The following is a 119,074-nucleotide window of genomic DNA, read 5'->3' as shown; positions in this document are numbered from 1 at the left end:
ATGCATTTATATTTAGTGTATATTATGCAACATATCAATGTAATAAAATATGAGCTACACAGATACACGTGTGACATTTACATCGGAACATATTACACCCTTTGGTGGTCAATGATAACCTAATTGGCCAAGATATAATCATAAGGATAGAATTGTTAAGCATTAATGATATCCCAGCTGCTCAATATATTTTGGGGCCAAAAGCCATTGAGCAGCTGTCTAGTTTGCAGTTGCCTAACCCTGATTATGTAAACCTACTTCCGCCAATTGGACTCTCCTGCTCCTCCTTACATATCTGCAAATCCCTCATATCCCTGCAAATAGACTCTGAAGCCCAAGTCCCAAATGATTATCTGTTTTGTTCAAACTCGTCTGCCCTCCCCTCATGTAAATTTGAGACCAGATAGCTGATAGTGGTATCAGAGCTTACATTCATAGAGTAATTACATAAGCCTCATGAAATTGCCTGTATTCAACCATCTCTACTTTACAAAAAAGGCAATTTCTAATGGTTCAATATAATATGAGAACATAAGAAACTGAGAGGAAACACAAATATTGAACATCTGTTAAGTGTCAAATATTGTACTGTGTCTGTTACAAAAATTATACAACTTAATCCCCACAAAAACAATACAAAGTAATCACCCTATTTTACAGGTGAGAAAAGTAAACTTTAAAAGGTGAAGCAACTTGCCTAAGATCATTTAGAGCATATTTTCTATTTGTATTAAAATATTTGCTCATTTGTTCTCCATCAGTTTACAGGTCTCTTGTCTATAGGCCCCAAAGCTAATTTCTTTTTATCTGTTATCTCACCTTCCTATCTGAAGGATATTGATGTTATCTCTTAAATGGAAATGATCCTTAGGACAGATTCTCAGCCAAACGTTGCCCAGACTTGATTGGTCCTCATGGCAAACCTCTTTGTAACTCTTGGTCCCATTTTTCTTCCGTATAAAATAAGGCTGATAATAATTACCTCAGAATTATTGTGATAATCGAGTGTAGGTAACAGCTCTTCAGAGAGCTTTAGATCCTATAAAACTACAAGAGGTTAATTCACTCTCTTCATTCAGACTTTCTCTTCTTTTTAAATTTGTTTTGAGAAAATTAAGACATAGAAAAGTGCAAAGAATAACATAATAAATGCTCAAAATTCCCATCACCGGAATGAATACTTAACATTTTGTCATCTTTTGCTTGTAGTCTATTTAAAGAGTCAAACTATTTCAGGTATAAGTTCCTTCTAACCACCATGCTGAGCCCCATTCTCCAAGGCCCCGCCCGCTCAACACTGTGCCCCTGGAAGATTCCTGTTTATACTTTCAGTCCCCTTTTATATTTTTGCAAACCTGTATACACATCCGTAAATAATACATAGTAGTATTTTTGTATATGTGCTCCTTTATTCCACAGGCATTTATTTGTCCACTAGCTACGTGCAAGATACAGCTCCGGGTGCTGTGAATACAGAAAGGAAACAAGTCAGACAAGATTCCTGGTCATATAGAGCTTACATTCTAATGGGAGGAGACATGCAGTTCAAAAATCAATCAATTCATCAGTCATTCAACTGAAAAGGAAAATGTCAGGTGGCTGTAAGTGGTATGCAAAGAATCACAATAGAAAAGTGTGCTGGAAATTGGTTACTTTGGATTGAGTGGTCTCTGAGGGTGACATTAAAGTTGTGCATATTTAATTACATACATAATATTCCCTATGAATCATTGTACATGTTTTTTATCTCTATTCTAGAAACTTGGCATTAAGTATTCCCTACAGAGAGTAGTTTACCTAGCTCTGATAATTTATTTTCCCAATGTACACAATTTCTTAAACCTGTCAAATTAATTCTCAATTAAGAATGTTATTTATTCTCTGAATTTTTAGAGACAATTCACTCTATGCAATCCACTGTGCTAAGAAACTTGGGATATTCAAAGATAAATAAGAAACATTTTCTTCCATCCTGGAACTTACAATGTGGTAGCTGAGACAACATATGCTAATTATAAGATAATAATAATAGTAATAATAATAAAAGCTACCAGTTACTGAGTACTTACTATGTGTTCAGGTGTCTCATAGTCCTCATCTTCTAGCAGTAGACATTGTATATACATTTTTATTTTTGACAAGGAGAATGAGAGTCAGAGGGGTTTATTCATTCATTCTGCAAATATTTATGAATGTCCATGATGAGCCTGGTCACTGTGCTGGGTACAAAGGATATGAATAAATTAATATATGATTCTCTAAATATACACCCTGACTATAAGAAGCCTACTGTCTTGGGACAAGTAACTATGTGTTTTTGCTTCTCATTTACTCTTCCATATAGTGTAGAATTATGATCTCTCTACCACACCCCTACCCTCAAACTCAAACACCACCTTTCCAGTGAAGCTTTCCTTAACCCCCAGACAAGGTCTGGTTTACCTCTTCCATGATTTCATGGCCTTGCATACTTTTACTTTATAGTACTCATCTCAGTTATGCCTTTATTTAAGTTATTTATTTATTTTGACCCGTAAGGCGATTGCGACCTTTGGCACGCTCAGCCAGTGAGCACACCGGCCATCGCTATATAGGATCCGAACTCGCGTCCTCGGCGCTACCAGTACCGCACTCTCCTGAGTGAGCCATGGGGCCGGCCCAGTTATGCCTTATTTTATAGTCAATTATACCTTTATTTGTGTCATCAGTAATCAAACTGTAAGCTCCATGAGAACAGGGATCATACTGAGATTCCTTTCACCATTGTAATCAATGTCTAGGATAGGGCCAGCGCATAGCAGACATTTAATAATTATTTTTTGTCTGCATGAAATAATATCAATAATCTATTGAAGGTATATATATATATGTATATGTCACACACTGTGCCAAGCGTGTTATATGCATCATTTCATTTCATCCTCTCGAAACCCTATGAGGAAGGGACTACTGTACCATTTTATAGGAGAGGATGCTAAGGCTCATATAAATAAATAAAATTCCTGCTAAAAAGACTACTGACTTCAAAGCCCAAGCTTTTTCCCACTATGCCACATTGCCTGAAAATAGCAAAGATAGAAATATATATATATATGTATAAATATGAAGGTATTTATATACATATAAATATTTACATACATATATACTATAAATGAGAGCTAAACACCTGATTCATCCACTAGTCTATCCCTTCTCTAATTCCCAGAGCCCATTATCCATGCCTGTCTTAAGGCACCTGTAATAGTGAAAATGCTCGCAACTCCAGTACCAGGAAACACAGCTCAAATGTACTAAATTATAAAGGGATTTATTACTTCAGTACCTTATCTTCCTCTCTGGATTGTAAACTCCTTAACAGTAAGTCCTGTATATTATACATCTTTGTTACCCTTCTATTTCTAATATAATGTTCTGTTTTATATATACAAAAACACATACACACTTACATAAAATATATCATTTTAGTGTTTTATAAGGAGCAAATGATCAATACATGTAAGGTAAATAGATGAATTTGGGAGCCACTCAGGATAAGGAGCGTATGTAGTGTGGGAGCTTTGAATGGCAGCCAACAGGTTTTAAGAATATATTTGGTAGGCAACGAGGAGTTTTTGAGCAAATTAGGATGGTGTGGGTTTACAATAGAAGTTTCAGAGGGGCCCATGAGCCCCCTGAAATGTGTGCAAACATTGTGCGTGTAGGCATACCGCAGAGGACAAGGTCCAGAATTTTCACAAGCTTCTCAAAAGTTTCCATGAGCCCCAAATTTTAACAGTGGTATAATAAATTGAAGAGAGTCATCATGGATCCCAGACAAGCAAGAAGAGCTGGAAGAAAGCTTAGAAATCGTATGCACAAACCTCTTCCAACTGGAACTCAGGAAAGTCAGGTTTCCATTTTAGAAACAGGACGAATTTTAAATATACATCGGTGGGTCCTCTTTACCTTACTGAATCTAATATTCACATTCAGGAGTGTGTGGTGGTGGAATGGGTGAGTAATGATGCCCTGAACAAAGGAATGGACCTTCCTGTAATACTAGTTTTCCAAAGCCAGGCCTCACTTATCCACCCACGTTTCCGGAGAGAGCTCTGATTTTTATTTTATTGCTTCCCTCCCTCTTGTTCTGTTTTGTTCCGCCTCCCTTCCTCCAAAAGAAATAGTCATCGGTGACCCACCTGTGGGTGGGGACTTGGGTTAATGTTTTTCAAGGATATTATCACAACTTCCTCTTGTCTGCCAGCTAAGAGAAACACACCTCTTTCATGTCCAATATTGAAAGAAGAATTTCCAGTAATCATGTTTTCTAAGGCACAATCACAGTACTGAAAGGAAACCTGTGTCCTGCCCACACTCCAGGTAAGACATAGGTGAAAACTTAAATGGGTAGACAAATCCAACATCCTACTCCAGCTCAAGTAAGACATGAAAGGATGTCCTCTTCAGGAAGCCTGGGGTCCACGGGATTTAAAAGTGGCTTTGAACATTGAAAAATAATGTCCCAGAGCTTTTCAGGACCATGAGAACACAGTGTAAACCGATAATTGAAGGGGCTCCCACAAGTGCAGATATTACATTTTTATGTAATATCTTTGCCCCATTCTGCCTATCCTTAAAGGAGAATACAAGTCGTGGCAGAGCTCTAAGGAAAATTGCAAAGCAGTTGGAATTTTCTCTGGCATCTACTTTTCCTGCTTTCTGCTTCTAATCTCACCCTTGGGCTCCCTTTCCTCTCTTACCCTCATTTCTCTTACCCAAATTATCTACAATTTCCCAGGGCTCCTAATTAAAGTCTATTTACCTATCTAGCCCATTGATGTAGTATTTCAATTAACATTTATTTAGAATCTATTAAGTGTCAGCTACTGTGCTGACCCAAGATGGTCCTGTCCTTGAGAGTATAGAATTTACTTGGCTGAAGAGTTTGGCTGTGTATTAGAATGACCTATGAGCTTTTAAAATAAAGAAATTCTGTTCCAATGGTGAAGGTGAGGGTTGGAGATCAGCGGGCTTAGTCTATACATTTTTAAAGATCCACACGTTATTTTGCTGCAAGACCAGATAATGGGGAAGTAGGGAGTCACTGAAGAGTTCTGATCACAGGAATTCTGAACACTTTTTCAGATTTCTTCTAGAAAGAGAACATTGTGTGTTGTATTAACCGTTCTTGGTCTTCCTATTGTTTGCCACCTAAACTCTCTTCCTGGTTCTTCAGGTTTCAGTTCTATGCAATTAAGGAGTAACATTCCTCTTACCCAGTTAACTCAATTGCATTTTTCACCTCGAGGAAATAGGGTGAAAAGTAGTCTTTAACTGAGTTGATTTTTCTCCCCAACATAAGTTGCTCTTTTTATCACATACTTATTGCACTTAATCCTCCATTAGCATTTGGCATTTTAGTTCCATCATTCTCAACTAATATTATGCCTAAAACTTACTTTAGGTGCTTATCAGCAATGTCTCTTTCTGGTTTCGCACCCAGAGAGTCTGATTCAGTGGTTTCTAGGTATGCTCAGGAGTCTGAATTTTTCCACTTTTTCATTATGAAGATTTTCAAACACACAAAAAAAGGTGAAAAAAGTAGTACCAAGAATACCACTATACCTCTACCTTAATTCAACAATTGCTGGCATTTTGCCACATTTGCCTTATTTTTCAACTTGTATGAATGTGCGTGGATGTGTTTTTACCATTATCATGTTGTTGAACCAAATGAAAATAAATTTCAGATACCATGACACTTCACCCTTAATACTCCAGCATTTTCTAAGAATAAGGTATTGTCCTACATAATAAGAATAAAGATATAATCACTTCTAAGAAAAAAAGACAATATTTCCAAAATATTATCTAGTTATTTGCATTTTAACAGACACCTTCTTGATCTAGTTATCTCTCTCAATTACAGGGTAAAAGTGCCAGACATCATGGTGGGCCAGTAGAGGAGATATTTGGGGAGTAAGCAGGACTCATGGGACAGCCCGAATAAGTTTTAAGTTAGCTCTGAGTAGATTTCCCAAAGCAAGTGTGACAGACAAAAGTCCTATCTTACCAGAATGTCCATTCCACTTGACACACAGTGTAAGCTAAGCAGAAAGGTCATAGAGCTCCTGGGATCCACTCCCACACACTGTCTTTAAGGATAAGAAAAGTGAAATGCACTTTTTTGCCCTGGGAAACTTCAAAGAAAATCCTCCTGTCCTCATTATTATAATAGATAGTTGACTGGTGAGTGTACAAAAGGCATCTACATCACTAATTCTACAACCTGGTTTAAGAAATAAGGTTTGCTTTAGTGTAAATGATCACTCAAATCACTCTCTCCTGTGATTAAAGAGTTAAAATTGTGGCCCAGCTTCATGCTGCAGGGGAGCTGTAAGAAATAGGAATCCTGGGAGTTGTAGTGTGATACTTCTGCATGCTCTTTAATACTGTCTTTGTAAAACAGCATCAGCTGCTGCTGCATATGGTGTAGTTTTAATATGCTCTTTTAATATTTACAGCATGCCTATAAAAGATTTCACGATGACAGCTGGTGGTTCCCGTGGCAATTAATAAATGACAGCACAACCGTGATCAGATTGCTTCAGGAAAGAGTCCCTTGGAATGCTGGCTTTCACAAGGCCAGGCCTGAGGATGATTCCTGGGTGTAGAATTTTCTAAATTTGAGGTTGACCCCATTTTATTATTTGTCTACATGGTTCTGTAGAGTCATATTTACAGGTTCTCCCCAAATAAAAAAGTGGGATAAGAGAAGGAAGAGTGAACAAGGAGGTTGCTTGCTAAAACAGGGATTAGTTTGGGTTATTTTTTGTTTTTGTAATGAAGTTACAGTGAAAGTTACTCCTTGATGAAGAGAGCAAAGATGAAGGATATCAACAGAATGGGGGGGAGAGATGTATGTGCCTGTATTGTGCGCATTTATGTGTTTGGCAGGTATTACATCGCTATTCAAAGCAGCACGAGTATTTAATAAATCCAAGATGTGGTCAGTGCCTTCTAAGTGGTTGGTTTATCTTTCACCATTGATTCTGCTCATCCCAGGCTGCTCGTCATGACACTCTGAGCCTGCACTGCTTATGGAATTTTCTCGGGCATCTCTCTTTGCTGTCGCATCCATGTCAACCACATTTTCACCAGCTACGGTTGAGGCTTCCTGCTATGGCACTGCAGGGTGTCATAAGGTGAAATGCCAGGTGGCCTAAATTTTTCCTTCTATGAGATGTGGATACTATGAATTCAAAGCAGGTCAGTTGAATTGGTATATTTGGAAACCAACAAAAGTTAATTTTCCAAAGTGTTTTGGAGCCATAGCATATAGCAGAAAGTGCTATTTTTATTACCATTTGTAAGCAGATTTTCCTTGAAGGACTCAGAGGTTTTTTTCTGTAGCAAGCATTATCTCCACCTGAGCAATAAGAACTGTCTCCTTCAGCCTCTACATCTTCTTTGCTGGTGCTGGGCACTCTCTTTCCTTTCACTTTCTGAGAGCTCAGCCCTTCCTGTTCTCATGTTCACATGTCGGTGACGGAAGCATTACATTTAAACTCCCAGCTTTTGGCTGGCCAGTTGGCTTAGCTGGCTAGAGCATGGTGTTTCCCCCTCACTCCTTCAAAATCTCCCACTTGGTCACTCTCTGAGTCTTCTTTCGCTTCTGACTTTGAGAATTCAGTCACTGGTTCTTCTTGCAAAGATAACCCTTCTATTTGGACTCTTGATTCTACTGGTGCTCCTGTTAATGGAAATCGAAGAGTTCTGCTGGCCAAATCCGGGTTCTTGGCATCTCGAACAAGGAAATGGACAGGACACGCCAGAGGTGAAAAGCAAAGGACAGTTTTATTTAGCAAAGTGAGAACACATTCCAGAAAGGGTGGAGCAGGCTGGAGCAAGAGAGTGGCTCAAAAATGCCCATAGTTTGGGGGGGAGGGTTCGGTCTTCCCAGCTGGATTCGTGTGATTTGGTCATTGGTTGAGCCCTGAGTGTAGTCTCTGGTGATTGGCACCCTAGCTGGTGGGAGCTCATTGCTCCAACTAAATGGCACCCAACAGGGGAGGCAGAGCTCCCTATCTGTCTGTCTTCTGTGGCTGTTTTTGCTCATGTGCATGCCTACATCTGGTTTTCCCACTTGCAAATAACCAGCTTTCCTCTTCTGGCTCTTATCTTTTTCTAACTTCCTGCCCCATATTTCAGGTTCTCAATTTTTTTTCCTGAAAATATAACACTTTATTATATAAAACTATTCCGCTCCCCACCCCCCACCCCGTGTGCCCCTGTCTCTGCTTCCACTCCCAGGGTGCACTCCTGGCTGATGGGTCAGTGGTGACTCTGAAGCCCTTCCCAGGGTCTGGTGCCTTCACTGGGGGATGCCCTGCTTCAGGCTGGGCCCTAAGACTCCCTGTGTGTCCGCAGGCCCAGTGTTGTAACCCAGCTTCCTCACGTCCTTGGTCACCACATTGAAGAAGAGGGTGACAAAGCCCTGAGAGTGGACACAGGTCATTTCCCGACCTTCACCCTGAGCCACCACCTTGGGGTCTGTGTACTTGGGCTGCCGTCCCATTAACCAGCTCATAAATTGTTGCAGTTTAGACGTAGATTCTGGGACAATCATAGGAATGGTCCTTTTGTGCCAGCCGGGTGAGAAGGGCACGTGCACTGCCCCACAGCCTCAGACCACGTCGTTCCCGACCATGTCCAGTCCATACACACTGAGCACGATCTGTGGCCAGCAATGGGGGTTGGTGCTTTTAAAGGTGACGCTGACGGGGAAGTTCCACACCAGCACTTGCCACACACTTGCCTTTCTCTTCTTATTGTGGTCATGTCTTAGAGACACACTCATGCTTCCTAATCCCAAAACACAAACAGGAAACAAACAACTCATTTTATTACCAACTTCTTGCAACAATAATCTATGCCTACTTTCTCTATTTTCAAATAACCTATGCTCTCCTTGGTTTAAATTATCTAGTAATTAAAAATTTACTTTGGGCTGGCTGGTTAGCTTAGTTGGTTAGAGCACAGCCTTATAACCCCACGGTCATGGTTTTGGTTCCCCATACTGGCCAGCCACCAAAAAAAAAAAAAAAGAAAGAAAGAAAGAAAGAAAAAAAAAAATCCAGTAAAAATTTACTCTGAGTTCCCCAGGAAAATTCTAGTCACCAACTCTAATGCTTTTCCCTCAAGCTTCATGACCGTCCTTTCTTCAGACTTTCAGATTTTCAACCATCCTCTTGCTTGCCTCCAACCCCTTCTCTGTCCTCCCTTGACTTTTGCAAACCCTTCAGTATCAGCAATGGACAAAGACCAGATCTAGACCCCTGCCCTCAAGGACCTGCCAACCACTCTGACTTTTCATTTGTACTTTTTAGTTTCATTGTTCATAAATTCAACCAAGCTACTGAACGTCTATGATGGATCTGGCATTGAGGGAAGCAATGGAAAGACAAACAGATGAAACTGGATCTGTTCTTTCATGGAGCTTACTGTCTTATTGGGAAGATGTGTAAGGAAACAGATAATTACAACATGGTAAGATCGATAGATGAATCAGAAGTACCCTGTGAGAGCCCAAAGGAAGGTATGTAACTTAGACTGGTTGTTCTGAAGGAAGAGATTACCAGAGATCTGTAGGATGAGTATACAGCTAGCAGCTGAAGGGGCAGAGAAAGTGATGACTGTCCAGCAAGCAGTTCAGTACTCCTGGAACATATATTGGAAAGCAAGGCAGAGGAGGGAGCTGGGAGATGGGGACCGAGATGAGAATAAAAAGGCCAGATCATGAAGGATCTTTTATTCCATGCAAAGGAGGTTTTGTTTCACATTAAAGACGTGGAGTAGGAAGTGAAGAGAGTGGTTAGATTTGCTTTCATGCAAGAGTCCACGAATGATGTTGTGAAGGATGAATGGGGTGCGGGCAAGAAGAGAGGCAGGAAGTTTACTGCTGTAGTACAGGATAGAAAATAATGACAACCTGCACTAAGGCAGTGTTGTAGGGATAGAAGAAGTGAATAGATCCAGGAGATATTGTGGAAGTGGAATTGACAGGGTTTGGTGCCTGGGTGTGCATGAATTGAGAGGGAGAGGGGAGAGACATTCTTAGTTTTCTAGCCTGAAAAACAGCTGTTTCTGGAATCATGATACTAGAAGGAGAAATAGAGTTGGGGTGGTGGTGGTGGTGAAAGATTACATTTTGCACACGTTGAGTCTGAAGGTGTGAGCAATGTTTGGAATGTTCTTTGGGGACCTACCAAAACTGGGGTTTTCTCCTTTCTCTGGAATAAGGCTCTTTAGATTTTTAAAATGCCAAAGAGGTAGAAATTTTGGGGGGACAGCAAGAGATAAAAACCAGTGAGAGGGCTGTATACTCTTATTCCATATCCAAAGCAACGTTCATATTGTATTTAGGTGGTACCCACACTGTCTCTACCTCAAGACACTGACTCTACCTAAGAACAGTTACTGAGTCATTTCTTATGTTGGATCGAGGTCTAAGTGTTTTACGTTCGTTGGCTCATATAATCCTCTTACAATCTGTGAAGATGACTATTATGATCCTGTTTTTACAGATGAGGAAACTGAGGCATCAGTGATTAAGTAGCAGACACCTAGTAGTGTTAGAGCATGGGAGACAAAACCAGGTAGTCTTTCTCCAGTGTACCCTTCTCCTTTCTGAAATTGAGTTTCCAGTCATCCATACATCAGGGATCCACAAAATCTGAAACATGGGGTCCAAATACAAACTGCTGCCTTTTTTTGTAAAAAAAAAAAAATTATTATTACACAGGCATGCCCATTCATTTACATTTTGTCTATGGCTATTTTGTAAATACATGGCAGAGTCGTATAGTTACAAATAAGACTGTTTGTTTTGCCCAGAAAGGCAGAATTATTTCTACCTGATCCTTTGCAGAATATGTTTGCTGGCCCCTAATCCAAAATGTCCTTGACCTCCAAGTCAGCATTTTTTCCTTCATGTATGTGGTTGGACAAGAACAGAGGTATGGCCTTTGGCCTTACTGCCAAACCTCTGCAGTAGCGGCCCTGATAGCCTCTTAGTAAGGATGGAGATTTCTGATCTTTTTTTAATCATTCACTCTTCCTATAGCAGAAATTGTGGGCCAATGATAAAAACCATTTACAACTTCCTTTGTTTTATCTGGGGTACAAAGTGCCTAGTTTCTCCCTAAGCTATTAATGGAGACACACATATTTAAAGGGTAAACAGATTAAGAATAAAAGAAGTACTAGCCAAGAGGTTGATGAATGTTTTTTTATTGTCCCTGCACACAAATAACGAAGAGTCTCTTAGAGCAAAGGGAGCCTTAACCTGCCTTGTGTAAGAACAGTGGTACCTTCTTTAACCTTTTATGACTGGTTCTAAAGGTTTGCACCATTTGAGCCCTTATAACAAACATCTAGATGGAGCTTCTAGAATCTATGGCTTGGAAGCTCAATAGAGAATAGGGCTGAATGAATTGACTTGGAAGTAATTGGAACACAGGAGATTTTTGAATTATTTCTTTCTCTATCTGATCCTTAAACATACTATATTTGCTTTTCAAGATTCTGCACTTGCCCCTCTTCTTTTACTATATCCCCTTCCTTGATGACCTAACCCACTCTAATCATTTCAATTGTTCCTGCTGGTGGAGATCTTCTGAAGCCATATCACAGCCTTGAACTTGCTTCTCTAGGTCAGCCCTACCATCCCACTTTATTTATCTATCTCTGTGAAGTTTGTCTCTTTTTGCTAGTTTCTTTAGAATGAAATCTCTCAGTGAAAAATCTCACTTAATCTCTGTTCTTTATGTGAAGAGGTCAGTACCATCAAAATTGCCCTATTTTTTAAAATATGTTCTTTACATTTAATGAGAGAACTCTTTACTATCTTTCTAGACCCATTCTACTTCCCCACTGTCTTGGGACTTTCTTAATCCCATTTACTTAAATCAAGATGTTGTTTAAATAAACTCTATTAACAAAATTTTTCTTAAAAAACACTTTTTTTCCTCCTGCTTTTTACCTTGGTCCACATTTCTCCAAAGGATGAGGGATCAGGGTGATCTGCCTTAAGCATCATTTCTTTGTTGGAAGAGTCCCTGTGTGAACTTGCAAGCCTCATTACTGGGAATAGCAGCTACTCTGTTGTGACATTGACACAGAAAGGGAGATTCTTACCTGAACAACCTTGACTTCGAGCCCTGACGACGAGAACCTTTCATCACCAAATGCGCTGTTAAAGCATAATCAGTCAAGGACTGCCAGGAATAAGCCTATTGTCTGGCAAAATTAGCTTCATTGCTTTGCAGGGAAGGAGGGAGAAAGGAGGCATCTATTGTCTTTTGGGCTTCCATGGAAGGATTTTGAAGAGGGTGTAAAGGAAGCAGGGATCAGTTTTGGATTGGTTGTTTTAAGGTGGGATTAGGAAAAGAAGGAATTAACTAGGGTTTGGGGGCTGTCACAAAGGGAAGATGTTTGAGCAGTTGGGTATGTCTAGTAATAAATGAAAATAGGAAGTGGTCTGGGGTGTTGCTGGTAAGAAGGGGGTCATTTTTAACTGCTGCATGACCCTGGCAGAAACAGTGAACCCTGTCAACTTTGCAGCTGGCTTTATCTGTGTTTGCCTTCTCAGCCTGATTAGTGGCGGGGCTTCTTTTCTCTTTTCAGCCCAAACTGATTTTCACTCTTTCAGCATCGTGGACTCTCTACTCATCTGAACACTCACCAGCATACATTTCTCCAGTAGACCTTAATCATGTGTAAGAATCTCGGGTTCATCTTGATTTAACTTAATAGAAACTTCGAGAGCAAACATCAAGCAACCCTAAAAAGTCGAGGCAAAGCCACGTGACATCACTAAACAGGTTCCAATTTAGGATATTCAGAACCTTTCCAGATGCCCCACTATTCTGACTTTTGATAGTGCCACTGACTTCCCTAATGTAGTCTTTTCCAACTTGGAGAAGGTCATTACCCTTCTGTAAAACCTTGATGGTGCCTCATAGCATTGTTTTTGAGATTCACCATGGTTTGACTCTCTTCTGCCTTTCCATCCCCCTCTTTATCTTTCCATTATCCTGGACCAAATGAATCCTTGCACTCTCATGCCTCCATGTCTTTGCCCACATTTCCCCTATCCTGAAATTTCTTGCCCTCCTTTGTCCCAATCGAAATTCTATTCTCACTTGCCTAATGCAAGAACTTTTTTCCATGAAGCGACTCCTAAACCACCCTGTTGAAACTGCTCGTTTCTTCTGTAGCGCTCCCAGGGCACTTTGATTGTAGCTCTGTTTAGCATTGCTTTTGTTTTGTCTCCTAAGTATTTTAGAGTTTTCCATGGTATTAAAAAAAATGTTTATTGTACCCACTCTCTGCATCCTAGGGAAAGTTCTTAGCATGAACTTCATGACTTCATTGTCGTACTCTGGAGGTGTGAGAATGCAGGGCAGCTTGTGAAATTTTATATATAAATATATATGTACATGTTTATAGATATATATCTGTGTGTGCATGTGTGCGTGTGCGTGCACTTTGCCGGGGAGAGGGTACATAACTTGTAGTAGATTCTCAAAGAGATGCCAAAAGAGGGTAAGAACAACTTTTAGAATATTAGACTGTTGTAGAATGGGCACTCTGCCACTCAAACAGATGGGGGAGATGACTTTAAGCAACCAAGAAATCATGAATGTGCATCAAATGTGGGTGCTTAGGGCATGGTACCCAGCTGGGCAGGTGGAGAACGCCATCCACCCAAAGCTGCCAAGGGCTATTAGCCAGTACTGATTAAACTCTGGACTGCACTGACTTTTGGAAATTGCAGTAAAATCTAGTCCTCCCTCGTCACAGCACAGAAGCACAGTAGTTGGCTGAGTTTATCTACATAAAAGCCCTGACTGTGCCTTTCTTAGAAGCTAAATTGGCAGTGACAGCAATGCTACTTGTCCTTGTCCAGTTTTTCTATTCCCAGATGAATATTAGCTTGATTAATAATCATGTTTCAGTCCATCACAGGTCCCATGAAGTAGACTAGAATTCTGGAAGGAAAAAATAGTGTGTGACATGTACCTTCTTTCCACTCTTACAGTAAGTAGAAATGCCCTTCAAAAAGATTACCTAACGCCGGGTCTCTCCTAGTCCCTCATTGTGACACAGGTGTCTGAATATGTGGGTTGCAATACAAGTGTGTTTAATCAGTGCTTAGCATGAATGACAGAATTAGATGACTTGAACTTCAGTGTCAGAGACAGACAGGCCTTTGATGATACTTCCTAACTGCCCATGCTAAAAAGGTTCATGACTTGAGGCTGTTTTGCCTGCCACTTCTCTTCTTCCATGCCTTTCCTGGAAAATTCTCTGTGGAATTGATTTGGTGGATAAGAGGTTAACGCATTTAGAAAAAAGGCATTGAAAAATACATACAATTCCAATCGTCATGTGCATTCATGGGCCTGTCAACTAATTCTCACTTTGGCACTTATTGAGTTCATTTGACACAAATTATTCCCTCTCAAATACAGGGGTATTTGAAGAGAGCAAAACAATAAGCAGTTGGGGTAGTTGGATTTGAAACGTGAGAAGGGGGGAGTGATTCCATGTGTTTCCTCTTCCTTATCTGTGTTATTTCTTTCCTTTCAAACCAAGTTACAAAAATCCTACTACATCAAACGCATTATGAAAATCAAAGATAAGTCTTCCAAAACCAATTGCAACCAGGCTTTCAACCTAATGGAGCAGATTGTTGATTTGAAAGGTAATAAAACTTGCATGTAGTCAAATCGGTCCCTACGATTGGGCGCCTTTGGGGATGTGAGACAATATTCCTAGGTCAGTAATTCTAAAACTTGAGAATACATTACAATCACCTGGAAGGCTTGCTAGACCATGGATTGCTGGGCTCCACCTCCAAAGTTTCTAATACAGTAGATCTGGGGTGGGGGCTGGAGAACATGGATTTCTCACAAGTTCCCAGGTGATGCTGATGCTACTGGTTTTGTGAACCACACTTTGATAACCACGAATGTAAGTCTTTAAGGTCACAAGGTGTTTGCAAGTAGTTCAGACACCTGGGCATAACATGTTTTAAAATCCGTAGCAATACAAGGTAACATAAGGGGCCAAAACAAGCTACAGTGTGTGCTACGTAAGTGCAGTGGTGAGAGAGAACTCTGGGCTGGAAGGATTTTAGCTGGCTCCCAAATTTGGATAGGATTAGGATAATCAGAGAGGAAGATGGAGGGCATTCTAGGATGGGGAAATGAGCCAAGTTAGCTGGAGCTAAGACTGGGAGTTACGTAGGGACACTATTGTGGAGGGCTCTCAATTCCCTCTTATAAGGAGTACAGATTTTATGCCGCAGGTAATAGTTCTTCCATCCACACATTATCTCCTTCTGTGGCATGCAGACACAAAGATCTAGCTCCACATTACTGCAAGCAGTTTAACCTTCCCAAAGTACGATTCAGCAGGGGTGAGATGGGAGGGGTTTCAGCAGATCTCTGGAGATTGGTGAAGACAGCAAATTAGACCAGGAGGCAGATTATTTGCATTGTTGAGTCAATTTATTTTTCCTAGGTTGCAGGGATGAAAAAAGAGGCAACTTCTGGGGGTCATGTGAAAAACTTGTTTGGATGTGGATTTAGGTTGCTAACAGTAATAGAAAAAAAAAATCTTCGATGTTTGGAACATCCCAATAGAGGGTCTGAAGTGGCCAAGATCATGCATGCACTACAGTGCAGTGCTTTTCAATCTTTAAGTGCATCCGTAGGGATCACCTGGCGATCTTGTTAAAATACACACACTGATTCAGCAGGCCGGAGATCGTGCGTTTCTAACGAGATCCCAGAGGATGCTGACGCAGCAGACCTCACTTTGAAGCAAGGTACCGTGGGGCATCCAGAACGCGTTAGGGGAGGGAGGCCTGTTGGAAGGAAGGAGGATACAGGCCGTCCCCAAAGATAAGGCCCCTCTCCTGTCTCTCCGGAGGGAGGAACGGTGAGGATGTGGGGACAATGAGAAGGACGGCCGAGCAGAGCTGGGAAGGGGTGGTGGGGAGCGCGCGGGGGCCGAGGTGCGCCAGGTACGCCGGTTGCGGCGATGGCGGTGGCGGGGCATGCGGCTTGGGGGCCGCGGCGCGGTTCGGGTCTTTCGGCCCTCGGCGGCTTCCATCGCGGCTGCGGGGCGTGAGTGGAGACGGCGACGGCAGCAGCCGATCCTTGCGGCGCGGGCGCGCGGGCACGCGGACGCCCACTCGACCGGTCCTGGCATTCCCGCTCCCGGAAGCGGAAGGGGCGAGCGGCCCGGCCTGGGCGGCGGCAGCGGCGCGGCCGGAGAAGCAGGAGGAGGAGGAGGGGGAAGAGGCGCTGACGGTCGCGAGAGCAGCGGCGGCGAGAGGCGAGCCGGCCGGCGACGGTGAGTGTGTGCGGGCGCGGGGCAGAGCGAACCGCCTCCGCCGGGCCCCGCCCGCGGCTCCTCGGCGCCGGGCCGCCCCCTCCTGTCCCGGCGCCCTCCCGATGCCTCCCCGCCCCTGCCCCGCACCTGCTCCTCCCCCGCTCGGAACCCAGGGTTTCTTGGTGCCCTCCTCGCCACAGCCTTGGCCTTTCTCAGAGCATCTTCTGCCAGAGCTGCAGCCACCCGCCAAGTAGCTCTCCCGTCCCTGGTGGTGGGTGGATGCCTGCTCTAGTCGCGATGACTTGGAGTAGTTAAAAAAAACAAACAAAAAAGAATTTGTGCCTTGAGTTTCTCGCTGTAAACTACAGTTTCCTTCTGTGCACCCCTGGAGGCTGGGTTTCTCTGTGCTATTCCAGAGCCTTTCATTCATTTCCAGACCGCTGGTGCGAAGCTGCAGAGGACTAGCAGGAGGAGAAATAGTTTGTTTCCCTTTTGACCTTCTCCCTCCCCTCCCCGAGATTCCAAGGGTGGTTTCGAGAAAATGGTTTTTGGATGGCAGCAGTTTGCACTTGCTACTATTCACTGTAATGATAGGTCGCTGGATTTTAACTGGAGAGACCATTTAAGTTATGGTGTTTTTCAAGCTATATTTGGGTCACGTTTTAAGATCCCTTGTGACTCAGTGGAGGATGTCTGTACCTCCAGGGCTCAGAGGACCTAACCAATTATTACTTGAAAATATTGCAATATAGCAGTCCATAAAAGCACAAGAGGAAAAAAAAAAATCAAGGTCATTGTGGGAGGGTCGTAAATCATAGTGTAAAGTTACAGTCTAAAATAAAGATGACTAAGGATAATTAAGTGCAAGTTAAAAAGATGTGTCAAATGAGTCCCCGGCCTACTATGCTAATACGTGCACTTAAAAGAAATTCACTACCTTCCTTGTGGTTAAAAAAAAAAAATAATAATAATAATAGTTACCATTTGATGATTGCTTAGCATGTGCCATTCCTGGATTAAAAGTCTTTTGGTGTGATATCTCATTAAGCTTTTTCAACTCTTTAAATTTTATTTATTTTAGAGATTAAATTTAGGTACTCTATTTTGCCTTTTTTGGTTTTTGAAGAAGAGATGAGGTGAGAAATCAATTGGAAAGAAAGAACCAGATGAGATTTGGTTTTGCAGAAAGAAAAATTAGATTCTAGTCTCATTTCTGTCACTATCCAGTGGTGGGGTGATGGTCAGGTCAGTGACCCATGTTTTCTCATCTGTGAAACAAGGGAGTCAGATTAAATTCCTTAAGGCTTATTTTAGCTTTTCTATACTTATTTAGCAAATGCTGTGTTTGTAAATAATTTAAGACCCTTTGACATGTTGAAGATATATTTAAAACACTTATCTTACCAAGTATTAGTAAAATTATATCAAAATGTAAGTAAAAATATATGTAATGCCATAACTGTTTTGGTGTAGTACTATTCCACAATTCTTCATTTTGGATGTAAACAATCAGATTGTATTAGGTCCTTTCAAACTGTAGAGATTTCTAACATACTTTAGAAGCTATAGTTAGAATAAATGAAATAGAGCATAGTTTAAAGAAAATGATAAGAACTCTGTCACATTGTCTATCTCTGGGGTGCTTTGCTTAATAAAAGAAATTTAAGCATTTAAAAATATATTTTCATCAGCTTAGGTTAACAGGTAGGTTCTAAAACAAGAAGAAATAATCAGTGAATCATAAAATTTTTACTTATTTGCCCAGTGCCTGATTTCTTTAATTCATAGTGACTGATTCAGAACTTCTGGAAAAGCGCATGAATAAAAAAAATGCCATGGATTAGTGAAGAAACTGAGAAGTCTAGTAATGTTTCCATGGAGCTTTTTGCTTGAGTTGTAATTGAATGTGAGTCACTGAAAACTTTTTGAGCACAGGAGGCTACACAGTGGCAGCATCAGTACTCCCAGGCATAATAGGGAAGGCAGAGGAAAAGCTATTTTTATTGCCAGGGGGGTTTCTCCCTAAATTCAGTTTTACCTTTATATTAAGGAAAACAGACATTTTACTATATATTGCTTTAGTAAAACATTAGGGCTCAGATTCAACTTTTCAAATGTGCTAGATATAAAAGGCAATTTAGCATCTAATGGAAAAATCAGTACATAAATACTAATTATTAAACTTGAAAATGTTTGAAGTATTTTTGATCAATAAAAAAATAAATAAAAATTTGAAAGACAAGAATAAATGGGAAAACACTAGCCTTTTTTATTGTCAGAATAGTGATTTATTGATTAGGTATCCCTGATAAATTGAGGCAGCATAGTTTAAAAAGCACATTTTCACAGACATTTTGAAGCAACAGTGTGCTCACTGATAACTACCTGACCAAAAACACCTTAGTGTAATGGTAGTTAATTTACTCGTTTCCCTCTTTACATTTATCCTGGCAAAGCTATGGCATTCTCACAGTTTGTCTTCTGCCTTTCAGGCCTCCTTTTCTCCAGTGCTATTCCTGTCAATGTAGGTTAACCTTCTTCCTGGTGTCAAAAGCTGAATAGGTATCTGTTCTCCTCATCGATCTGTAGCACCTTCTACAAAAGGGCACATTAGGTAAAACTAGTAATTATCATTCACTGATTAATTTTCTCTTAATTCTGACTTAAGGTGCTCAAGTGTGATCTCAACCAGGCTACTGATTTTAAGCCTTTTATCTGTAATTATGGAATGAATGACTTTTCACCTACTGCCGAATTTTCAGCTTCAGCAAGCAGGTGAGGAGAGATTTTTCTTGTAGTGTTAGTGTTCTTAAGTCATGCCTGCTTTGGTAAAGCTTGGGGTGCCCAAATCTGTCTTGCTATAGTGGGTTCTGGAAGGTAAGTAGCTGGTTTTCTTTCCCTCTTGGAAGAACATGCCTGATTCACACCCAGGAAAAACTTGAGCCTCTTCGTTTCTGGCTTTTACTATACCTGAAGGTTTTTCCTTTTTCTGTTTTGGAGCAAAGGTTATCTTTTGCCACCTGTCCCTACCCCACATTTAATCTTGTCTTTTCTGTCCCTTTTCCCACATTCCTACCTCCCTAAATGAAAATTTTCATGTCGATATTTTGTACTGACTGAAACAATATTTGGTGGTCTTTAATTCATATCATCGCATACCTTCCAAGTTATTTCTACTTTTTGTTAGGAGATTCTGATGAAGTGTGTCTCTGTAGTGCAGTATTGTTAATAGAGGTATTTACATTTATTTTTCATTCATGAAACAGGTGTACAGAAGAGCAAGTTTATGTGAAAAGCAACAGCTTATGTTCAGTTTTGCCCAGAGTGTAGTGATTTAAAGACTCACTCTACAAATTGGATTCTTGAAGCCATTGGTGGTGCATGTATGTTATGCTTTGACACTTTGCCCATCCACATTTTTACAAAGTCTTTCTGGAGCACTCTTGATTCAGAATTGCCTGCTTTAATTATACATTCTTCATTAGCTTCTGAAGTCAAATACTGATTTTCTTCCATGCTTCATTCCTTAGCTCACCAGTCCTGCTTTCACTTGAAAGAAATTTAATTTAGGGGCTTTAATTGACTATTTTAGATCAAATCTCTAATTTTTGGTTTTCTGCTTGAAGACAGCAGGCCAGCATGTGGAAATACAGCTTCCCTACATACCTAGATGATACTAGCTGAAAGGCTGGGATGTCTGAGGTTTATCTCTGAGTAGCTCACAGACTATGATATTAGAGAAAGTAGATAGCTGGAGTGTGCATAAATTGTTTCACTACTTTTAATGATGGGGACCCAGAAATATTGTTTCATTCTGGAGTTTGTTAAGCCAGAAGTAAAACTCATCTTTAAGTTTCTCTTCTCTCCCTTCCCACACTCCCCTAAAAGTTATTATTTTGTAGGTGCTGCTGCTTTGTCAATTTCTCATTTAAGCATGACAAGGCCCTGTAAATTGATACTTTTATCCCCATTTTACAGATGGTCAAACTGAAGCTTGAAAAGAAACTGAAGCTTGAAAAGTGAATAGAGGCTGTGTCATAATTTGATCATTGCTCTCTCTTTTTAACATCTGTGCAAGATTAATTTTCTACTCTGTTGGTAATAAACTGAATACTTAATGTGATATTTTCAAAATTGAATTACCTCATCATTAATTATTAGAGGCAGCTGTAGCCTGATATTTTAGGTAGAATTATTTAAATATTATGCTTGACCAATTTTCAGAGTAGAATAAAATCAGAAGTCAGATAGCTTTATAAGTATGTTTAAAAGTATATAGCTGAAACTTTGTTTTATAAATTCATTTTTGACTGTAATTAATACGTTTTAAATTTTACATATTCCTCTAATATACTTGCCATTTTCTCTTGGCGCTGTGGAAAAAAAATTTTTGTGTGTGTTTAAAAACTTACCCTGTAAATTGTTGATTGTATTCTTTCAGACATAGCAATGCTAAAAATATTTAATGGCATTTTATAGTTCTGAAACTTTGGGATATTCTTTGTTATCCCAACACTTTTTGGATTTTTAAGCCTAGCATTACTTTTATACCCATAGATGAGATTTGATTCCACAGTGATGGTGGTGGTGTTGATCTAGCACTGAAATGTTAATCTCATTTCAGATGCTATGTCTGCAATATAGCTCTAATAACTGTAAATGTAAAGTAGGATTTTTCTTGATTTTAAGCCAGTGAATGACGGACATTTGACTCGTGGGTGATTGGCCTGTACAGTTATTAGCTAATAATGTTACTGACAGCAACTACTGTTTTGTTGAAACACTAGGAAGTGACCCTAGAGTCATAGTCTTAGCATCATTATTGACTTTGGCCATATTTCAAAACATTTTATTGAACCACATTTAATTATGTTTGGAATTTTTTCTGGAAGAAGAATTAGTTCATTCGCCATTGGAGTAGCAGTTCCTTAACTTTGTCATTTTATATTTGCCTCTGAGAAGCAAAGGTGCAGCCAAGGAGACTACTTTAAATTAATTTGAAAAGTTAGGGTAGAAACCAATTATATTTGACAATCTAAGAGTCATGGACCTTAGAAAAATTGGCCATGGAAGAAAATAGAGGGATTTTCCCCCCACTAAATTTATAATGCTAGTGACTTTGATGTATTTTTCACATCCTCAGTATGTGATAGCCTGCTGTGGCTGTGGTAAGCGGTATGCTTAACAAACTCTTAACTTGTCCTTTATTTCCTGTCTTGGAGAACGATACCATCCTTCACTTAGTCACTTAGCCAGATACTTAAGAGCCATCTCAGAATCTGTCCTTTGCTTCCAGTTGATCACTAAGTCCTATCTAGTAAGTTCTCTCCTGGATTTGCCCTTTTCCAGCATGCCTCCTCTCTTAAGTGTCACTTTTTCTCACACACACACACCCACACTGAATCCCCTTATAAATAAGTTACCATTTTGGGGGTGCTTACCATGTGTCTGCATCATTTCTCGCCTGGGTAACAGTAACCCTAGCTTGTTACATGTAGTCGGTTTCAGTGCTTCCAACCAAACTCAGCCTTCTCAAAATGTTGCTATTCTTGTCAACATGCCAATTTGATCATGATATTTTGGTGCCTACAATGCTTCAGTGATTTTTTAATGTGTTCAGGGTGAAATCCAAACTCATTGGCACGGTTTAACAGTGTTTTTCAAACTGCTGTCTACTGTGGGTCATGAAATCAGTTTAGTAGGTTGTGATCAGCATTATGTATTTTAATTAAAGTGAAATAGAATAAAATAGAATAGTAATATTAGAGTGTGTCATATGTGGTAAGGGTAAATATTTCACTAAACTTTTTTGGTTTTTCATATATTTCTGTGTGTACTAGTAATGTTGTAAAGCTTATTTCTTAGTGTTGGTTGTGGTCAGAAGGTTGGCATGTCTTACCTCATTCTTCCATACACAATTATTCTAGTCATTTCAGTTTACTTAGGTTTTTCTCTGCCTGTTTTATACCTTTGTTTATTCTGCTTCCTTGGTCTGAAGAGCCCCCATTCTTCATCTCGCTAATTCACAGGCTTTACTGTGTCTGGGAATCTTTTCCTGACGGTAACTTACTGTAAGAAATATATTTTGTAATGCAACTCCATACACATATAAATATTTGAATACCTGAAAAAAGTTCTATGAACTGATACCCTTACTATGTGAGATGCATTCTTGCCTCCTTGTCCCTTTATCTTAGCTTGTCTTACATAGTACTGATCTTGTCTGTTTACTAGTCCATCTCCATCGAGGCTCTTTTTCATCTATAGCCAGTGCCAAAGGATAGTGTGTAGTTAATAAATGTTGATTGAATTAATAAAATAGTGACTAGGTATATGTTATGTACAGCTCTTTATAGTATTATTATTTTTTTAAGCTTGAACTGTAGAAACTGACTTTTTTGGTTGATTCTCTTAATGGTTATAGGAAGATGAATCACTCTTTTTCTTAAAACATTTTAAACTAAAACTTCTTTTTAAAACTATTATCCATTTACTAATTGTGATTAGATACTTTTAGACTCACATCTTGATAGATATCACACTGTATTCTGTGACATTAATGATCTCAGAATCTATTGTTATTTTATGATTTGTGGTCAAGGAAGTTTGATGAAGCCCGAGTGCCGGACACATAATGCTTATTTGATTTTATGGAAATTGGGTGGTTTCAAAAGAGAAAACTTTGATGTATAATGGTAATCATATGTACATTCTGAGGGGATGGATGGGATATGAAAGCTCAGAATTAGGTGGAGTTGAATCATCTTTTCTTATTTCTGATTTTAAAACATTTGTAACTGGCATTTTCAGAGAATATTTAGCTGCTTACAATTTTTATCTTTGTGAGAGATCAATATTTGTTAAACCATTATTAGGTTCTCATGGAGAACTGCTATTGAAGAGAGATCCATTTGGTGGGATGTAATAATAATAAATAAAGAATGAATCAAGAGAAAACCTCTAAATGCAAGTACCAGAAAAATTACAACACATCTCAGTGAATTTGCAAGTGGTAAGTTTCCATTTGATTTTACATGGGAATATGTTTCTGAATTATGTGGCATAGTATCGCTGGAGTCTTATGTTTAGATGCACTTAGTTGTTCACTTGCAAATACTAGTTTATGTTCATTTAAAAATTTTCATATTAAATTTTAACTAAACATATTTTCTTATGTAAGACTTTTTCCATAGAGAAAAGAAATCTGTAAATAAAACGAGTTTCAGAAACATCTTTCTGAATTGTAAATCTTATTTGTCTTTACAGCTGATCCTTCTGCATTGCAGTTTATAAAATACTAATTTTAAAAGCATTTAATTTAAGGATAATGTATGGTGATAAAGATAAGCTTAAATCAAACATTTTGTTTGTAAGGTTGTTGGTGTCCCTCGGCTATCTCTGCTTTTCAGTTGGTCGAAAAGATTTTATTTTTTTTGTTTTTTCCATGATAGATTTTTTTTGATTATGCATATTCGTGGTGAAAAGATTTTAGAAGTACACAAGTTTATTGTTATACTTAGAAGAATGTGTAAATAAGTACATAAATTGTGAGAGTCTTTCTCTTCACTATTCTTTCCTCCCTCAGCCCAGTGATAACCACTGTTAATAGTTTGGTTGGTATGTTTTCTTCCAGACTTTCCAGTCTTTTTTTTATACATATGCAGAAATTACTTATAAATATATTTTTTCTAATAAAAAATGTTCTACAAATTATTCTATAACTTGCTTCCCACCCCAACATTTCATTTTGAAAAATTTCAAACAGAAGCATCGAAAGAATTTTATAGTGTAACATTTGAATACCCATCACTTAGATTCTGTAACTAATGTTTTACTGAACTTCATTACATATTCATTAATGTCTCTGTCTATCCATAAGTCCACTTTATTATTATTTTTGGATTCATTTCAAGGTAAATTGCTGACTTTCCCTACATACTTCGGTGTACATATCATTAACTAAAGTTGAATATTGGTTTACGGTTTATTTTTTTAAGGTAAATTTACATACCATGAAATGTACCAATCTTAAGTGTTCATTTGCTGAGTTTTGACAAATTCATGCACTCGTATAACTCAAACTCCATATCAAGATATAGATCTTTATTAGCACACAGGAAGTTTCCTTATGCCCCTTTGTAGTCTGTCTTTATTTCCTTATCCCTCCAGAAAAACCACTGTTAAGATCTCCCCCTCCCCACCAAAGATTTTGCCTGTGTAACTTGCTTTATTTACTCACCAGTGTGTTGTGGGCAGTCATATGCAAATCTAGATCTGCTTTTTTTTTGTTTTTTCCTTTTTAAAAAAATTGCAATAGCTTGGAAATAGTCTACACTATGGATGTATTATAATTCACTCATATTTGATCATTCCACTTTCTGTACATGAACATTCAGATTGTGTCATATTTTTGTGATTACAAAAAGTACTGCATCCTTGTGCCTCCTTGTATGCATGTATATATATACTTGTACACTCTCATGAGTATTTTTGTAGATATTACTAAAAATAAAACTGCTGGGTAAAGGGTTTTACATTTTGATAGATACTGCCAAATTGCTCTCTCAAAACGATTGTATCAGTTTACATGCACGCCAGAAGTGTATGATAGTGTCCTTTTCCTTATACCCTCTCAACATTGGATGTCATCTGTCTTTCTAAAAGATCAATCATTTTTTTTTCTTTCTGTGAATTGCCTCTTTATATATTTACTTGGTATGTCTCTTATTAGTCATGTGTCATAATATTTTTTTCCAGTGATGCTTCATCTTTTGACTTTGCTTTTGGTGTGCTTTGGGCTTCAGATATTTTAATTTTTATGTGGTCAAACATGGCTTATGGCTCTTGGTTGTGAAAGCTTTTTAAGATTATAAAACCATTTGCTGTTTTCTTTTGATAGTTTTGCTTTTTATTGAAATTTAGAAGAAAAAGAGAAATCACTGTGAACTAAGGTGCCAGGAAAAATTTCATATGGAGAATGAGTTTCAAACTGGCCTTGAAGTATGAACTGAATTTAAAATAGAGTAAGCAGAAGCAGAGGGGCGTTTCAGACAGAAGGAATGAGTGATGGAATATATTTTTCATATACAAGGAACAGTAGTAAGATCACTTTGGCTGAGGTAGAGAGTCATATGAAACTAAGTTTAGAGATAGACATTTGGCTAGATTTTTGTTAATTATTTTGGCTAATCTTTATGATTTTCCAAAATCTACATTCTGATGTTATAGTTTTCTGTCATATAGTATTTTTCTGTCATTTTCTTTTCATAATAACTTGAATATTCTTCCTGAGGAAAATATGTGATGAAATACAGTTGCATGGAAAGGCAAAAAAGGAGAGGTGGTATCCCATCAGAATAATTAGAACAGTGTAAATATTTACTCAGCCTCGTTTACTAGAGTTGAATTACAGTTTGTTTTTTAAAAGTTTGTGCTGTAGTAATTTACATCATTATGATGTTAGTCACTGCACTCAAGTATAGTCATCAGATAGCAATCTTAAAAAATGTTGAAGTACCCGTATATCTACTAGTTACATCAAAGTTTGAGTTGTGAGCTCACCATTTAATATACAAATTAGTATGTTGGAATCTTTAGCTAATGAAAGTATTTTACAAATGCCGCCCTTAAGACCAAGTAGCAGCATTGGGTTCAGTTCTGTTGCTCAGGATGTGTAATAGTTTCTGTTCAGCCATAAGCCACACCTCCTGGTAGGTATTAACTGAGTGACATGATCCTGCAACTCTACCAGTTACGCGTTTGTGATTATCATCTGATTTGGAGCTCTTGGAAGACTTCACTGTTTGCTTCCAAGGATTATGTGGCACTAATTTTTACTAATCAGGTATTTTTAAAAAGTATTCAATATCTTATTTGTTTATAGTTTTATTTCTTTATCCTATGCTCACTTTTCCTTGGGGTTGCTTGTTCTTTTAGAGCTTGTCATCTATTTATGTTTACATCCAGGAAAAATGTATACATTTTTTAACTATACTTTTCACTATGTAGTATTTTCTGTTTTGAGGGATCTCTTCTAGTGATAAGAAAAATTTTTTACTCTCTGGTAGAGGAGAGTAAAAATAGAGTTCAAAAATGAATGAGTATTTGATAATTTTGCCACTTGTTTTGCTGGCTTGTGTGCTGTTCTAAGTTAATAAATTTAGAAATAAGTAGTGAAATTACTCTGTACTATATAATTATTGGAGTTCATGTTCTGTTTTTTAGTCCTGAATAGAACTGAAACATTAGAAAAAAGAAAGGTACATGAATTTAATAATATTGACATGTTGAGAGAGAGAGTCTTCTGTCCTTTCTTTTAGCACTTGGTGGTTGGCAAGACTGTAAAAAATTAACATTCCTTTGACTCTTTCTCTTTTTAGCTGTGTAGATTGCTTACCATTTGTATTTGAGCTTCTTTAGTGTTAAAAATAACGATACTTACCAAATTAAATAGCATGCTTTATCCTCTCTGACTTTCCTCACTTTAATAATATTGATCTCTTCATTTTCTAATTATACTTTTTTTTAAAGTCCTGGGAACTATTCCTATCTTAGAATTTGTGCAAAAGTACTAACTTGGACCATTTCTGATGTAAACCGTTTGGGTGGTATTGCATTTGAGTTCTTGTCTTTTTTGCTGCCGCCGCAATATTTGCAGGTTCTAGGGACGAGAGGGTGGGGGTATTCCTTTAAAATTAAGTATTCTTTAATCTTTTTTTCTCTTTGTTTTGGTAGCTTTGTAGCTTTGAAGATCATTGGCAAGGCCTCTAGGGGATGGTACCCCGAGGCTCTTCAACTGATGATAAATTATTCTTAGAATGAAGTAGTCTGGGATATAAGCTGAAAATCTGCAGTTATTCTTGATTCTTTCCTCTGTAACTTCTAATATCTAATCCATCAGTAAGACTCACTCATTTGATTGTGTTTCTTCAATTAGTTCCTTCTTCAAAAGTAATTTTGGCTTTTATTTTCTCTTAGTCTAACTGATTTGTCTTTAATTTTATCCTCCACTCCAGAGCTTCAATAATTTATTTAAAGTATGAATCTACCATTTTAACCCCCTTCTTCAATAGCTTTCCAATGCTTAGGAATGAAATCTTAGTATTCTAACATGGCATCTTTATGTCCTTCATGATATAGCCCCATATTTCTCACCACTCACTCTCCACAGAAGACTTTATAATTTGTGATGGCGGTCTGTAATACTTCCCACAATTTTTGCTCTGTACACCACCTACTCTTCCTTCTGTTTGCAGTATCATTGCCGCTTTTCTTTGCATTTACTCATCTTTTAAGACTGAACTTAGGTTTCACCTCTTACAGGAAGTTGTGCTTTTGAACCCTGATTTAATAGTTCTCATCTTCTGTGTCCTTACATCTTGACCACAGATGTGGAACTTACCGTATTATATAAAACCTTTTTTATGACTCTTTTTCCCACTAGACTGTTAGTTCCTTTAAGCAAAGACCATGTCTTCTTCATTGTATCTACAGAGTGTAGCAAGTGATTGGTATTTAGTAGAGGATCAATTAATATTTGTTGAACTAAGTTCAACTTACTGTGGTAACATTGAAATCTTAGTGAAGTTCCATGTGTCAGTGGTTCCTAGATACCAGTCAGCTGTATCAGATACCTGGAGATCATTTTAAAACATTTTCTTGGTTTTTGAGCTTTATGATTCAATAGATCTGGAATGGGGTTTGGGAATATGTATTTTTAAAAAGTGCCCCAGTTGATTCTGGTTTGCTTACAAGTTTGAGAACCATTGTCCCAATTTATAATTACACCATTATATTTTATGTAAAAGGTACTCCCTAGATGTTATATAGTAATTTATTATTTAAGCTTTATATCTACTGAAGTAGGGATATATTTTGAGCCACTTTTTCAGTATTATACGTATAGGAGTATCTTAATTCTTTAAATATCTCATGGGTTATCTATTGGTGGATTGTTGACACTCAACTGAAAAAAGGCCCCATTTAAACAAGTCTTCTTGAATTGATAGTAATGAGATTACGCAGGTGTCATTCCATGAATTTTAATATTTTTAGCAATTTGTAATTTTTCAAAATAATTTTTAAAATATTTTATTGTTAGACTAAAGTACACAACTCTTAAGTGTACAGCTCAGTGAGTGTTTACATATGTACATACCCATGAAGTACCACCCCAGTCAAGATATAGAATATTTCTGTCCCCTCAGAGGTTCTCTCATGTCCCTTTCCAGATTATACCTACCCCTCTCACCACAAGATAACCACTCTTTTGACTTGTGTGACCATCAGTTATTCTTATGATTACAGCTACTAAAAACTTTTGTATACATCTTTTGTTGGACATGTGCACTCATTGCTCTTGGGTTTACACATGGAGTTAAGGAAAAACTTGTGTTTTAACTTCAGTAGATAATGCCAATGTACATACCCTTGATAGCAATTCATAATGAACAATTAAAATTAAATTATTTGAAGCTTGTGGTGAAATTTGAATATCCTGAAATTTCTCTTTATTTTCTAAAAGGTTTATTATGGAAAAAAAAACAAATATAAAAAGAAAACTCAATATATGTCATTTTATAGTTGCTAGAAATGCAGTTTTGTTTTAGTTAAATAATTTTTCCTATGTAAGTAATTTTATTCTTCTTTCCCTTTCCTTAGGATCATCTTTTTTTTGTGGTTGGCAGGCAATTGTAGGATTGCAAAATGGGTCTGCGGATTCATTTTGTTGTTGACCCACATGGTTGGTGCTGCATGGGTTTGATTGTCTTTGTCTGGTTATACAATATTGTTATAATTCCCAAAATTGTCCTCTTTCCTCACTATGAAGAAGGACATATTCCAGGCATATTAATAATAAGTAAGTTTCTAAATCTTTGTTTTTTTGTATAATTAAAGGTTTTTCTCATTGTGAATGTTTTTGGAGGATAGTGCCACCATGATAACCTTTCTTTTAATATTTTTAATATTTTAGTAGTGCTATTATTTACTAAATTATGGAAGTTTTTAAAAATGCCCTTTATATATATATTTGCAGTTAGATAAAAGTAATATCTCCATATTTATTTAACTTTGCAAAATGTATAAAGACCATTTTGTTAAAAAAAACTTACATGGTAGTGATCATTTGCGTGTCTGTGTGTATTCTTAATGTTTCTATTTTGTACTTAATTGCAAATGTGGAAGTTTTAAGAATGGAGATGGTATACATTACTAGGAAATGAGAATTTCATGATACTAAAATTATTGATTATGAAGTTGAGTATGATAACACTTTGAACTTCTAGATAATTATTTTCTGCTATAGCCTATTGGTGATGGCTTGCTTATGATTAAAAGAATCAGATAGAAATGATATATTTTACAGGTACATGACATTTACAGTTTTCATGTGTATTAACTCATTTGACCTCACAAGAGCTATGAGAAATATAATCTCTGTTATGCAAATATTATCAATACTATGCAGTCAGTCCTGGAGTCAGTGCTCAAACTGTTTACTTTTTCATGTACAGAGTGTTGTTTTTTATTACCCCCGGCAAAATGCCTATATTCTTATTAATTTAAAATATAGAATTATGGTGACTTAGCCTATTTTCCTTTACTGTTTTTTTTTTCTGTTTATTAATTTTAAAATGCAAAATTTTCTCATTCTTTGTTCTCAAATTAAGTATCTTAAGATCGATCAAAATGGGCAATTGAACATCACTAATTCAGAGTAATTTTGAAGGTAGCTAGTTAGAGTTAATGAAAAAATTTAATTGTATAATATTTTTTAAAATGCTGTTTTTATCCTTTCAAATATAAAACAGGTAGTAATTAAAAAAGAGCCTTTTCATTTATAACATTATTGATAGGGAATTACTGTTAATAAACAGTCTCATTTATAACAAGTTTTTAGTTGTTATCATGCAAAATAATATTTAAAATTAGTACATTTAAGATAATCCTCTTGGCAATATTGTTTGGTGAGTGAAATAGTCATTTAATTTTTCCGTCTTATCTTTTGAAAATTATCCTAATGGTGTTAAATAAAATAAACATTTTAAACATATGCTTGTTGATCAAATGTTTTGAAGGATTAAGTGACTAATTTGTTTATTTAATTTATTTATTTTAAAGTATTCTATGGTATTTCCATATTCTGTCTGGTTGCCTTGGTGAGGGCCTCAATAACCGATCCAGGAAGACTCCCTGAAAACCCTAAGATCCCACATGGAGGTATGTTACTCTTCGGATTTATCATTTTGCTGATGCCGGAATTATTCTTTATCAATGTATTTCATTGCCTTTAATATATATTAGTTATTTATGTCATGTAACACCACTTGCAAGTCTTAGCTCACATGTTTCCTTTCTAGGCTTCTCTATTTAAAATTGCAAATCACTTCCTCCTCTCTCACAGCCCTCCACTCCCTGGCTCTTCTTTTCAGTTGACTCCTTAATTTGTTTGTGTCCCTCCTCCCATTCTAGAGTTATAAAAGCTCTGTGAGGGTGTAAAGTTTTGTTTTGCTCTCTTCATTTGTTCAGTGCCACAATCTGAGTGTCCAGAAGAGTCTCTGTCACTTAGATGCTTATCGCATGATATCTAATTATCTGAGAAATATTTTTATTTAAGAAAGGATCTTCTTGATGCTGCCACTTACCTCATGATATTGTAAATATGAGAATAATACTTTAGAGTAAGTATTTGTACTGGTACAGACAGTATTTGCCATGTATTTCTCCAAGTTCTAACAATTAACGAAAAATTTGAAAACCTTTTATTCTAGTGTTTGTTGAAGGTGATTTTTGATCATCCTATTGCTTAGCAACAGTTCAGATCACAAAAATGAATTCAAAATGTTGATTATTTCATTACATACCAGATATATAGCACAACCTGATTTATCTCCTTTCCTATCTGAGTCTCACTTTTTGATTATTTGTAGTATAAGCTTTGAGAACTCTCTACACTTTCTGCTAGTAAGAAATTTTTATGTCTATGTAGTACATTACAGAACTGGAGTACTTTTTATAGTAATTTAGTGGCTTCCAAACTTGCTACACCTTAGAATCACCTGGAGAGCTTTTAAAAATCTTAGTGTGTGGGTCACACCCATATTAAATAAATCAGAATGTCTAGGGGTAGAAGCCAAGTATTAGTATTTTTGGAAAATCCCAGGTGATTCCATTGTGTAGCAAAGTTTGGGAACCAATGCTGTAATTCCTCATGAAATTAGATTAAGTGACAAGTCACTTAAAGAGACTGCCTTAAGTCCTGATTATTGTTTTTTGAAACCCGTCATTTAGGGGCTTACTTGGCTTTGTAAATTTAGAGGTTAGATTGTAATATACTGATATTTATGTAGCTGTAGAAGTTTCTGAGCATATATTGAATATTTAGTTTTTATTAACTTACAGAAACAGCGCAGTAATTTAGCTCTGTGTGTGTGTGTGTGTGTGTGTGTGTGTGTGTGTGTGTGTGTGTGTGTGTGTTGTGGAGTGGTTGGGAAGATGGCACTTGGCCATCTGTATAGAATCTCTCTTCTTTCCAACTGGCCTAGCCAGAAGCTCTCTACAAGATTGTGTACATGCGTTATCTACTTCAACTCTGAATTCTGATGACCCAGAAAATCAAAGGAGGAGGCTTTTTCTAACTTAAGACCCATTTCTGATGAGCTCTTTAGTATGCAGTGGTCAAACACGGAAATGCCTATTCTCCAAACACTGCAAATCAATGAAAGGGGCTAGGTAGGAACTATTTCATAATGAACATCTTACACGTTATCTAGAGGGAACAGCCACTACTCAGTGAGTTACAGTGACATAGTCATGCAATTAGATTGTCTGGTCTTAAAATTTTTAAAGAAAAAACAAGGAATTCCAATTTTTATGAGAAATTTCATGATTTTTAATAAATGTTGCAACTAATTCAAAATTTAAAAAACATTGTGGATACCAAACATTATATCTGTGCATCTAATTGAGTCTATAGGTAACCACTGTATTACCTTTAGCGTCTCGGTGACTTTTTGGATATCTTTATTATATCTTGTCTCAGTTGACATTCGGCCCAGTTTTCTTCACTGTGTTCAGGATATTTTTCTTTTAACCAATTGGAAAAAAATACATTTATTTATCATATTTTAATGTTTTCAGAGCCTTTTGGTATCTCATATCATATGATCGTTATGGTAATTGTATGAGGTAGGTAGGCTGAGTAGTCAGGAGCATAGATTGTCTCTCCTAGATTACACAGCTAGTTGTTGTAGAGCTGGTGTGAGACCCAGGTCCTTGTCTCTATCATATTTCTACCGTGGACCTACATACAGATTAATAATTTTAGCTCTTTATTCACCTTTGCTATGATTTGGGGGAAAATTGAAGTCATCATGTACTTTTTGGTGCTGGCTACCTGATTCTTTTGTAAATGTGGTTTTAACTTAGTAAAAAAAAATACAGAATTTTAATAGTGAAAAATAATATAGCGTAACTAAAGAGTTGAACCTATAAAATAGTGACATTTATTCAGGAATGTTTGAAGGTTGAGCAATTTCATATAATGGAATTCTTCTGAAAAGGAAACCTAAAGCCCTAATACTTTCATGATTTTACGTACTTTTTATTGCGTTACTCTGAAATATTTTACATGCCTTTCTGTTTTTTTTTTTTTTAAACAGAGTAACGTTAGCATATATGTGACCCACTAGATACAAAGCAATGTGAATATAAGAGAATGTTCCATTTATATTATTTGAATTATTCATATACATATTTGAAATAAATATAAAATAAGAGTCACTTAGAAATATTACTTTTTGGCACTTTCACATTTTATAAAATGATTTTATTCATGCTGTTAACTTTTTTAAAAACTGATTTATTGAGTATAATTTATATGGCGTATCATTCACTCATTTAAAATGTACAGTTTGGTGGTGTTTAGTATATTCACAGAGTTGTGCAACCATCACCACAATCTTTAGAACATTTTCATTGTCAAGCTGTTACCTTGCATGTTAGACTTCAGTGTTTTTGTCATCACTATAGCCACTTTTTGACATGGCGTTACAGAGCAAAATCTTCCTTCTAAATTAAAAAAATAAATAGCACGTTTTGGTGTTATACCTTGAAATTTTACCCAAAGCGATAAGGATTCACGTGTTCTTAATGATCAGGGCCATGTATTTACTCATAGTTATTTTTTTCCTCCCTCCCTCTTACATTGCTTTTTAAAGGTGATCTGTAAAGAGACTTATTGACATTTACTTCCTACATTGACAACTGATTCTGTCAGGGAACTTCTATTAGGACTCAAGCCTTATATTAATTTTGGTGGTTTCAAGTAATATTTTTCTCCTCAAAACATTACATTATAGTAATTGAGAGAGGGACCATTAAAGTGTGAGTCTTTTAAAAGACTCAAATAGAGGGTGATTTCTTCTTTTCTGAGAGACAAAAAAAACCCCAAAACCAAATATTGCTTTATATTAATTCAAGCATTTGTAGCATTAATAAATCCAGGTTAAACAATGTGATGCTATTTACTCACATTAAATAGCCTCAATCATTTATGGAGTGTGCCTTTATTTCTTTGTTTTGTTTTATGTTTTGATTTTTCTCTCCATTAAAAAAATGTGTCCATGTTAGCTTTTAATTTTCCTGTAGCTGCCATTAATTATCAATTGGATTCTCTCTCCCATAGGCTTTTATTTTATGTTATTAGATGGCTAATATAAAAATCTTGTAGGTAATCATTAGACATCAGAATGTATCAGTCACCAAGATCCTATTGGACATGAGTAAACACTGAAGAAGGAAAGGGATAATAAGACTAAGAAATGCTTTGTAGATATATAGGGTAGGTTAAGATGGATGGATTTATTTCCTTGCTGCACAAGGCAGAAACATATTTTAGGTAATATTTTAATTAAATTTCTAGATTTTTACCGTAGTAATTTTTTTATTTGTTCTTTAAACACATAAGGGTGTGTGTGCTTGTGCATGTGTGTGAAACTGCGTTTTTGTAGGTATTTCTTATTTTAGATACTTATGTAATGTTTTTGATTTAGCCAAAGGAATGGTTCAAGCTCTTTCTCTAAAAAATTTATGGTCCAGACCAGAGATGGGCAAACTATTCTTTAATGTAAAGGCCTGATAGTACTTTTATCATTATGGGCCACATGGTCTCTGTCACAATTCGTTAACTCAGCCATTGTAGCACAAAAGCAGCCATAGTATGTAAATAAATGGGCATAGAAAACAAACATTGTTTATGGACACTGAAATTTGAATCTCATATGATTTTTACATGTCGCAAGTTGTTATTAGAAAACAGATGGTGGACTGTATTTGCCTGCAGACTGTAGTTTGCCAATCCCTGATCTAGACTACCTGATTTTAGGCTTTCTCTGACTCTAACCAAATGCTCTCTTCTTTTCTGAGGATACAACATTTTAGGTATGAAATAAAGAATTTGTTCTCTGGAATATTACATGCTGGTGTGTTAGTCCGTTTCTGTTGCTTATAACAAAACACACAGAACTGGGCATTTTGTAAAGAAAACAAAATTTATTGCTTATGGTTTCAGAGACTATGAAGTCCAGAATCCAGGGAACACATCTGGTGAAGGTCTTGGTGGTGGCAACAGTGATGGCAGAGTATCTATCACATTGCAAAAATGGTGGAGCAGAGAGCACAAGAGAGAAAGACAGACTCTCTTCTGTCTTCTTTTAAAGCCCTCACAACCATGCCCCTGACCACCATTTTTAATCCATTCACTATTACATGGTCCTACAGTCTAATCACCCCAAGTCTCCATCTTTCAATTACCGTAATAGGATTTCCCACCCTCCTAACAGTCACAGTGAGGACCAAGTTTCTAATACGTAAAACTTGAGGGACACAGTGCAAGCTTCAGTGAGTTTTGGGGGGGACATAATTCGGTCCACTGCATGATCTCCCAGAAATTATCAATAACTATCTTTATGTTTTAAGGAATGGATTTACAAAGTGTTAATGTTGCCTTTTAATGAAAATTGGCTCCTTGTGGATAGTCTTCTTCCTGTCTGCATTCCTTGAAATGTGCAAATTCAAAGTTTTAACATTGGGATGTTTGGGAGCATTGAGCTAAGTGGGGAAAAAATGATATGCTTGTGACATTGTAATATGCTACATATATTTTTAAAATTTATTTATTAATATTATTACATTATTACATTCTGAGGTGTTGTTGTGAAGCAGTTGGGAGGGAGGGGGAAGAGGGGAAGGGGGAGGGAAATGTGGGTAGAGGGGGAAGGGTGGGGTTGTGGTCAAGTCCCATGGCACCCCCATCATTCTGGCAGGGGAGACCAGGGGGCTTCCAGTGGAGGCTCCGTTGTTGCTGGGTTGGATGCAGATGTCAGGGGGTGTGGCTGAACAGTCTCCCAGGCTGGGAGAAACTGGGATGTTTCCTGAGGTGGCTTGGGGGTCATCGCTGGGCTTGGTGCAGACTTTGCGGGGGCGAGGCTGAGGCCCTCTGCCCCCCACCACCACGGCGTAGGAGCCCAGGGCACTTCCTATGGTGGCTCGGTGGTCATCACTGGGTTGGTTGCAGGTATTGCTGGAGCATTGCTGAGGCCCACAGCCATCCCCCCTCTCTGGCTTGGGAGCCCAGGGGGCTTGCTGTCATTCTAGGTTTTATAGGTGTTCTTTGGTGGTGTTAGACCTTTACTAGTTAATATCAAACTTTTTCTCTGATCTGTGGGTATTTTGTTTTTTCTTTCAGTTCTGTGTTGGATTATTTGCTGTTCCCACCACTTAAACTCTGCACTGAAACTAATTTGTTGTCCTTTGGTTACTTCTAAAATGGAGGAACTTTCTGTGGGGACCAGCACTTGAGCCCTTTAGTTGAGCTAAATTGCTTCACTGCTGCTGATTCCCTGGGGAAGGCTTTTTGTGCTGCTCAGGTTTTAATGGTTACCTTGTATGTACTTCCTGGTCTTGTGAGTTCCAGTATACCTGGGTTGTTGTGGAAACTCTGGTCTGGTCCTGAGTTTTTTCAGCAAACTGCACCCCCTGCAGTTCCATATTCCGGACCAGTATCCACTGAGTGGTCCTGTGCTAATTGGGAGGCAGATCAGCTGTCCATGCTGTACCCCAGTGTTCCCCTGGTGGGCCCGTCTCCCCCACTCCCTGCACTCCAAACACTTCCCATGGGATGGGCCATGTGCTGGTCCCTTGCGATGACTCACCGGCCTCTTAGTGGATCCTTTTTTTCAGTAGTGTGTTGCCCCTTGCTCCTTTGTGGGTCCACGGTAACCTTGTTAGTAGTCTTGCTGTCCTGGGGGCTACCACGGCCCTCTTCTCCCCTGCTGCCTCCAAGCAACTTCATCCGAAGGGCATAGCTGTCTGTGGCTTTTGCCGGCTCCTGCTCCATGCTCTCAGCAGCTCCAGCCTGGAAGCAGCCAGGGCTTGAAATGGTATGAGGGATCCTGGCTTTCTCTCATTGTGGCTTCTCCTTCCTTCATGAACTCCATAGGTCTCTCCTCTTCCCCTGAGCTCTAGTGGCCCCAGCTTGGCTGTTGTTGCTTTTTAATAGTTGTAGATTGGTTGATTTGTGGGAGAGAGTGATGCTGGGGACCTTCTATTCCGCTATATTTACTGGGAGCCCGTAATATGCTACATATTAAATGAGTTTCCATTTCACTTACAGGTAAATAATACTGGTTTAACTGTATCTAAATTAAGTATTAATATTGTTGCTGTCTCATGTGGTATGTTTTCATTAAATAAGAACTGTATGAAGTGAGAGAAGATTTTCTTTGAAATTTCTTTTGAAGTGTAAAAGACAATTTCTCAACTTTATATTATTGGAACAGACAATTAATTTGATATAGGTTTTATTCATAGTTTATTGGTTTCTTCAGTGACATCTATAGCAGAATGTTTCCCCAGCACTTTACTGTATAAAATTCCCGTATATTGATGTTATTCCTGGCCATTAAACAAAAATAATGGAATTCAAATAGAGAATCTTTTTAGAAAATTGAACATTACCTACTATTATCTTCTTTTATTTAGAATATATTTTATTTTAAACTTTTTGTACTTCAACCATTTGCTGTATGCTAGGGTCACACTCTGTATATACTAATATTCACTTTGATCATGTGGGTTAGGTTTATTTCACTATGCTCATACTTTTAATGAGATTATGGGGTAGTTGAAACATAAGTGATGAAAAATTTAAGAATTTTGTAAAAGTAAAATTGCATTTCAACAAATATTAAAAAGATACATTTTGTGTAATGAAGCATTTGTCTTGTCTTAGAAGATGACTCTCCCACAGTTTTCATGGATCTGATTAGAACAATTTATAAGGAAAACAAATGCCTTTACTCTTTACTTATGCAAACTTTATGTTTTTAACACAGAGCTTAATTGTGTACTCTTTCACTACAGGCTAGAGGGAATTGCTACTTGGTGGCAGACAGGATTTTGTGAAGAACTCTTTTATTCCCTTCAAATAGTAATCTTCTTGTAACCTTCCTCACTACTGAAACAATTCTGATACCTCCTAAATGCATCTGACCTCCTCCAACCTGCTTCCATACACATTCCTAAACGAATTCATTGATATTAAGGAAATAAAATGGTTTAGGAAAAGAAGGGGTGTGTGTGTGTGCACCATTTCTGTTTTTTTATTTAGTTATAGGATTGATTTTATTTTATTAATCTATTGAAACCAGGATTCAGCATTATTTCTTCTTTAGAGCCTTTAGATAATAAAATTTTCAGAAATTTTGTTTAAATGAAATTTCATTATACTACAGTAGTTTGGTTGGATTTTATGTATATTCTAGCAATATGTCCAAAACCCAAATAAATTGTTTTCTATTCTTGACTTTGACTACAAAAATGGTGTCTTATTTTTATAGTGTTTAAAATTAGAAACATACAAAATAAGACATACTCATACATAGACTAGCTCGGCAACATTTATGGCAAACATGTTTATGCTGGAGGCTTAGAAGAAGAAAAATCTCTTTGGGATGTATACCGAAGAGTTCCTATAAGATCTTCTAAACAGTTGTTGCTAAATTTCAACATTACTCATTTGCCTTCATTAAATGGATTTTCATTTTCTTCTCTAGAAAGGGAGTTTTGGGAATTATGTAACAAATGTAATTTGATGAGACCAAAACGTTCCCATCACTGCAGCCGCTGTGGCCACTGTGTGAGGAGAATGGATCATCACTGTCCTTGGTAAGAAAAGAATAATTCACTTTAGAAAAAAAAAAGAAAAGAAAAAGGCAGTAAAAAATAAATCTTAGAACTTAGCAAGTTTAAACAAAAGTTATACCATTAAAAAAAATCTTTTATTAAGGTTATCTTTATTTGATCCTGTAGTTCTGTCAACCCCCAAAGTCATTTTTCCAGAGATTTTATCTTTTCTAACAGGGAAATATTTGAGCAGGGAACTAAGAATTAACATGCACCCCATTATACAGTAGGACTAAGAGGCTTATACTAAATTGGCAATGTATGTAAAGCATTTAATATAGTATCTGACACATAGGAAGTACAGTATTGTACAGTTGTAGCTGTTATTTCTAGCTGTAAGAAAACATACACATCCCATTGTATTCCTCTTTCCATTTGTTTAATTAAAGTGTAACACATTTCAGATACTCTGATAACCTTACCCTTCTTACCCTCAATCCTTTTTAAGTATTATGTATTGGATATAGGAATTAACATTGCATACATGTTGGATATGTATAAGTGGTAACTAGCTGATTCTGTTGAACTGCCAACATTTTTGGTCAATAGGGGGCTCTCTCGTAATATTTAAAGAACATGTTCAGTTGAGAAATAGTGTTTTTGGAAACAAATGCTATGAAAATTCTGTATTGTGTCTCATTTCAAAGCTGTCACAAAAATCTGTGAACAAGATATTGTATTTAATTCTGTTTTCCTGTATGGATCTCTGTATAAATATTTAAACTGGTATAGTGTAGCACTTTATAAATATATCTGTGAACAGATATATTTATGTCTGTATACACGTGCAAGCATATATACAAAGTTAACTATGTAACAGTCTTCTTAAATTTATAACTGCATTTATCTAAAGTTGACTCGTGAGTAGAATTTAGCTTTGCTTAGTAATTAATGCTCATCAGTGTAGAGTTTCCCTTATTTTTGATAACTTATTTTGATAGAACAGCTAATTAGCAAACTTTTAGTAGAAATTTGGTTTTAACTATAAACTGATTATTTAAATAGAAAGCAATTTCTTGAGATTAGGAAAGAAAAGGACATTCAGGTGAAAACACTTTGTTACTATGTAAAAATTTTTAAAATAGTTTAAGTCCATCAACAAGATAATCTAGTGTGTGACATATAGTTTGGGTCCAAAAAATGTGCCTCAAATGTAAACAGATTAATTCCCAAGTAGTTTTCTAAACCTCAGTGATCTGTTTGTAGTCACAATAGTAAGAGAGTGAAACAGGTGAAACATATTCAGGTCAGTGGTAATTACCCTGAAAACTTAATAGTAGTGGTTCTGATTAACTAAAAGTATAAATGTTCATGGTACAATTGGATATTGATTCTTCCTTTCAAAAGAATTAATAGTTTAAGATTTTTAAAAAACCCAATCAACTAGGAAATGTTTTTGTAGAGATTAGTAATATTTGTTTATTTTTAAGGGATAAATACTAACTAACTTATTGGTGACCAAATAAAATGCTATTTAACCTAAATTCGAACATTGGGGTGATTTCTCTGTTTCTAGGCCTCTTGCTTCCACAGTATTAGTCAGCTTCTCAGAATATTGGTAGGAGGGAAAGGGGAAAAGATTGGAGGATCAGAAAGAAGAGTAGACCAGGGACCTATATAGATTTAGGAATTTTCCTGATTGAATTCCCTAATAGTATACCGATGAGATGTTCAGAGAGTGAGAGAAATATACAGTGTAAATTGGAAGCAAGGAGAATTTTTGATGTTTTCAAAAATTGCATTATCTTAATTTTTTCTTTTTCGTTTCATTTCTCAATTTTATTTATATTTATTTTTGTGGGATACAGTGTGTTGTTTCAATACATGCTTATACTGCACAAAAAAACTGCATTATCTTAACTGCCTAACAGCTTTTGATTTGGAGGTCAATTCTCCAATTGCCTCAAGGTTTTCTATATTTCTGGCTTTGATCATTCTTTCTATGTAGTAGTTTAAATGTTACAAAAAGAACCCTTATATATAGGTTGAGTACATCAGTGCTTCTTAAAGCTCTCTGGTTAAGAAGAATGCAGTGATCATAGCAGTTGTTTTTCAGATTTCTTGGGGACAGGAAGGATATAGGACAAGCATAAGTCATCTTTCAAATAAGAGCAGTTAAAGAACATTTTTGAGTGCATACATAAGCACACTTCTCTTATAGCCCTGCTTGCAAATAACAAAAAAGTTAGGAATGGAACCTGTTCTAATTATTTTTTTTTCAGTGCCAGTATAATGCTATTTTGAAATAAAAGATTAGTGCAAGGCAATTTGTACTTTTGAACTTGGGTTTTCTGCTAGAATTCTAAAATACTTTGAAAATTTGGGTACAATGAATAAATTTGGAACAATAAAATATTTGGCTTAAATTAGCCTGGGAAATTTTGGGATTATAACATTAATCTTTTTCCTAGTTAAGGCTTACAGTTGTATTGATGGAAGTGTAGCTCTGAGTATTTGAAAATAGTTTTGCATAGATTTTATTTTCAGCAACCAGGGCTAGATTTTTAAAGTAAGAAAAATTGAGAATACTTAGCAGTTATATCAGTGGCAAGTTTTAACTATTGCTCTCCACAGCTAGAATGCTGTAATGAAAGAACAATACATAGAAGAAAGTTCTTGTTCTCTTGGCCTCTGCCTCATCTAACTGTACATCCTCTGGCCAGTGGCTTAAGTTCATTGTTCCTGTTTGCGTATCAGTGAAACAAGGAGACTCCTGTCTGCTCTTCCTGCCTCATTGGGTTGTTGGGAGTTGAAGGGTGATCATACACATGGACTCCCTTTGTAAAGTGGAACCTGCTTTACAAATGTAAGAAGGTATATTTATATATTCGTACAGTTTACTTTTAGGTTCGAGTGGCTGTAGCATATCTCCATGAAGTTAAGCATATATAAAGTTATTAGAGTTTATTTTTAGTCTTACTGATCCTGAAATGAACATCTTATTAAAGTTTAAAACATTGTGTTTTTTTTTTTATTTCTTTTCTTCAGGATTAACAATTGTGTTGGTGAAGATAATCATTGGCTTTTTCTACAGTTGTGTTTCTACACTGAACTTCTTACTTGCTACGCACTGATGTTTTCTTTCTGCCACTATTATTATTTTCTTCCACTAAAAAAGCGTAATTTGGTAAGAAATGTTTATATTTACTAACGTGAGAGCAGCTGTAGTGTACAGTTGTTAACATGTAGTTCCTTTAAGTGCAGAAGATTGAAAACAAAAACAAAAACCCCCAAATTGGTGAATTTTGAAATATATTGGGATTGAGAAAGTAGATTCTCTTCTGACATTCCCTTTTAACCAAATCCGTTTATGATTATTTATTAATATTGAGTGGCTTTCATTAGAAAGCAAAATATTAGACCTTTCAATATTTGTGTCTTAGTTAAAAAAAATCTAAAATTATGAAAAACGAAGGGAAAAATATTAACTTTCTTGTTCTTTTTCAGGAATAAAAACATAGATTTTGTTTAATTTTTAAGGATTTGCAAAGGGACAGTTAAGTTCTTGAGAAAAAAGGACTTTTTCACCTCTGACTTTTAACAGTAATGATAAGATGAATTTGCAGGGTGCTGTAAAAAGTTATCCTCATACATATACCACTGGAGGTGGTGCTTTCCCCATTGTAGTAGATGTTAAGACTTTCCAGAATGGCGATGGTGGTAGTGGTGATGATAGCAGCAAGTAGAGTTTTGGATTCCTTGGCTGTATGTTCACACTGTGCTATTGGCATCTCATTTTAATTCTTACTTTATTTTATTATTATTATTTTTGTTGGCTGGTACAGGGATCCAAACCCCTTGACCTTGGTATTTTATAACACCATGCTCTAATCAGCAGAGCTAACTGGCCAGCCCATAATTCTCACTTCAGTGCTTACAACAACCATGTGAGGTGGGTATGATTCTTCTCTCCTCCCGCCCCATTTTTATAAATGGGGAAACAGAGACTAATAGAGGTTAAATAACGTATTGAAGGCACAAAGCTAGGAAGTGATTATTCAGCTGGTTTTAGTTGTAGAGCTGGTTTGAACCTTGGTCTTGTGAGTTTTTCGACGGTTATTCTTCCCATTTATTTGGACTTGTACTGTGTTTTCTAAAATACCGTTTGTGTCTGTCTGTGTGTGTGTGTGTGTGTGTGTGTGTGTGTGTGTGTGTGTGTGTGAGTGAGAGAGAGAGAGAGAGAGAGAGAGAAACAGAGATGGGGAGCATGTAAGCATGTGTGTTAGAGTGCAAGGTACAGAGAGAGCGCGCGAAGAAAGAATAAAACCCCTGATGGAGGAGGGAAATTTTCCTTTCCTATTTATACCAGTTTATACTGTTTAAATCTTTTATATTAAAAACAATAACAAGTTCCATGGAGGTACATTCAGTTAAATTTCGGAATAAGGGAATCTTTTCAGTATACATGATCTTTTAAATAATTGAAAAGTATATTTGCTGTTGTTACTTGACTGTATATATTACTGGGGTCTTGTGATTATGCTTATTAAATATAGCCTGAGCAATTAAAATTAGATAGCAGTAACTGAAAAGAGATCAAAAGGGAGAATTTTAAATATAGGTGGTTGACATTTTCACACTGAGACTATAGTACATGCTAATACTACAGTTTTAGAAATGTTTCATCTTATTTATAGATTAATTTCTGATATAACTGGTATTATAGCTAGAATATTTACAAGATTGTGCGTATTTTCCAGAGTAACATGTTTCAGATAATTGAGTCTGATAAGAAAAGCATTAAAATGAAATTACTCAGTAGGATTAAGGTTATAACTTCTTAAAAAAGTGAGAGAGAGAAAATCTACTGATATTAATAGAAAACCAATAGAAGCTCTCTAAGAGGGAATGCATTATAGTGTAGTGCAGAGATTGGCACACTGTGGGCCTTGGGTTAAATTTGGCCTTCCACCTGTTTTTGTTAATAAAGTTTTACTGGAGAACAGCTACTTTCATTTGTTTCCATATTGTCTGTGGCTGTTTTTATGCTACAACCACAGATTTAAGTAGTTGTGATGGAGACTGTATGGTCTGCAAAACCTAAAATATGAACTTTCTAGCTCTTTACATTAAGTGTGCAAACCACTGGTAGTGGAAAGATCTTTACTTTGTAAACAAACACCTAGTATCAAAGCTTGGCTTTTCTTATTACAATTATAATTTTTCACACATTGTTTAACCTCTTTGAGTTGTAATTTCTTCTTCTGAAAAATGTAAATAATAATGAGATTGAATGAGATAGTATATATAAAATATAGACATTCAATTTATGTTACATTTGATATTAGTGAACTCTCTCAGAAGGAGGGAATAATTTTTCATTGGCCTATTAATTTTTATGAAAATCTTAGACAATTTAACAGTATTACTGGGAGACTGATGGCAGATTAAGGACATTACAATAATCAAGTAAGGATGAATAATACAGTTGACCCTTGGGTAAGGCAGGGGTTGGAGTGCTGACCCCCTTGCACAGTCAAAAATTCATGTATAACTTTGACTTCCTCAAAACTTAACTACTACTGAAGTACACTGCTGCTTTCCCCTGGGCTGCAGATGTGTGGCACTGGGTGTCTCAGCCCTTCTGGCAGGAGAGGGGCATGTTGTTACTTAAGTAGTAGTTAAGTAGTTAAGTAGGCCTACTAATAGCCTACTGTTACGTAGATTACGTAACTATTTGGTTAGGCATAACATGCCTAACCAAAAATTTTCCAGTATGTTTATTGAAAAAAATCTGCATATATGTGGACCTGTGCTCTTCAAACCTGTGTTGTTCAAGGGTTTACTGTACTTAACTGAAAGATTAAGACATTTGAAGTTACAAACTGATTTTCCTCTCCAAATGAAAGGTAGGAACTCTAGTGAAATTAATATATATATTTACACACATACTGAATGTTGAAAAAAGACCAGCAGTATAGTAAAAGTTTATTAAGAGATTAAAAATACTAGGAAGAAAATATATGAAAAGTGAGTACAAGTTGGGTTTTAGAATGTCAAACTAGATTTTTTTCTAGAGCAGTTATCGTAGAAGCAATGCAGGTATTTTTTAACAATCATGCTATGTTAGTCAACAGTATGACCAAATGAAAATCAAATAATTAATTAAATCACATTGGTTATAGTAAGACTACTTTGGTAATAAGCAGCAAATTATAAATAATTCTAGGGATCTGACAGTTATTTATGTCTAGTAGTGCTGAGCAGGAATTGTTCTCTTAGCCTGTTAAGTCTTACAATACCTTTGTTGTATTAAGTGAGATTACTGTTGTGTTAGAGGTAATGAAATAGAAACTTAAAGAGGTGATGTTATGAGATCTCCCAGATCATTTTGCATCCTAGCGAGGAATCCAGTACTTTCTGATCTTGTTTATAATATATTCTCTGAATGAATAAAATGATTCATATACATTATCAAGTTAGATATATGGAGAGGAGAGCTTTACCATGTTTTCCAGTATAATAAAAGACAATTTTGTTAGACAAATTTAAATACATAAAAATAGAATGTTATTAGCAGAGTTTCTAACCTACTTAAATTTACTAGAATGAAATTCTAGGATCAGAATTATAACTAAACTTGGAGAAAGTATTTTATAATTTATATATCCCCAAATACTCCAAGGATCTGAAGTAGAGGAATGTTCAATAGTCACTCAATATACATTGAAATAAATTCTAGTCATTTTATAGAGCTAGGTGCATACAAACTTAGAATTTTTATATATTCTTGGTGGCTTGACTCCTGTATCATTATAAAATACACCTCTTTATCTGTTGGACAGCTGATGTTTCATTGCTTGTTTTTTAACTAGTCTAATAATCTTTGTCTTTTAATTGAAATATTTAGTCCATTTTTATTTAGTGTAACTGGTATTCTGCCATCTTCCTATTTATTTTCTATTTGACCCATGTGTTTCTCCCCCCCCTTCTTTTTTGCCCTTTTCTTGCCTCTTTTGGAGTTTTTGATTTAAAAAATTTTTTCATATTTTCTCTCTGATGGCTTTTTTCTTATACTCTTCTTTTTATAGTTTTCCTAGAGGTGGTAATATTCATCCTTGATTTTTTTTCTGAAATCTAACATGTTGGTACTTACTATTGCCCACATAATAAGTGCCCTTAGAATACCCCTTATTATCATCATTTTTGGTATTGTAGGCTATAAAGTAGACATAAAACTGAATCACATAGCAAGATGATTGTATTAGTCTGTTTTGTGTTTCTATAACAGAAATACCTGACTGGGTGATTTATAAGGAAAAGAGGTTTATTTGGCTTACGATTCTGGGACAGTTGCATCTGGCACAGGCCTTAGCTGCTTCTACTCATGGCGGAAAGCGGCAGGCAGCCGATGGCAGGTACAAGCAGATCGCATGGTGAGAGAAAGCAAGAGAGAGAGAGAGAGAGGAGGTGCCAGGGTCTCTTCAAACAACCAGCTGTCGTGGGAACTAATAGAGCGAGAACCCACTCATTACTTCCCCCCCCCCCCCAGGGAGAGCATTAATCCATTCATGAGGGATCTGTCCCTATGACTCAATCAGTTTCCAACACTGCCACACTGGGGATCAGATTTCCACGTGAGTTTGGTGGGGACAACACATCCAAACTCCATCAATGATGTTGTTGTTTATACATTATGTATTATAATGCATATGTTACATATAGTCAATATCCATTTTGAGTTATTCACATATTTTTGCTTTTTCTAGCTTCATAAATTTCTAAGCCTCCTCTGGGATTATTTTTTTCTGCTTTTTAGTACAAGTCTGCTGGAACAAATTCTCCCAGTTTTGGGTCATCTGAAAATGTCTTTATTTCTTCTTCATTTTTGAGGGATTTATTACTTAGCACAGAAGTATATGTTGTAGTTTCAGTTTTTAAAAGATGTTATTCTGTTGTATGGTGGTTTTCATCATTTCTTTTGTAGAGTCAGTTGTTGGTCTTATGTTATTCCATTGGAATAATGTATGTCTTTTCTCTGGCTGCTTTTATGTTTTTTTTTGTTTTTGTTTTTGTATTTTAGCAGTTATTCTGTGATTCTCTGCTGTGTGTTGGTGTTTTCTTTGCATTTTTTTTGTTGGAGAGTTTATATAACTTATTGAATCTGTGGCCTGATAACGTTCTTAAGTTATGGAAATTTCTTGGTCTGTTTCACTTCAAGTATTGCTTCTGCCCAACTCTTGCAGTTCTGGGATTCTGATTATATGTACTTAGGTCTCACTGTGCTGCGTATCTTTTGCATTCTTTTCCTTCTTTTTCTTTTTTTCCCCCTTTGTGCTTCTATTTTCTACTGATCTATCTTCCGGTTTATTAATCAGCTCTTCTGCTCTGTCTAATCTACTGTTAAACCTTTCAACTGAGTTATTTATTCAGTTATTTTTCACTTTTAGAACTTCCAGTTGATGGTTTTTTTGGTTTTTTTTTTTTTTTCCTCATAAATCACTTCTCTGGTGAAATTCTGTATTTTGTCATCTATTTTCTTGAACATTTTAATAAAGTTTTTTTTAATGTCTGTGTCTGATAACTTCAATTTTGAGGTCTCTTTATGGGTCTGTTTCTGTTGACTTTTTTTCTGTCTCTTAGTTTCTACATATTTGGTCATTTCTTCTGACATGCCTGATAAATTTTTATTGGATACTAGGCATTTTGTATGACAAATTGTAAAAGATTGATATTTTCTTTCTTCAAATATGATTTACTCTGATTTTTGAACAGGATGTAAGATAAGTCTCATCTTGATCCAGTAGGAGTTTGTATAACAAGTACTTCTAATGTTAAATAACAGAACATTGGTTTTAATATAGAAGTTTCATGGGAGATGACATTTATTACATTTATTGATATTTCATAAGGATTTATGATTGCTGGATTTGCTTTGTTTCAGTTTTCCTTTGCTCCTGTGTTGTAGTCCTGTAGGGGTCTCAGCTGAAAAACCAAGGTATTTATTGTGGATTGTGCCCTCCAGTTGTTGTTTTCCTAGTCCTGTGAGATTGCCGGGTGCTCTGAGCCCCCATTTCTACTTGGGTTTTTATACAGTTCTACTTATGAATTGGCAAGTACCTTAAGGTAAGAAGTAGTGCAGAATGTAGGGCCCACCTTAATGTATTTCTACTCTCTCTTGGATCTTGGCTTTTTAAGTTCTGGATAGTTTGGCTACTTTCCAGTGTCTTCAAACAGCTGTTTATTTATTAACTAATTGGATTTTATCCAGCTTTTAGTAGTGTTCTTGGTAGGAGGATTGGTTTCATACGAACTATTCCCTTATAGGTGTCAATGGCAATAGCATTTGGTTTAAAAAATTCTTCCCAGGAGATTCAAATCACTTCTTCATAATTGCACAGCTCCAGGAGGCAGCACTCACATTATAGTGTATGTAAAGGGTATCCTGTGGAATTGTGCAGTGCAAACTTCCTGTGGCCATAAGGTTTAAGAACTGCTATGCTGTAGGGAACGACACTTAGGTGGACTTCATAGGTGAGGTAGAGATTAACCAAATGGAAAGATGAAGGAAGGCATTGCTAGACAAAAGAATGATAAAATCCTTGAGGCAGTAATTGAAATATTTGGTTTTAAGGTCAAATCTGTTATGCTACCAACTGTATAACAAATTTTTCTAAGGCTGAATAATAGAATATTGTTTTTACTATAGCAGTTCTTTTGAAAATGACATATATTGTTTTTTTTAATGAAGCTAGAAAAAATTTACCAATAATGTCAGTACAAAAGTCACTATTATCACCATTGTCATTTTTAAAAACATTTAACAGTTCTTCAAACTATCCTGCCCCATCAATGTTTTATTGTAAGTCCTTCCTGTGTCCTCCTTTTTTTTTCTTTAAAACAAGCAAAAAACTATCTCCAGCTCTTGATTATGTGTGTAAGCCTGGCCAGATAGTGTCAGAAACCTCGTCCATTCACCTTGTTACCCTTTCTATTATTTGAGATATGGAATAAAGATCCCCTAAGTTTCTGTCTTTGGAGATTGTGTTAATGATTATTGTGCATATTTCCTTTGGGAATAATGATGCAATTAAAGTATGCCATGGACTTTGCCCCTGTATTCTCTGTCAGCGAGACTGAAGTGAAAGCTTTAGACTGCATTTTCTTTATATCATTTCAGCTAGATAGATGGCAGCATAGTATCTTTTCTAGCCCATCTTTAAATTCCAAAGCTGAGTGCTATGCTTTTTCTCTGGGCCAGAAAAGAAAGTGTTAACTTTCCTGTTTGTTTCCTTTTTTTTTTTTTCTTTTTTCTTTCTTTTTTTTAATGTGAAAGTGTTTATTCATTAATCAAAAGAAAAAAAATGGGTTGCCTTTTCACCATTGTTGTAATGGCATTTAACCTGTATTCAATAGAAACTGGTGCATTATCATTATGCTCATGGGAAAGAGAGTTGAGAAAAAGCAGGTTGTTCACAAATTCTGGGAAATGAACACATTGGGAGCCTGATTTTCTTCTACTTCTCTCTTACCCTTGCTTTCTGTTTGCAGGAGAGCTTCTTCTGAGCTAAATTATTTTAATTTTTTTGCAATTGCCTCATTGTTTTTTAAAATAACTTAATGCTTTTTAGATTTCTTCCTAATCTTTACTTCTAAAATATCTTCCTATCCTGGACGTTCAAAGAATTATGTTTTTACTATGTGAAGTTTTGACAAAATATTTGAATATATCCTTTGTTAAGGGAAGGAAGTAGTAGGAGGTGTAAGAGATAAGGGATTTATGGTTTGTCATGAATCAGTGCCTAAATTTAGGGTTCATTTTTTAAGCTGTAGATACTAATTTACATTCTAAGTCTTATACTAAAGAAGGCCTATGTAACTAAAAAGAATTAGTATTTACTTTTTAGTTAGTGTAGAAGAAAATGCATATCTTAGAAAAATTGCAGTTTCTTTCTGTATAAGTGGGGATAAATTAAGCATTTTTTGTTAGAATCACAAAATCAGTAAAGGTTATAAGCTTTGAGATGTTTGGAGAAGTTTTTCAGATATTGGAGATTAAATTAGTTTGACCATCATTTACATTTATTATGCTAGTATAATGTTTAATTTTACCCCTCTTGAAACTAATGTCTTTAGGTAGTTATTGTGATGAAATCATTGTAAAGATTTAAAAACCTGTAGATTGATTTGTCAATTTAAAAGAATAAAATAGATGGATATTGAAGAAAATGAACTTTCATCTTTGACTAAGGTCCATATTTGACTATTTCAGATAGTTATTTTAAATGTATATAGGCAAATGCCTAGTCATTTGGTATATTATTAAATTATAATAATGTATTTCATTTTACTGCATACTGGTTGTTTACCAAAACCAATACTAGAAATTATAGCTTTTTAATTAAATATGAAGAAAGGTATTACTATATTTAAAGACTATACTTTCTTAAATTTATTATATGCTGGTGTATGAATATTTGTCATATATTTTCATGATTTATATTATTCTGAATTTGTGTACTACTTGGATTAGTGGAAAACATTTAATCATTTGAAATTTCCCTGAAAGGATAAGTAGCATGATTGCCATTTCGTGGGTAAGGGGACTGAAATTCAGAAAGGCTCAATAACTTGCTCAGTCACAGAATAACCACTTAGCAGAAGTGTGATTTGGGCCCATTTCTGTCTGTCCCTAAGTCATAATCTTGCAATTACTATATGCTGTCCAAGCTCCTATTCTACTTTTTGCATTTTTCTCTTAAGAAATTTTTTAGCAATATTGTTGTAGCATTGGTTTTTTAAAAATTTTAAATACAGGTTATAAAGCATCACAAAATCTGCTCTTCTGAGAAAGCTCAGTGAACCTCCTAGTAGGTAAATTCAGACTTTGCTGTTTTCATTTTTTATTGAGGCAACGCAACCCATTTTTAGTCATTTCTCTAATATAAAGACTGTCAAATACATCTTATAAAGGCATCATAGTAGGTTAAAAATATTTGTAAAAATATGTATCTGCTGGATATCAGGTAGGTAATACTTACTCTTTCTCTACGTGAGGAAATACAGATTTTTTTAAAAAATAGTTTGTGGCTATTAGTGTCAGATTATGCAGCTGGTCATTTGTGGCATTACCACTTTAGTTCTAAAGTTACATCTTTTGAATTGTTTTTAGATGAAATAGATTCAGGTAATTTGCAGTAATTTTATACTTATTTTTATGTGAAGGGCAAAAACTAAAATAGTAACTTTTTAAGGCTATGAGAGCAGGGGGTGACAGAAGGAGAAGAGGGGAGAGAATTTCAATAGAGGACATGTTGCCAGTCTTCAGAAGAGGAAAATAAATAGTGTTTAGCAGATGAGCCAACTCTTCTACTAGGAAGATACATTATTATTATTCCAGTTGGCTGATGTCTAACAGTGCTGCTAGGGATTGGATGTCAGATAGAACTGGGCCACAGAATTATTCGCTAGCCTTTTGCCTAACAGAGAATAGAAATAGCCAGAAGACTTGGTTGCAGATAGCTTTGAATATTGTCAAATCTGTTCGTAATTTATTTTATTCTTTTCATATAATCAGTTTTAAAGTAGCCCAAGTACTTATGATATTTTAAAAATGTATTTAGGCTTTTTAAAATAACCTTTGTTTTCTTAATATCTATAAGGTCATTTATTTATTATGGTCACTGAAGAATGGATAAAGTTGCTGACATACATATTTAGCTTTTTGGGTTTTTGGCAAGAGTAGTAAAGAATAGCCAAGAGTAGTGTGGAATTAAGATCAATATGAAATGAAAAAAAATTTTTAATGTATGTCAGTATGAAAGCAATTTGGCCTTTTTTCCAGGTATTCTGAAATGGTAGTATTGATGTTGTCCCTTGGTAACTTTTTTTGGTTTGAAAGGAATAATTTCAGATATACAGTTTATATTTGTAAAGAAATAAGAATATTATTTTAACAACCGTCAATTCTGTTTGTCAGCGTATTTCTATGCTTTTCGTGACAGTTGGAATATGGAAACCTTATAATAAATTTTGACATTGACTTGCAATACCAGGTTAACCGAATATATGTCCTCATTAAATGTGTTTATATAGCCAATTAATTATAAATATTATAGCATTTAGCATAGAAGATTTAGCAGTTTTTACTTCTCTGTAAGACTGTTTTAGCCACTTTGAGTTTAAATGGTTAAAACCTGGCAGCAGTTTTATTGTCTCACTCTACTTTTGCCAAACACTGTAGTACTGTATTAAATGGCAAATGTAGTAAGAAGATATATTATCCTGTTTTCCTATTGAATTGCTCCAACTTTTCAAGAATTTTTACTGCTGAAATATGGTAAAGCAGACAAAATAATTTTTTCTGTAATATTTTACCCTCAGTCATGAACCTGGCAGTGAAACTCGCTCCGTAAGACAGTTGCATACATATCTGTACCAAAGTTTAATGGATAATTCTGAGCACTCAATAATAGCTGTAATTTCCATTAGAATGTAGTTAAGACTGAAAAAGTGCATTTTACCCGGGCAGTGGTGGTGTGGGGGAGAGGATGTACAGAATAAGCCTGTAACTTCTTTACCTCTATTTTGGGATACAATAAACTTAAGCTAAGACCCATTCTAAAAAGTGCTGATAACCAGATAAAATAGGACTTTATTTTAGGATTAAATTAAAATTATTTTAATGCAAGAGTAATTGCTACATGAACCTACCTCCAGAGTATGAAGTTACTTAGTCATTTTGAAAATTCATATTTCTATACTTAAGAAATTTCAGATGTGATTTAAGCTATTTCCATTTTTGAACAATAGAGAAAATTCAGATCACTTAGCAATGGTACAGTGGTTCTCAGTGGAGATGCGAGTGACTGCCCCATAGGGGAAATTTGGTAATGTCTGGAGACATTTTTGATTGTTACAACTGGAGGAGTTCTATTGGCACACAGTGGGTGGAGGCCAGCAATGCTGCTAAATATCCTACAGTGTATAAGACAGTCTCCTACAACAAAGAATTATCCAGACCAAAGTGTCGATAGTGCTGAGGCTGAAAAACCCTTCAGTAGGAGCAAGATCACAAATGCATCATATACTGTTACTTTTCAGATCAGCCTCATAAGAACACTGAAGACTACTTATAAGCAATAGTTTATAAATAAAAAGTGCTTCATACCGATTGATAGAAAAACTTATTTTTTATGTGTAATTTTTTTGTAAAGCATAGTTTATTTTTAAAAATTGAAGAACGTTCAGTTAGTCATTTAATAAATATTACTGAGTGCTAACTGTGTGCACTGGTTCCTCTTCTAGTCTCTGAGGATGTGGTGGTGAACAAAACAAAGTTTTTGCATTTAAGAAGCTTCCATTCCAATTAGAAGGAGGAGACAGGCAATAAACAAATATATGGTTAATAAGATAAGTATTATGAAGTATAATACAGCAGGGTACAGGGATGGAGAGTGATAATTGATGATGTAGTCAGGGAAGGTCTTTCTCATAGTGAGACTTGAGCAGAGACCTGAGACTCAAGGAAGTCACCGTTATTAGAGGAAGAGCATTCCAAGGAGAGCAAAGAACCAATGCCAAGATGCTGAGATGGGAGCATGCTTGACATTTTTGGGGAACAGTAGGGAGATCTGTACGTCTTGAGTCGAGTGAGTTAGGGGGAGAATAGTAAGATGAATTTGAGAGCAGTGAATTTGAGGGCTGTGATTGGAGGTGGAGATTTTGTTTTGTTAGGATATTTAGTGGTTGGGACTTTGGAAGCTACTGGAGGGTTTTGAGCAATTACACAATCTCATTTACATTTTAGAAAGGAAACATTCTATGAAGAATAAGCTGAGGGGCAAGGACTACAGCAGGAAGACAGTTTCTAGGCTATTAGAATATAGTGCAAACATGAGATGATTATGGTAGTGGTGGAAGTGTTGAGAGTGGTCCATTATAGTTTGAAGAGCTTATAGGATTTGGTGATGATTTGGATGTCGGGTATGAGATAGAAGGTGAAAAGTCAAAGATCATTCCAAGGTTTCAGGGCTTGAACAGCTGGAAGAGTGGAGATATCATTTACTGAGATGGGGAAGCCTGAGGGAAGGGTAGGTTTTAGAAGTTAAAGATTTTGGTTTTACACGTTTACTTTGAGTGCCTAATTTGACATCCAAGAAAAGATGTTAACTAGGCAGTTTGATATAGGAATCTGGGTTTCAGTGGAGTGGTCTAAGCTAGATATATAAATTTGGGAGCTTTCAGCATAAAGATAGTATTTAAAGCCATGGAACCTGATTAGAGATTTCCTGATTGGAGATTAGGATGGGAGATAAGATTATAAGAAGAAATGAGTTCAGGGAATTCACAGACCAGGTTTTGGAAGAATTATTTGCTAGATCATAAGTAGCCAAATCTGACCCTTGGCTTATTTTCCTTTGGCTTGCATCAAAAGGTGGCACCCCCAACTACTGCCTAATTTTGTAATATCTTTGAAATTTTAAACGATATCATTCCCAAAGATTGCCAGATAGGAGTATAGGAATATTTTATGTTAAGTGCCCCTCTTCTCTGCTGGTTTGTGTGAGGACATGTGTGTCTGTGTACATGTTGCCTATGTGTTTCTTTTTCTGTTTGTCTCTGCTATACTACATGTATGTAACAGTCTTTATAGGTAGTACTCTCTGTGTCTCACATGTTGTGGGGGGGAGACTCTGTTCTTTTGCCCAGCTTTCTTCTTCATTTTCACTCATCCATTCAATAAGTATTTATAGATTACCTGATTTCATCTAGAGCCCATTTTAGGCTCCAGGGACTCATCGTTGAACAAGACAGGCAAAAGTCCCCATTTTCAAGAAACTTACATACTGCTAAGAGAGGCAGATAGTAAATAAAGAAAAAAATAAATATCAGATGGAGATAAAGTACTATGGAAAAAATAAAATAGGGCAAGGATATAGAGGATGCTGGGATTTTCTGTAGTTTGGTCAAGGAAAAAGTCTCTGATTAGGTGATATTTAGGCAGAGACCTGAAGAAAGGGAGGTAGTAAACAGTGGATAACTGGAGAAAGAGTTTTCTGGGAAGAACAAGTGCAGCAGCCCTAATGTGAGAGTTTGCTAGGTATATTTAAGAAGTAGGAAGGAGATCAACATGGTTGGGTCAGACTGAGCCTGGAAGAAAGGAAAGTGGTAGGTGAAGTCAGAGAGCCAGTCTGACTCTTCCCTTGTCTTTTCTTCCCTCGTCACTTATGTCCTTTCGTATTTCTTATTTGACATATTTTTGTCTCTTTTCACAGCCATATGTAACTATATTTTATACTTTATTATGTGTATTTTAAAAGAGGTCTGTTTCTATTCTAATATTAATAAAGTGTTTTTATATTTTACTATCACAACTTCCTTTTTTACTGTAATTTAATTTTTTTACCCTTTATATTTTAAAATATACGCATACAGAGGAGTGCACAAAAATAAAAAGATACAGCTCAGTGAATTATCCCAACATCTCTTCTGGTCAACAATTGTAAGACTTAATTATTATTATTTTTTTGCTACATTAAATGTTGTTAATTTTGGGCCGAGCCCGTGGCGCACTTGGTAGAGTGCTGCGCTGGCAGTGCGGCGACGCTCCCGCCACGGGTTCGGATCCTATATAGGACTGACCAGTGCACTCACTGGCTGAGTGCCGGTCACGAAAAAACGACAAAAAAAAAAAAAAAAATGTTGTTAATTTTCATTGCTATGACATTGCTATAAATATTTCTAGTATTTAATGTAAGACAGATTATCCATTCTGTTGATGGACATTCACATTGTTTCCAGTGTTTGGTTGTTACAGATAATGCCACCATAAGCAACCTTATTCACGTCTCTTGCTGTACATGTGCGTGTGTTTGACCTGCATATATAGCTAGAAGGGCTTGTGTTCAAAGGTTGTGTACATGTTCCCTTAGATACTGTTAAATGGTTTTCCAGAGTAATTGTACCAATTTATACTCCTGCCATATATAAACTTAGGTTGCTTCATAGCCTCACTAATACTTATTTATGTTTTTCTGGCTTTAGCCATTTTGGTGCATGTGAGTAGTACTTTATTGTGTTTTAATTTGCATTTCTCCAATGACTAATGTCCCCTTTTCATATATTTACTGGCCATGTGAATAGCGTCTTTGGTGAAGTGTGTTTATGTATTTTGCCCATTTGACTTTTTCTTGGTAATTGTCAGATGTTTTGGATTAGGGCCCTTTTCTGATTATGTGTTTTATAGAGGTCTTCCTCTACTTTATGGTTTTCCTTTTCAGTCTGTTTGGTATTTTTTGATGAATAGAAGTTTTTAATTTTAATGTACTTCAACTTATCAATATTTTCCTTTCTGAGCAGTGCTTTTTGGGGTTCAATTTAAGAAGCCTTTTTCTACCTTAGAATCATCAATGTAATCCTCCTATGTTGTCATCTAGGTACTATATTTTTCTGTCTTTCAAATTTCTGCCTCGAAGTGATTTTTCTGATTCTTGTGAGATAGGAGTCACAGTTTCATTTTTTCACAGGGTTCATGTTTTTCCAATTGATTTAGCATCTTTTATGGAACAGATAAATTCTTTTCCCTTTGCTCTGCAGTGCCATCTTTGTCACAAGTCAAGATCCATATATGTGTGTTTGTTTCTGGTTCTTCTCTTGTCCATTGGCCTATTTGTCTTTCCTTGTGGTTATACCACACTGTCATTGGAACTGCAGTTTTATGATAAATCTTGTTATTTAGTAGAGCAGTATTTTTCAACCTTTTAAAAATTATTATTGTCCTCATAAGGAGCCTTTTTAGACAATTCCATCCCCCTCCCCCCGAAGTTTAAATAATAAAGAGTAAGATTTTGTCAGATAGGATTGATTTGAGTAAGGCCACACACTATTGTAATAGCTAAGATTTTTTTCCTCCAAGAACTGGTTTTCTCTCTCTTAGGGACAAAACTGGCTCTGTTGAGAATGCATGCAGTCGAGCAGATACTCCCACTTTGTTCTTTTTGTTTGAGTGTTATACCATTCTTTGTATTTGTTTTTTCCTATGAAATTTAGAAACAGCTTAGCAATTTCTACAGCCAAAACAAAATAAAACAAAAAATTTTTGCCAGCAGAGTATGTACTGTTGGGGGGATCTTTTATTAGGATTGTGTTTATTCTATAGATCAGTTTGGATAGTTGGCATTTTACATTAATTTACAGATTCCTGGTCTACAAGCATAGTACAGCTTCAAGAAAATTGCTACAAGAAGTGAGAGATATGAGTAGTCTTACAATCATAAGTGAGTAGTTAAAACTTTTCCTGCAAAGAATATTCATAGGTTTATCAGTGAGTTCTACCTCTGTCAAACATAAAAGGAAACAATAATTTCAGTCTCATACAGACTCTTTCAGAGCATAGGAAAAGAGGGAACCCTCCTCAGCTCATTTTGTATGTGTAACATATCTTGGTTTTCTAATCTAATGGAGTTTGGATGTGCTGTCCCCTCCAAAACTCATGTGGAAATTTGATCCCCAATGTGGCAGTGTTGAAAACTGATTGAGTCATGGGGGTGGATCTCTCATGAATGGATTAATGCTCTCCCTGGCGGATGGGGGATTAATGAGTGAGTTCTCTCTTGGTTAGTTCCCACGAGAGCTTGTTGCTTAAAAAGACCCTGGCACCTTCTCTCTCTCTTGCTTCCTGTCGCCATGTGATCTGCTTGTACCCACCAGCTGCCTGCCAACTCTCCACCATGAGTAGAAGCAGCCTGAGGCCCATGCCAGATGCAGCTGTCCCAGAATTGTAAGCCAAATAAACCTCTTTCCATTATAAATCACCCAGTCTCAGGTATTTCTGTTATAGCAACACAAAACGGACTAAAAATTAGTCTATCAAGGATAATAAAAGAAAGTAAGAAAATTATAGATTAGTCTGATTATGAACATAGATGAACAACTCCTAAACAAAATATTAGCAAACTGTTCCTGGTTATTTATAACTAGCTTGGCCACATTGAGTTTATCCTAGGAATAAAAGGTTATTTTCGCATTAGAAAAATCAGTCAGTATGTTTTACCACATTAACAGACTAGGGAAAAAAAAGTTCAAATGAGTATCTCAGTGTATGAAGACAAAGATAAAATTCAGTATTTATTCGTGTTATAAACTCTTAGCAAACTAGAACTAGGAGAGAACTTCTTTAATCAGATGAAAGTTTTCCAAAAAATAAAAACATAAAATCAACCACCTATACATGCTAAGATGAAATGCTGACTTCCTTCCTTGCAAGTTGGGGGAGAAGGCATCGATGCCCACTACTACTGTTGTTATTAAACATAGTGCTAGAAGCTCTAGTTAATGCAGTAAAGCAAGAAAAAGAAAGAAAAGGTATAAATATGGAAAGAAATAAAACTGTCATTACTCATAGATGATATAATTGTGTAAATAATTTATCTATAGATTCTTTTGAAGTTTTCGGAAAATTTAAAAAGTGTGACTACAAAAAAAATTTTTAAAGTTAATTCTGTTTCTATATGCTTACAAACCAACCTTTAGACAATGAAATTAATAGCAAATGCCATTTATAATAGAATCAAAAAACAGAAAGTTCCTGAGTTAAATTTGACCAAAACAACTATAAGACCTCTGGGGGAAACCTATGAAACTTAATGGAGAGAGTATGTTATATGTGAATGTATGCCATGGTGTTGTAACTTGAAAGTCTAACTTTAAAATTTTTATGGAAATACAAATTATGTAGAATATCCAAGATATTCTTGCAAAAGAACAAGATGAGTGACTTGGCCTGCCAGGTAGCAAGACTTATTACAAACCCATAGTAACTAAGACCTGTGTCACTGGTACATGAATAAACAAACAAACCAAGGGAGCAGAATAGAGAACCCATGCATGTATGGATACTTGAACTCTGATCACTGAGGGAAGGACAGCTTTTTAAATGAATCTTTCTGTAGCAACTGAATATCCATACAGTAAATGTAAATTCAGATCTCTTTTACTGGGTACAAAAAAATAAACATTAATTCTAGGTGGATTAGTGACCTAAATGTGAAAAGCAAAACTTACAAAACTTTTAAAGGGTTTAGAAGATAATATGAGAGAATGTCATTAATACTTCAGGGTTGGGAAAGATTTCTTTTTTTTTTTTTTTGACCGGTAAGGGGATCGCAACCTTTGGCTTGGTGTTGTCCGCAACACGCTGAGCCAGTGAGCGCACCAGCCATCCCTATATAGGATCCGAACCTGTGGCCTGAGTGCTATCAGCGTCACACTCTCCTGAGTGAGCCACGGGGCCGGCCCAGGAAAGATTGCTTAAACAGGATATAAAAAGCACTAAAGGAGAAGATTGATAAATTGTACTACATTAAAATTAAGAACTTGGGTTTATCAGAAGATGCCATTAAGAGAGTGAACAGATAGTCTCAGAGTGAGAAGAGATATTTGCAATATGCAATTGAAACATAGTAGTATCCAAAATGTGTGAAGAGTGAATCAGAATGAATATTTACCCTTAGGGTAGGGTTGAGAGAGAGAGATTGTGATGGGGAAGGAATGCACAGGATGCTTGGTGGTTTCAAATGTTCTCATTCTTGAGAGGATGTTACTTTTCTTTAAACTGAAAGTATGTTTTATACATTTATCTGTATATATGCACATTTCTTAAAAAATGGGGAGAAATGAAAACAAAAAATGTAGTTACTGATTTTATAAGTTAGCTAGTGCTGCCATAATAAAATACCCACACACTGGGTGGCTTAAACAATAGAAATTCATTTATCACAGTTCTAATGACTTGGAAGTCCAAGATCAAGATGTTGGCAGGTGTGGTTTCTGTTGGGGCCTCTCTCCTTGGCTTGCAGTTGGCCACCTTCTCTCTATGTCCTGACATCGTCTTTTCTTTGTGTGGGAGCATCCCTTGTGTCTTTGTGTGTCCAGGTTTCCTCTTCTCACAAGGACACCAGTCAGATTGGATTAGTGCCCACCCTAAGGGACTCATTTTAACATAATCACTACCTTAAAGGCCCTGTCTCCAAATACAGTCACGTTCTGAGGTACTAGGGGTTAGGGTTTCAACATATGAATTTTGGAGCTGACACGATTCCACCCATAACACTGATTATGTAGTAATGATCTTGAATAGCAAATGGTTTTTGTGGTTTGGATAACCCAATTTTTGGATTCAAAAAGTACTATATTTAAAAAAATCTAAGACAGAAGTAAAGATATGCTCTGGAGTGTTAAATAACTCAAAATACAGATTTAGTGCTGATGATGTTAATTATACATATGTGAACTTGGAATACAATTATTTTTTGAAAATCTGAAAGTGATAAAAAGCAGTTTCTAGATTAAAGCTTTTTACTATTTTACATAAATACTTTAAATGTATAACTAAATGAATAAATGTAATATTATAAGTAGATCTTTTAGTCTCATCTCCATCCCTGACATTTGTAAATTGTAGTTGGCCAGAAATTTTTTTGAAAATCTTTTCTCTGGGAGAAGACAGGATGACTTTTATTTGGTCATATATGGTAATTTTACTACTGTAAGCTCTGCTGTAATGCAGTATATGCATTCCTAAAAATCAATTCACTATGTAAAACCATGCAATAAAACCACAGAGCTTATGGGAAAATGGGAGCACAATACTCAAAAACTTTGTGACATTTAAAAGGATAGGAACCTAATAAAAATAGCAGAACAGTTTTATGCCTTTGAAATTGTTAAGAAATACATAAATACTATGGTAAATATAGCACTTGACTTTGAAAGAGACCTTAAGTTTTCTTGTGGAAGTGAGCATCAGAAAGGTTGCAGAATGTCTGGGCCAGGCCGGAGCGGGAGAGTGCGGGGAGCGCAGTCACGCTCCCGCCGCAGGTTCGGATCCTATATGGGAATGTCTGGTGGGCTCACTGGCTGAGCGCTGGTCACGAAAAAGACAAAAAAAAAAAAAAAAAAAAAAAAAAGGTTGCAGAATGTCAGATACTGTGAAGTGAAGGAGGAAGGGCCTCTGAAATTGTAGGGAATGTTGTAATACCAGATGTGGATGGGTGTGGCTCATCACACGTGATAAACTGAGGAAGCTGGTGAATGTTTGATGGGTGTGTGTGTTTTGCGTATTTTCCTTCAGGGCTTGGTTCAGCTGGGTTCAGTTTTCTGGTTGACCTAGGGTTTCTGGCAGATAAAAGTCATGCATTAAGAAACAAATTTCTTGCTGTGCTCAAATTGTTCCTTAATGTGTCAGTGATGTGGAACAAATTTGTGGTTTTTTTTTTTCTTACCGGTAAGGGGATCGCAACCCACCTTAGCACTGCCTCGTCAGCACCACGCTCAGCCAGTGAGCGCACCGACCATCCCTATATAGGATCCGAACCTGCGGCCTCAGCGCTCCCAGCTCCGCACTCTCCCGAGTGAGCCACGGGGCTGGCCCCAAATTTGTGTTTTGAAACAGAACTTACTGTACTTAATTTATTTTATCATTTGCATCCCCTCCATCACTTCATTTTTATATGTTTTATAAGGATTCTGAATTAGCTCTTTTTACTGCAGTTTTGAAATGACCTCCTGATATTTGACTACTACATAACATCTTAAGTGTCTTGGTGAATTTTAAGTTTTTCTAGGCTAATGAATAGGTAATTTGGGTGTGGAGTCAGATTTTTGCTTGAATCTGGTGGTTGATTAAGGTGAGACACAGAAAAGCCCCAGTTCTTTTGTTTCAAGCAAGTGCGTTATCTTCATGACCTCCTTGTTTCTGGTTTTGCTACCAGGATACCTTTAATCCTTAACCATTGTGAAAGAAAGCAAGTGGGTGGTTGTGTTTTGGGGATTCTTTCCATCTACCTGTTGCTTTAATCCACTGTGGCTTTTTTATTCCAAAGCTTAGTAACAACAGATTTCCAGGAGAAGTCTTAGTTTTTGACTCCCTCCCTCCCTCTGATCTGTTTGATTTTTAACAGTGAGAGTGAATGAAATGCTTGTTTTCTGTCCTTCCACCACAGTATGTTTGGTTCAGTTTCAGGACCCTCATTTTCATGTCCTGAACCAGAAAATTATCTTTCTCTCACAGCATTTCCATTTCTCCCTCCTGTCTGGGCATTCTTTTATACTTCTACAGTACCCTGTGCATGTACCCATTATGGCATATGTCACATTGTTTTGGAGTTTTGCACAGTTGGGCTTACCCTCTCTAAATAAACTGCATACTTAATGAGAGCATGGACCATATCTTTTATCATTTTTACATTTCTGCTACGTAGTATAGTGCTTAGCAGTGGTGGTTGGGTGATTGGATAGAAGAATGAATGAAGCAGCCTTAAAGAGACCTGTCCTTATAATCCCATTTTGTGTGTTTTCATCTTATTTTGACGAAGGTACATAATTTCTTTGTATTTTGATCACTTGAACTTTAATAATATGAGTTATGCTTCTGCATTCAAACTTTTTAGCAATACAGTAATAAAATTTCCTTTGAAGACTAAAGATTATACGCCATCCATGTTTTGTTTTGTTTTGCCACAAGTAGATGAAAAAACAAATGAACATGGTTAACTTGCAACCCTGAGATTGAGGTTTGACATAATAAAGTAGTGAAATCCTATATTTTTCGGCTTGCTTTTGTAAGTTAAAAGTTAGGTTTGAAATTTTCAAATTTTCATCTATTGATTAAGTGGAACAGATTCAAAGAAGGGGAGGTAGTTCTTTTAAGATAATAAGAAGGATATGTTGTTATAACTCAATTCTGGATTATTATTACAACTATAAGCAACTCTTCAGATTGTTTTTAAGGCTTTCTTTTTCTTTTCCTTTACAGGACCTCTTTGTTGTTAGACATGAATTGGCCATAATGAGACTAGCTGCCTTTATGGGCATTACTATGTTAGTTGGAATAACTGGACTCTTTTATACTCAACTAATTGGCATCATCACAGTAAGTGTATTTTTAATGTAAAGTAATGTATTTATGAACATATTATCTAATTATGAACTTAATTCAAGAGTTACAGAAAGTTTAGAAATCAAAGGAGAAAATTACCCATAATTTTTTACATATTTCCATTTTCATATGCCTGTGTAATTTTAAAGTAATTATAAACAGGTACAGAGTGTACGTACAATTTTGTATCCTGCTTTTAAAAATTAACAGAGTATTTTTTATATGCCTACAGACTTTGTGTTTATACTTTTAACAGCTGCATATACCCTGTTTAGTGAATACATCATATTTTAATTAAACATTTTCCTGTTGATTGGCATTCAATGTATAACCATTTTTCTGTTACAATTAATACTACTTTTAACATCTTTTTTTTCTTTAAACTATTTATTTAGGGTAAACTCCCCAAAATGGAGTTGCTGGTAGAAACATCTTATTAGTAATTAAGTCTTTTTTTTTTTTGCTTGTATATATCGATGTGCAAACTAACTTAAGTGATTGCCGTTGTTTATCTGGGATGTCTGAAAGGTGACTGACAGCTCCTTGTTTTATGATATTTGATATGAAAAAATCTTGAAATAATGTCATATCTATTTTTTATACTTTTACATAAAAATATACTTATGAATAATATTTACTTATTTATTTCCCTTTTTTATTAATACTTACATAGGACTAAGTAATTTTTTCACACCATTTTGTAGAGGCTATTTATGTGCATGTATGTAAACATGTATGTTCAAAAGGTCTCCAGCATTATAGTATATGTAACATATGTATGGTGTACAAAAATGTTTATCAGAATATATACAGTGAAAAAAATATAGTAGGAAAAAATGCATCAAAACTTCTATAAAGCATCAAGAGAGTGTACTACTGGCATATAAGAGTAGACATAGAAAAATGAAATAGAATTGAGTCCAGAAATATATATATGTGTGTGTGTATATGTATATATTTTCAGTTGATTTTCAGCAAGGGTGCAAAGACTATTCAATGGAGGAAAGAATTGTCTTTTCAACAAATGTTGCTGGTTGGACTCCTACTTTTCACTGTTTAAACAAATTAACTCAAAATGGATCATGGTCCTAAATGTAAGAGCTAAAATGATAAAACTCCTAGTAGAAAACATAGGAGTAAATTTTGGTGGCCTTGAATTAGGCAATGGTGTCTTAGATAGGACACCAGAAGCTCAAACCACCAAAGGAAAAAATAGATAAAATGGACTTAATCAAAATTATAAACTTTTGTGCTTCAAAGGACACTATCAAGAAAGTGAAAAGACAACTTAGTGAGAGAAAATATTCACAAATCGTGTATCTGACAAGGGACTTGTATCTAAAATATATAATGAACTCAGTGATAAGACAAACCAATTAAAACATGGTCAAAGGATTTCTCCAAAGAAGATATACAAATAAAAATAAACACATGGAAATATGTTCAACCTCATTAGTCATCAGGGACATGCAAATCAAAATCATGATGAGGTTGAGGTACTACTTCAAACCCACTAGGACATCTATAATTAAAAAGGCAGACAGTAACTGTTGGCAAGAATGTAGAGGAATCAGAACCCTCGTCCTGTGCTGCTAGTTTGAACATAAAATGGTACGGCCACTTTAGAAAAGAGTTTGGCAGTTCTTTAAAAAGTTGAACATAGAGTTATCATTAGACTTAGCAGTTCCACTCCTAGGTATATACCCAAGAGAAATGAAAATGTACGTCTACACAAAAACTTGCACGTGTGTATTTATAGCAGCATTGTATTCATAATAGCCTGAAAATGAAAGCAATCTAAATTTCCATTATTTGATGAATGGATATGTAAAATGCGGTATATCCATACAGTGGAATATTATTCAGCCATGAAAATATAAATATGAAAAGAAATGAAGTACTGATACATGCTGTAACATAGATGAACCTTGAAAACATTATGCTTAATGAAAGAAAACCATGTTTGTATGATGATTCCATTTATATGAAATGTCCAGCATAGGCAGATCTACAGAGACAGGAAATAGATTACTGGTTGCCTAGGGCTGGGGGGCTGGGGATGATAGCTAAAGGGTATAGGGTTTCTTTTATGGGGTGATGAACATGTTCTAGAAGTGGAGTTGCTGGGTCACATGAGAGCGGTTTATCTTTTATGAGAAACTACCAGCCCTTTTATTCAAAAGGTTGTACCATTTTGCACTCCCACTAACAATATATGAAAATTCTTGTTGCTTCACATGCTTGTAAACATTTGTTTTGTCAGTCTTTTATAGTTATTCTGGTGGATTTTAATTGTAATTGTATCTTGTTTTAATTTGCATTTCCCTGATGACTAATGATGTTGAACACTTCTTCATGTGCTTATTGACTATTAATGGAAATTTGTAAAATGTCTGAATATGTATTTTTATTATTCAGCATGATATATTTTTCTAATATTCCTTGTGATTTCTCTACTAATGATGATGATGATGATAAATAATGTGATATTAGTAACAATACCAAGGATGAGAGCAAGTCTTTCCCTAAAATCTTTTTCTCTACTTATATGGTAGTTCATAAATACTTTATAATAATGAACTTCTAGTCCATAACTTCTGTCAAAATTGCCAGATTATGTTTGCATCTTTTGAATTTCCACTTTTGAAATAACCAAAATCATTCATATATACTTATATCCCTGTAACAGGATTTTTCACATTTCCCCAAATTCATGCATTTGGGAACATCACTGCTAAGAGTACAAGTTGTTTAAGAGGGCCATCAGGGATTTATAGCTGAGAGTAACAGTTTTCTTGCTGCCTAACAGCCCCATTAGTCTCAGAGAGTAGGGTTTGGTAGCAAAGGTTTCAAGATCTTTTGAGGATTTCTATTCTAAAAATGTTAGCATTTTCTCTTCTGAGATGGACATAACTTATTTATTGTTTTTGTTGGTTTTAAAGGGTGTATATCACGTTTCATCCTAACTCTATTCCATTCTACTAAGTTAATATTCTCAAATTGCAGTTTTCTTTTTTGTTATAATATTGAACATTTCATTGTATAAAGACAGGGAGATTGAGTTATGATGTGATATTTCTAAAGCTGAGTAAGGACCACATTTGTTAAATAATGCTCTCTCCAAATGTTTCATTTCTTTCTGTATATACATATAGTACCTCTCAGAACACTGTATTAGACAAGGCTTATGTCTATAGAAATTATACATTTGTGAAACATTCAAAAAGAATGCAAGTATTAAGAAAGAGAATATATTCTATTTGTTAGTCTAATTTTTAGTCACTATAGTTCCTGTTGAACACAAATACTTTTAAAATTTACAGTAAATTTTAATTCCATTTACCTGGGCTTTCATAGTAAACCCCAAGCACTATTCTTTCTGGATTAAAAAAAATAAAATAAAGGGTTTCCAGAATGTATTCCTCCCCACATTGATTTAAGGTTTTTAAATGCTTAATTAAGGCTGTTATGCATTCACTGTGTAATTTTAAATCTTATGAATTATTAGCATTTAAACAAAACAATATATAGTATTTTAATTAAAATTAAAAATATAGATTATGTTTACTTTATAAAATACATTTTGTGTTTTATTTTATGATAATATTAAGATTACCTACAGGAAATATCCCACTGGACATATTTTTGCCATAATCTGAATCCATGGCTCTCTCTTACACTGTGAAAGAAGTGATAAATTTGTCAGGTAGTATAAGAAAGAAAAGAGTGAGAGAGAGAATCACTTTAAATTTAATCCTTCCAGTAACGTCTTCTCCTTCCCCTGCTCCTGCACCTCAAAGATCCATGAAGCATTTTGGGAAAACTCTAGTAGAGGTGTCATTTCATTAAATAAACTATGTAATCACATAGCTTGAATATGAAGGGTCTTCAAAAATTTATGGAAAGATTCATATTATCTTTTAATTCTATTTTTCTATGAACTTGAAGTACCCTCATATAGGCCTGTTAGAGAACAAACAAGCAAAACAAATGCTATCTCTTTTTAGGTGTGGCTTGAAATTTTGGGGAAGCAGAGTATCCATTCTCAGTATTTTTTCCCCATTATTTATTCTTAGTTGGAATAAATAAATAATTTCTCTCGTGTATAAGAGGAAAAATCACATCTTTTTATTGATAGTACATGGTAACAGGATAATCATAGCAATGATAATCTGATGTCATTTTAGACCTAGCAAAAGTAGATTATCTGTGACCCAGAAAAAATAATTAGAAATTACTTAAACTTAAAAATTGTGGATTTCTAATCTTATTTCCAAAGTTAAAAGACCTCAGTATAACCAGATGTTTCTGTTAGACTAATCTAAAGCCCAGTCCTAAAGGATTACCTTTGATTATTTTTAGATTTAATTTTAAACAGGATTAAATTATGCATTTTGTGCCTTTTTACTAAAGTTAATATTGAAGTTAAAATGTTTTCAGAACAATCTGCTGTGAGGCATTCTTTTTTATTAGGGGAACAGGTTATTCTAATTATTCCTTACTTAGACTGTTTAGCCTCTTTTTTTTGGCTGTTTCTGAATGAAATGGATAGTGATGTTATTAATAATGTTATTGATGTTGTCAGAATTATTGAGCAGTAGTTCACATACAAGCAAGAATAATGTCCATTCTGATTAGCACCAATACTAACAGTACTGGGTGATAGTGTTGTGTTTTCAGTCACTGGGCATGGACAGAATTAATCAAGAAGTGTTGTAACAGCTGGTAGGGCGCATTCTGGTGAGGTTCTGACAGTTAGCTATTATGTACTGTGACACTGCTCTGACAGTTTATCTAAATTTTGTATACAAGCATTTTTGTTTTCTGGGCACTGTGTTTATGTAATAACGTAAGCTTTTGATGGTGTCTTTGTAGCTTAGTGTTTTTCTCAGTTGTGAGGTTGGGGGTAGGGTGAGTAAGAGGTATTTAGGTGTAGTTTTGTAAAAGGCTTTAAATTCTCAAAGACAAAGTTAGTGATATTTTTCATTTGGTCTCACAGGTACTATTGAACTTTGATTATATTTGAATTACTAAAGCTAAAGATAGCTTAAAACAATGCTTTTCAGATTCAAAGAGGAAAATATTTTCCCCCATAAATACAGGCCCATGTTCAACTTGCAGAGTTAATGTTTATATAAATAAATACAGAAAGAATCACAAATGCAGGGGTCACTTAATTTTAACTTGGTTATCTTATGCAATGAAAAGTATTTTATGTTTAAAATGTTACATCAATTTAAAGGAGATTATCTATTAAATAGCATTTCTTTAATCAATTATTGGATTTACATTCCTTCTAAATGCACCCAGAAATGTACTATTTATATTATTAATCCTTATAATTAAATATTGCCAGGTATCTCACAGAGTCAGTGTGGTAAATTAGCAGCATTCAGTACAATCTCTGTACAAAGTATGTTTGGTCTACTCAACTCCAAGTCAGATTACAGATATGGAAAACATTGCTAATTATGCTGAACCTAGCTCACTTATATTTCTGTAAAGGGAGCTGTGTGTAGCATTTTTTGTTTTCCTTTCTGCATTATATTTTTGTTTAATTAAAAATTGTATTTCTAATATATTTCTGAGTATAATATTATATAAAATATTTTTCTCAGTAGCTTTTCAAAAACCGAGAAAAATCGTTAAAATTTAAGGTGTCACTTTTTTTTCTTATATGATTTTAATGTCATAAAATTTCTTTGATTTGGATTAAAATTTCTTTGGATTTTGGATATAATAAAGAACTTTGTAGAAACTAGATTCCACCTCACCAAGACATTAGTTTAAATACTAGGTTACCATTTTTATGCCAATATAAAAACATTCTTTAAAAAAAATCATCACCCAAGTTGCTCCTGTCATCAGAATTATTATGTGTAGAATTGGATTGCTTTTTAACATAAACATGTTTCTGTGTAAAAGTATGTTTATATTGCATCATTTCTTTTTTGCTCAGTGTAATAAACTGCTTGGAAATATTTCTGATAAAATTAAAAGTAATTGAAAACAATTTAAATCTGTTTCTATAATTTTTTTCAGTAGGATAGTATATTTTAATTTTCTTCAAACATTACTAATTGCTTGAGTGACTAAATAGATACTTTTTTTTTTTTTTTTGGTAAACTCAAACATTTGTGAGTTTTCCTTTTACTTGTAATTTTCCCGAGACATTAATTTTATTATCTCATGATCTAAATTCACATGAATATTTAATCTAACCTTAAAACATTAAGGGATTGGAGAAAGCAGTGAATCTTAAAGTTCACTTGTAATCTTTTGCCACAGTGATTCTCTCTGTCACATTCTATTGATATATTAGTTGTTACCCAAATCCCAGCCAGAGGGATGTTAAATGTCTGTCTAAATTCTACGGATAACCAAAAATCTTACTAAAAGTATAATTTTGGTGTTAAAAACATAAGAGTAGCTGAATTTGAGTGCTGGTTGTAAACATAATTTTTCAGCTGTTTCAAATATTCTAGTTAGTGTAAGACTTACTTATGTAACACATTATTGTATATAATCATCCTCTCTGGCCTTCCTCTGTATATTCCTTTATAGTTATTTCTTGTATACTTGAAGTAAGCTATAAGCTCCTTGATGCTAAGGACTGTAATAGTTACTTAGTAAATTTTAGATAGATGGATAAATGAATAAATGACTCATGGTTTATGTACTTAGGACTTATTTTTTCAGCTGGATTATAAGCTGCATGTGGGCATAGGATTTTATATGTGTAGTCTCCTAGTCTCCATCATTTTTTCATTATAAAACTGCTTTTTTGATTATTTAAACACAATTGTGAAAAGTTACATTCGATGTATTTGTGATATACTACAAGCCCTCTCAAAGTGTTTAGTAGGCAGTCTTAATAAAAACTAGGATTACCGTTTACTGAGGAGTTATTATGGGCTTTAACATGTATTAACTCTTCTAATCCCCACAAAAACCCATGACGTAAGCACTATTATTTGGAAATTGAGGTTCAGAGTTTTATTAATTTTCTTAAGGTTATGCAGCCAGAAAGTGGCTCAATGAAAAGAAGTGTGGCATTATTTTAGAAAGAGATTTCAGTGGCTCCAAATGTAATTAATATCTGCTGCCCTCTCACATTAGTTCCATGATTGATTAAATGTTTATGTGAACTTCAGATCCCTAATCAAAGACATGGCTGGTGTTCTGTTGGAGATGGATGCTCAAGGAACCGTTCATTTCAAATGAGGAAAATAGTTCTGGCTTCAAAGGAGAAGAGAGAGCTAAGTGTAACAGGACATTTTCTCTCTTTTGATCACACAAAAAAAGAATAATTAAAAATAAGAAATCATGCTGTTTCTGTCCATGTTCAGTTAGTTTAGTGTTGCAAATATATTTTAAGTTAGCCATTTTGTACAATGTATGCTGGTATCTGCTACAGAAAAATTTAAATTCAAAGTTAAATGAGCTGCTGTTTGTGTTCTGATCAGAGATGCTAAGAAGTCAAGCAAAAATCTTTCTTAGAATTAATAGAAATTAGTAATAGATAATACATGTATATAATTTCAAATTGTGAAGAATTTTTCTGAATACTGTTTTAAACTCTAGATTAAGTCAACATAGAGTCACTGAACATGTACAATAAGAATAAAGAGTGCAGGCAATCATTGAAGTTAGGTTGGACTGTCTTCGAGGAGTCTGACTGATAGAATATTCTTGTTTTCATCAAGTCTTCAGTTTGGCGGGTCTAGATTTTGAAACTGTTTCCAGAGTTAATCATGCCGAGGCATTGTCTCTTACTTCCAGACTTAGAAGAGATAGTCATATAAACTGGGTTGTTCATTTCTTTATGTACGATTGTCAGGTGTGGCAAATGACTCTTCAGCACATTCTTTCTCCTGTACAACATATGTGGCAAAGTGTTGCTTGATGAGAATGAACCCAAAGCAGGATGAGTTAGTTGGATGGGTTATATCATCAAGCTATCTATACCAAGAGGACTGGGTTCTCAGGTCTGTTAACCAGGAAACCTCTGGTGATAAATTCTTGTCACCAAGAATTTATCCCTGCCTCCTCCAGTTTTTCTAACATCCAGCCAATAAATGCCTCTCTTTCCCTTTCTGCTAGGAACTCCACCACCCCTTCCAGGTATAATCTTATTAAGATACAGTTATCTTTTATAATAAAACATATTTTTTTAGACTGAACCTGAAAGATCATTTATTAGTGTAAGACCAGCCATCAGGAGAAGATAAAGTATTGGTTAATAAAATAGGTGAGACCTGTATTTCTGTAAGTCTTGTTGTTTCTAGTTTATTCTTAAAAAAAAAAAAAAAAACACACACACAAAATTTCCAGTTTTTAAAGTTGTGAAGTGTTCTCATATATATCTTAGTTACACAGACTGATGAAAGTCTTAGATGTTTTGATTACTAGACTATAATTAAGACATAAATATTAGTCTGGAAATAAGATATCCTAATTGTAGGCAACACACAGCAAAAACTTGTTTCTTATTCCTGGAGGAATTAACTTTTCTGGATAGCTAGGTTTTACATATACCTAGGCATTTATAAATTGTATTTATACTCCTTGAAGATAGCAGTTATCTTATTGGTACTTTCATGATGGGCACTAAAGGTTTTGAGTCTTTTATATTGAATGAAATTATCCCTACCAATTATTCTTATTACTTTTAGTGTATTTTTTTTAAATCACATATTTCTCTGCTTTATAAAACAAAACAAAGTGTACTAAACCTAATTTTAGCACTTGAGTAACTTGTGGTTTTCAGTATTCCTGGCAGTAGGAACCTTTCTCCTCTTCTAGTTTGCTGTTTCTATCCTGCTTGTGAATGTGATAGTGTGAAAATTTGTGTTGCTTTGAGTATGTTGTATAAGTGCCAGTGCAAAAACTTGATGACATGTTTAGCTACTCAAATACAAGTTGTACTCTTTTCTTAGTGTTCTAGATAGCTGAGTTTCACAGAGATGAACATTTGCCATTTCTGGAGAAAAATAGTAGCCTGTTTTGGCCAGCCTCATAAATCCTGTTCATAAAGTGATGGTAAACATAACATTTTTTGAAAGAATAATCATCTGCTTCTGATGATTTAATAGGTAGTTTTCTAGTTATGTCCTGAAACAGATTCTAGAAAGGTGTCAAAAACATTTGAAAATAAGGAACTTTTTCTATATTAAATCTAAGTCTGAAGTCTTGAAACTTGATTATTTTAATGCCACAAATTCTTCAAGGCTGTAGTGGTAAATTTCTAGTAAATTAAATTATATCAGATTAGTAGTCTGATCTGGCAGTTGACTTTCTTATCCTGAGATAGTTTCCAATTTTGAAGTGTTACCCATAACTGTGATTTTAGGCCATTCATACGCCTTTTGTAACAGCACTCCTTGACTTCTGTCCTATCTTTTCCTTTGTATTTTTTGCACAAACTGTGTTAATTGCTCTGGAACGACCTGTCACCATCAGACTCTAAGAAACTGTTAAAATAACTTTATTCACTTCCTTTACAGATGTAGAATCTGAGGCTCAGGTTTCCTCTAAGTCCTTTATCAATGTTCTCATGTATTTGCAGACTGTGTTTTTGTAAAGTAAAATATTGTTTTGAGGAAATTATGCGACTAAGCTGAGAAAGGTTGAGTATAACTAGAATTGTCATTGTATAATGTGAATTCCAAAGCATGATAGGAAAACTAATGTATATAGAATATGTAGCTAATCTGTAATTTTTCACAAATTCTGGAAAAGTCTATAAATGAAGCTCTGTTATTGGTTACTAGTCATCTTAAAAATAGATTAACTTTCCCTTTTATAGGCTAACTGTAATTATTCAACGTTTCATATATGAGAACTTAGTATTATGAGCTATTTATTCATATAAAATCTGTAAAGAATTTGTTAAAGTAAAGATGCTGTTCATTAGCCTCATTGAAAAAAAAATTCTGGGCCGAGCCCGTGGCGCACTCGGGAGAGTGCGGCGCTGGGAGCACAGCGACGCTCCCGCTGCGGGTTCGGATCCTATATAGGAATGGCCGGTGCACTCACTGGCTGAGTACCGGTCACGAAAAAGACAAAAAAAAAAAAAAAAAAAAGAAAGAAAAAAAATTCTACAACCATATAAGTTCTTGGGATTTGAGTTGCAGCCACAAGTATTTGCATGAATAGTACTGCTTAATAATAGTACAGTCCATCTTCATATGTGAGTGAGGTATTAAGGTAAAGAGATAAGAAGAGGAAAACTTCTCAAACTTTTTTATATATTTGAAGGACTATATTCTTTTTTAGTGCTTTAAAGCATATTTAAAGTATATATACCTTAAAAGTAAGATTGTGTAATTTGTGTTTTTATTAGTTGGATATTACTTATCATAACAACTTATTAATCTAAGTATAGATCTTCTGTTAATCCAAATTAAACCAGCATTTCTAGAAGCTGCTTTTGTTGGTTGAATTGTTTTTCTTAGATATTTGTGTTAGAGATTTATAGAAAACACACAATAAGAAATTATATTATTATAAAAAGTAATTTTTATGTTAAAAAAGGAAATAGTTTCTACCAAAGAACACTAATTAGTTAACTTTAGTTTTCAGAGCAATAGATATTGTAATATGGCAAATTCATAAAACTCAAAAAATTGTTGAGTTTTGTTGTTAGCTACAGAAATCCAGAACCAGAAACACTCTTGGCAGTTTTCTGTTCATTAGTATTTTTCATGTGTCCTTTTACTATTTATTTTGTAATGCATATTCACTGACAGTTTAATTGAAAATATATTCCAGATTTTTAAAAGAATTATCAAGAAAGCACATATAATAAAAGTTTATATTTTAATGAAGTGGTACTCCCACACTTTTTGTGAGGTTTTGTATAATTTTTTTTGTTTTTTGGCATAATGTAGAGTTGATTCTGTTTTTCCCAGGGAATTTTAGCTATTTATGTAGATAATTTAAAATTCTTAATACCCATGTAAAAACTGTTTAAATTTCCAAAATATTCTCTTAATAGGATTAAAAACGTTATTAAGTAGTTGTAGAATAAAGACTTGATAACTTTGTTACTTCTGAATATAATTTTTTTATTTTTAATAGGATACAACATCTATTGAAAAGATGTCAAACTGTTGTGAAGAAATGTAAGTATAAAAGTGGAGTGTATAGTATTCTTATTTAAAAATTGAAACAACTGGTCACATTTGAGAAATGTGTGTATATAGAAAAAAGATAATATAAGGATGGCTTTTTCTTGGTGCCTTTTCTAAGACCTGAGCTAGACAACCATGCCCTAAACTTACAGTAGGGGTCTTCCAGCCATGATAGTTTCAAACAAAATAAGTACTGATCATTCTTGTTCCTTGTCTAACTAAAGTAAGTTAAATTATTTCTCCTCAAAGTACATCAAAAGAGATTTGCTACTGTGTTGTTGACAGACATTCTGTTAATCCTGAGATTCTCTTTGCTTCAAAAGTTGCCTTAGGTTGATTGACGACACAGATACAATATCTGCTATCGAGAATTAAAACTCAGCTGCATGCCATAATGAAAGAAAAGCTGTATTTGTGATGCTGGGACACAATTCATCAGAGTCCAGTAATGGATCCCCAGCCAATCTGTATTGTTTTAGCTGACTGAAGTGCACCATGGGAGTGCTGTCTTTCACTAATAATGCTGTCTTCTGTAGATCGAGGCCCCGAAAGCCATGGCAGCAGACCTTCTCAGAAGTTTTTGGCACTCGTTGGAAGATCCTGTGGTTTATTCCTTTCAGGCAGAGGCAACCACTGCGAGTTCCCTACCACTTTGCCAATCATGTCTAAACAGATGGATGGTGGGCACAGATGGGTCCTCCATGCTGGAAATGCGTTACAGGTTTTATGATAATAGAACTATGACAGTCTTCAAGTCAATTAAAATCCACCCACCAATCTTAGGCATCATAATGTGCCCCAGGCTTTATTTTAATAGTGTTCTTGATCCTGTTGTGGGACTAATACAAGATCTATATTTAAGTTTTAAAGCATGTTTACTTTCAAATTAGGTTTCCACAGGGATTTCTTTAAATGCTTTTGTTATTAAGCTCAAAAGGCAGTGATTGGGATGAAATAATCGTACATAATTTCTTTTAGTACTGACAGTGTTACATATTTTAATTTATGGGAAATTTCAGATGTTTATTAAAATTTTTACTTTTAAGCAGTACTAACCAAATCTGAATTTAATTCTTCAGGTTTTACAAAAGTTGATAAACCTTATAGTATATGTAAATTTTCTTTTTCAAATACAATTTAAAATATTTAATTCTTCCTTTTATATGTACTGCAAGATTTTTTTAAATGCAGCATAGGAGTGAAGGATGAAAAAAGGGCAGTGTTTTCTTAGGATTAATCTTCTAATGTTTTCTTCCTTTCTCTTCACCAAAACCAAAATAAAAATACCACTAAAGTAAAACACAAACTACCTAACTTATTATAAAGGAAAGATTAATTTTTTTTCCACATTAACTTTCCCATTTCTTTTCGCTTTACCATTGTAATTGTTGATTGTTATTAGAATATCTGCTCCCAGGAGAAATTTGTGACCGGTGGGCATGTATTCCTAGCTACCCTAAGATTTTAAAGAGCAAAAAGGGTAGAGATTTGCAATAATTCCTTCAACTAGAAGAAATGGTCCTTATTGTTACCACAGTTACCTTTTCTAGTGCAGTTATATTAGAATGTGTTTTTTAAATGCTAATGTAACTAGATAATATATAATGTACATAAAGAGGAATATTGTGCTTTTGAAAAATATATGCTTTTTACTTTTATTTATCCACTAGTAGATCTAAAATTACACATTGAAGGTTTATATATAACAGATATTGGCAAACATATTGAAATTTTATTTATAGGAAGTTACTAGTAAGTCACTAACTTTTGTGTACCAATAATCACCCAAGTTGAAATTAAACTTTAATTCGGCCAGCTATAATTTGCATTGAGACCTTGTATTAGTAGCTAATGTTAGGAAATGACTTTAAAATAAGAAAATATAATGATCTATATTTATCATTAGTCTTATACAAATTTAAATTGTTAGTAGTTCTGGTCTTTTGGAAAGCATAGAACACTTGTGTGAAAAGACGTTTAATATGCTTTGAAAAAAATTCAGCTTTTAATTTTTTCCATTAGAATGCTGCAAAATACATATATCTTTTTAAAGAATTTGTGTACTCACAGTCTTTCCCTTGAAGAGAATATTGGAAGAGTCTACTGTTCTTGGACCATGTTAATATTTTTCTTTTAGTTCATTTTGAAAGTGAGGAATCATACCTGGGAAATAATAAAACAGAAGGTTACCATTGTCAGCCAATTAGCTATACTGTGGTTATTCTTTCAGAAGTTGTAAATATCTTATAAAATATTCTGAAATAATAGAATAAGCTATTCTCAGAGATATTAATTACCATGTCTTTCATGTTCTAATTATAATGCTTTATTACTTAAAAAATTAGAAGTGGCAGATGAAAAGTATTTATCGGTGCTAAGATGCATAGTAAATTTAATATAAGAAATATATTTATAAAGCTTAATGAAACACAAAATTAGTATGTTCATGTCAGGCAAATGGGTTGGATTTTGTGCAAGCTAATTCACCAAATTTGGCTTGGTGACAGAACTGTTACAAGGAAGTAATGTATAGATGATGTAAGTAGATACCAGTTGAATGCCTTATGTTGTATATGTTCCTTTCAAATAAGGACCTTGAGAAAACAGCAGAGCCAGGTGAAGACCCGTAAAGAGCTTTATGGCCTTATTTATACTTCATGTAGTAGCAGTAGCTACTGAAAGGTACTGGGGAGATCTCTTTCCCACTCTGAGGATTTGTCTTTTTGTTTTTCTTACATTTACCACTCTTAGGGCACATTCTCTTCCCTTTTTTCTCTTTCCCCTCCCTGATCCCTCTGTACCTGATTCCTCTGAGTTACTGGACTACAAACTAATGCACTAGACGAGTATATGCTTCTTTTGTTTGAACGGCAGAAATGCTACATATCAATATAATAAGAATCTATATTAAAGTACATGTATATATACTTAAGCTGTAACTTTCAATATTCCCAGGTTAGCATACCTAACCCTACTGTAGGTTTTGTGATTCTTGTTAAGACTACTAGAGAGAAACCAACTGGCAGTTTCCTAGGGATTGCATCAACTCTGGTGTTCTTTCTGCGCCCTCTTTTGGCTAATTGATGTAATTATACTGGCTCTAGAGATTTACTACCCCTTAAGTAAATTGTATAGTCAAATTCTGAACATGTCAGAGGTACAAACTTAGGAGTATATGTACAAAACTGTAAAATTTCATGAAAATGAGCATGTTCCTGTTTATGGTGTTATTTCTAGTTCATAAGAATGTGATGACTACTTTGCTTCATGTATATTATATTTTTTACTATCAATCACAAATTTATATCAGATTAGGATAAACTAATTTAAGCCATTTCATGTATTTATTTTAAACTTTATTTTTGCAAATTAATTCTTTAGATTTAGAAGAGCTGTTGCTTTAAAATTACCATTTATTACAAAACACAGAAATTTATTATAGTTACAGTGTCAACCAAGTATCTAGTGTGTTTTAATGAATATCTAAGAAATACATTTAGTTTTTTTAATCTCAGTTTTGGAATAATTTTTTTTACTGGCTCTAAGACAATTTTTTTTATTGTCTTAAGATAACTAATAAGAGATTAACGATTTTTTATATACTTTTCTCTTAGTTCTTTTTAAAAATTTTCCAGTTAGTTATATCTGTAATCAATTCATTATGTATTCTGGATAACCGTGAAAATAACTAAAGGTGTTGAGGATCAGAAAATAATTATGAGCAGTGAGATTATTGATGTAATCTATACATTGGACTGAAATATTTTATAAACATTCCATTTAACTTTAAGCAAAATGTACGTTAAAGGATGTTATTACATAAGTGAAGTCATTTATTTGGCTTCTGGATATGAAAGACTTTTACCTAGATACTGTAAGTTACGCTTCCTGAACAATCATATTTGTTGTTGTTTTCTGCAAAGAAAAATGTTTATGGGCTCAATGTAGGCTCAAGAGTGTAGGCAAAAATGGACTGAATTCAGAATTTCTCAAATAATAGGCATTCAGTTAAAGAGCTGTTGGTACTTTGTAATCCGGACTTATAGTTTAAAAATATTGTTAGCTGATGTTACATTATAATAAAAATACTATTTTGCATAAGTGTTGCATTAAAAATAGCTGTGGTTAACATAAGAGATAATTATGTAAAATGGTAGTTATCACATTAACCTTTTTCAGAAGAAAGCATGGTTTACTTTTAATAGTAATGAAGTAGAGAACATAAACGTACATAAAGTTCAATATAACAACTGAGTTAGAACTTCTGTCAGAATTAACAGCAAAACATTTTTGCTAATACATGGAGATATTTTTCTCTAAGGATGATGGCTAATCATAATTATTCTTAATCATAAGACTTTCAGGTTACTTCCATACAGGTAACTAGTTGGAAATATGTTTCACTTAAAAGGGCATATTGATTCTGAATGCTAATCATGAAGACTTAAGTTAGGAGAACACTTCCAACCAGGAAGTGTGCACTGATTTAGATTATGGCCACATAGATCATGGGGCATTTTGAGTGTTCTCACATGTGTTGCTGTAAAATCACAATGTATCCAGCTTTGGCTTAATATGGCATTAATATTTATTAATAGAACTGCTGGTCTCTCTCTGGACCTTAATGTCTCACTACTTCTCTTGTACTTTATGTGTCAATAGATTACCTAGCTCAAGTTAACTAAACTGTAGTTACTTCATTACGTAAGTTTTTGACATGACCTCTGATATACATTATTACACGTGTAGTTAATAAGTCATGTACTTTGTCTACATGCTAGTATTATTAACCATATAATTAAGTAATGAGTGAGTATATTATTTAATGCCCACATTTGTTGCCTTCAGTTCTAGGAATCATCCTCTAGATTTATCTATAAATCACAAATTTCATTACACTCCATGTTTAGCTGTTCTCTTCTGAATTCTACAGTAGAATATGAGAAAGTGTTCGAGCCAACTTGCTTGAAATATTTTGAACCAATGTTGTTATTGTATATATCAATCAATATTTAGCATTTCTTCTACTTTTGGGGTGATGATGGCTTAATTTAGGGAAGTAACTTCTCTCACTTCTTTCATTATCATTGTGCAATTTTTAACAACAAAATTCACTACATTTTTGTCTGTTCTTCAGATTTACAATACTGCCTGCTGGTACTAATTTGAAACAAATAATGGTATTTAAACCTAAGTCATTGGTATTACCGATATTTTCCATTATCATATTTTTACTATTATTTTGTCCTTTTCCCTGTCTCAGCCATAGAGGACAGGTACAAATGAGTATGAGTAGCCAAAAAATTAGATAAGGAGAGTGGGGGAACTTGCTAAGGCGGAGGGAAGGCTAAATGGAGCATGAATAATGAGCATCTCAGCAGCAGTGCTGACTCAGTAGAGTTTCTGTGACATCAGAAAATCCCTTACTCTAATCATTTTAGCCTTATCTCTTTCGATGCCATCTTCTGTACGAGTCGTTAATGCATGTAAGCATTTAGTTTGAGTTATTTAATGTAAGGATTTATATTGTTGTTTCTCTCAGCTGGTCAGATGCTTTTTAGAAATTATTTTAAATTTTAAATGCTATAATTGTGTAGTATGTTAACATGAAGTTTTAAGAATAATGTGAACAAATGCAGCTATTTAATGCAGAGGAGAAATGAATAGGTCGCCCAAAGTTTGAAAGAACTGTGACCTTTTCTACAAGTCTCTTAAATTTTGTCACCAAGGAAAAAGCAACAGTTTGTACCTAAACAGTGGTTTTCACTTTAACATTTGGGATATTTTGGAGTTCCTGATACCTTAAAGGTCTTCATTTCTATTGGTATTTTGAATACCCGAGAGACGTAATGTAGTGCTTACCACAGTTGCTCTTTCTGGTGTTGGTAGCTTCATAAGTAGGCAAAGATGCATATAAAACAGCAGCAACAAAAGGTGTGTTTCTTTTTGTGGCTTTACTTGCCTGTTTAACTAAATACAGGGTTTAATTGTCTGTAGCTGTTAACTAAAAGGGAAACTTTTCTGCATATTGCAAGCTCTATATTCTTGTCAGTATGCATTGGGTGATATTTTAACCTACTGGTGCCTGAAGTTTTTTAGTGTTCTACAACCTCAACAACAAAAACATCTTGGTGCTATTCACTTTAGCATTGAGTGACATTTTTAATTCCTGTACCAAAGAGTTAATTTTCTTTTTGGTTGGCTAAGAGTTTTTTTTCTGACAGCTTTATGTTTATAAAGTAGAATTTAATGTTATTAAAAACAATTTGATTAACAGGTCTTAGTTTTTGCACACTGTTGCCTTTTTAATCAGTTTTAAATGTCTCTTATTTGGACCTTTTTTTTTTTTTTTTTTTAGTTAGGCAGGGTAGTATGGATTTTAATTTTATATTAAAATAGCTTGGCTACATAAAAAGGTTTAATAGGCTGAAGTTACAGAAGATAATTGAAGCATTTATCATAAGAATTTTTGGTTTTTTATTTCTGCAACAATGAAGAAAAAATAAGTAGAAATTCTACTTTTATTTCTATAAATAAACTATATACCTTATTGGGAACTTTTAATGAATACTGAAACAAAATACCAAAATGAAGAGTTAAGGGTCCATTCTGATTACAGATCAAGAACTCAACACCTCTGTGTGTATGTGTGTACTTCTTAGTGGCTTTAAGGAATGACATTGCTATTTTTCTATTTTGCAAATAAACATAAAATTAAAGAACACTTTTGAAGTATTCTCTCTCTGTCTCTTTCCCCCTCCCCCCTCCCCTTCTCTCTCTCTCTCTCTCTCTCTCTCTCTCTCACACACACACACACACACACACACACACACTTTCCCAAGAGGAAATGCAAATCTTTAAAAAAAAAAAGTCAATTGACTTTTATGTGAAAAGTCAGAGTAAGATTATTGTAAAAACTAATTTTGCTTAGTGATTCATTTTACAGAAATGGAGGAAAATACCCTTTAAATGTATTTGTAATACTTGTAATACTGCTATATATTCTATTCTGGTTCCCTATTTTTCTCCCTAAACTCACAAAACACTCACTTAGTGTTCTTAAAACTGCAGCTGAAATGGTTAATCATTCTGGCCAGAAGGCAACAGTGTATATGTATTGGAAAAGTAGACAATCACATTTGAAAATGTTTTGTGTTATTTTCAATCAGCTAAAATCAATATCTCCTTGAATGTAGATACAGTATATGGTTTTGCAGTGAATTCTGAATGGAAAAAAAGAATCAAGTCTGAAACTTATGTGAAACGTGACTTCAGATCATTTGAATGATATGTGGAAATCCAGATGAACACATATCCTTAGAGGTGAAAGCAAAATTTGTTTGAAAGCATAATGAGATGAAGCAACATCATCTCTCTCTCTAATCTCCCAATAGTATTTCCTAGATTTTGTTGCCACTGTATTTGAGTAATTTGGCTTGTTTATGCATGATTTAATTAATGTTACTGAATGCAGTTATTTTTCAATTTATTGGTTGGTGGAGAATTTACCACTATCTGCTGTCTCCCTGGGGTGAATATTAAAAAGAAGAAGGATTCTACTTTAGCACAGATAGAATAAAGCAACTAAATGATACAATAGGAAAAATTTCCACTACAGTTAGATACTCAGATAAGTGAGTTACGCGTCTAACATGGGGGTGACAAAGGTAAGCTCTTGGGAGGAAAGAGCACACATGGATCATGCTATATGCCCATGCTTTTATGTCTCTGAAGTTCGTCTTTTTTTATAATCTGGCAAGTTTAATGAATAGGCAAAACCTGTGTTATTTTGAGGCTCCTAAAATTTTGGGCCAACCCCCAGTTTTCTCTAGCATTATATCTCTAAAATAAAAGACTTTTATTTTAATAGTGGTGTGTTTCAAGTGCCATATGAAGATCCTGTTTTTAAAATTGTCAGGCATTTTTTAAAAATTCAGTGCATAATATGTGTAAATCTGAGTGCTGTTCTCCTGTATTGTCTATTTTACCTTGTCTGTTCCCGTAAGAGAATTTTTAAAAAATCTTCACTAACATTTCTAGTGCTAATCAATAAGAAGGAAAATAGCAGATGAGAGATAAAAGAACAGGTTGAGAAGAGGGAGGAAAGTGGGTAAAAATGACAGATGGAAACCATGTATCTGATATATGCTTATTTAAATGAAAAGCGTACACTGGTTCTTACAATGAAAACAAACCATGTATCTACCTTAAGAATAATGTTGTTTTTAATTTATTTTAGTGATTTAGTTTTATTCATGTAATATTTCTATTTTCTTTGCATATTGTTCTTAATTTAAATTGTGGAATTTTTATTTCTCTTGAAATGTATTATGTACTGTATTTTTAGAAATCCTATTTTTAAATAAATATTTTTTTTAAATGTAGGACTGTTTTTTAACCCAACTTCTTTATTTATTAAAATCAACCTAAATTCTACATTTCGGCCCGACCAATGTGATAGGCCACTTTTTTTAGTTTTATACAATTTGAATGGTTATTCATATTTAGTATCCTTAGGATATTGTTCTATCATAATCATTTATTAAGTATTCAGGAAGAACTAGGTTTACATACTAGAGTTGAAATTGATAACACAATATCCCTAGTTAGGCATATTTATCTTAGAGATGACCCAGATAACTAGATTCAGTCACCCAATTCATTTAATATTTATTATGCCAGACACTATTTTATGGAATTGTTTTTCATTGATGAATAATTTGCATACAGTAAAATATAGAGACTTTCAGTTTACATCTAGGCACTCTTTTAGGTGAAGGGATATTGAATTACCTACTGACCTTGCTCTTACTAAGTCATATTCTGAGGGTATTTAGTTTTTTGTTATCAAAAAGAGTTCTGAAAAGACAAATCAGTAGGTTTTGTAAACTGAAGGAGTAGAAACTGCCTTGAGATTGAAAAACAGGAGCTTAACTTTACTTTTAAAATTCTTTCTTAAATTTTTATTATCAGAAAAGTACTTTTGGTAAATATTCTGCACTAACAAATGATTTGGTAGATTTGCAGATAAAACTATAAATTTTGCTGCACTGGAAAATCAAAGCAAATCATTGCCTTCTGACAAACTTTCAAGGATTATAAACCTTTAATTTTGTTCCTTTACAGTTTCCTTTCTTCTGATTCTAAGCAGCCTTTACAATAATTGTGCTTTCTTAGTGATGATGAATTACAACAGTTCTCAAACTGTGGTCTCAAAATTCCTTTATACTCATAAAAATTAATTCAGGCCCCAAAGAATTTTTGTTTATGTAAGTTATTTTTATCAATATTACTGTATTAAAAATTAATACAGATAAAATTTAAATGTTAATTCATTTAAGCATAATAAACTTGTTACATGTTAACATATTTTTATTTAGAGACCCATGATTTTACCTTTCTCCAAAGCTCGCTTTTATCTACCTTCATAGAATAAAGTTGGATTTCGGAGCTTTTGCATTTAATCAGTTTATTGTCATTCTAATTCAAATATCTAGAGAAATCTGGGCTCCTGCAGACAATGTAGTTGGAAAAGGGAGAAGTATTTTAAGTCTTTTCAAGTAACCATATTCTCCTACAATGCTACACAAAATTGCAACGTGTTTTTTTAAAGTTTAGTTGCAATGGGGAATCAGAAACAACACCAGGGAACTTTTCATACTCTTACATTAACATCCATTGGCCTCTTTTTCACTTTGCAAAGTTCTCTTAGCCATACAAAATAAAATTCATTAACACCACAACTGATCTTGTCAGAAAAGTAAGTGTTGGAAAGCTGCTAAGCTCATAATAATAGATTGCATTTTACAGAATTCTCATTTTCACTTGAAAGCTTGACTTTTATCACTGGCAACCACATAAAGTCAGTGATTTAGTAGAAGTGACATGTTACCTTCACTTATTTTTGAGAAAGTATTTGCCAAATACCCACGTCTGAAAAGCTGTGGTTTGTCAGTCATTCCTTCAAGTATAAAATGGTGTTCCATGAAAAAAAGGGCTAGTTCAGCTTGCAACTCACACAGTTGTTAAACAAAAGTACGAATGCTTTTTCTTAGTAAGAAATTTTAGTAAGAAAATCATACTTTGGAATTCACCTGATGTCCTTTATTTGTACTTCCCATTTTGTCAAACGTGCTCCAGAACACGATTTAATAAAATTAATAGTTTTTACTCCTTCAAGGGCGTTATTATGTAAAACTGACTTGTCACTCTCTTTTTTAAGCTAAAGTTTGTTTGAATCTAGTTAACTTGTCTCTGTTTGGGGAGGAAAGCAATGGGGGGAGGCAGGGCAGAACAATATGCATTTGAGACTCAAGTTCATTTGCTCTGTATTTGGTAAGTGAGAAGAAACGTCACCGCTTAAAAAAAGAATTTGTATGTTCCAGCTTTTGAGCACTTAAAATATAGCATCCTTACAGATGCACATCTATTTAGCCTTGTTGGAAAGTGACAAAAAATGAAAAATACATAATAGCATTATAAGACTGCAAAATTGTTTGAAAAGCTGCCAGATACTGTAGATGATCGACTGCATGCAAATGCCGCTCTAGGCTGACCAGTTACCCATATGAGCAGCAATTATGTTAGTGTGCAAGGGCAATTGGAGGGAAAATTGGACCCTGTGGACATCCAGCTGAGCAAATAGGACTGAGGAAGGATAGAGGATATGTGTTCATTTGGGGGAAAAAAAATACATCTAAGCTTACTTAAAAAAAATTCATATCAGTCACAGCACATTCTTTGTATGTCTTCTGGAAGCCTAGTATTTTTCAAATTATCCCTCATCTTCAAATGAAAAAGTGCCTCTGCTTAAAAATCAAACACCCATATAGCAATGTGTTTTGCATGTAAAACTGCCAGAATATTCAGGAAATAGGAACTTGGAATATACAAATCCAAGCATCCAGATGCTACTGTGTATATGCACTTGAATGTATCTTTAGTAGAAAGTTTAATTGTGGCATGGTCTGGATGATATCCTCCTTGATACCGAAATTTATAATTTTTCTTTAAACTAGAAGTGTTCCCTGGATCTAACTGTTAATGATTCTTTGCAAAAATTAAATAATTAAGGACCTAATAAGATGTGGAGGTTTCATATTTCCACATTGAAACTATAGATGGGTAATCCTTGATGAATAAGTAATGACCACAAAATTAATGAAATTTGTTTTATAAATTGTATAAGCAGTGTAGCTGCGGACCAAATACCCTCATTCCATTGAACAGGTTCATATTTTAATACCATCTAGAAGTAATGGTCTATATTTGTTATAACTTGATGTCTGACTTAGAGAGTTACTGAATGTTCGAAAGTGTTTCACATATTCTCAACGTGGAAAGGTACCCACAATGTGGAAAATACTGGTCCATTCAAATAGTACTATAAAGTGGTCTAATTTTTGCCATTTATTTTTCATGTTCATTTTTTCATATTTAAAAGTCTCTGGTAATTTGGGTGATCACTGTGGTAGGTCATTTCTAAGAGGGGTCTCCAGTGATTCCCACCTTCTGGTATTCAAACCCTTGTAGAATCTTTTCCTTTTCCCCTCTCAGAGGTGAACACTAGTCTAAATTTGGTATATATCATTCTCATACATGTTTTTAAATTTTAATGCATGTAAACGTGAAAAATATTTTGTTTGATCAATTTTTAAAATTTACACAAACCTCCTCACAGCAGTTCCTCCCTATGTTTTTTCTGTAGCACTTATTACCATTTAGAACAAAACGTGAAAAACCCCCAATTACAACATTCCCCACCCCACTCTTCTCGCCAAAGGTAGCTACTGGCAGTAATTTGGTGCGCATCATTCCACTCCCCTTTCTTCACGTATCACATATATATGTGACATGCATGATTGTTTGGTTTTCATAAGGGGACACTATTAACTTCTGATTTGCATTTTTAACTTAGGTGTTGGTAATTATCCGTATCACCATATAATCTCCATTCTTTTTTACTTTTCTATAGATTTTAGCATATCAATAATGTGTAATTTATTTAACCATGCCTCTATAATGAACACATAAATTCCTTTCTCTCTTTTTGCTATTAGTAACAATGCTATTGTAAACATTCATGTGCAGAAATCTTTGTGTCCATTTGCTAGTATTTCTGTAGGTAGATTCCTAGAAGTGAAATTGATAAGTCAGAGGATGTACATATTTTTAATTTTGATAGGAAATATTAAATTGTCTTCCAAAACTTTTAAATTTATATACGTTCTTACATGATGCTATCGATCTTTAAAATTTGTGTCAGTGTAATAGAGGTGAGCATCTGTTGTTTTTTGTTTTTCGTTTTTTCCTTTTGCATATTCCTTGTTTATGTTTTTTTGACTGGGTTGTTTACTTCTTGTTGAATATTAGTAACTCTTTATATCTTCTGTGTATTATTTTTTTATCTATTCAATATGTTTTCTGAATTTGTTCCAGACTCTTGTTTTTTGCTATGGTGATTGTTCCTGTTGCTATTGGCAGTCCAACAGCCCCAAACTTAGTGGCATAAAACAACCATTTTGTTATGGTCACAGATTTTTATGGATCAACAATTCAGAAGAGGGAACAGCACCTTTTCTCAATTCCATGGTATTTGAGGCCTTAGCTAGAAAGACTCAAAGACTATGGAGAATTATGGCTGGGAACTGCAATCCTCTGAAACCTCACGTACTCACACGCCCGATGGTTGATGCTGACTGCCAACTGGAACCTTAGCTGGGCTGTCATCCAGAACACCTACATGGACCTCACCATATGTCTGTTTGGGCTTCCTCACAGCATGGGGGCTGAGTTCCAGGAGCGAGTGACTCAAGAGAACCAGGAAGAAGCTATATTGCTTTTTAAGACCTAGCTTCAGAAGTCACAAGCCTGCCTAGATTCACTGGGAGGGAACATAGACTTCACCTTGTGGGAAGAATGTCAAAGTTACATTTCACAAGAAAAGCATGGAGGAAGGGAGATATTTTTAGGACATCTTTGGAAAATAAAATTTGTCAAAATCATTATGTGGAAGAATTAAATTGCTTTGAAATTTAATATTTTTCTTTTTTTATGATATCTGGGTTTTATTACCTTTTTTGAAAAGGTCTTTCCTAAGTCAAGATTATGTATTTTTTATATTTTTCAAAAAGACTTTGATAGCTTTGCTCTTTTATATTATGGTCCTGAATGTGTTTGGAGTTTATTTTTATAAACTCTAATGACTTTATTTTTATAAGCTTCAGTGTATTTGTATATATCCGTAAACTTTTATTTTTGTATTAAGTGTGTAGTGGGAAACTAACTTTAAATCTTTTCAGATGGACAAAATATCACCAACCCGTAATACCTGAAACTCTAAAACTCCTAAAAGAAAACATAGGGGAATAAACTTTATAACATCGGTCTTGGCAGTGATTTCCTGGAAATGACACCCAAATCACAAGAAGTCAGGATCTTGAAGATGTATTTGCACTCCCATGTTAACTGCAGCATTATTCACTATGGCCAAGAGGTGGAAACAACTGAAATGTTCGTTGATAGATGAACAGAATAAGAAATATGTACACATACAATGGAATATTATTTATCCATAAAAAGGAGGAAATCTTGTATGCTACAACATGAACCTTGAGGACATTATGCTAAGTGAAATAAGCCAGTCACAGAAGGACAAATACTGCATTACTTTACTTATATGAGTATCTAAAGTAGTCAAACTCATCGAAACAGAAGGTAGAATGGTGGTTGCTGGGGGAAAGGGGAAATGGCAAGTAGAGAGTTTCAGTCGTGCAAGCTGAAAAGTTCTAGAAATCTGCTGTACAACACTGTGCTCATAACACTGTACTACACTTAAAATTTAACAACACTGTATATACATTTACAAAATGTGCTTTTTACTACAATAGAAAATAATACGAATTATAAAAAATAAGATTGGAAGAGTATAATCTCCATAATTTAAAAAACCAAGATTAAACACATGTTAATATTTTGCTTTCTTTGCTTTATTTTTCCACTTTGTTTTCTAAAAAAATGGAATGTGACAGAAACATCTATATCCTCAATTTGCCATTTTCCTTTCCAGAGGTAGTCACTATCCTAAACATAGTGTTTTTTATTTTCATGGATGTTTTCATACTTTTATTTTGTATGTAGCATCCATAAACAGTAATATTTTAAATATTTACATAAATGTGTTACACTTTCTCCTATGCAACTTTTTTTTTTTTTTTTTTTTACTTACTGCATTTAAAAAAAAAGACCCATATGTACTCATGTAGATCTGGACCATTCATTATAAATCTTGCAGAGTAATTGTTTGAATAAATCATGGTTTATGTATTTATTCACTAAGTGGGTTATTTTCCTTGCTACAAACTTGCTCCAAGAATCTCCCTATGCACAAGTGCCTGGGTTTCTCTAGGGTAGTGAAGTGTAACAGTGGGGTGGTAAGGTAGGTGCATCTTCAGCTTTACAAGGTATTCCCAAGTTGCTCTTCAAAGTGGCCAAACCAGTTAACATTCCAACCAACATGTGTGTGGTTTCACCTTCCCTCACATCCTCACTAACCCTTGATATCATTATATATAATGAATTTTTCCAATTTGTTGCTGATATATTTTTTTACATCTTCCCGAATCATTTGTCAATCCAATCACTTGCCAGGTATCTAATAATACAATTTTTCTGGAAAAAGTCTTTGTAAATATCAGGAGAAAGTGTTAATGAAAACATGATTCTAAGAATTTAAAGATTCATGAAGGTGATTTTATTAAATAAAAAGACAAAATCAACAAATGAAGGGGATGAACCAACATTTTAAAAGTATAAATATGAATCAAAAATCATGTTCTCATGACATAGAGTAACCCAACACTAAAGAAACCTTAAAGTTTGACTCCTCTAAAATTTGGGGTTAACTGGATTGTATTTGTTTCTTAATAAAGAGCTATAATTCCCTCCTCCTCTTTCAGAGGTAGGATGGAAATTTATAAAGTCCTCATAGAAATCAATAAACATTGCCTGTTGAGATCTTATTTTTATTTTCCATTTGTCTGGCAAATCAAGATTAGCTCAATAATTTATATATCACTTGAGGGGACATTAATGAGCTCCGATTGCTTTTATGTAAAGGGAGTTGAATACAAATCTTTCATGTTACAAATGTGCTTGCTACTGGATCTTCATAGAAATAAAAACCACAGTGGAAAAAAATGTTGTCAAAACAATTTTTTGTCTAATATACTTTTTCATATCTGATTTGCAGTGTCACCTGTGTCCTTGAAATTGTATAGCATGCATTTAATTTTTCTAGAGATTATTGTTATAATTTTCGGAAGCATTCGCCTGTATTTTTCTAGTTGTAGTCTTGATGTAAGAAATGGTATCCCCTCCCATTTGAAACAAAATTTTAATGTTTTTATTCCCCATTCCCACATTTTTATTAATTTGAAGTTTTATAGTCAGATTATTATATCTTCTATTGTAAAATCCACTTTGTTGAGGTATAGTTTACAACAAAATATCCATTTTAAGTGTAAATATATACATTCATGTAATTGTCAACAGAATCAACATATAGAATATTCACTCACCCAGAAAATTCCCTCAGGCCCCTTTGCAGGTTTCCCCCACCCCACCTCCCGCCACTGCCCACTGTAGGAAACACTGGTCAGCTTTCTGCACTACAGGTTAGATTTGCCTTTTCCAGAATTTCACATAAGTGGAATACAATATGATCTCTTTTTTTTCACGGGTTTCTGCTCAGCATGTTTTTGAGACTGGTTCGTAGTGTAAGTATCAGTTTTTTCCTTTTTATTGCTCAGTTGTATTCCATTATATTCATAATCCTCAGTTTGTTTTCTATTCACTTGTTAAAAACATGATTGCTTTCAATTTTTCCCATTATGAATAAAACTTCCATGAATATCAAGTCTTTGTATAGACACATTTTCATTTCCCTTGAATGAATGCCTAAGAGTAGAATTACTGGGTTGAATGGTAGGTGTTTGCATAACTTTACAAGCTGACATTTCCAAAGTGATTGTACCATTTTACGTTCCCACCAGCAGTGTATGAGAGGTCCAGTTGCGCTGCATCCTTTCCAAAACTTGGTATTATCAGTCTTTTTACATTTTAGCTACTCTACTGTTTCTGTGATTTTAATGTACATTTATTTGATGGCTAATGATGCGGACCATGATGTGCATATTGACTCCTCTCATATTTTCTTTTTTGGAGATGTTTTTCAAATCTTTTGACCATTTAAGTTGGGTTGTCTTCTTACTGAATCAAAGGGTTTGTCATGCCTGGATGTCATTCCTTTGTCAGATGTATTTATATTTTCTCCAGTTTGTGGCTTACGTGCCATAAAATCCACCCATTGTATGTGCACAATTGAATGTTTTGTAGTAAATGTATAGTTGTACAACCATCACTAACATCCAGTTTTAGAACATTTCCATCACCTCAGAAAATTCCCTTGTGCCCAGGCAACCACTTATCTGCTTTCATTTTCTATACATTTGCTCTTTCTAGGCAGTTACCACTGTAAATGGAATCACACAGTAGATGGTCTTTTATGTCTGGCCACTTTCACTTAGTGTAACGTTTTTGAGGTTCTTCTGTGTTGTATCATGTATCAGTAGTCCATGCCTTTTTATTATTGAATAGAGCTCCATCTTATGGATGTACCTCATTTTGTTTATCCATTCATCAGTTAATGGACATTTGGATTGCTTTCAGTTTTTGGCTATTATGAATGTGCTGCTGTGAACATTTGCTTAAAAGTGTATAAGACATGTGTTTTGTTTCTCTGGGGTAAATTCCTAGGAGTGGAAATCTGCACTGAATGGTATGTTTATGTTTAACTTTTTAATAAACTGCCCAACTGCTTTCAAAAGTGGCTGTAACATTTTACATGCCCACCAGGAATATATGAGGATTTCAGTTTTCCACATCCACGCTAACACTTAGTACTGTCTTTTTAATTATGGCCATTCTAGCAAATGTGCAGTGGCTTTCATTGTGGCTTTAATTTGCAACTCGCAAATGGCTAATGATGTTGAGCATACTTTTATGTGCTTATTAACCATTTACATGTCTTTTTTGATGAACTGTTTATTCATATCTTTTGCCTGCTAATTAAATTGAGTTGTTTGCTTCTTATTATTGTTATAATTCTTTATATATTCTGGGTACAAGGTCTTTATCAGATATATAATTTGCAAATATTTTCTCCAAATCTGTGGCTTGTCTTTTCATTTTCTGAATGGTGTCTTTTGAAACACAAATTTTAAATTTTGATAAATTCCAATTTATTATTTTTTAAAATAATCATGCTTTTAGTGTTGTTATCTAAGAACTCTTTGCCTAATCCAAGGTCATGTAGGTTTTCATCGAGAAGTTTGCTAGTTTTAGGTTTTACATTTAGGTCTATCATCCTTTTTGAGTTAATTTTTATGTATAATTTGAAGTGAAGGTCTAAGTTTTCTTCATTTTGTTTTGTTGTCTCAGTACCATTGGTTGACTATCCTTTCTCATTTGAATTGTTTTTGCAAATTTGTTGGTCAATTGACTGTCAAATTTAAAGCTTATTCCTAGAATTTGAATCATGTTTCATTGTTCTACATGCTTATCCTAACAGCAATACCACAATGCAGCTTTATGTATAAAGTTTTGAGATTAGGTAATATAAATTCTTCAAATTTGTTCTTCTCTATCAAAATTATTTTAGCTATTCTAGGCATTTTGTATTTTCATATAAATTTTAGGATCAGTTTATGAATTTCTGAAAAAAGTCCTGCTGGGATTTTGATAGATCTATAGATCTGTCAGTTTGGGGAAAATTGCATCTTCGCAACATTGATTCTTCCAACTCTTGAACATGGAATGTCTTTCCATTTATTTAGATCTTTAGTTTGTCTCAGCAATATTTTGCAGTCTTCCTATTTTTCAATCTACAAGTCATGTTCTTTTGTTAAATTTATTTCTGAAGTATTTTTTATGCTATTGTGAATGGAAGTTTTTTCTTTTATTTTCATATTATTTATTGCTAGCATAAATACAAGTGATATTTATGTATTAATCTTTTATTCTGTGACAATGCTGACGTTTTCTTTTGTTTTTTAATTCTAGTAGGTGTGTGTTTATTTCTTAGATTTTCTACATGCAGCATCACATCATCTGTGAACAAACAAACAAAAAATAACATTTTTTCTATTCCATTCATTTCTGAATGTCTTTCCTTTCTTTCTTTCTTCCTTCCTTCCTCCCTTCTTTATTGTACTGGCTAGTATCTCACCAGCATAATGGTGAATAGAAGTGGAGAGTGAACATCCTTGCTTTGTTCCTCGTCTTAGGAGGAAACTACTCAGTCTTTCACCATGAAGGATAATGCTAGCTGTAAGTTTTTCATCGATGCCCTTCTGTTCCTCCTTTGTTGAGAGTTTTTATCGTGAATGGGTGTTAGGTTTTCTTAAATGCTTTCCCTGTATCTATTGAGATCATCATGTCTTTTTTTAATCCCTTATTAACATAGGAATATTGCATTAATAGATTTTTGGATCAATTAAACTAACCCTGTATTCCTAGGAAAAAAATTCCCTCTTGGCTGTATAATCTTGTTTATAAAATGCTGGATTCAATTTGCTAACATTTTAAGGATCTTCATGTGTATGTTCATGAGAGATACTGGTCAGTAGTGTTCACATAATGTCCTTGTCTGGCTTTGGCATTAGAGTAGTACTGGCTTAATATAATGAGTTGGAAAGTGATCCCTACTTTTCCACTTCCTGAAAGTTATAAAGGATTGGTTCGTTCTTTTTAAAATATTTGATAGATTTCACCAATGAAGCTAGCTGGACCTGGGCTTTTCTTCGTTGGAATATTTTAAACTACTCATTCAATTTGTTAAACTGATATAGATGAATTCAGATTTTCTATTTTTTGTTAAGTGTGTTTTGGGAATTTATGTTTTTCTAGGAATCTCATCCAAGTTACCTAATTTGTTGGCATAAAGTTGTTCATAGTATTCCCTTATAATTGTTTTCATTTCTGTAGTGTCAGTAGTGATGTTCCTTCTTTCATTTCTAATTTTGGTAACCTGTCTTCCTTTTTATGTTTTGTTTAGTCTGCTTAAAGATTTGTCAATTTTATTGAACTTTTTAAAAGGCATACTTTGTCTTTATTGATTTTCTCTACTGTTTTTATTTCCCATTTTATTGATTTATACTATAATTTCTAATTTTCACTCTATTTTCTTCTGCTTGCTTTGAATTTAATTTCTTAAGGTGAAAAGCTTAAATGGTTGATTTGAGAATGTTATTCTTTTCTAACATATATTTTCAAAGCTATAAATTGCCCTCTGAGCACTACTTTAGTTGCATCACATAAATTTTGATATGTTGTTTTTTTATTCAATTAAAAATATTTTAACTTCCCTTGTGATTTATTCATTGATCACGAATTATTAAGAAGTATGCTAATTTCCAAACATGGAGATTTCTCAAATTTGATTCTGCTGTTGCTTTCTAATTTAATTCCATAATGGTTTGAAAACACACTTTGTATACTTTTAATACTTTTAACTTATTAAGATTTATATCATGGACTAGCATATGTTGTGCCTTAAATAATATTCCATGTGTTCTTGAAAAGGATGTGTATTTTGATGGTTGGGTACAGTGTTCTATAAACGTCAGTTAGAGTAAGTTGGTTGATATGGTTGTTGAAATCTACATCTGTAGTGATTTTCTGTTTAGTTCATCTATCAGGTATTAAAAATAGGGTACTGAAATCTCCAAATATCTCTAAATATTGTTGACTTATCTATTTGTCTGTTAATTCTTTCAGTTTTTGCTTCATGTATTTTAGGGCTCTGTTGTTAGCTGCATATGGATTTATAATTCTTATATAGTCCTGGTTGTATACTGTACTGTTGGGTTTATAACATAGAAAATATATATAAAAGTCAATCTCACTTAAGAAATTTCTTCATGAAGTAATAATATGTATGGGGGGTGGAACTATATGAGTATTAGAACAAAGTTTCTGTATCTTACTGGATTAAATAAATATAAATCCATAGTAGATTATGATGAGTTACAATGGACATTCTAAGTGTTGGAATAACCACTAAAAAAAATCCAATAAAATATGCTTAAAAATCAATACAGAAATTAAAAATAATATACTAAAAATATATGTTTAAGACAAAAGAAGGCAGGAGGGTAGGAACAGAAGGAAAAAAAAAGATAGAAGACACAGAAAACAAATAGTAAAATGGCACACATAAATCCAACCATAATAATAATTATGTAAATGGAGTAAAAACTCCAACAAAAAGGCAAAGATTGTCAGACTAGATTTTTAAAAAGCAAGATTTAATTATATGTTATCTATGAAACAAAATTTAGATTGAAAGGCATAAATAGGTTGAAAGTAAAAGAGTTAAAAAATATATTATGAAAGTAATTATAAGAGGTATAATAGCTGTCTTGATATCAGACAAAAATTTTATGCTAAGAAATATGTGTAGAGACAGAGGAATACTTCATAGTGATAAGAGGCATACTGAATGGTCATAATTTAATATCAATTATTTTTATGGCTTCATGAAAGGTTTTCTTAAATGAAATTGACTTCTTGTTTCCTGCAGTTTTTATGATGAAGAATAATACAATGATTACTAGGACAAATTGATGTTATGTCTTGATTTGTGCTAAGGGACCATGGACCACAGTTTTAGAACTTTTCTCATTTAGGCCGTTTACATTTCATGTAATTATCATTATAGTTGTGTTTCAATCTATCATCTTGCTATTTGCTTACTGTTTGTTCCATATATTAGTTTGTTTTTGCTGCTATAACAAAATACCTTAACACTGGATAATTTATAAAAAACAGAAATTTATTTCTTTCCGTTCAGGAGACAAGGAAGTCCAAGATCAAGGCATTGGTAGGTTTGTTGTCTGGTGAGGACCTTCTTACTGTGTTTTCATATGGCAGAAGGGGCAAATGCTGTGTTCTCACATGGAAGAAGGGACAAAGAGCAAAAAGAAGCCAACCTCACTCCCTTAGGCTCTTTTGTAAAGCACTAATCCATTTGTGATGGTGGAGCCCTCATTGTCTAATCAACTCCTAGAGGCCCCACCTCTTAACACTGTTGCATTGGGAATTAAATTTCAACATGAATTTTGGAGGAGACACATTTATACCATAGCATCCCGTTTGTTCTGTGTTCCATTTTCCTGCCTTTTGGGGATTAATTATTTTCTTTTACTCCATTTTTTAAACAGTTGCACACATTATAATGGGTCAAATACTGCTGATTTAGGTTGCAGCTGTTATTCCAGGTCTCTGTAATAAGTGTTACATTTTATCCATTTTATCCCCACCATTGGCTTCTTAGCTATAACTTAATTTTTTAATGGTTTCTCTCAGGAAAGAAAATATGCCTTATCACAGTCTATCTTCACATGTTGTTATGCTACTTCATGCTCATGTAAAAATCATACATTTTGCTTCCATTTCCCTCTCTATTCTGTTGCATATTGTTGTCATGTATTTTACTGATACGTGTGTTATTAACTGCACAATACATTGTTATTAGAATATGTTATCTTTTAAAGAAATTTAAAAGTAGGAAAAATATATTTTAAAGTTACCCATGTGTTTACCATTTTTGGTGCTCTTTATCTCATTTGTAAATTCCAGTTTCCCTGTAAGTATCTTTTTCCTTCTGTCTGAGCATTTCCTTTTACATTTCTTGTGATTCAGGCCTGCTGGTGATAAATTTGCTCAGCATCTGTTTTTCTGAAAAAGTTTTCTTTCACCTATAGTTCCGAAGCGTATTTTTGCTGAATATAAAATCCTAGGTTGGTGGGGTTCACCCCCGCACCAATTAGCCCCTCCTATTTCATTATTTTCTAGTGTGCATATTTTCTGGTGAGAATTCTGTTAATTATTTTTTCTTTTACTCAATGTGTCGTTTTCCTCTATTTTAAAAATGGTCCCTTTATCTCTGGTTTTTGCAGTTTAATTATGATATGTCTTGGTGTGTTTTGTGTGTGTGTTTATACTGATTGGGTTTAAGTATATGGGCTTATCGTTTCCAACAGATTTGAGAAACTTTGGCCATTATATCTTCAAATATTTTGCCCACCTTCCTGAACATGTGTTATAACACTTGGTATTGTCGCACAGGTTCCTGAGGTGCTGTTTATATTTTTAAGGGCTTTTTTTCCCCTCTCCCTCTGTCCTCTTTGAATAGTCTCGGCTTCTGTGTTTCAAGTTCACGCTCTTTTCTTCTCCAGTATCTAGTCTGCTAATCTCATACAGTGAATTTTAAATTTTGGATATTGTATTTTTCACCTCTAGAAGTTATATTTAGTTCTTCTTTTATATATCATTCCTTTAGTTATATACATATTTTCCTTTAAATATGTAAACATGATTATGACAACTATGTTTTAAGCCCCTGGTCTTTTACCATTGCTGTCATTTTTGTATCTGTTTTTATTGACTAACTTTTCTCCTCATTATGGGTTACATGTCCTTACTTTTTCCCATGTTTAGTCATATTTGATTGGATACTAGATATTTTGAATTTAACATTTTGGGGGGAGGGATTTTGTTGTCCTTAAAAGCATTCAACTTGGTTATAACATTTAAGTTACTTGCAAACCAGATTGATCCTTCTGAGGCTTGTTTTTAAGTTTTTTTTTTTTTTTTTTTAAAAAGCTAGTTTAATCCTAACACCATTATATGAATGTTCAACTTGAATGTCTTCAATCCTGTGTGAGCTCTGAAAATTGTTCAGCTCACAATTTCCCAGTAATTTTTTGCTCACCCTTGTGGAGTCTCATCCTATGCAAGGGTGGCTCAATATCAGCAACAGTCACAGAGATTGCCATGAAGACTTCTGGAGCTTTTGCTCTGCACGATACCTTCTTTTGCCATATTGTGCCCTGCAAATTCCAGTCTCTGTCTCCTGCATTCAGTGAGATCACCGTGCTCTGCTTGGGATTCCCCTCCTTATGCAGCAGTCTACAAAGTGACTGCAAGCAGAAATCCAAGGGGATTTTAGGACTTACCTCCTTTGTTTTCCTTTTTGTAGGGATCATAGTATGTACTGCCTGTCAGTGTCTGAGAATGGTTGTTTCATACATTATTTTTGTGCGTTTTTTTTAACTGTTATAGGAGCCTACATTACTTTTTAAGCAGTAATGTAGTTGCAGTTGTCTTGCCTTTTCCTGACCATGTGTATTTCTGGTAATCTGAGCCAAGAGAGGGCATGGAGCAGTACAGTGACTAGAGTGTATTGCTATACAGGCCCTTTCTGCTCACCCCTTTCCCCAGGGCTTTGGGAATGCAGGATGCAGATTTCAGATAGCACCATAGTTTGCCCTCTAATTTCTGAATCCATTTTTTTTTTTTTTTTGCATTTGTATTACCTGCTTGGTTGCAAGAAGATGATGAGGAGGACTATTGCAGAAAAAAAAGATATTTTCATAGAGCAGTTCCTAGTGAGTCAAGAAAGAGAGTAGCCCAGTTTCCTGATTGGTGTAGGCTTGATCATCTGAGCCAGTAGGCTCACGGTGGAAAGATATGGAACCCTTTATGCCTTTTCTCAGGTTGCTTCTGTTTCATGAAATAAAGCCAGAGGTGGTTGTTAATTGAAGCCTCTTTAGATGTTCCTTTTTAAATCTTGCTCCGTCAGCCTTCTAACAGCTTACCACCATCATCATCACCACCACCACCACCACCACCACCATCTATACTTTATTGAGGAATCTCAACCCATTGGAGAAAAAAAATGAAACTTTTTCTTTAAATAATCGTGCTCTGTTATCTCCCATTTGCACCACTGGATGGTGGTTCTCTGATGACATTTTGCCCAGATTCTGTAACGTTTTTAGTCATGTTTGGTTATTAAAACAGATTTTTTTTTGGTATTTAAGCCTCACTCATGCTCAGTTTAAAAGTTTAATTTTACATACAGTTTGAAGCTCTTTCTATCCCCACCCCTAACCCCAAATCAGGCTAGAGTTCAGACTCTAGAGCTGCTTCCTTTTCCAGAGACAGGAGTAGGACGGAGGGAGAAACCAAAGGACAAGAGGCAGGTTCTTTCCCGGTTGGTGGTTCTGCTTCTTTGGGTGGCACCAGCTGGCTGTTGATGCCTGCTGTGGGGCCAGTTTCCTCTTGCTGGCTCTCTCATGGTTTCTTTGGAGAACCCCGGGAGAAACAAAGGACACTCCCCTCTGCAATCTCTCAGTATTTCAGGCTTCGGCTTGACCACTTTCCTCTCCTTTGACTCCAGGAAAAGGATGTCCACCCAGCAGCCTCTTGTAGCTGGAATGCTTTTGCATGGTAGGTGGACCTCTTTGCTGAGGTATAGGTGAAATGAAAAAAGTCCAGCCCTCTCTAGGTCATATCCACCCAACCCATGGAAAATTCTTGTATCCTTGCTATGAAAACAATGGATGTGAGCAGCTGCTCAGCCCCCCCCCCAACTCCACCATCTCTTTTCCACTCGTTTCTCCACGTCCAAGGAACACATTAGATACTCAGTGGGCCTGGTGCCTCATTGGCTTTCAGAAGAAAGATGATCATTAATCTCTTGGTTAATGAAAAAGGGGGTGTTGGGAACCCTCTAAACTTAGCTAGAATTTCTCTTAGGATCTCCCTCCTTTAACGGTCAGGGAGAAGAAACATCAGGGATCCCCCAGGGGGAAAGGAAGCTTATAGCCTCTTTTTTTGAATATTCATCCAAAGGCAACACTTCTCCGCCAGTTCTTCCTCTACATTAATTGGGTGGCTGGGATTGGAGGTGGGGAAGACTGAAAGCAGCACCTTTCAGTAAACCTGGAACATTTTGCGCCATCACTTTGTGCATTTGCTACAATACTGGGACAATAGGGAAAATCCTATTTTACAACAACAACAGTAATAGCCATGAACTCTGCTACTAGTAGCTAATATTTAATGAGTACTTGTTATGTGCCACACATGGTTCTGAGAGCTCTACAGGCATCATCTTCTTTAATCCTCAGAACAAGCCTGTGAAATTGTCTCTATTATCTCCATTTTATAGGTGAGAAAGTTAAGGTCACTCAGCTGTTAAATAGTGGAGCCAAAATTCAGACCTAGAGGTTACATTTTTTTTAAACATTAGTGGCATTTCCCCAGCTTGTGCGTTTGGGAAGTTGATGCTATTGCGAGTTTCCATCATTAGGTGCATCTTCATGAGTATCAGTTGGAGAAATTGGAGGGGATGCACTGTGCTGCTAGACAGAAGCCACTGTCAGCCAGAAGTCCATTTATCTTCTTTGAGTCTCTAACTATAGGATTCTGTGATTCAGCCATAAATAATAAATATGGTTTAGTAGAGGTTAATAAAACACTCATTGAATTACTGCCAACTTTACTCTAGGTCTTCCTTTCTTTGGTTGTTCTCTTAGGGACTGACTGCCTCTTTGGGAATTAATTTCCCCATTTGGATTTGAATTAATTCCCTCAGGCCGCAGAACTGTAATCTGGAAGAGTTCATTCAGCAAATGGCACCCAGCTTTTCTCACTCTTGTTTGCCAAAGACACTGTGGGGCTTTGTTTGAACACAGGCAATAGTACTGGACGGCAGATGTTTGTAAATACCATTTGTTTAATAGCTCAGGCACTTTATAATATGTTTTTCTCCTAAGCTGTGGAAAACACATCCTTCATCAGCTTTAAAACAGAGTGTAACTTTGGAGGGCCATTCTGGCTGTCTTTTTTCCTTGTGCATTGGTCCACACATGGAGTGAAAAAAGAAGAGAAAGGAGAAGCTGTTGACAGTTACACTCAACTTTGGCTCTTTGTAGAGCAGCAGCAATATAGAAATGAATACCCTTTCCAATTTTGCTGCCCACCCGCTAAGAGAAAAAACAACCCCCCCCAAAAAAAACCCCCAACCAACAGAAAAGCACCTGGCCATCAAGCTGAAAACACAGTCAAGAAAGAGGGTTCCGTGGCAGCAGCCCTCCCTAACGGTGCATCATACAGCATCTATAGTCAGTCAATGGCTGAGTTCTGGGAATTTTGCAGGGAACTGGCATGGCCTTTTTGGCTGGTGCCAGTGCTATAGAAGGTTTACTTGGGCACAATAAGAGGGTCCAGCATTACCTTCCACTATGTGCACAGTGACTTCAGTCACTTATGCACACTGCAGAGCCCCTGTTAGTTGCACCTTGAGAGGATGTGTGTGTAGGACTGGTTGGTCTAGGTTTCAGATTAATTTATGTTTCTAGGTGAGGCCCACAATAGCAAGTGGGACTCTCCAGACCCACCTTCAGTGATTTGTTATAGCCACAGACTCTTCCTGCCCTAGAATCAGTGTGCCAAGCCTTAGGACCATTCTGCTCCACCCTTAAGGAATATCCAGTGATGTCTCTAAAAATACACACAGCCAGACCTCATCTGGAGAATTTGGTTCAGTAGATCATGATGGCACATGGGACTTGGCGTCCATATATCAATCCGTAGATGATCGAGATGTGCAGCTAGGGTCATGACATAACCACTACTTCAGTGCTATCAAAAATGTGACACTAAAATGTATCCTTTGTATGTAACAGTTATAAGAAAGCTCTCTAGAACCAAGATTCCAGCTCTGGCTGTAGTTTTCTCTCCTCTAATTACTAGTGGAATGTTTTATGAAAGCCAAAATTGTGACATTTTCTTAAGTTGCAAGTTCATTTCTATCCTGTAACATTGTATTTTTCATCCACCCTCTTTAGAAGAATGGGTTTAGAAATCATCCTTATGTTGATTCTTATCAATTTTTGTTTCAATGTTTTAAATATCTATTGTTCCTGTTTCCCCCCCTTTTTTTTTGTCTTCTGTGTTTGTTGGTTTTTTGAGGTGGTTAGATAAAGTTTCTTTCTCTTTCTTGTTTACATTTTTGTTCTACCTTGTGTATTCATGGTAGTGATTATGGTTTTTTGGATTCCAGATGCAGTTTCCTTTGAGGATTTCTTGTATGGCTGGTCATGTGGTGGTGAACTCCTGCAGTTTTTGTTTGTCTCGGAAATATACTATTTCTCCCTGATTTCTGAAGGATAGACTTGCTGGATATAGCATTCTTGGCTGGAATTTTTTTTCTTTTTCTTTTAGTATTTCGAATATATCATCCCATTCTCTTCTGGCTTTTAGGGTTTCTTCTGAGAAGTCTGCTGTTAGTCTAATGGGGACTCCCTTATATGTGACTTGATGCTTTTCTCTTGCTTCTTTTAAGATTCTCTCTTTGTCTTTGAGCTTTGCCAGTTTGACTATAATGTGTCTCAGAAAGAATCTTTTGGGATTGAATCTGTTTAGGGATCTCCAAGCCTCCTGGGTCTGAAGGTCCATGACTCCCCCTATACCTGGGAATTTTCCTTTATTATTTCATTGAATAGATTTTCTTCTCTCCTCATCTCCTGGAACAACCATGATTCAGATGTTTGTGCACTTCAGGTTGTCTGCTAGCTCTCTAAGATTTTCTTCATTTTTAAAAATTCTTTTTTCTTTTTCTTTTTCTTTGCCTTGGTTATTTCAAAAGACCATCTTTAAGATCAGAAATTATTTCTTTTGCTCTCTCTAGCCTGCTGCTTAGGCTCTTCATTGTGTTTTTATTTCATTGAATGAATCCTTCTGCTGCAGGAGTTCTGCTTTATTCTTTTTTAAGGTATTAATCTCTTTGAACATTTCCTCCTTCATATCCTAGTTACTTTTTCTCATGTTGTTGCATTGTCTGAGTCTTCTTGTTTCTCACTGAGTTTCCTTAAGATCGTTGCTTGGAATTCCTTTTCAGTTACTTCAAGGGCTTCCTGCTCTATAGGGTCTGGTATTTGAGAATTACTCTATTCTTTTGGTGGTGTCATATTTTCTTGTTTTTGAGTATTTCTAGTTTCTCTACTTTGGTGTCTAGTCATCTGGTAGAGCAATTGCTTTTCCTGTAACTCTGGAGTGGTCTTTGAGAATAGAGACTTCCTCTTGTACATGTGTTTTATAATGACCATTGAGTGGGGTGTTTTAATATTGATTCCATGTAGATGCAGTAGCATAGTCTTTGTGTGGGTACTTCATCCAAATTCAGTGTTAGAATTTCGTGTGAGTGCTTCCATGGCCTAATCACTGGGGCACTTAGTGATTCCTTGCTAGGTTGGTGACACTGTGTTGGTTCATCCAGGGTGTGGGTAAGCGCTCAAGTTCTTGGAAGAAGCACCCGGGTTCCCTGTCGCTCTTTGGCTGTAGTGAGTGACCCTGGGTGGCCCTGTTGGCACTCTAGCTAGCTCTCCATGAACCTAATGGGTGCACTGGGGTATATTGGTGCTCCTTGGTTTGAATGGGTGACCCTGGGATTCTCACAGGCCAGCAAGGTCACTGTGTGTCCTGGCACTGTCAGTCAGGCAGGCTGGTAGATGACTACCCTGATTTCTTTACTTTTTTCTTTTAAATTTGGATCTGTTTCAATAAGTCAACTTAGACTCTTTTTAGGAATAAGGCTAATTATAAATAGAGAAATTAAAAATAAATATAATAGAAAAACACTGAATAAAGGGAGAAAAACTTGCCTTATGAATTGGCTGTAATTTAATTTCCACTCCCTCCCACTTCATTTGTATGCAGGAAACATCTTCTGAATGCTTCTAAATCTTAATTTAGTGCTGACCTCAAATAGCTTATAGCCTAATGGGAAAAATAGAAAGTTCAACAAATAAATTACAGATAAAATATGGTTAAAGGCTATGTCCTGGATGTTTTCTTATCAATATATTAACTCATGAATGTTTCAATAAATGAGTCCTATGAACGTAATGATGTGAAAACACATAGAGGAAAGTCACAAGCTTGCCAGGGAGATGGAGAAGTCTTTAAGGAAGAGAAGACATTTAAGTAGGTTGTGTTTATTTAAAAAAACTATTCTAACAAAGTAGTATATGTACATAGTTTAATATGTGTAATAATTTTACAAAGGTTTTCATAAAACTAGCCAGTCCCTGTTCTTTCCTCCTTGGAGTCCCACTCCTTAAAGACAATGATTTTCAGCACTTTTCAGGGTTTTTTTGCTACCAATGTTTCTAAATAAAATGCTTATAATGCCATCTCTTGATTTTTTCAACTATAAGTTGTGTGTTGATTTATTTGTATGGAAATTGTGTATTTTGCTTTCTTATTACCTGACCTCCTCTACTCACCTCCCATTTCTTTTATTGGTTGGTTGGTTTTGTTGTTGTCATAGTAGAGGTTTTGTTCAAAGGTCACATGATTCTTGGCAGATTGTTCCTGTATAAAGCTTTCTGAAAGCTCTGTATGGAAGGGCTAGGCCTGCTGGCTGGAGTTTTCACTCTGGGGGAATCAGGCAGGTATCCTGACATTTAAGTGGCCAGCTAAAAAATGTCAGAATTTTTAAGTCTTCTCTCTTGGGCTGGCCAATTTCCCTAAAGAGGAATCTGCAGTCTCTTGGCATGTATACACCTAGTTGCCAGCTTTCTCAGAGCCAAGCCGTGCGTGCAGGTGTGACTTTCACCTTCTGGTGTGTAGACTTTCCTTTAATGCTGCTTTTTTTAGAATGGCACCCCTGCCATGAGCTATGTCTGCTTTTTCCAAGTCTAGAGTTCCTCAGGGTTAAACTCTCCAGGTAAGCCTCCAGGCTTCTGGGTGGAGAAGAGTATTCACCCAACTGTGTGCACAGATCCAGGGCTCAACTGCTTCTTGTATGTTCAACAAAGCCTTCTGTTTTTAGCAGTCCACTCCTGTCTTCCAAGGCATCCAGTACCCCTAGTTCCTGAGTCCCCTGGATTCTGTGATGAGATTCACTTTGCTGCTTGGCTCCTCTGCACTACAGACACACAGCCTTTTATGGTCTGCTAAGTTGGATATCATATATCTGCTTTTCACATCCCCAAGTTTTGTTGAAATACTTTATTGACTGCCATCTTCTCTTCTCTTTGCCCTTGTGGGCTTATGCATATTTATAAAAAAGATCATTTATATTTCCTTTCACTGAGTTTTCATGAGGGAGAAGTATGCTTCTCTAATTTGCTCTTTTAAATTTAGAGTCATAAGTCACATTTTGAAGGACAATTTTAGGGTGAAGGCACAGGGGAGCAAAAAGGGCATTTTAGTTCAAGGAAATAGGAAGTTCAAAAATGCAGATTTCTAAGAGGATCTGGCACCAGGTTTAGGAAATAGGGATTGCAGTTTGGTTGGAGTATAGGGCATTATATTAGTCCATTTTTTGTTGCTTGTAACAGAACACCTGAAACTGGGTAATTTGTAAAGAAATAAAATTTGGAGGCTCGGAAGTCCACAGTCCAGGGGGGACATCTGGTGAGGGCCTTCTTCATGGTGGGGACTCCCCTTGTGGCAATGCAGGTATCACACGATGAGAATTGCCTGAGCAAGAGAGCCAACTTTCTCCCTTGTTCTCCTTTTAAAGCCATCAGAACCATACCCATGACAACTCATTAAACCATCAACCCATTACTCAATGAATGGATCAATTCATTCATGAAGGCACAGTCCTCATGATCCAATCACCTCTTTAAGGCCCCACCTCCCACCACCATATTGGGGGTTAAGTTCCAACCTGAGCTTGGGGGGACATTCAAACCACAGGAGGTATAATGGACAGGGACGATCTAAGGAAAGTAGACAAAACCTCTGTGATAGATGGTGACAAAAATGGCCCAAATTATATCCTTCCCACCATGCACACTCCTTGTAATGTGACTTTGCAGCTTCCTCCATCGAGAGGGAGAGTCTATTCCCCAAATCCTGGAATCTGGGCTGGCTGTGGCCAGTAGAATGTGGCAGAGTGACGATATACAGTTCTGACTTGGCACGAAGGGCCTTGCATCTTCCACTCACTATTTTGGAACCTGCCCAACTGTCACCAGAACAAGTTCAGATAGTTCAACTAGGCTGCTAGAGGATGAGAGGCATGTGACCCTGTCATCCCATCACCCCAGCTGAGAGCCAGAGGGAGCCCATTTGAGAACAGAAAAAATACCAGAGTTGCTAACCCACAGAACTATGAGCTAAATAATGGTAAAGTGTCCATGTTTTGGAGTGGTTTGTCACTCAGCTAGAGCTAAATAGTATAGCTCCCAAGTAGAAATTTGAAGAGGCTTTATGGAGCCAAGGAAAGAAGACTAGTTAAAATGACAAGATCATATTCTAGTTCTTCCTTTGCTACCAACTAGCTGTGTGTGTGTCCTTGGGCAAGTCACTTAATCTCAGCCTCACCATCTGTAAACTAAAGGCACTGGAAGGTGAACCAGAGAAGTGGGTTTCAAGCTTCTTTGCAAATGTGAACCACCTAGGACCTTGTTAAAAATTACCATTCTGAACGCAATCCTATAAAATTGAAAAAGTTATAATTTTTTTTAGTTTCCTGGTGATTGTGATCCAGCCAAACCAGCAGGCATTCCACATTCCAGTGACTGAAAACCACTGTACCACGACATCTTCAAGGTCCCTTCCCAGTCAAAGGTTCTGTGAGTTCACATCCCTTCAGTGGGTTTGCTGTGGCTGGATGTTTTTTCCTGCCTCCACCACGGTGCTGAGGCTTCTTCCTTGAAATGCTCCTCCCTGCCTGCCTCCACCACTGGGGCTGGACCACCTTTCACCTCCCCTGATCTCTTGGCTCACCACAACCCAGAGGCTCAGGTAGCTGGTTAAAGCTCACGGTCTCACTGCCTGATGGTGACTTTGTTACCAGGCATGTAACATCCTGAGAGTTCCGGGTTTTACACTCATTTTCACATCCACTTCTTAGCTCTCCATGAACTCTTTTGATTATTAAAAAAAGAATTCTTCTATCTGAGCTGTCTTTATCCCTCAATCTTGAAGGGACCCCATTTAGCTTTCTCATTTCCTTCAAATCCCTCATTCCACGGCCCTGTGGATTCTCTGATAAACAACTGCAGGTTTCTGCTGTTCTTTGGCAACTCCATGCAGTGTTATACCTTGTTGAGTCTGCTATTTTCTTAGGCTCTCTGAACCAGTGTTTCTAAAAGACCCCAGTTGACCGCCCTTGACATCACCTGTTTCCCATATGAAATGCCCTTTCCTCAGGCGCAGGTTTCCCAAACTAGAATTTCTCCTTGGTGACAGCTTTATCATGAATACCAGTGATTCCATCTTTCAAATCAAATAACAACCCGTAGTTGAAGCCTTACTCTCATTTATTCTCAAACCACATTCGTGTGTGTGTGGTGGGGGAGGGGTGAGAATTGGAAGGCTTCCCATAAACTGCATCCCTATTGTAAACCCCTCATCCCAGGATAAAAAATATCTTGGGACATCAGACAAAAGCTATAAGGCAGATGGCAAAAGCTGCGTGCTTCCCAGCCTTAGGACAGTGGGTGGGGTTTGCGAGAGGCAGGCCTCCTGGGAGCGGAAGCGTGCCAGGCTCAGGGACATGAAAGAGACAGGCTTTGTTGTTGCTGGGTGACCTGCAGGGCTGACCCTGGCTGACACCGGATTCCCCTCCACACCGGGGAGTCAGCTCCTCCCAGCTCCAGTAATTAGTACATCTGGACAATTTGCAGATCAGTTTTAAGTCCTATTTAGGATTTAAAAACCAGTGGGGGTCAATAAAGTGAATTTAACTTTTGCTGTTGTGACGCTGGGGCAATTTATTAGCTAATACACATCCGGCGTGATGTACTCGGGAGCAGGCAGCCACGTAATGCGCACCCCGCCAGCACCGGTGAAATAAACAACCTGTTAACAGTTTCCTTCCTTTTAGACACCAGGTTATCTCAATAAAATTAGACTTTTCCAAACTTAAGAAACAAAAACATCTCCGTTTCTGCATTATCTGGCCATGAGTTACGGTTACGTTATCGTTGGGGTGATCCTGGCTAGCAATGTGCAGACCAGCCAGCTTGGTTGCAGAGCAGATTGCGTCCTTTCCCGGGGCCTAACATTCGTCTTGGCACGACCTTTGGATTCTGTCTCCCTCCACTTCACAAGCTCTGCGGTGGCAGGTCCGGTGGGGTCCGAGGCTGACGTGTGGTCCCACGGGATCAGGGCTGCTCTGTGGTGGGAGCACTGCGTTCACCACAGGGCTGGGCACCACTGGCTAAGTGGGCAGGACAGTTTGTTCAACCTCTCCGCCTTTCATGTTTCTCATTCATGTATAAGGGTGGAGCACAGTGGTCCCTCCAGCTCTCTTAGCTCCAGCATCTGTGAAGTGAACGTGCCTCTGATTCCTGCTGCATCAGCAGGGCCCGGGTGCCTAGATGCTGTGAGCCGCCTTCCTCAGAGTTCCCCACTGACTGGCAGGGGTGGGCCTGGTTCCTCTGTCCGCCCCCGGCCAGTGCTGGGTACCATTTCTTACCTCAGACGTTTGTTTCTTAATTCAAAAGACTCTCAACACTAACATTAATTTGTTCCTACTCTAAATGCCAGCATGCACTTTGGAAAACATTTTCTCATTTGATGCTCACCCCGATTTCCCATGAGGAAATCAGGGCAAGATTAGCATTTTTGTTTGGCAAATAAGGAAATAAGGTCTCGCAGCTCTAAGTCACTTGCTCAGGGTCTTGTGGCCAGTGTTGGTGAAGTTGCTCTAGAATAAACAGGGCTTTGGACACCCAGAGCTCTTTACACTGTACACTGTCACTTCAAAAGTGAAGCCACTCCTAAGAGAGGTGACACCGGGGTCTGACCTGTGTTTTCTGTTTTTCGCACACAGATATTCCCCAGGACTTGGTTTGTAGTAATTACAGGCCACTGTAACTGCCTATTCATTTTCAAATTTCGTTCACCATGAATTGGGGGAAGAGGTGGAGATGAACTACAGGAAAAGCCCTGCAAAATGAACAGTCTTTACAGTCCAGCCGCATTCATTGCTTGGACAATCACAGGGGTCTGTCTGTGCCAGGCTGGGTGCCACGAGCACACCGTGAATAGGACACAAGGACTTGACAGCTTGGAAGGGAGTGGGATGGACCCACACCGTCTCCAACACCGGGCAGGAGCGAGCAACAACTCAGCCTTTAGCACCATGAATACATCCATCTCTAGGATTTTCTCCTCAATCTTAACCTCTCGTTTACCCAAACACCAAAAAGAAAATTAGTTGAGAATGTCAGCGCTGTTCCGATTGTGTTCTCCAAGGTAGCACAATTCAAAGGAAATATAATGCGAGCCACCTATATAATTTAAAACGTTCTAGCAGTCACATTTTTGAAGAGTAAAAAGCAACAGGTAAAATTAATAATACATTTTATTTAACCTAATATGTTATTTCAACATGTTATTTCAACGTGCCATCAACACAAAAAATTATTAATGAGACATTTAAACTTTTTTTTTTTTCTGGTACTCAGTCTTTGAAATGCACTGTGTCTTTTAAACTGTCACCACACCTCATTCAGACCAGCCACATTTTAAGTCCTCCAATATTGGACAGGGCTCTGCACTGGATTTGCCTCAGGAAACTGGCAGTGGGGCCAGTTGCTGTCACCTGGTCCTGGACAGGGCCCTCCCAGACTCCTGCTCTGAGTATGTCTTCAGGGAGCAGCCGCAGCGTCCCTCCTGTGGTCGCTTGGTCAGCGGCAGGAGAAGCTCAGCCCCCGCTCCCAGCACGCCTCCTTTCCTCGCGGGAAACATGACCCGGCCTGTGGGCACCCGGAGCGAGCCCCCAGTCTGCAGCGCTCATGAACTGCTCTTTCTTCTCCAGGGCGCACAGGAGCCACGTCCCCGACTCCTTTCACTCCCATCCCAGCATCACGACGGTGCAGAGGGCAGGTGCACAAGGCTCCCTTTGTTTCCCAGCTTGGGGCTTTACAATGTGCCTGCTTCAGATAAGTATTAACCTGCAAAGCCACATTTTTGTCCCTTTTCTTCCTTTCCCATTTTTTACAGAGCCAACAATCAAACCTTTGCTTTCAACATTTAACCTTATAAAATATGAGCAGGTTTTGACTTTGAAAGTGGATTTGAGAGTTTCCCAGCTGCCTGCCCAGGGTTTGGCTTTCTGAAAGCAAGGCTAAGAACTGGACATTGGTACTGCAGGCTCCAGAAATCCCTTTATGATGCCGCCTAATAATTTGGTGACCTTATGTCATCCTCTGTTTTTCATTAAAACCATTTCCAGACTTCAGGGGGAGGTGCTCTTTAAATAAATGGGTTCATGAAACTACTGGGCAGTTGAGTGGTTCCAAAAGAGAACCAGGCCTAAATGGGTGGGTGTAAATGCCATTTCTGAGGTTGAGCGCTGCCAGCGTTTATCATTTAGAAAATCCAGCCACCTGTCTCACCTCACCACCCCACCTCAGGTAACCTGCTCCTGGAGAAGGTGTGTGATGTAGTCCTTCAGGTCACAGGCAACTGTGTTCTCTTATTTTAAACTTGAAAACCTTACATTTGCAGCATAGTAGGGCTGTGGAAACGCAATCAAAAAATTTTCTGACATTGTATTAGGTATGCTTTAAAACACAGCACTGAAAACAAAGCAGCTCTGTGGAGGTATAGACACAATGACTCTTCAGAGGCTCATTGCAGGGCCCCAGGACACAGCATTCTTTCAATGTAGGTGATTGGAACTTCTATTTTGGGGGGACAGGCTTGGTGTTATTGAAATTGATTTTCCTCTGGAGGAGATAAAGTTTGTTACCCCTTTCCTTTTCTTCTCCCAGTTTGATTCACTCTAGGCCAGTTTTCTCTGTGTTTAATTTGTTTTAAATTGTATTAAAAATACATATAATGTAAAATTTACCATCTTAACCATTTTAAAGTATATAGTTCAATAGTGTTAAATATACTCACAGTATTGTGCAACCGACCTGCAGAACTCTTTTCATCTTGCAGAAGAGGGACTCTACACCATTAAACAACTCCTCATTCCCCTCTCCACCAGCTCCTGGCAACCACCATTCTACTTTCTGTTTCCATGATTTTGACTCCTCTTGGTACCCACTATAAGAAAAACCATACAACATTTGTCTTTTTGTGACTGTCTTAACTTAGCGTACTGTCCTCAAAGTTTCGTCCATGTTGAAGCATGTGCTGGAATTTCCTTTCTTTTTAAGGCTGAATAATATCTCATTGTATGAGTATTCTGCATTTAGTTTATCCATTCATCTATTGATGAACCTTTGGGTTACTTCCGTCTTTTGGCTACTGTGACTAATTCTGCTATGAACACGAGTGTACAACTATCTCTTTAACACTCTTTTTATTTCTTCTAGGTACATACCTGGAAGTGGAATTTCTGAATCGTATGGTAATTCTGTTTTGAATTTTTTGAGAAACCTCTATATCTTCTTTTTACAGCAGCTGTACCATTTTACATTCCCACCAACAGTGCACAAGAGTTCCAATTTCTCCACATTGTTGCCAACAGTTGTTTTCTGTGTTTTTCATGATAACGATCCTAATGGACGTGCAACGGTATCTCATTGTGGCTTTGATTTGCATTTCCCTAATGATTAGTGATGTTCAACATTTTTTCATGTACTTATTGGCCATTTGTATGCCTTTTTTTGTATAAATGTCTATTCAAGGCCTTTGCTCATTTTTAATCATATTGTGCTAACGGATTGTTTTTGTTATAAAAGTTCTATTGGAACACCTCTTTACCCACTTATTTACATATTGTTTATGGCTGTTTTCTGCACTACAGTGGCAGAGACCATATGGCACACAAAGTCCAAAATGTTAACTGTATAGTCCTTTACAGTAAAACATTGCCAACCCTTGCTTTGGATAATCAAGAATTCCCTTTATCTCATTTTAAATGAACAGACCATATACATAACAGCTCACATATAATTTCACAAACGATGACTTTCACAAACATGAATGCACTGTGCCAGGGTGTGGTTATTTACAGATGAGGAAACTGAGCCTTGGTTTCTCGTTCCTAGCCAGCTCTTATTCTCATGGCTCTTAGCAGTGACTTGAAACTATTTCTGCTCTCCTCAAACTCCCTTACCTTAAAACCTTACTTCACTTTTCAGAAATGACCTTGCCTCCCACTTCACAGGAGAAAAATGTAGCCCAGGGCTGTTCCTTCAAGCTCCTTCCCACTGTACCGAACTGTATGTGTCCTTGGTTTCTGTCTCAGAGGGACTACTCCTTCCACCTGGTCTCACAATACATCTCATCCCACTTTCCCTGGACACCTCATCAGCTGTCTCTCCCCTTATATGTGCAGCTTTTCTATTTCTAGGTCCTTTCCCTATGCTTTCAAGTAGCGCTACTTCCCTGAATATAATCTAAATGTAGATAGTACAAATATATTGTTGTATTAATTTGTATCTGCTGGTCTGCCTACTGATTGAACTATTTATCTCTCTCTCTCTATCTCCCCATTCTGCCTTTTGTTCAAGTTAACACTCTCTATTAGGACTTTTTTTTTTAGTAGCAAGTGACAGAAAAAGCAATCTGAAGAGTATAAGCAAAAAAGAGGGGTTGATAGAAGGGACCCTAGGATGGCCAGAGAACTGAAGTGAAAGCTGATAACGTTCTGCAGCCAGCCTTTGGGAAAGAAGCTTAGGCTAGCTCAGGTCCCCTGAGGACTAGAGTAAGGGTCTCCAGAGGACCTTCTCTCTATACGAGAGCATTACACTTCTCTGCTTTCCTCTGTGTGGCTTCAATCAATCATACAGTATTTTTCCACTAAGCTGGAAACAGGGCTATGGGCATCTCCCAGGGTCCTATCTTTTCAGCATTGCCCCCAGAGAGGAACAACCAACTCTTCCTAGTTTCAATTTCATAATCCTCAGAGAGGGCTCCAGTTAGCCTTTCCTGGGCCTTGAGCCACCACGCGGTGGGTACCATGATTGCAACATTGTCTGCAGTGCATGCTATGAGTGGAGGGTTGAGCGGTTCTCCAAAAGAAGGCACGTTTGCTGTAGCCAGAAGACAGGAGGGGCGCTGGACAGCAAAAGTAAATGGATTTTCATGATATGCCGTATTTTCCTACTTTCCATTTCTACCAAATTTATTGAAGGCATTGCCGTGCCTTCTCTATCCGCTTCACCAGCTTTCCTTCACTCAGCCAATCCACGTGGCTTCTGTCCTCACTCTTCCATCACTGCAAATGCCTTATTAAGGTCACTGGTGTCCTCAATGCCCATCCTTGACTTCTCCTGTGGCTTTTGACCTGGTCAAACCCTTCTTCCTTCTCAAAGACCTTCATCTGTCATGGCTTCGGTGGTGTCATTCTGTCCTAATTCTCCTACTTCTCTGTTTACATTTCACTGTCTTTGTTGGGCTTGCCCTACTGGTCACTTCTTTAAAATTCTTATTCCCTAGGTCGGATCTTTGCCCTGATTTATACCACACACTTCATTTGGGCATCACAATGGCCTCCTGAGGCTCTGATAATCATCTATAAACCAGGGACTCCAAAACTCTGTCTTCACGTCCTTTCTCTATCCTAACCTGGTAGGCATCCACCAGTTCTTCCTTTGGATGTCCCTCAGACACCTCTGAAGTGTACAGAAACACACCATTTTTTCCCTCTGGCCTGTCCTTTAGGGATCTGTCTCTTCTGAAGTTCCACTTGGATATTGACACCACCATCCCCTCAATGCTAAGTCAGGAACCTGGAGGTCTTCACTTAGCCTTCCTCACCTCCCTTATAGATGAGACAGCTCATCTCATGCATATCACTCAGCTCCACGTTCTTCTCTCAATGCCCACACCTACCGCTTTGGTTCTGAAAGTCATCCTTGCTTGCTAGGATTATTTACAAAAGTTTGCAAACTGGCTTCCCTATTTTTCCCGATACCTGCAGGGTTATCTTTAGATAGCAAGATAGATGAAATAGATATACGTAAAAATAAAATTTTTCCATGGTACAGTCTGACCATGCCACTCCTTTTCTTAAAACTGGCATCTTTTCCTTGCCGTCTAAAGCCCTACACAGCAGGCTCAGCTAAAATTCACTGGTTTCATACCCTGATACTTGCCTCCAGGTAGCCCTTCATTCAAATGCTTCCAACTGAACACTGTTCTCATCTTGCCTTTTGAAATATTTAATATTTATTCCTATCAAATTCATACAGGTGCATAGTTTTCATGATGAAAATATCTCTACTTTATAAGGTTTACTGTGAAAACCAGTAAGCTCTGTCTGTGTTCCTTCAGAAGTCACTGTTTTCAACTCTTAGCTGTTTCTTTGTGTTTGCCTCCGTATTTCTAATCAACATGTTCAAATGTCCTCTTTTGAGTTCTCAGATTTAGGAGTCTACAGTTGCTTTTGCCCCTCCTGCCTGCCTGACTCACACCTACATTTTCTACACTACACTTCCACATCCCCTCATGATAGTTATAGTGTAAGTTTTGATAGATACGTATTCAGATTCTACATTAATATAACTAGGTGAATATTTTTCACAACTGAGCCATGTTATATATTATGACTGCATTTCCTTTCTTAAACAAATTCTTCCCTGTGTGTTAATAATTGCCATGGTTTTTAAATTGTTTCCTTTCCTATACAGCAACCAGTGATTCTGTCCTAAGCTTGTTGCCAGAAGTCAAAATAATATATCCACACATGTCAAGTAATCCATTCATTTTATCTATGTTCTTGGGCTCCATCTTTGTGAATCCCTCTGTCTTATAGGATTTTTCAATTTTGGGGGGTGGGGGATGAAGATGAAGTTAGGAGAAGGCACTCAGAAGCAAAAAGTACACATCACTCTGGCATTTGGAGGGAAGAGAAAACACTTGTCTCCAGATAGCATTCACACTTGCTTTTTTATTTTATTTTTTAAAAATCATCATATCAGTTCATTTCTTATGTCAAGATATTCGTGTCCTCTAGATCTATGTGACCTGGGTTGTGTTCTCTGACTAGTTCACTTCCTTTTACTTGCAACTGGAAGGCACTTCTACAGTGTAGCCTCATCCGTCAACGTATGTGGGATGATGGCAGTGCTGGTGATGGCCCTACAGAAGATAGTCTGTTTTGACCTCGCAAAGGACGGAGAGCAGTCACAGAATGGGGCTACAGGCAGTGATGGTTTCTTTTTGCACAAAGCTCAGGAGCCACATGGCTCTTCAGTGGAACTCAGACACACCACTGACGTGCCTTTGCAAATAGCTAACATTTCTTCAGCGCTTATAACTTGCCAGGCACTGTGCTGAGTGCTGTACCCGCTTGGCTCTCTTAATCTACCCAACAGCCCTATGAGACTGAACTGATCGTATTCTGTTTCACAGAGGAGGAAACCCCAGTTGCTTGCCCAAAGCCACACAACTAGTACTTATGGGACTCAGAAGTTGAGCCAGAAAGTCTGGCTGAGGGCCCCATTCCTCCCTCTGTGCCCTATTGCTCTTGATCTCAGAAGAGATATCTGAGATGTGGTACCAACTGACAGAGTAACAAATGATTGAAGAGAATACCAAAGGTGTGTTGAAGAACAGACACCAACTTCATTGTGAGCATCGCACCATTGGGATCCTTTTAAGTTCATCTTTGTGTCCCCAGCACTGCTTTAGGTATATTTGCCAAACCTAATTGAGTAGAACCCATCATTTGCAAAACATGTCAGCATACATTCTGTCTAAGAGGAAGGGAGAAGGGAAATTAGCAATACTTACAAGGTCCGGCAAAATTTCTCTGGTCTCGCCTCTAGACCCAACTCGAGCACACCTGTGTTCCAGGATATCAAACTTGGTTGTCATTCCCTTACCAGGTCTTTCTCTGGGCTTTTGCAAATTCCGTTCCATTGCCACAAAATCCCTTCCTCCCCACCTCCTCCTGAAAAACACTTACCCTCAGAACAGTTTAGATATCATCTCCTTGAGGGACACTTTCCATGACTTTCCCAGAGGATTTTCTTCTCTGGGTTTTGCAAGGACCCAATGAATCCTGCCTCCACTATAGCATGTCTCTGTGCTCTCTATACAAGTATGTAGCACAGTGCTTGGCCTTCTGAAGGGATTTAGTAAAATTTTATTTAATTAATAAACAAATACTGGATGGAAAGATGAATATTCTTATGTAAATTTTCTCCATGGACCAAGAAACTTACAATTCCCACTTTCCCCGAATAAGAAATGTTCCCCAAACCATTCCCTCCGTGGTTTACCTTCTCCTATCTTCCTTTTTTGTTTTTATTTTTTGCTATTTATTTTAAAATATTGCATAATGGAAAGTGGCTGACCCTTAATTTTTAACTGACTATTTTTATTATACCCAACTGAGTGCAAATATTCCATTTCACTATTTTGTTATTCTTTTCAATATTCATCATACATATTTCTCATAAAAATGTGACTTCCTGGTTTATTTCCAGTGGAACACATGAGGGTTCCATAAAATCTACCAGAGAAGGTGAAATGTAGCGCAGACAGGAGATTTTATCTATTCGTGTGGCTCCCCACTGTCGACTCATATCATGTAATTCTACTTAGCACTTCTGGGCCCATTTCCTTCAAAGTTCTTTCCAAGCATTACCTAAGTGATGGAGTATAGGTGAGGGTGCGGGACGCCAGGAACTTGAGCTGTAAATACAAAACCATTAAACACAGTTCTGAGGAAATTAGATTTTAGAGTTGGAAAAGAAATACGGTCCTGACACTAACACCCTGTCTCACTTCGAATGACCAAACCTCCACCCCTCCTCCAACATCTCCTCTGTGAGGACAAGGGGGTATTATATTAACTGGAAGAGTGACTGAGAAGTGGTTTTCCAAAGATTATGAAAAGCTATAATCCCCAATGGGCAGCCACACGAAAGGACAGTTTTTTTCAAGGTTGTTGGAAAAAGAACTGCCATTTCTTCATGATCAAGACATAGTATACTGCAACTGGAAAAGCCAGTAATGGTTCAAAAACAAGCATAATTTTAAGTGGTAATAATAGCACTTGCTATTTATTAAGTGCCTACTGTGTACCAGGCATTTTACATGCAGCATCTTTAATCCTTTTTACACACTCAGAACAAGGTAATGAATCTTCAGACCTGAAGTGTTTTGCCCAGTGCAGTCTCTATATCCCCTTTTAGCCGCCATCTAGGAGGATTCTCTCACCTAAGAAGGACGACTTTTAGAAAATGCCACTGGGTGAGGAAGAAGGCCGAAGGCTAACTAAGAAATTGTGCTTACTGAGTGAACTTTTTCAGAATTAGTTTTTTCAGTCTCACATAAAGGTCTGAAAAGCTCAAGTTAACACAGCTGTGACCTCTGAGGAGTGGGAATGGGGTAGCTTTCAGCTATTAGCTTCTGTGTCCCTCGCATTTTTTTTTTAAACAATAGCATGGAGTGATTTAGGAATTTTTTAATGAGAAAGGAAAGTATAAAGCTCCTTTATAATCCAGGTCCTATTTTCACATGTTGCATCTCCCTGCCAGTCTGGTGTCATCTGCAGTTGTGAGTAGCCATCCTTCAAGTCTCCCTGGGGCAGTAGCGTGCTCTGTCTAGTTCATCACTGATCTGCCACATCTAGTAGCTGCCTGGTGCCCAGTAAGTGCTCAGTTGTTATTTGTTCAATGAATTCTCTACAGGAATTTATAATTTTCTATTTTCCTTTCAATGGTAATATAAAAAGTGAAACATTCTAGTTATCTTAAGACCGACATGGGTATGTGTTTGCATGAGTGTTTAAGTGCTCTGCTCATGACAAATGATACAGGTTAATGAGAAAAGAAAACTGGGCAACTTAGTGTGCAAATGATGTGCATGTGCTAAGCTAAGGACAAGGACACTGTGTCAGACTGTGGAATGATGATTGCACAGACATCACCCAGCCCTTCGCAGTAGGTCACGTGGAGCTCAAAAGCATCAGTGCCATCAAGGTCAAGACTGAGTGCATTAAAGCAGCGATTTCATATCAGACCAAGAGCATCACCTATCACATTAATGCTGTTAATTTGACTTTTATGGAGTTGCATTTTATTTTTAAATTTTAGTTTTGTGATTATGTAAAAGCCATAACCAATATTTAATCTTGTGGGTGCCTATATTTAAGTAATATTATAATAAAAATAATAAGTCAAACACTAGGGATCTATCAAAACTTTTCTTTTTAAGAAATCACATTAGAGAAATACAATCTCAAATTGTTATTGAAATATTAAAGCAGACAAAACCAAGGATAGAGCCCTAAGACATGTACCTGAACTTGAATCCACAGTTTGGATACATTTGGACAATCAGGTAAAAATACAATCAGAACTATTATCCAGGCTGTGATCTTATTTATAAGACATAATCACAGGCTTTATTTACAGTTCATCAAAAGCTATGTAAGCAGTGTCTTTAGCTTTCTCCTACCTCTCAGTCCAGTAGCCCTATTAGTTGTTCATTTAACAGGTTTTTACAGACAGCCTACTGGATTCCAGGCCCTCCTCTAGGGGCTTGTGACCCTATCCTTGGAGAAGTCCTGGACTTCTCCAATCTCCACCAGGTGTGGCTCTACTGCTGTTTCCTAAATTGCATATGGTTTTTATCATTATACCTTGATTACCATAGATAGGAAACCAGAAATGAATCATATGCAGCTTCTACCTTTACGGAGACTTGAACTCCACTAACCTGAGCTCCCACGTGTTCTCGACCTCATTCCTGAGGCCAGGGAGCAGCCAACAGTCACCAGATCACATCATCTCTCCCTGCTTGGTTTCTTTCTGCATAGAGCCTGGGAGACCTGTGTGATTTGGCCTGAATTTACACATGTAATTCATTTTAATTCTATATACCTCTTCTGCCAGTGCAATAGATCCGCCTTCTGAGTGACATGGTCCCCATCAGCATGAGATATCTGATTTATCTAGATAAATGAAAATGTGTTTTAAATGATATCAAGTTGCTATATAATTTATATATTAAAATTATATAAATTCTGATTATAGCTATGTGAAATGTATGCATGTATTCTACAAAGATTGGAGAGGAAAATTATATTATTATACATTATTAGAAATACATTATTAGAAATACATTATTAAAAATACATTAAGTTTCATGTTTATTACATTTCCCAATTAGATCTGAAAAATAATTAAAATGTAATAAAGTAACTGAATTTAGTTCACATGACGTGCTTTTGGTGAACATATGGTGGCTACACGTTTTCACAACTTTTTAAAAGTACTCACAGGAAGGTGATCGTGATCAGCTGTAAATGTACAACAGAATCTTCCCTAAAGTTACCTTTTTCTTCTTTTATTTTTTATGGCAGGAATGTGTTTTGCCTAGTGTTCCAGAACCTTAATTATTTGCATGATTTCTCAAAAAGACAAAAAAAAAAAAAAAATGCAGACAGTAATTCTGACTTCCTATTCTCTATAGTTCATTAGGGCTGGGATACTTCATTGGGCTGTGTGGTTTCCTCTTTACAATGTTTGTTCTATCTTTGGGAATCAGCATTTTGTCTTTTAAATAAATAAAAAGAGAGTTAGACAAGATTATCTCTAATTTACCTTCAGGTTTAAAGGATAACATTAAGAACAACTGTGTATCATACACAGTTGTGAAAAGGTCTATCAGATGTAAAGGAAGTGTAAAATATTGAACTTGTAATGATAAGTACATATAAATTTAACAATGAGTGGTATAATACAGTGGTTATTTTGGTTATAAAATCAAAACTGTTTGACTTCTGAAACAATGAACATTGGATAATGTGAAAAAACAGAAATAGTGTTAATATTATCTGTAGGATTTTTTATTCCTGTATTCCATAAAGAGACAATATTAGGCTGTCACAAAAGAACAAATGTTGTATAATTTCACTTATATGAGGTACATAGAATAGTCAAATTCATAGAAAGAATTGTGGTTGACACAGGCTGAGGAGAGGGGAGAATGAGGAATTACTGTTTGAGGACAGAGTTTTATTTGTGGAGTATACTAACATTTATAAAGCAAATGTATTTCACAGGGCCTAGTTTCCAGATCCCTGTAGTTTCAGGTTTAACCTAATTTTTAAAAATTACATATAGAAATGTTAAGCTTGCAAAAGACAGGAAACTTTCCCCAGGCTAAAGTCTCTGTTGTGGATATAGAATTGTAACACAGCAAAGTTGCTGGCTCTCAAGGACAGCTGTCCTTGGAGCAGGTTAACCTAGTGATTGATATGCTAAGAAGGTTGCTTTATTATTATTTAAAAATACTGAGGAAACTGCTGTAGGAAAACACCGTATTTGCTAAGAACAAGCTTTTGTTGGTGGATCGACTTAACCTGTTGCAAATTGCATTATGGAATGTCACTTTATTATTTCACTGATGTTACCAGCTTCTATTGTTTAACTACACTTGGCCATAACTCCACCTATGTTCCTTTTCTGTAGCTTTCTGGTTTGGAGAATAAATACTGAGACAGAATCTCAGTTCAGGGTTAATTTTCCGAAGGAGGAATGCTGCTCTTTGGAGGGTTCCAGGAAATTAACCCCTTTGGGGTGTCTCACTACTCAGGAGAAATGGGCTTTGAGTAATCCTTTTTGCATCT

At 36.0% G+C, this 119,074-nt stretch overlaps 1 protein-coding gene across 2 annotated transcripts; it reads left to right on the top strand.

Annotated features, from left to right (window-relative positions):
- The first annotated feature begins 16,303 nt into the window (after positions 1-16,303).
- On the top strand, positions 16,304-74,628 carry ZDHHC21 (zinc finger DHHC-type palmitoyltransferase 21). 2 transcript variants are annotated; one of them, XM_063081169.1, is made up of 10 exons: positions 16,304-16,407; positions 19,055-19,161; positions 23,262-23,398; positions 29,047-29,245; positions 30,508-30,606; positions 38,502-38,613; positions 41,620-41,758; positions 62,387-62,503; positions 73,592-73,635; positions 74,181-74,628. In XM_063081169.1, the coding sequence occupies exons 4-10, from the start codon at positions 29,092-29,094 to the stop codon at positions 74,311-74,313; spliced, it is 798 nt and encodes a 265-aa protein (XP_062937239.1). In that variant the 5' UTR covers positions 16,304-16,407; positions 19,055-19,161; positions 23,262-23,398; positions 29,047-29,091; the 3' UTR covers positions 74,314-74,628. The 2 variants fall into 2 exon arrangements, with proteins under 2 accessions (XP_062937239.1, XP_062937240.1); XM_063081170.1 differs by lacking the exon at positions 23,262-23,398.
- The last annotated feature ends 44,446 nt before the right edge of the window (positions 74,629-119,074 follow it).

This window comes from Cynocephalus volans, chromosome 16 (assembly GCF_027409185.1).
Source record: "Cynocephalus volans isolate mCynVol1 chromosome 16, mCynVol1.pri, whole genome shotgun sequence".
NCBI lineage: Eukaryota > Metazoa > Chordata > Mammalia > Dermoptera > Cynocephalidae > Cynocephalus > Cynocephalus volans.
The sequence above is the reverse complement of the archived record's forward strand: the minus strand, read 5'-3'. Positions and strand labels throughout refer to the sequence as shown.

Coding starts and splice junctions, on each gene's coding strand:
- ZDHHC21 (XM_063081170.1), top strand. CDS start 29,092: ATGGGTCTGCGGATTCATTTTGTTGTTGACCCACATGGTTGGTGCTGC. Junction 29,246..30,507: donor TCCAGGCATATTAATAATAA/GTAAGTTTCTAA, acceptor TTTATTTTAAAG/TATTCTATGGTATTTCCATA. Junction 38,614..41,619: donor ATGGATCATCACTGTCCTTG/GTAAGAAAAGAA, acceptor TCTTTTCTTCAG/GATTAACAATTGTGTTGGTG.